We start from the raw sequence: 144,179 nt of genomic DNA, 5'->3' as shown, positions 1-144,179 counted from the left end.
CAAGGTACTCTTTGTGTGTGTATGAAACATCATATGTTAATGAACCTATGCATATTCATGTAACCACAATAAAACGAGTGCTATGGGGAACCTGGCTGAGAGTCTGACGGAGGTCAAGTGGGTGGAACGACACTTGGCTCCAGGCAGGTCTCCCTCATGCATGAGTAACACAAAGAACTTTGCCTACTAGTGTCTTACTTTTTGCTGTGTAGTAAATTGTCTTGAACGTTCCAGCGAATAGGTTTATGCTATGAACCTATCAGCGGGTTGCACGAAAAAGAGTCTGAAAGGGAGAATGACAGAGAGCACAGATTGAAACCATCTGAAGCAGAGGTTGAGGTTGACTAGAGTAATAATATCAGTATTGAACATTATGTTTTATACAGAAAAACAGAACACCCAGGAAAGTAGGCATATGAGAGATTACTGACCGTGCTTATTGAACTTAGACATAAGTGTCATTATGATGATGCAGGAAGAACACCAACACGGGGCTATTAGACCAACCATGAACAAAAATGGCATTTTCCATAAAACCTGCAAGACCCTGTTTTTGACAAGGGCCTACTATATGGTGCAGCCTAAAGGCAGAGTTGGGTTGCCGAGGCCAGAATGATTATCGGCCTTCTGCTCACAGGGTGGTGGGTGTTGGAGGACAACTGCTGATCCCAGTTAAAGCAATCAACATGTAAAGAGTACCTGACTTGTGGCATAACTGGCTCTGGCCTTGGAATGTATGTTTTATCCATGTTGCAAGTGGTACACTGGACTGTTTTGTCCTTCATTCTTTTATGATTGTACTAATAAAATATATTTTACAATTATTTTGGTTGTCATCTTTTGCCTACAGCTGAGATGGTTGCTCATACCTAGAATCTGTATAGTAAACAAGCAGAAACAAAAAAACAAAACAACATTAGGGGACGTTCAAGTTCATATGCATGTGAAGGCAGACAGCCCCATGAGAGTCTAGTTTAAGAGGCATTCTCAAAGACACATCACACATTATCACATGGCAGCTTCAGGAAATGATAAACACTGCTGAATAAAAATACATGAACTCACTGAGTGATTATTTGAGATCAGTTCATTTTTTGGCAACTTTTCAAATGGAAGCGCTGCAATTTCAGATCCATTTCTATGTTATAAATGACCTCAGTCTAATTTTCAGTGAGGGTATGGTGTCATATGGTCATGCCACTGTACTCTTCCTCTTTATGTTCACATCAGTTCTCCAAAATGCTCCAATAACACTAAATTACCTTGTCAGCAGCATGTTACGGACAGCTGCCACGTCCTCGAACGTCAAAACAAATAAGCTGAAAAGGAAGTTTTGCAAAATTGCTCAAAACAACTGCATTAAATGTGTCACATTTAAAATGACTTATGCTCCTGACTTCACAAAAAATACATGACAGTTGACTTCCCTGGAAAAAGCCTGGTGACTCAGCATTTAGCTCAGGTTGAGTTTATGTGTAGTTCGGAAGTAAAAGTAAGGACTGGCAGCATAACAATCAATACCTCTGAGAGTCTTAGACAAGCCCTTTGAAGTCAGTGGGTTTGCAAAAGGATTAGAATAATCAGTCTGTTAAAGTGACAGGTTTCAGACACGGGTCACTTTTTGGTGTACTCCATTTTTGGACATTTTATTATACCTAAAGGGAGCATGGCTCCAGATTCATTTTTAAATTAGACTTCAAACTTCAAGTCTTGCTGCATGAGCTGACCCCAAAATCATCCCTTTTGTATGTTGCTTGAGCTCGGGCTGCTGTGAGACCTGGTCTGCACTGGTGGGGACACTAAAAAGGTAGCTATGCAGGGACAGTGCTTCCAAAATGAATGAAACAGGCATGACAGAGGAAAAATAACTACACCCAACTTTCATCAAAATGGTCATTCTTTTTTTTTTTCAACCTATTCAGAATGAAAACATTGCAGTTAACTTTAAAGTTGCTAAGATGTTCAGTAAGATGACATGCAGCAGCAGCAGCTTACAACTGTAGTGAATTTATGACATGAAAGTTTGGCTGGAGCTCAACAAGGGAGCCAGATTACCCTTACCAGTGGAGAGCTGCGCCGCTGCATGATATTACCATTTTTTTTGACAAAGGGAAGCAATTAATCCTTTCTAAGTGAACAAATCACAAAAGTGCTTTTCCTGGGAAAAGCTCTCTGAGTTCCAGGGAACAGGATCGTCAGGGAGACGACACAAAGACATTGTGTCTGTTTCACTTCCCATTTTTATGAGGTATCTTAGAGGTTTTAGTTAAATTGTATTGTAATGGTGTCATGATCCAGGTGAGCACCTGGTGTTTTTCCACTGCCCTCCTGTGCTCTCCTGTGTCTGCCTTGTGGGCAGAGCCTTGATTCTTCACCTGTGCTGCTCACTTGATATCCATTGACGGCAATCAGCGAGGCTGTGCTTAAGACCTGCGCTGTCATCACTTCTCTGCCATTTTTTTTCTTCTTTCACTTCTGCTTATCATACCTTATGCTTTCTCACACTTCACATTGTGTTCTTGTTTCTGTTTGCTCATTTGTTTTTTTCTTTCCATTTAGGCCCTGAGGGCCAGTCACTGCAGATTTCCCACTGTTGTCAAATGCTTTCCTGTAGGGGATTCTCTATGACATTGCTGGGTTTTGAATTGGGATTATGCAGATAAAACTGAATTAAAACAGGACTAAGCCACACTTACACTGATCTTAGATTTCAACAAGATATATAAACAAACTAAGAGTTATAACATGATATTGAGCCTGATTTAAGTTACTATAAACTCTTTGGTCCTTTACTGGTTCACAACTCTTTATTGAAAAGCCCAGTCATTAGTTAAAGCATACTGTACATGTGACAAAAAATGTTACGCATGAGCAGAAAGAAAGAAGCCATGACTCATGAGGGTAAAAAGATGTTACTCACAAAAACAGTCAAAGACATTCTTAAATAATAATGGCTGCAACTTCCTTTCACATACTGTACATTTCTCCAAAAGACAACCATAATTTTAATAAGGAAAACAACTTGAGCGGCTGTTTAAATTGACACTAAACTGTAGGAAGGTTTTTCAGATTCACTTATGTTGGGTACATCTCTAGTGCAGTTTAGTTCCTTGAGTCTTTTTCTTCCTTTCTTCCTCCTTTGTTGTGTTGTCTTCAAGGGTGTGTCTCCCCTCGGGTCCATGCAGGACTCCACACCCTGAATGGGAGAGAAAATATATTCCAATCACTTCTTCTAAATGCTCCACTTACAGTTACTGACTTTATGTCACTAGCATTTTTTTTAAAAGTGTTGCCATGACATCAGACAAGAAGCGAAGTTGCGTAAACAAACTGCATGAATGGTTCATATGACCTTTAGGTAAATTCCATTTTGATTGTCTTAAAAATAGAAGGAGGTTGTATAAGGGTGTGAAGTAAACACCTTTTTTTTTTGATTATGTGTTTGCAAACTGGAAGTTTGCTTCTTTTGAATCCTTTTGCCTTGGGAATTGATACTGTTATATAAAAATATAAGAGAAGCTTCCAGGACCTTGTTGAATCTATGCCATGAAGAATTAAGACAGAAAAAGGGGATCTATTAGGTTTATTAGCAAGATAAACCTAAACTGAATTTGATGTTAGCAAATCACAGCCAGCAATGATTTACTTTAGAGAGATAACTCCTGCTCCCTCTCACATACTGCATTGACATGTACTGTAGTACAGCCTTTCACAAAACAGCCACAACCATAGTGTATTTTTTTCTTTTTAAAAAAGAAAATTAAAGAATATATGTGTTTAAATATGTGTTTATTAGATGACCTGTGTAAGAAACACAATATTTTCTGAAATATCTGAAACTTTTTCTGAAATGGAACATTAATTGAAAATGGGCTGAATGTTATGTTTTTGAGAAATATGTAGGACTGCTTTCTTCCATTTGCGCAACATCTCTAAAATTAGAAATATCCTGTCTCAGAGTGACGCTGACAAACTAGTTCGTACATTTATTACTTCCAGGTTGGACTACTGTAATTCATTATTATCAGGAAGTCCTAAAACTTGCTGAAAAGCCTTCAGCTAATCCAAAATGCTGCAGCAAGAGTACTGACAGGGACTAGAATGAGCAGATTTCTCCAGTATTGGCTTCCTTCCATTGTCTCCCTGTCAAATCCAGAATTGAATTCAAAATTCAAAGGTCTTAAATAATCAGGCCCCATCTTATCTTAATGACCTTGTAGTATCATATCACCCTATTAGAGCACTTCACTCTCGCCCTGCAGGCCTACTTGTTGTTCCTAGAGTATTTAAAAGTAGAATGGGAGGGAGAGCCTTCAGTTTTCAGGCCCCTCTTCTGCAGTTCCAGCTTCCAGTTTGGATTCGGGAAACAGACACTATCTCTACTTTCAAGATTAGGCTTAAAACATTACTTTTTGCTAAAGCATATAGTTAGGACTGGACCAGGTTACCCTGAATCCTCCCTTAGTTATGCTGCAATAGGCGTAGGCTGCCGGGGATTCCCATGATGCATTGAGTTTTTCCTTTTCAGTCACCTTTCTCACTCACTGTATGTTAATAGACCTCTCTGCATTGAATCGTACTTGTTATTAATCTCTTTCTCTCTTCCACAGCATGTCTTCCATCCTGTTTTCCTTCTCTCACCCCAACTGGTCGCAGCAGATGGCCCCGGCCCTCCCTGATGCTGGTTCTGCTGGAGGTTTCTTCCTGTTAAAAGGGAGTTTTTCCTTCCCACTGTCGCCAAAGTGCTTGCTCATAGGGGGTCATTTGATTGTTGGGTTTTTCTCTGTATCTATTATTATAGGGTCTATCTTATAATATAAACCGCCTTGAGGTGACTGTTGTTGTGATTTGGTGCTATAAAAATTGAATTGAATTGAACTGAGGGGGTGATGACTCATGATGTGGTGGTTTTGTTTTCAATGGGAATTGTAAAGCTTAGTTTGGAGACTCAAATGAAATACTGACATATCAGTAACATCAGTGGCCTCTCAGTCAAATTGGAATGTCAAAATGGTTTCTGTAGGGTGTCAAGCTACACATCAAAAGTGACATAAATGAGAACAACAGCTGTGAACAATAAATTGATTTAGATAAAAAGAAACAGAAAATAATCTCATGTTGCTAAACTGTCATAAACTGTTGTCATGGCATCAGATAAACAAACAGACATGTAATGCCTGGGTGACTCATCATTCACCTTATAGTTTGTGTATACTTTGAAGCTTCAAAGTGTGTTTGGAGTCATCTTTGTGTTATGCTGTATTGAACAAATATCTTCTTTCTAAACCTACATAAATGAATAGAATGATTTAAGCTGTTATCACGTCTAAGCAAGTCTGATGTAAACAGACTGTTCTTATAAAGCGCTTTTCTACTTTATCTGAGCACTCAAAGTGCTTCAGACAACCATTCACACACATTCACATTGCTTCCTATTTAACATTCACATGCATTCATACTCCAGTGGATGCATTGGATTAGTAACCATGGGGTTAATATCTTGTCCAAGCATATTTGGCATAAATACAGACCGGAGCAGACAGAAGTTGGTGAACTGCTCAACCACCTGAGCTACAGCCACCTTGATGTCAGACTTAACCAGTCCAGCAAGTTTTTAGATTTGTCCCCCATAACTCAGGCATGCCTCTTGTCTTTGGGTAACCACACCCAAAACCACAACATAATCCTAAATTAGCGCACTCTTTCTATCTCTTTGTCTCAGGTGCTCAGTTCAAATTGTCCAAATCTTAACAAAAGGATTAGAAATAGTTGCTCTTGGCTTTTAGCACTAAGTAACTTTAGAAAGTGTAGAAGTGCATCTTATGCGGGTCCTTATCATTGGTTTAACACTAAAGTGACTGTTCAGTGGTTTAAAAACAGTACTTTCCTGTTGTGCAATGTAGCAACACACTTCAAAGTACTTTGTATCTATTGTTTTTAAAGACCAGGGTTTTGCATTTTATGTTGTTCTAAATTCAACTGTACAATAGTGTAAAAAAGGCTGAAACAAACCTTTTTTTTTTGTTATAAGGATTTGTGGTTTTTTTAAACAAGCTTAAATATTGCAACTGGCTTTGCTTTGCTGGAACTTGAAGTCAACTTGATGCTGATGCTGATGTGACGCAGTTACTGGAAAACTTCAGACTTCTGGGAAAAAGAGAACCAAATTGCTACAGTTGCTGAATCAGTGTTTGTTTGCTTTTTTGTGTGTGTGCATGCTAATGTCTCTCTAAAGCACTTTGAATCACCTTGTTGTTGAATTGTGCTATACAAATAAACTTGCCTTGCCTTGTCTAAGCTATATGTTAATTATTACTGCACGATTGCAAGAATGAGCAATTGTCTGAGTCACCTTTAAACACGTAAGTCCTTATCATTACAAGGGTAGTGATTAAATGTATATTACTATGTATGATAAAAATCTTATAGGTGTGTGTGTGTGTGTTTGTGTGTGTGAGTGAGTGTGTGTGGGCGCGCCAACACGTGCCAACAATAACTACTTACTCAGGTGTTGTTAGGAAAACTGCACGGATGGATTTAGTGGCAGAAACACACACGGGCACAAGAGAGTTGTGATGCAAGTTTATCTACAATGATGGGGAATATTTACAAGGGAGGGGGCTATATACAGTGACAAATAAAAATGTGCAAGGAGAGCAAAGCCGAAGAGATGAGACAGAGCCAAGGTATGTGGGTGGGCAGATGACGCACCGGAGCTACCTGAAAACGAGGGACAAACAGAGTTTACGGAGTAACGTCGACAGCCGAGATTTAAACTAAAGTGGACGGAGAGAGTTGGAGAGCTTACTTGAAACACAAAACTACAGCTGTAGCAGTGATCACAGACTGGTGTAACGTAGCTCTCCGTCAGGGATCCACAGTAGCCAACACAAAGAAACTAGGCAGGCGAGCAGGCAGCGGAACAGGCTAAAACAAAGTAGAAGCAGGCAGAAGATGGATCCTAAAAACATGCAGCTCAATAGCGTGGAATCAGCAGATTCAGCTTGCACAAACACGTTACCACTTGTGACAGCGACAATACTCCGACACCAGACGTCCGTGACTCAGCTCCATAAAAGCGCTCACTGATGACGTCCGATGCGCCGCAGGTGTGCCGGAATGCCATCAAGCCCCGCCTCACCTACCTATGCCAAAAAGGAAAACAAAAACCAAACAACAACAATACACCTACCCACCACCTCCTAACAGGTGTGAGTTAATTGATTATGTTAAAGTGTCATACCTGCAGCAGGGTTTAATGAGACAATTAAAAGATGTGTAGGCAGATGAGTAAATAGAATGAAGAATATGCACTATATGTCTCCCATGGATCCCTTAAACATTGTAACCAACATATGTAATCATCTGGAAACAAAAATCTCATTGACAATAGATGTTTTTATGCAAACCTGTTTGCAAAGTCTGCCTGAAGTTACCACCACTTCACTTCGTGGTTTTTGTAATATCGACTGAAATACCAGCTTCTTTGAAATTGAATGCCTTTCCCCCAATCCCTTCTAATTTACGGGAAATGTGATAAGACACGAAAGCTGCAAACAGATATTCTGACTTATTGAGCAAGCAGAACTTGTGTAAAAGTTTCAGTGGTTTCTGTGAACCACAGAACCCATATCTCTATGATCATTTTTTCTCTCAGTGTGTCCTCACACAAAAAAACATATCACTGAGTCAAGTGCCTTATGCTCTTTCACAGACCAGTATGTCACTTCTAGGTCGTTATCATGCAAACCACTTCACTGAAATGTTTCATTTACAATAAATTGCCACAATTCTTGTCAGGTCACTTGTGGTAAAAGGTGGCTCTAGAGAGCACAGCCAGGGTTAAACCTGCAGTAAACGGGAAACCACATGACATGTAATTTAATACCCCTCCAAAAGGAGATGTAGTCTTTGCAGTCACAGTAAGTCTGTTTAGCTTCCTTGGAAGAGGAAATACAAAAAAAAAAAAAAAAAAAAGTTTGATGTTGTTCTGAGGTGCTTTATCGTGAGTCTTCAATGACTTTCCACAAAGTAAATCTTCTAAATCCTCTGAAGTTCAAGACTTTTTCAGGCATTGGATTGAATCTGCTAAAATGAATGGATTTAAATATTGTTTTTTTATAGGTATTATTTATAGAATGAATGTAGAATGGCTGAACTAAAAGAATAAACCTTGTCTTAATGTTTTAAGGGGTGGAAATTCCCCTAAAGGGAGCACTGTGCTTTTGAAAGTTCTAAAAGTTAAGTTTTTCTAAAAAGCTCCAGGTTCTGTACTGATTATCAGATGTTGGACTATGCTTATTGTCTCACCATCTGTGAGTGAACTGGTGGTTGCAAACCAGTTTTGTGTGTGCGAGGGGTGGTGAAAGAGCATAACGTTGGTTTTATGCATCGGTTCCTGCAAGCCAAATGAGGTTTTTCATTTCAGAGGCAAGAAAAGCAACTGTGACTTTACCACAGATTGTTTATGTATGAGTCATTTATGCATCATCTATTGTGAAAGGAAAAGTTGGTGAACTAATTTAATGATCCTAAAATTTGGGGGAAGAGTTTATCCATAAACTCAGCAGGTTTCCAAGGTGTCCAGCTGGTCACATGAAAAGGAAGGTCAACGAGTTGGATCCATAGCCTCAGTGTAAGGTTCACTAGGAGTTAGTTTGTACTTTCTTTTTTTTTTTTTTTTCTTTGTTTCTGTTGGGTATTTTTTAGCCTCTGGGGTGTATTTTATTAAGATATTTGGCTAGTGTGCTCACAGATTTTTGGTAGACCAGTCTAACTGGAAGGCTGACTAAAAGATAAAAAATTACACAACTCCCCATGTGTGATTTATGCCACTTCGGTAACAGTCAGTCACGTCTGCTTTGACTGAAGCCACAGCGCAACAACAAGCAGGTAAACATGGTTCATTGTTTGTGATTTGTTTGTTATGAGAGCATACAGCACTGTGATACAGCACTGAGGAATCTACTCAAGGAAATTATCCTGAGGTCAACGGAATAATTACAAGAAGAACACGGGCCCTGTTCCATAAATAGTAACAGTATTTGAGCTTTGGTACTGTTTTTCACTGCGATGATTGTATGCAAGTGGAGGTTTCCTTAATCCGTCTTGTACCGCTCTAAGATTGTATTGTTACTCTCTTTGCAAAGTTTCCCAAATTAGATACTGTCACTTAGCAAGGGATTTTCTCTTATTTGAAAGAAAAAAGCCTTGATTTATGGTAGTGTTGCTTAAAATATACTGTAAAACTGATTCCTGTGAACAGCAGTAACACATTGTAATGTGTGGTCATATTATGTGATACTTTTTTTTTGTCTTGTGTAAGTTTTTCATGTGTAACTTTGCTAAATAAGGGCCTTAATTTTCACATGCAGTCCATATAACTGACATACCAAGTGAAGTACAAATGTTGGGTGTGCCAATTCTGTTTGTCTTTTCTCTAAACTTTTGCATAGCATGCATCCTTTGCATAGAAGTAAGCTAACGAGTTCACACAGGCTGCTTTGAGTGCCTTCAAAATAACTGTCCACAGTTGTTATATTAATTCTCTTAGTTCTGCCATGTTTGTGCAGAGTTGTCCTGTCAACCTATGTGAAAAAAGAGTGTAACTATTACCTCCGAGCAACCGTAATGACATCGGTAACTTTAAAATGCATTTGGAACAATTGAATGTGTAAAAAAAAGGAGACTTTGCAGAAGTGAGATAGGAAAAAACATTACCTATTGTCTTTCAGGTTCTGCTGGCAGCCAGCTCAGTAGGGGCCTGTTACAACAGCATTGAGAAATTAGAGCGCTGATCTTATCTGCAAATTCCATCTATCACATGACATCTCTAAACATTTCATTTTATCATCAGCTTTGATGTGTTAAATTTAAATACATTTTAGATCACATTTTGGCTTTAGAACTTCATCAAATTTGTCTTTATGAAACCTGTCAAAACCAGTGCACATGTGGTGTTCTTGGTCAATATAACCTCCTGTTATCATTGTAGGCAATGTTGGGCCAAAAGCATGACATCCCACAAGATGTCAGTAAAGCCTCAGATATCTTATCGGCTTCACCAGAAAGTGTGCTTTTCACAAGAAGTGAATAGTTCTGCTTCTTTGCTCTTTAATGCACTGGCTCATAAATATAAATAATTGATTCTACAGAATTCATCATCATAATGTCAATACAAATGAAACATAAATATGTGGAAGTGCTAGACTATGACGGTACAGAGAGTGAAAGCACATCAATATGTATTTACAATTGTTTGTGAAACCTCAACAGTTTCTAACAGAAAGCGATGATATTTCCTGGGTGTGTATGCCAACGTGTCCTTTTTTCTTTTGCTGCTGTTAAATTTTACGGTAAACAACAACTCATCACTTTTACTTTCAGTTTGAAGTAAGAGTACAGAAACGGGGATTTTGAACACACTAATTTGTGTTTGGTTTTGTGGTTAGTGCCTTGGTCTCATTTCATGGGTTGTAAAACTTGCATTTCATGCTCTGCTCAGTTTTACTAAACAGTGACTGCAGACGAGGTTAAACTGGCCATGTTTTTGTATCCAGTGCTGAAGTGTACACCGAATGCTACTAACAATTACACATCTCTGTTTGCATGCCAAACCCTTACCTTGCTGTGGAGTCTTAAACCTAAAACTGGCCTTTGAAGGGGTGTGAAGGAACTGTCATCGCTCTGATGGTCTAAAAGTGTTTCTCACAAAAACAGGTGGACATGTTTTGTTTCTAGTGGTTTCCTATGACAAACTCCAGCTCACTGTCTGCTCTTTCACGCTATATCAAACATATAGTGAGCTTATCCGTTTAGCTGTCATCTTCTCAAAAGTGTCATAAAAGCCATGACATCTGAGAAAATGGGTTACAAAGTAGATTAATGGGATGTGTGTTTTTCATTAAGTTTCCACTTTACAAAAAAGACATTGAATGGGATCAGAATCAGAATCAGAATCAGAATACTTTATTGATCCCTGGGGGAAATTATTTTTTGTTACAGTGCTCCATTTTAAACCAACATTAAGACAAGACAGACAATACGCTAACTAAGAATAGTACAATATATACATATATATACATACATACATACATAAGTCACTTATAAATAAATATTTGGAAAAGAAACATGTGTAGCTGTAGCAGCAAACAGTGTGTTAAGTGGATGCGTTGTACAGGGAGATGGCCACAGGCAGGAATGATTTCCTGTGTCGTTCAGTGGTGCTTTTCGGTAATCTCAGTCTCTCACTGAACGAGCTCCTGTGACTGACCAACATGTCATGGAGTGGGTGGGAGGTGTTATCCAACATTGTCTTTATCTTGGACAGCATCCGCCTCTCCGACACCACCTTGAGGGAGTCCAGCTCCATCCCCACAACATTGCTGGCCTTACGGATCAGTTTATTAAGTCTGTTGGCATCTGCGACCCTCAGCCTGCTCCCCCAGCATGCAACAGCATAGAGGATCGCACTGGCCACAACAGACTCATAGAAAATCCTCAGCATTTTCTGGCAGATGTTGAAGGACCTCAGTCGCCTCAAAAAATAGAGACGACTCTGGCCCTTCCTGTAAAGTGCTGTGGTGTTTTTAGCCCAGTCCAGTTTATTGTCAATGTGTACTCCAAGGTATTTATAGTCCTCCACAATGTCAACACTGACCCCCTGGATTGAAACAGGGGTCAAGTGTTTCCTGGTCTTCCTGAAGTCCACGATCAGTTCCTTGGTCTTTGCCACGTTGAGCTGCAGATGATTCTGCTCACACCACGTGACAAAGGAGTCGACCACAGCCCGGTACTCTGTCTCATCATCCCTGCTGATGCATCCAACCACCGCAGAGTCATCAGAAAACTTCTGAAGATGGCAGGTCTCTGTGCAGTGGCTGAAGTCTGTGGTGTAGAGGGTGAAGAGGAAGGGGGAGAGGACAGTCCCCTGTGGTGCCCCTGTGTTGCTAATCACCTTGTCAGACACACACTGTGGGAGACGTACATATTGTGGTCTTCCTGTCAGGTAATCAACAATCCAGGACACCAGAGAAGCATCCACCTGCATCGCTGCTAACTTATCACCCAGGAGGGTCGGTCTGATGGTGTTGAAAGCACTGGAAAAGTCAAAAAACATGACCCTCACAGTGCTCGCCGGCTGGTCCAGATGGGTGTAGACACGATTGAGCAGGTAGATGATGGCGTCCTCTGTTCCGAGACGAGGCTGATAAGCGAACTGAAGGGGATCCAGATGTGGTCTTACTATGGGTCGCAGCTGGTCCAGGATGAGCCTTTCCAGGGTCTTCATGATGTGGGAGGTCAGTGCCATCACCCTGGAATTTTCCCAAGTACACACACAATTATTAGTTTTGTACACACTGTTAAATAGCTGCACATTGTACCATCATTCAGGACACATTTCTGACTCATTTTCCATCTGGACACAACACCCATCCTGCAGATGACTCTCCGAGCCGCAGAGCTGTCAATCACTTCCAGCTTTGGTTGTGGCTCCAGCTCTCTGGCCCTTTGCCGCGTCAGCTTACCATCACCTCCCCTCAGGCAGCAAAACCAATTAGTGCCTGATAGTAAAGCAGAGACCTTCTCTACAAACTTCTGAGCTCAGTTTTATTTTCTGTCTCTCTGTGGCCACAAAAACAATTTCCACCATTGACCCGAAGCATCAGAGGTCGAATGAAGAGATTTGCTAAGATATAATAATCTTTTCTTTGCTTCACTTTTTGTGGAAAAATAAGCTGTGGATGGTGGTTCTAAGAGACTTTGCTCGTATCCCTGTGTGCATTTTAAAGTTACTCTGCATGTCTTTAGAATCTGGGCGTGTTTGCATTGCAAAACTTTCCCCCCCCCCAGTCTTCTTTATCAAGATGAAACCAAACAATAGCCCTTGTGAATCTGATGTCTTTATCAACATGCATTTGCATCTAAAAAGTGCTTTTTGTTTTCCTTGTGAATAATCATGGTGTGTTTTTTGCATTGGGCTGACAGGACAAGACTGTCTACTGCAAATGGTAACAAAAGGAAACATTGCCTTTTAATGTCTGTGGCTAGAGCATCTAATCATGAGTTCCCCACAACTCTTACTTAAACACTAAGCTGGTAATTAAGGCCAATCTATCACAGCACTTTGTAGAGTGATTTCAGTCACAAAAGGCTAAGAAGAGAGACAGGATTTTTTGATCATCTGCATTAATATTTGTATTTTTCCCATTTTGCGTCACTTTGTATTTCACTGAGAGGCTTCAGGATGAGGAAGATGGCCAGTGCTTACACATAAGGAGCCCTGGAGGTTATTCGGAGTATCTGTATATACTACATGTCAGCTTGGACATCCACACATTTGTCATTTCGGCAGCTCTATGGTAGGGAAAGGTTCATAGTTATAGTTTGTAATAATGATGATAGCTTGAGAGAGGCCAAAGGTCAAATTTGTATATAGCAAATGGATCCTGCAGAATAAATATGTGGGCCAGGGATAACTAACATATACTGCCTGTAATAACCATCAGACGTGACGAAAGCTGTTTTGGTTGCTCCCTTGGATCTGCATGTTTTATTTGGCCCACACTCCTTCTGACACAGCCTTCCCACTTATTGAGGTCTGGGACCAGCACTAGGAGTACAATAGCTTGGTGAATGTGAATGTGTTAACCACTGCACCATGGAGCCACAAGGATATATCAGATACAGTGATTTTACAGGTCAGAAAGACACTTCCATTGATCAACACTATAATACAACTAACTTCAGCTGTTCACCTTATCACAGTGACAGGAGTTTAATTCTATTTATGCTATTAAATGCAACCTCAATGCACTGATCCAATCATCATCTTGTTGTGTTTGTATGACCACCCTAACCTCTCTCTCACGTCTCTGATATATTCTCAGTGCTGATTGATTGACGAAGGCTCACCGTATGAATACAAACCCGTAGACTGCAGAGCATTAAGATCGCAAGCTGGCTTCTTGGTCCCTCTCTTCTCCTCCCTTGCCTCCATCACCACTGACTTTATCTCTCTGTTGCTTTTAAATCTTTTGTTTATTGAGTATAGGATGAGTTGGGAGTTACCGGCAGTATTTTTGCCTTTGTTTTTCGAGTAGTCTAGTTTACCTGAGCTAGTTTAGGCGAGAAGCCTGAATCCAACAACCCAATGTGCGGTTGGTTCATGGTTTTGTTGAGCTTAGGTTCTTGGGTTTTCCTTGTATTTTGGCTTATTTCTGTGGTTTATCTTGTTTCTGTTTAGCTCTCCTGAAAATTCCCTGTTCTCCCTGTTGATGGGGTGTGTTTTTCGACTGTTACCTTGTGCCTTTTGTATGGACATAATTGATAAATTATTAAATATCTTTGATGGTACTTTCATTCCTCCAGCCAGCTTCATTTCACTGACTGATGGATGGAATCCAGTTTAAAAATTTTAGGTTTGTCATTTTGTTTGTCACCAGGGAGGGGTGGATTTGTCTGATAAGTCACTACTGTATGAATATAGAATAGGTTAATCCCCAGGTCTTTCACAACTCACCCAGCAGGTTTAGAGCACTTTGGCACTGCTTAAGCTTTCATAAACAGAAGCGACGTTCCATTTATAGAATTAGAAAGTCATTGTCCATATCCCTTTGAAATTACTCCAAATGAAGGCCACTAGGCATAAAAATTAGGATATGAGTATATTACTGAAATATAGAAAAAACAACAACAACGCCTACAAGGTCTCAGGAACATTAATTTGAGTAGACTGGATATATGTTGGTACATGAGTATATTTTAGCTGTCCTGGGGCAAATAGGAGTCTGCGTGTTTTTACAGGTTGGCAGTGTGATACATTGCAAATATCCCATCTATGGACAATTTAGAATCAACATTAACTATGGGAGGAAGGGGAGTACCTGGAGAGAATCCATGCAAGCACGGGGAGAATTCTACACATAATTGCCCAAGCTGACCTGGCAAGTCCAATAAAATGAAGCATCTGTAATAACCACTGCACCAATGTCTTAAGGTGAAAAGCAGAAGAAAATGGGCTGAATCATATGTGCAATTACAACTTGAATTTTATTGAAAGAAGGAAATCTGAAGGAAAAAGTATTCTAAAGAATGCACACACAGACAGGACAGAACAAACGGAGGATTGCAGCTTGATCTCAGCTGTAGAACAAAGGAAAGATAAATTAAAGTGAACCAAGAGGCTGAATCATCAATCTCTGCAGTGAAACAACAAGAAAGAGATTCAAGAGTACAGAGAAAAAGTGGCAGACAAAGGGTGACAGAGAAAGAAGGAGATGAGAGCTGTCGAGGTAGACAAAGACGGACCTTTACTGTCTGTCCCGTCCGTCTCATCACAGCTTCCTTTCTTAAGAAATCCTGAAAAAAGGGAATGCCAACATGACTTTCACAGCTGTCAGAAACATATTCGGTAAAGTTTATGATTCATGTATGCGTCAGATGCACACAGAAGAGTCAGTGCTCATTAGCCTGTGGGTATAATGTCATTCTTTTAGACTTTGGTAAGACTTGCTTATAAAGTTTGGTTATTCGCCAAATGTCAGCGTTATTTGTCATCATTGTAACTGAAATACATTTGCCTTGCCATTTATGTTTTAAATATCTTTATTTTGTCTCTGAACAACACACTCAGCACAAGCATAATTATGACATAACCTTTACGATGAAAGAAATGTCTTGGTTGTCCAAATTCTCAGGTTATGCAGCTGAAAGTGTAATATTTTTGAGAAGATACGTTATCACCTTAGTGGCCAAAATAACCAGCAGGTGTTTAATGAGATCTGCCCGAGAGATCTGGTGACCATTGTCAAGGTATTTAGAAAATAAGGAACAAAATGAAAGTCCAAATGAGTCCAAAACACGGAAAAATAAAGTCAAAATGCACTTTTTAATGGTAGGAAAATGGTTCACACAAATGCCAAGATAACAGGGTCAAAAGACACAGCTGGGGAAACCAGACACAGGTAAAATAAATAAAGACAATGGCAGGAAATAAACCTAAATGCAAATGTAAGAGTGAAAATGAGTAACAGGAGAACTTGACACATGGGGTTAAAATGGGGCAACAGCTGCAGGATCAAATAAACTCTAATATAGCCAAAAACTAAAATTAACAAGTAAGATTTAAAATATTAATGGACGTACATGAAATTTTAACCTGTAAAGAGATTAAGAACCAAACAGAGAATACTAAATAAACGATGACAACCATTTTCACATCATTCATACTCGTCAAAACATTCAGTGACCTCTCGAAGGTCATCATGATTCTGGAGGAGCCACGCACATCAGCATAATAATTTTTCAGCATAGGATTCATTGACTTTGTGTTTTTCTGCAGTGAGCCTCCTGCTCAAAAGGAAACCATCTGAATCCCTTAGAAAAGAGGATTTAGGTTTAGGTTTTTCTTAATCTGGCTTTGATCTCTCACTCTGACTTTTGAACAAGGCCCAGTACAAACCAAAGGTTATAGATAAAATAACAGGCAAAATGTTAACAGGCATCAAATGGACTCTAACAGACCAGGAGTCAGTTTTAAATGTTTTATTGTAAAAAGTGAGTATTGGAAGTACTGAAGCTTGAGGCTGGCTGGTGACAGAGCATGGAGAGAGACTGGATTGGTAGAGGTGAGTGGGCTGGTGAGGTGATGAGATAGCTGCCAGGCAGCCGATGAGTGGCAGGCTGGCACACGAGCCAGATTTAAGCCACAAAGAGAATAATGAGTAGCACAAAGAAAAACACATGGAACACTGATCGAATGGGTTAGATTAATAGTTAAAGAAGCCTGTGTAGATATGCAGATGGTGACGAGATAATGAGGAAAGAAAAAGAAACAGCACGGAAAAACTGTGAAGGTAAATCCAAGTATTTTGAATATTCAGTTTCAAAAAAAGACTAATGAAAAAAAATCTTATCAGTATGTGTAGGAATTTGTTTGTGTTCACACAACATGGTTATTTGAATATTTATGTGTATGTTAGTTGTGAAGCACAACCTCACATTAACCTGAGTAAACAGCTACAGAAGCTGTAAAAAGTGCTGCGTTTGCCTTCTAGATAAACTTCAGAGAAAGGAAACCCTCTGTTATTTAGAGACTTTCTATGACCGCATTACTGCAATCGGCAATCAGTCTTTCACTTACTAATATCCCCACAGGAGGAACAACTCCCAGCTAAATAACAGGATGAACAAGATGCCATGGCTTATGGAGTGACCATGGCTCAGGGGGTTGGGAAGCGTATCTGTAACCGGAAGGTCGCCGGTTCGATCCCTGGGCTCTCTGTCCTGGTCGTTGTGTCCTTGGGCAAGACACTTTACCCTACCGCCTACTGGTGTTGGCCAGAGGGGCCGATGGCGCGATATGGCAGCCTCGCTTCCCACAGTGTAGCCACAGGGCAGCTGTGGCTACACTGTGGCTACAACCGTAGCTTGCCTCCACCAGTGTGTGAATGTGAGAGTGAATGAATAGTGGCATTGTAAAGTGCTTTGGGTGCCTTGAAAAGCGCTATATAAATCCAATCCATTATTACAGCTTCTACTGCACAAAGCAAAGACAACAACTGCAGAATCGGTCAAAGAGAAACAACTCAAGCAATGAGTTTAACACATTTCTTTAACAAATGTCTCTCTCACGTGTGTCTATGTTTAGTTTATTTTGATTAATATAAACAGTTGGAGCAAAATGCTGAAAAATAAAATACATGCCATATGAAATTGATATACAGCATAGCAAACATACCAAAGTAGCGCAGTTATGTAAACAAATACATTCTTCTTTAAATAACAAAGTCAAAAGAGCATACTTCTTTGTGAATCTAAACCAAAATCTTGCAGTTTCGTGTTGAATACCAAAAGGTAAAAAGATAGCACTTAAGCAAAACATCATGACAAAGTAGACCAGTCTCAGTTTCGTAAAGAATATGCTTAATAAAAGCACATGAATTCACGATAATCTCACAGAAAGAGCCACAGACCCACAACCATCAGTCTGCATCCGCCTGGGGGACTAGTTGTTGCTGTTTTGTTTTTTGTGCTTTATTCTGCAGTGAGCTACACCTGTGCCCAGTGATCTGGGCCACACAAGCACTGACTGACACTGGCTCCCAGACTTTGACCATTTCAGTTAAAGCATGATTTCATTCATTCATTAACTAGTCCATGCATACATTATACAAGTGACCTGCTTGTAAACACATGCTTTGTTTTCTAAGTTACCACCTTGTCTTGCCTCTGACTCAATGTTTTGTCCTGGTCTACGAGAAACTGTGACACTATTACAGAGCAGGACTCAAACGGAAAATGCAACAGACAAACACAATCATGAAGTCAAACAGATTCCCAGCTAGTCTAACTTCTCCAGTAAACAGTGAAATCTATAAATGTTACTGTCACAGAGACTGTCACGTAAGCCATCTTCTTGACCTTCATTTTCTCTGATGTCCTATGAGGAGCACAAGGCTGAAATGTTAGCATGTTTGTTGACTTGGCTCAAATAAACCTGAGATTAAAGATTTTAAATTGACACTTGAGAGTCAATTCAACACTGGAATAAGTCCAGGCTTAGAAATTTCCATGGAACATGCAGAGGTTGTTTAGATATCTCTGCTATCACTGATGAAACTCCTATTTAGGAAGAGATGTAGTAAAACCAAATGGCAGCAGGATATAAAAACATTTAAAGGAAAAGTTTCCAAACTGATGAAAAGAACAAACAAAAAACAAATAACACTTAAAACACTACGTCAGGACCAACCTAATGAACAACAGCAGGAGGAAGACGAAGGGTGCTGCTTTATTTGCACATTGTGATACAACTGGGGTTCATTCTTCGTGTTTTGGCACTAAAACAAACGAAAAAAAAAAAACAAAAAACAAAAACAAAACAAGAAACAAGCTAGAAAGAAACCCACTCTCCTCCTCTCCAAACAGGAGAGGTGTATCAACATGCCAACATGCTGTCAGGATCCAGCAAAAAGGTTCCAAGAATCAACACCACAGAGAAGGTTAAGAAGTGATTATAGTGCAGAGAACAGCAGCAAGGCTACAGTGGAGAAAGGCAGCAATTTTAAACAACAAACAAACTCTTGTTACTCCCTGACTTATGGGATTATGTATCAGACCTCTGTGATATTATGCGTCTAGTGCATATTTTGTAAATAAATGTACAGTTGTAGCCCAGTAGTCCCATTTTGGCATCTGTTGTCGATTATTAAGTGTTGCACACAGAATGTTTCCTGAGAAAAATCAGCTTTAGGCAATTTCTTTGTCTTCCAAACACTGTTGATCTATTTCTGATGACTTCCAAAGGGCATGACACTATTACACAGAGTGTCTCTTAGTAATGTTGTTCATGTGCATTACACAATGGGAAAAGTTGGGGGAAAAAAAACACAGCATCAAACAAATAAAATGAAACAATTGATGACAATAATATCCACCAGCAACACCCATGGGACACTGGGAATTTGTTTCAAATTTGGCAAAGACGTGTTTGGCCTCAAGGAAGAACTGACTAGATTTTGGAATTTAGAGTCGATGGTTAAGGTCTCTGTGACCTCAGGTCACTTTCTTCTGAATTTAAATACAAACAAAAACAATAAAAATGTCAAAAATGCTTAAGCAAGACCATTTTTATGCTAGATGTGAAGGATCAATTCTATGCATGGTGCACTCGTTCTACAGCTGAGTCACAGCGATTCTTGGTTTAAGGCTCCTGGTTTGCTCAGGGTCTTTAAGGTTTGCATGTTCCACCAGATTCCTCCCAAGTCAAAGAAAAGCATGATACATTAAAAGGCTATTCAAAATGTGCCAGAGCTCCTAATTTAAGTTGAATAAAGCACTTAAATGTAAGAAAATGCTGAATGAATATGTATGAAAAAGCCAGTGTTAGCAGTGTTAAGTATCATGAGTGATCAGCAAAACTAGAAAAGTGCTACATAAATGCCAGTCCACTTCACTTCACTCAGGAAAAATCATATTCTGTAAAACACTTTTCTGGCCATTATTCAATGTCACATCTCAGGATCAGAATGGAGCCTGTGGCATGATTTGGTGACACTAATGTTTATTATAAATCTGGACAAAAACGATCATGTAAACTGCAATAAGATCCTGGGTTTGAACTCACTGATTTCCTCCCATGCTCTAAAGCACATGTGCCGAACTCCAGGCCTCGAGGGCAGGCATCCTGTAGGTTTTAGATGTGTCCTTGATCCAACACAGCGGATTTAAATGGCTATATGACCTCCTCAACATGTCTTGAAGTTCTGCAGAGGCCTGGTAATGAGCTAATCATTTTATTCAGGTGTGTTGACCTAGGGTGAGATCTAAAACCTGCAGGACACTGGCCCTCGAGGCCTGGAGTCCGACACCCCTGCTCTAAAGACATGTAGGCTAACTGACATAATCAGTTAGTTTCTATAGTTTTTTTCTTTTGTCCTGTCCAACTCACCTTACACCCACCCTGTCTCGGCAATGGCTGCCCCACCCTGAGCCTAGCTCTGCTGGGGGTTAAAAGGGAGTACTTGCTCATAGGGGGTCATATGATTGTTGTGGTGTTATCTATTTTCTCTGTACTAGTGAAAGGTCTTTACCTTACAGTATTAAGTGCCATGAGGTAACTATTGTTGTGATTTAGACCTATATAAATGAAATTCAAACTGAGATCATTTTTTAATAATTAAAAACAAATATCTGTTATATGTTTCACCACAGACACACATACACACACCTACACACAACCACACACTATAGTGAGTGGTAAGGTGAAAACAAAGTGACAACAGCTACAGAGACTTAGGAGCTCATCCAAAGTCTGTGTGCACATGTGCCTGTGTGTCTGTGTGTGTGCGCACGGCGAGCATGTGTGGATCATCAGGGATTCATTATGTGTTTGATCGCTATTCTCTCAGAGGAAGAGGAGGAATGCCAAAAGGAGAAAAGATGTGAATACACTGCAGCCAGCTGAAACAGTGCCCGCGTCTGATGGATGACCTCAGCTGCCAAATTTGCTAATCAAATTAGTTTCTTGATCAATTCTGCGAGTTGGACGTGAGTCACACAGACTTTGCAGCACTGCTAACAGCAGCTTTTAGATGCTTCTGAGCACATCTTGTTGGGAGTCTGTACTCCCTGCATGCTAAAACAACTAATTGGCTTTCACTAGAACTTTTGTAAAAATTATCAAACATAGCAGCCATGATGCCTCTAGCATTTATTCCTCAGGGTTTGTTTTAAGCTTCAATTTAGTGTTGTCAATTTAATTGCCATTGACTCAAAGAAATAACCATGCTCATTTCTACTCACATTTGCTTTAATTTGATTCTAATTGCTGTGTTCTGTATGGATGGTTCTTGGTCCTAAATTATTTGACGGGTTCATGTTGGGCTGCTCAGACTCATTTGCAGTCCAGACAGCAAAGCGACACAATCCGTATTCCTGCAGCTGGTGTAGACGTGCTCAAGAAAATGGAAAGCCTCCTGATTTTCTGAAGGTTTTATTATCTGGGAAATACAGCTAAAAGAACAAATGTGTGGCCATCATGTTTTGAAGTTGCATGTGGTCATTAATTGCTTTCAATATGCTTCTTTTCACCAAAGCTTGATATCATGCACGCGATTTAGTTAACCACACATTGCTATTGTGTGGATTGTCACAAGCTCCTGAACTGTCCAAGTCCAAGCTCATGAGCACAGCTAGGAGGATGTTCACTGTTTTCTTCAACATTTGGTGAAGGTGTTGGAATTTAAAAATATAATATGTGCAAAGGATTTTTGCACATTTTCTGCTTTTAAGTTGTCATGTCATCCCAGAAACAACACAATAGCTTTGTGCTTTTTTGCTGGAAATAATTTAGCTGAAGTTCAGCTGCAGGACCATGCCTCATGCATTCCCCTCCTTCTCATATGTCTATAAATGCTCCTGTTTGTTCTCATTTCTGTGGTCCAACCTCTCTTTTAGATCAAGAGCAGGAGCGCTCAGAGACTATTTAACAGGGGAAACTGGTGGAGACCAGCCAAAAAGCATAGTGACAAAGAAAAACAGACAAGTGTAATAGTTAAGGAAATAAATTACAAGAAAATATACAATATATAGAAATACTTAAAAGCTCTTAAGCATATAAAAGCTGTAAAAAAATGTGTAAAAAAAACATTTCCACAACAGTAACAGAAAGACTCAGTTTTGCTTTTCGCAGCTGAGTTGACTCTCTGTCTCGTGCTGCATGTTGAGTGTTACTGCTGAATCTGGCCTCTCCTCTATGCTGGATGTCCATAGCAAGCATAACTCCACAGCCTAAGGCTAAGGCTTTCCGGTCACAGCTTTCTTTACATTCCTCTGTGATTTCTGCTCACTCTGTTTTGCGGCCTTTCTTGTTCTTACACCTCCTGTCCTCTCACCTGCATATTAAATTTCTGCACATTAAAATATGGCCTATACAATGGCCTATTAAAAAAATAAAATCACTTTCACCTAGTGAAAACAACTTTGCATAGCATACCAATCAATTAAAGATCTTCTAATTGTGGAAGATCTTTAGGATCGGTGTTTTCACTGGAATACCATTAAGTGTACAGTGCTTTCCCCAGCTGGACTGAGGAATTTACAGGACATTATTTAGAATCTAACCGAGTTTCTTAGTAAACTGTTTCCTTCCTTTTAGAAAGAAGTGAACCCCCCCCCACAAAAAAAAGACAAACATCCTAGTAAAATATTTCCGATGGATATGTGCAAGCTTCTTTGTATGTGCATGGTTTGTTGTGTAGTAGAGAATTCCTGAATTGGCCTGTGGCATGGGTTTGTGGGTCAGTCCTAACCAAACTTTTCTGAAACCTCTGATTCAGCCTGGTTTGAATGTTATAAATGTGACCTCATTGTAATATGACTAATTCTTTGTATTTGTTAACCTTTTCCTCACTGGAGTTTCCTACAGCAGTGAAAGTGTGCATCTATTATTAAACCTCATTCTGCTGCCATGGTTAGGGGGCTGGCACATTTAGAGTGGAGGCCACCTGGTGCTACTGTAATTAAAACAGATGCAGGATGGTTGTGCTTCATTTCCATTGTCAGAGCTGAACTTTCAGAACAGGTTCAGTAAAATCAGGGTTTCATTTGTAGAAGACTGTTATTTACAATGTTTAGAGAGTTTCATCAGACGAAATCATGTTTTAGAATTTGCTCTGGCCTGGTGATAGGATCATTTAAAAACAACATTTTTCTCAAAATGTCTGTGATCCAAGCTGGCTTCACGTTTGGAGTTTTTGATGACTTAATTTTTGATTTCTCTTTTTTTTTTTTTACGGTTGAAACCATAAGAGATTAAGCCATATATCAGGTTGAAAAATGACAAAAATTCAGTCGTGCAAAAAGCTGCAGTTTCTCCAAACAGTTTTAATATCTATAATTAATATCGTCCTACATAATATCTGCATGTTATTTTTTAGAACTCTTCTGATTGAATTTTAAAGGTTATGGTTCGTGCCACCAGGGCAAAACTATTTTACTGACAGGTGGCTATAACCACTAGCTGCTTGCTAGGCTTCATCTCAGCCAGTCTAAGTTACTAAACTGAGGAGTGGATAGTGTTTGCCTGAATTTTCTCTTTAATATGGGCAAGTGTGTGTGATTATTTGGACCAAGAGACAATCCAAGAAGTCTCGTCCTTCATCTTTGGTCACTAAATTCTACCATTTATTAGTTCATCTCTCTCTTTTTTTAATCTTAGGGATACACTTTATTTTTGTAAACCCTCTGCCTTGGAAGTACATCTCTATATTTACACCTACTGAAAATAAATGATGCCATCATAAATGAAATGATTCATACAACTCACCTTTCACCTTTCAACATACACTAAGGAGTATTTGATAGTTAAAGCTAAAGCAGAAGCCTTAACTATATTATCATTTTCTTTATCAGTATGCCCCATAATTACCTTACGAACAGCCAGGCTGTGTTTGATTCAAATATTTAATAAAAAGAATACCGAAGCAGATTAGGAAGAAGTCAAGCTGTCGCAGAAACAAGACGGGAACAAAGTTCGAAGTGTTTGCTGGTGAGGCCCACAAATCAAAAGTCAGATCATGACACTTGTATTTACACAGAGTCAATGGATTGAAGATTACCCATGAGCCTCTGGGACTGCACTGTGGTATGCTGACAGTGTCTGAGGATTTGACAAAGTAGGAAGCTCTCAGTCATCAGTCCACAGGGAGCAGCAACAGACTGAATACTGAGTAAGTTTTAGAGACACCTCAACACTTCAAATACCGATGACTGAACAGCTGCTCATTCTTTAACATCACTGCAGTGATTCAGTACTCTGCCCACCTACACACAGTAAAAAAACAATACCACAGATTATTCATACTGAACATTCTGTGCTGCAGAATATGAAGTTTTTAAAACTAGAATAAAACTGAATGCAGGTATGCAAGGATTATTATGTTTCTCCTGCTTGTTTAATACAATTTGTCTCTCTAGGGGCAGAGGTTGTGCAGTTATTAAGTACATATGAAAACCACAGAAGTATTGATGGGATAATGGCCAACATTCACTTTCACTGAAAACCCCTCTTTGGACTCCACCTCCTGTCCGTGCATATTCTTAGAATATCTGTTGGAGGGCTTTTGTAATAAAGACTGGTAACCTTTCCCTGAGCTCTTGTGCTAAACCTTAAAAGAAACCATGTGTGTAGTTGCAAGAGATCAACTACACACATTATTCAATATTTAACTTTCTTTGGAAGAATTCGCTGATAAGTCGGATACCATGTTTGAGCTATAAGAGCCTGGCCTTATTTCCAGTGTCTACATAGAGAGACTCTGTCTCCGACAAGTGGCAACTTCTGAGGGATGAAGAACGAAGCATGTGCCAAAAACTGTAGCTCCAACCTCGTATGAACTAGGCTAACTTTGCGTTAGTGTATGTGGATTCTTCTCATAACCTCTTCTCAGCTGCATTTGAATAAAGCACCAAATCCACACTTTAAGCTTAAATTTCAAAACTTACATTTAACTACTGATTTTATCTACTGTTCTGATTTTATCTGTTTTGATTTTATATACTGTTGTTTGTTTGTTTGTTTGTTAATTAGTTAGTTAGTTTATTTGCTTGTTTTATTCAATTTTAAATCATGCTTTTTATTTGTTCTTGTTTCTAATGTCTCTGTAAAGCACTTTGAATCACCTTGTTGTTGAATTGTGCTATACAAATAAACTTGCCTTGCCTTGCCTTGCCTCTGTAGAGTGGATGATTTTTTTTACTGCTTTGATTATTGTGTGTGTGCAGCTGGAGCCGATCACCTCACCTCCACTAACTCAAATAACTGAACTGGACCTCAAAATCATGTTTGTGGTTATGAAGCGCTTTTTAAATAGAATTATCTACCCAACAGCATGTTGTTGTGGTGGGGTGTGGTTTGTGGCTCAGCTGCAGGGGAGGGGTGAGGTAGTGGGGGGTGTCAGGGGAGGCTGACTCACACAGCTGTTCTCCATCACCATATCATGCATTCCCTATTTCAATGGGATGCCGAGACCTGACGGGAGGTACTGCATGTGTTGTGCTGAGCTGAAAGAGGCAGCTGAAAAGCTGTGCAAGCTCAAGGGTGAAAAAGACTTGAACTCCATTCAGTCGGTCAGCTGTAAGTCGTGTTTCTTTGCACCACCTCCAGTCTTCACCCTTTTAAGTGAAGACAGGCTGTGTTGTTTCAGAAATGCTTTTATTGATATTTAGTTAAAAGACTTCTTACACATGGAGCTTTTATTAATGCGAAATCTTTAGACATGGCAAGTCATGTGTTTTAACCCCTAAAAACATTTATGGCAGTGACCCTGGTGTGCCTCTTTCTGGGAACACAAAAAGTGTACTACACAAAGAACACCTGCTTGTCTTTGTCTGCAGCTGTCCATGGACCAAAGTAATGCTGTGTTTCCTTGTTATAAAAGGCTCCTTTGGTGCCCTCGTGATACAGTGGGGACCAGAGTCTAGATTTCCTGAGGTATAATAGCGCCATTTTAAAGAAATAAAGTCTGCATCACAAGGTTGGAAGTGTTGCATATGGTGTTTGCCTCTTATTTCTTCCTTATTCTTGCTGAAACCGTTATGTTAGGCATCTGTGCATTTCACTTATTTTCCACGTGATTTTTACTTCTGTTTGACCAGGTTTTGACGCAAAAATTTTCCTAGTTTAAAGCCAGTGGCTTTCACAAAAGAATGGGCTGCATATAGCCATGGCATAGATACTAAGGGTGAAACTTGTAGTTGTATGACATTTCAGTGACTTTGATGAATGGCAGTGTCTGCCATGCTGGGAATAAAACGTTTGCTTAAAATAGCTTAACATAGCATTTACACAAAACACAGAAAGATGCAGATGGCATGGCTTTAAAAATAAAATGTTTTGTACCAGCAAAGCTCCCTAAGGCACCCAACACAGGATATATACAGATATACAGTAACCTAGAAAGCTTCTTAATTCAAACAAACAACAAGAAAAAGTGTTTTGTATTCCAGTGCTTAAAAAAAAAGCAAACAAACTGGTAGAAATGTGTTGGATAATTCTGAATCAGAACACACACACACACACACACACACACACACACACACACACACACACACTCCAATTTTATTTCAGTAACAAGTTCAGCAGAAATCATGAATATTTATTGAACCTGTGTGCACTCACGCACAAACACACCAACATCACTTCTTTCCTGATCCACAGATAAACTTTACAACAAAATTTAATTAAAATGTTCACATTTGAGATGTCGTGCTAACAAAATATAACCTCCACAGAAGACGTAACAACGGTTCAGTGTGGAGCTGCAAAGAACTTGTTTTTGTACTTTGAGCCAAAAGTAGAGAATGTAATATGTTGACTGAGCAAGCAAGATTATTGTTTATCGTTCATCCTCTTGTGTCTAACACAGACATTAGTGAACACGGTCCAAAACTCATTTCTGACCAAAAATGAAGATGTTGCATTTTCTTTTCAGGGTAGAAAATGTAATATTTGGTTTAACAATAATGATGGAGCTGATTTTTTTCCATCAACTGGGATATTGGTGTAATCTGTGGAGTACATGAAAATTTTAACTTTGGAAGTGTTAACTGCGTACTGAGAATAGATGTTAACGCTTAATATACAATGTGCAGATATCAAAATGAGAATAAAATGATGTTATAAGATGCCATTTTCTGTGTTGGTACGCTTCTGTATGGAACAGCATGCAAAGAAAATGAGTTTCCATTTCAAAAATTTGATAAAAACTGTTTCTGAGGCAGCAGAATTTTCCGAGTCTAACTTTTCTGCATCATTTTTATGACTAACCCACAATAAAAAGCACCCTCTGTGGAAACCTGGCAACTTTCTACCTCTGATCTGCATGTTTGTGCTATCTGTGTGGCTCTCATGTTAGTCCTGAGTTGTGCTTTTAAAAACTTTGGAAAGTAACAATTAAATAAAAAAAATAATAAAAATTTATATATATATATATATATATATATATAAAAAGAGGAAAAAAAAATAGAGCCACAACACAGCTTAACAGTTGGAGATTTTTTTTAAACACAAACCTGTAGCCCATACACACATATTCATCAATGAAATGTTACCCAGCTGTTATATAACTTGTGTGGACTATAACACCATCACAACTGTATACTCTCACTAGACACTTTACTATTAGGTACACATTGCTAGTGTGGATTGAGAAAGAGGTGTTCTTTGTATATCCAAAACATAAGAAAAACCATCAAATACATTCTTTCTATGACAGGAGCAGAGTGGTGTAAAAAAAACAATTCAAAATAACCAAAAATAAACTAATGTGCTGTTTAAAGCAAATAAAGTAACTATTAGTACTATGAAGTTGTTAACCACACACCAACTGCTCTAAAATAATCCAAAATTAATATATTAAAAACAATAAAAGCCTTTCATATAACACACAAAGATGTATGTGTAAATATTTGTTGTTTTAAAAAAACCTGACCGGTTTCAAGACACGTACCCAGGTCCATCAACATCCAAAACAAAATTAAAAAGGAGGCAAAGCAAAAAGCACAGCAGTAGCAGATCTGCTTTAAGGCTATCTGCCCAACAGCTCAAATGTCCTGTGATGTTAAAAGCAATGTTGACATTAAAAAATGATAACCACCAAAATAAATCCAAGCTTGTGACAAGCTGAAGTTACAGATCAAATCCAAGTCATCCCAACTGAAACAGTGTTCTCTGTTTCCAGGACAAATTCACCTGTTTCTTGGAAGCCTTCCAAGAAAGTAAGAATTGGGTTATTTCTACAAAAGCAGCATCAAACAGCAACAATGCAAAACTGCTCAAAGTGAGGGAACAGCAGAGACTCCCAGCTATTTATAATGTGACCACATGTGATGGACCGAGTTGAAAAACAGGAGGGGTCCCAGGAATTATTAGAAAAATATGGTTTTCATTTATTTAACCCCCTCCCAAAATTATATTTACAAAAGTAATAAATGTTGAGCTCATAAAAGAGGTCAAAGAAACAAAACTGAATTCAGGCAAACACTGCAATCACTAGTGATGGCCCGCTTGAAGCTGACGCTCCGGAGCGTGTGTCGAAAAAAACAACACACTGGTTCAGAAGCACTGTGTCGAGGCTTGCTTCGTTTGGCAAAAGTCACGTGACCAGTGACGTCCGAAGCTTCATTACGCACGTAACTGCTTCGGTACCTGATTCAAACGGATATAAGGAAGTGAATCATCCACGGGATTCGTGGAGTGTGTTGATGGTGACAGATAGCGACGAGGTGATCATTCCACTGACAGATATGGAGCCAGCGAGGAAGAGAGGACATTCTGGCGTGTGGGAATATTTTGAGTTGATTTTGCTCAATTCATTTTATCTGCCGAAGTGCAAAACTTGAAATGTCCAAAATCATGTTTTCATAATGTAAATATCATTACAGCATATGACTTTAGGAACACTTCCATGTGAATTAAAGCTAATGAAGACTACAAAAATGTATTTGACACTATACGTACATTACATTGCTACAGTTTAGAAAATCATTTTGTTTATTGTTTTTAGGTGATAGTCTGCAGGACCCGCATATCTACCAGCTTGCAGTGTAGTTCCTGCACTCCACAGCCTCTTCTGTTCCATGCAAGTGGATTTTCTCCAGGGCAGGAGAAACTATTTCTAAGAAAAGAAACAGACTCAGCCAGCGCACAGTAACACTAATCCTCTTTTTAAATGTAAATAACAAAAGGGCTACCTGACATAGATCATGTTTTTACTTTGCAAGTTCTTGATTAGGGGTGGGTTTTGATTATCGCCTTTCTGATTACAATCCATGCTAAATTGAATAAAGTGATATTGATTCATTAAAATCCCGTGTCGATTTGTAAATTAACGTTATTATGCCTGAAACGCCAGCATCTCAGGTTAAACCTCACAACATGTCGTCAAACACCATACAGCTAAAACAGTAACTGGGAGCAGGTTTACGGATTCTGCATACAAACGTGAACACAGAGCGCGGACCCGACGCGTCAGAGTCAGATTTTGGTGCGTCGTCGGGTCCGCGCTGTGTTTGCCTCTTTTTTTCCCCGCTGGCTTCTGCAGCTGCAGGTTTCATAACTCTCTGTTTACATCTCTAATTAAGTCTCACATGTGTCAGCTTTCTTTTAATAGATACGAAATTATGGATATATACTGTTAAATGATCAGAATTGTAATATTTCTGACTGAGGCAAAACTTTCCAGATTCCAATCAAATTGAATCGGATCCTGTATCGAATCAAAAATGATTCTACAAATCAGTGACGATGCAGCCGTACTCAGCTCCCTAAGCATTTTCCCTTTCCAGTTCACAATCAATCCCACCCCTAGGTCAAAAATATGTATAGGACAATTGGCCTCATCTAATATTTTGTATGAACCTGTCCAGCTGTCCAGTGATTAAACGACAAGTAGATGGAGGCAGGACTTCACAGCAGGGGCATACTCCATAATGTGCTGTGCATTCTCATATGTATATTATATATATTGCTCACTTATTGTATTTACCAACATCAAGGAGTTATGAGCAAAGAAAGGCCACACCATAGTGCATGTTTAAATAGGGAAAGTTTATTGATCAAAATGTATTACGCAAATACGCATTACATTTTTTTCAGCCCCCCAATCGAGAAAACAAAACCAATTACATGTTCAAAGCAACGGAACGGTGGCCCAATATCAGAGAGAACTCCACTCTTGAGTGAGCAGTGATAATTGAGCAGTCCGTTTTATTTTGCAGATTCAAGCTGCTCTTCAAAATTTTCACCACCAGATGTCACCGGAGAGGACTGTGTTGAAAAGCTTCGAGTAATGAACCGTTTTTCAATACAAGCTTCAGTGCTTCGGAAAGCTTCATTTGGCCATCACTAGCAATCACAATTATAGTATAAATGACACATTAGGCCAATTACTTTTATTTAAACAGTGATTACATTAGTCAGATTAGAGTAAACTATTCTGAGAGAGTGATTTAAAATCACAGGCAAATATAATTTCAAGTAATTCCAACAGGTTTAGTCAGATAAAGTGCAGGAGTAGGGAACCAAACGCCGGACACTGTAGATTGCAGTGAAATCAAGCTATCTATCATGCAGGAAAAACCAAAATGTGAACATAACAAAAGTATAAAAGTCATAGACTGTCAGCGGGCAGTGAGAAACCAGCTGTGCACAAGAGACACTGACAGAGAGTGAGGGTAACACAGGACTATATATACACAGAGGGCTGATTAGGAAAGTGGAGACAGCCGATTAGGCACAGGTGCACACAGTTAACAGACGGGGAACAATTAGGAATCATGGATTACAACGACAGGAGGTAAATTAGGATATAAAATAGAATAGACTAGACTAGAATAGAATAACTTTATTGTCATTGTAACCAGCACAACAGAATAAAAATCGTCAATCCCCATGGCACTCATTAAAAAACAAGAAAACATTATTATTAATAGTAATAATATTAATAGATGAAAAAGATAAACACATGTAGGTGCACACATAATAGACATATGACAGACATAGAAGGCTGATCTTCAAAGTAAAACAAGAAGCAACGGAAAAGACACCTGCTTGGAGTATGTAAACAAGAAGACTCGCATTAGAACATGAAAACAAAGAGACAAGACAGACAGGAACACTGAGGGAAGTAAAACATCCATCCATCCATCCATCCATCCATCCATCCATCCATTGTCTTCTTTCCTCTTCTTTTTAGAGAAAAAAAAATTAAACCATAAACCAAAACACGATTACAAAACTCAATTTTATCACTAGACTGATCATCAAGTCAAATGAAAAACCAAAGACTCAAGAATAAAGAACTTAGCCTAATTAAAAAGAGGAAAAGAACGAGCACTAGAAGCTCAGTGAAACCAAAGAGAACTTTTTTAATGCATGAACAGTGCGCCATGCTGAATCTGACTGTTTATCATGCTCAAATCTGCAAAGAGACACATGCTAAAACCAACACAAACAACAATCACCACCACAATACACCCTGCACCACGAACAATATACCTTTTACACATTTATCCACATTATCTTTGTGCTTTGTGGTGTTTAAAAACAGAACAGGTTGCACAGACTGTGTTTTCCAAAGCTTAGCGTTTTTTGCTTTCAGGTGGACATGTAAACTCAAACAGTGAGCTCAGAGACTAAAGCGCTCTGTACAATTGAAGAGATTGTTGATTATCTAGATGGAGCAGATTGGGTAAAAGACAAATGAAGGCACACACAGGAAAACTTTTAGGTTGTTTTACTTTGAGAGGTCTGAGGCGTCAATAAAATGTCTTTTTTGATTTGCTGAAATCTGTCACTGTTCCACAGAGTTCAAGACTCTGAAAAGCAGTAATCCATCACCGCCTCATCTCTGTGGACATTTGGCCCTGACCTTGAGCCATAAACAGCATTACTGATGTATTGTAGCCACCGAGACTGAATTACACAGCAGAGGAGAGGAAACTTAGCACATAACCCAGCTGTCTCTCGAGTGGTTATAAATATGTATGGAGAGGTGTAACTTGAACACAGATGCTGCTGCAAAGACGATTATATGCAGAGTGAAAATCACTGCATGTGGGTGACCGTGGTGGAGCTGGAACGTCCCCTTGCGAGCATACCGTCACTCTGAACCTCCTATCGGTGTTTAATGAATATTTGCATGACTGAAAATGTGATATGTAGACACACACTTGATGCACATAACACAATTAGTCGGTGTTACAAAAAGTCATGTGAGACGGTTTTGTAATGAGTGAATCAAGCTTGTGCAGAGGTGCCCTGACTACTTTTGTGGAAGGCAGTGATAAAATGATAATTAGTAACATTACAAGTTCATCCAAAAAATGCTCCTAAACATCATATAGTTCTTTTTGACTTCCCGTGTGTTTCTGCTTCACTACTATATTTAATCATTAGTAATTATTAAACTTGGGATCTCTTGTATATTGTGTCTTTTGTCCTGTCTCTCTTGGTCTGTACTCTTTCCATCTTTCCCTTCACCCCACTCTGAGCCTGGTTCTGCTCGAGGTTTCTGTCTGTTAAAAGGAGGTTTTTCCTTCCCACTTTCAAGTGCTTTGACGTAGTGGGTTGTGTTATTTAAAGTGAAGTGAATAATTAAATTGAAACTGATTATTAAAAGAAATGAAAAGTAGTAGGCATTGTGTAGAGTAATATCTATGAAATTAGACACAACTGCAGTGACATAAATTAAGCATAACATGATGTAAAAAAGTCCTAAACTCGACAGAGTTAGAAAGTCACTTAGGGTGGGCAAACAGACCAACAGTGCGCTGACTTTTAAAAGGCACATACTCCGGGTCGCGGAGTATGGGGGTGCCTACTGGGGTCAGCGGGGGAGCTGGCCCCAGGGAGGGGTCACCTGCCCCTCCCTTCCTTCCCTCCCCATCTCCAGCTGCCTCCCTCTTCCCGCTCCACCACAACCACCCACACATGCAGGGCCTTGGAGTAGGGGTATGTCACCAGGGTGCAGAGGAGGCTACCCCCCCCCCCCCCCCCCCCCCCCCGTCCCCTTCTGGCTGCCTCTGCCTCAATTTTATCCCACAACTTAGACATTCACATTACTCACACTCTCATTACACATACATATAGGATCTTGGGGGTGGGCACGATACACGGAGTCCAAAGTACCATCAGGGTGTACACCCCACCCCTGGCATCGTTGCCCACCTCTCAATTTTAAATACACGTAGACATTGAGGGCTAGCAGGAGGGACTATGCGCTTACCTGCTGCTCTCTGGCAGGTAGCTCCAAGCCCTCCTGGGTTTTAAATGCACCTTAGAACACACATGCATCAACATTACAATGAGCGGGTGGAGGGAGGTTCGGAGTCTTCTCTCACCCCCGTTCTCTGCGACCTGCTGGAGCAGGGGGGCTAGGACTAGGAGGAGGAGTTGGCCGTCCGACTGCGGTCTGGAGTGTGGAGCCTTCCTGCTGCTGCGGAGTCGGGGCGGTCTGCCTCCCCCCACCGCAGGGAAAAGGGAAACACCACCTGGGTCTGGGTGCAGTTCCCCCCTCCAGGGGCGGGGGCACCTAGACCCGGTTTGTAGAGTACGCTTGGGGAGTGTGATCGTGTGTACAACGTCTCTTTATGTATGTCTCCACGTTGGTTGAGTGTGGAGTGAGTGCATATGAGAGCATGAGGGTGGGAATGGATGTTTGTATCTGTGTGTGCCTGTATGTCTGTGTCTATATGTCAGGTTGGGTGTCAGGCGCCACCTCTCTGGGGACATCTCAGGCCCTCCAAGGTTTGGAGGCCTATCTCCCCCTACCACCACTTCCCCTGCCAGTGGCGGACCCCCTCAGACATCGGTGCGTTGGTGGTTCTTTGTGTCCGGGGATGGGCGTCCAGGTACACACCGGCTCACTCCTTGGCGGCCGCTTATCGGGGCCTGGAGCCTGGGGCTCGCTCGGGCCACTTTGGAGGTGGGGTGCCCCCGGCCTCTCGGCCTGGGGCTCGGTCACTCAGGCGCAGCTGGCTGCCGGCGGAGCTCACGGGCGCGTCACTGCAACTCCCCCTGGCTTCTGCTCCGCGGCTGCTGAGTGAGCCCTCATCTGGGACTCTCCTCAGCTCTTTCCGGGACAGTGGCGCGGCTGCCCCTCTGTTGGTCTTCCTTGGTCTCTTGTGTTCTGGGGGCCTCTGGATGTCTGGAGTTTTGATCTCCTCCACACCTGCTTCACGCCCTGGAGGACGGGGCTGTGGCCCCCCCACACCCTCTAGCAGATTATTACATGAAGGAACCTTTTAAAAAAAAACAAAACAAAACAAAACAAAAAAAAAACAATATATCTGTTACAGCAAAGTCTAACACACACTGGTCACCTTGGAGTCGCCGTAAAAGCAGCTCATAGAAGCTGCTTTAAATTTAAGATGTTAAACATCAAACAGGTGAGAAAAAGATCTAAACGTGCTGGGAAAAAAACAGTATCGATAAAGTCTGCGTACGGACGCGTGCGAGTCTGGGGAACAGTCCATCACATCAAGAAAAAAAAGAGAAAGAAAAAAAAAAAAAAAAAAAAAAGGCACAGACACATGGCAGCGCCTAGAATATAGATCTTTGTGTGCATCAGCTTTTCATTTCACTGTGGGACAAAAGCCACTGAATGTTTTATATTCTGTAAAAAGAATGTATTTGAACTCAGACCAGATCTTTTGCTAACCACACAAAGTACTTTTGGAAAGCTTAAAAAGGAACTGAAACCAAAACTTAATACTGATGTCAGATGAGAGCTGAACTCCATTCTCCTTGTCAAAAGTTGAGTCTACCACCTCCGAACTGACTGCACCGCATTTTTAAAGTATAAACTCAAACTGAACTTTTACTGCTTTTAGAATTCAGTCTGTTCAATAAAGTCTTCTTTATTGAAGAGCTGCTGATCAAATACTCGGACCTGATTACAGCTGCTTGCCAAGTTTCACTATGTTACTACCACAGGCGATGTGGAAGTGGATGAGCTTTGAACATGCTGTTGTGAAGCTACATCTTCAAATCAGAGTTTACTTTAAGTTTGTACTGTGTAAAAACAGAAAACAAGGAGAAACTTGGGAAAATTTAACTCTGCAAATGTATTTTAAAACATCTTTAAACAAAGGTGAGCAGGATCTTTAGAAATGTTAATTAGTCCTGACCTGTCTTGCGCAACAGCTCTGCAAAAGGCCAATGTATTCATCCACTCAGAAGCAAGGGGGCTTTTTTGAAGTAAGCAATCAAAGACTGAGCTATTTCAAAAATGTTTGTGGTTACCTTAGGAATATGAATAATGGATCTGTTTAAGCACTGATAAGTTTTATGCATTCATTTGAGATTTCAGGAACCCAAGCCAGCAAAGATGTGTGATTGCTGTAGTTTGAATTACCCTCCAAAATTTTTTACAACATTTGGACAGAGCCAGTGATGAGGACCAATAGTTTTGTTTTTGTTCACAATGATGTTGTTAATATGTCCATGAAATGACAAATGATCTCATCCATGATGAAGAAAGCCAGGCTTTGTGTTAACTGGCTAAATCTCTGGTTATAGTATGGTTAAGTGGTATCACATTGGTGGTCATCAACTTTCTTTAAGCCAGAGTTTCTTTTTCAGGTTCACACAAAAGGGCGTGCCGCACAAAAAATTGGACTCCACTTCCTCACAAACTTGAGTGAGTAAGTAAGTGCACCCCACCCTACTATATATATACACATATATATATAATTTTACAAGTCACACTTAACAAGAAATCCTGTGAAACCAGCTGTTTCTAAGTAATATTTTTTGTGGCTAAATCCACTTCGTTTAAAAAAAAACACCCATTTCTTGTGCTTTTCACTCACAAAGAGACTCAGTCACATCTTCAAACACTCTGATTAAAAGTTGTCCTCTAGAGCTGTTATTTGGGAGTTACAGATTAGTGACATCCCCTGGGTATATTCATTCTTCATTGCAGCCAAGCTCAGTTTTATCTCAGTTCAGCTATGCATCTGATGTTCAAATAAAATAATCTCATAGATATTCCCCAAAGACTCATTGCAGTTTGGGGCCATTTCTATAAACCATAAAAGACTGTTAGACTTTCAGAAGGGCCATTTAAATTAACTCTCAATAAAAACAAGTCATTGACTGAGGAAAAAAATGTTACAGAGCCAAACGAGACAGACAACAAACACCATCTGCATCAGCAAAACATCCAAAATAAATCACGTGTGGGACTGCTACTAAAGTGGTTACACTTATTCCAGTAGTTACATAGTGGCCACTTGAGGCAAGCTCCAAAAGTGAGTCAGTCCCCACAAATTCAACTGAACCGCCAGTGTTGAGGTCCCACAAACTGCAGCTCCTTGAATACTTCAGGCTCAGTGTAATTGTGTTTAAAAAACAAAGAAACAGTTGTAATACGGATTATACACACATCTATACGCCACATTTTCCAATCCAAACAATTTAATTCAATTTTATTCAACACTAAACACAAATGATATGATATATGGCCTGGAAGAGCCATTTACCATCCAGTTAGCTGACAACCCGTCATGCTCTGCCCCAAAGATAAGAGATCAAGTCAAGTCAAGTGGCTGTATTGTCATTTCAAACATGTGCACTGTTACAGTACACAATGAAGCGAGATAACATTCCTCCAAGACCATGGTGCTACATATAATATATAACAGAGAATCAGCACAGGACTACATATATTGCAAGTGTGCAAAAAATGCAAAAAACAAAAACAGCGCAACACCAGTCAGAACAGATCGATACACACACAAGACAGTGCAGACATACCAGTGCAATAGAAAGTGCAACAATGATGGTGGTTGTGCAAAACAAACAATGACAGTGGGTTGTGCAAAAAGACTGAGAAAAAGATTAATGATAAGCTAGTAGCACTCGATCCAAATGCAAAAATAGTAAATGGCAGGTAGTTATGATGCTGTTTTGATCTGCAGGTTGTAACCACGAAATAATTTTGCATGCGCTAATTTTACATCCACTTTTAAGAGGCCACATGGCGGTGATATTGCTGTCAGTATCTTATATGAAGAATGGACATCAATGGGAACCGGTGTGTGATTTGTCCCACGGGTGCTGCAATCACACAATTCAGAAAAGTAGAAGTTAAAAGAAGGGAGGACAGAATAATAACCCTGCTGTGGTCACTAATGTGGTGGAGGTTTAAAGAAAGAAAAAGAAGAAGCAGCTGTTCCTATGATTCTCGTGGTCCCTGTCTCATTGTGTCCCCGTTGACTTCTTCAGCCCCAAAATCATCACACACAAAAATTGTCTCGCCTGAGCAGTCCCGCCTGTGGCCTGCGTGCTGCTGACCCCAATGACATCACTGTTGGTGTGCAAGCACAGAAGGTCTGCATGCTGTCAGCGAGGTTTCTTTAACATCGCTGACCAGCTGACACGAGTCACAGCAGGATCTCGAGTCTGTCAACAGCAGATTCTTACAGTATCAAAAACCTGCATGCACATTGTGGACACCCTTTTCTCCCTCATGTTTACAGTGCATGCAGAAACACAAAGTCAGTGATGATGGTATTTATGATGATGGGAATTTTTACACAAGTAAGTGAGTTTATATTGGTAAACTCCCATGAGATTTACAAATTACACATGGCTGTCTGTAATCCAGACTGTATATATAATGTACTGCTTTTTACAGTTTAAGTACTTCCCAAGCGTGTCTGAGGAGATTACTGCTGACTTGACAAAACCTAAAACCCCAATCAGAGATGATTGGTATCACAATGGTCTTGTGAATATGGTGTATTTTGGCTTTATGTAATTAAACACTGTAAATCTTCTCTATCTGTGTACTATGTATACAAAAGCCCAATAGGGGACCACAGTTGGAAAAAAGCAATACTTGTAAACTCTGTGCAGTACATCAGTTCCATGCTCTGTTTTGGACCAGTGTTAAACTACATTGTCCCTATTAAATTAAAGCTTAAAAAAAGTTTTTAGACAGTCTTTCCATCACCATGCAATAATAGTCGATTCTGTTTTTCTTCCCTCGCCTTCTTAGAAAATCAGATTCCATCTGCTTCATTGGCTTACAAAAACAATAGCAATTTCTCAAACCAAACCAAACTCACAGTTTTGGTGTCAGTATCTCCTTAGGTAATCATTAAATCTAATTTAAGCAATCAGAATAACATCAGCCTTGTCACGCATTCACACATTGCTGAAAACTTGCTTTACCTCAAATAACTGACAATAATCTTGACTCGTGATCTGATTTGTTTCCCTCCGAGTGCCGCAGCATGTGTCATTACAACAAGTCCTTTTCTTGTTCTCCCTAATGAGGTGCTATTAGAGGCACCGATGTGTCTCTTCCTGTAAATAATACCTGCTGACAACCACCCAGCTGCTGTCACCTGAATCGTCATGGCATGTGTGTGTATGTGTGTGAGTGCATACAAAGTAGGTGGACAGCAATCGTGGGAAGCACAGTCATGTCAAAGCTTTGTGTTCACGTGTTATTGTTATAGCTCGGAGAGAGGCTAGGTGCACATCGACATCTTCTGCACCTGAATGCATCACAAAGCAGCAAACGGTGAAGTTATCTCCTCTCTGCAGATAGATACATATTCATATCCATTAGAAATGTCACATGGCGAAGAAAAAGTCCCACCTAACTTTTATAGAGCCTAACATTCAGAGATGTAAATGTATGGTAATTAAATTTGCTGTTTCGACTTAATTTAACAGAGAAATAATTGATTCAGACATTAGCTGTCTAAATCTCAATTGATGGAGCGTCTTGCAAGTACTAAAAGCCGCTCATTGATCAAGCTCTAAAGCTCATGTTCATCGATTCAACTCTACTCTGTACCATTTCGCAGAGACTGTGCTCATGTTAATGGAGTCAGTGATGGAAAAATTACAGCTTCAGTAACAGAACAAAAAGGTTAATAATGCAATAAAATTGCAGGGTTATAATTCAGGTGAAAGAAAAGATAAAGCCACTTCAGAAAAAGATCATTTATTTTCAATTCAACGACAAAAAACCGTGTTTGTTACTAAAATAGCTGTACAAATTAAACTCTAACAGCAGGTCACTCTAACTCACTAACACCACAGTAAACCTTCAGTACGATTAAAAAGGATTGTGCTGCTATAGTTCAGAAGTGAAGCACTACTAGAAGAGAACCAAACCTATCAACACCACCTTGAAAAGTACTCTTCAAAACAACTCAACACGACATTCACTAAAGAGTTCACACTATATAAACTGATTCAGTGTCCTCTTTAGTCTGTGGTTTTGCATTTAATCAACATTATTATTTGGTCTTCTGTTCTTCATTACATCCACATCCTCCAGGCCCGTCTGCATGCTTCTACATGTAGTGGAGTGATAAAGCTATGTCGTTTTTCCCAGCATGCCCTGCATCGTCTTCAAGCATTTGGTGCCATCACTGAAACACACTTCCACGACTTCTCCTCAGTTCAACTCGGGTTTATCGTAGGGGTCATTTACTCACTTTTTTAATGAAAATTTTTAACTTGCACACGAAGATGCTGCTGAATCAGCTAATAAAATCTAATGACATCTGGGATGAAAAGAGAAAATACAATAAAACTGAAATCCAGTCCTTGCTTAAAATACACCATAGAAAAAGACAACTTACAATGTTCTCAGCAAAAACATGACCATATACTGTGTGTGCAAGCGGTTCACTACATTTAATTTTCACACCATTCCCGGCTAAGAGCAATCAACACAATGAGAGAAACTGAAGAATTTAGATGAGGTGTTTCAAATCTCACTAACCTTCCACAGAAAAGAGATTGGGGTGGAGTGATGGGTTGACAAAATATTTTACATAGTACAGCAATATATTTCTTGTGTTGTTAAACCAAACCTTGATAAACCTAAACAAGTTGTTTTCAATGAAGGTGAAACTTATAGGAGCAATTTGGGTTTTTTATTTGGCCAGAGAGTGGGTTGGAGGTACTTGGCTCAAAATATAATATTTATGTTATACATTTTTCATATAGTCCATTGGTCTGCGCCAGTTGATACATAAAAATGTTGTTCATACTTAACTGACTTTCAGATAAAAGGAAAAAAATGATATTGGGACAAAAAGTGGAATGCCTTCATAGGAACCGGAGGCGGGAAGTAATGAAGTGTGGTGTATCCATTACTGGTGTTTATCATGCGTGATATAAAAAGATGTGATAGAGATGAAAGACGAAAAACATATATGCAGGGAATATGAGTGGAAAGCAAAGACATGCCTGCGCTAGAGAAAAGTGACATCGTGAGAGAAAATGAAGACATTAGTCCGCTATCGTTGAACCAAAATAGTCAGCAATGTCCTTACATAACCAAAGCCTTTTGGTTTTTACTTACTTGAGCAAAGAAGTTAAATCAGTACCTCAACTTCTACCAATCTGTGGTTTCCACCTTTGTTCAGATAACAGATTTCAGAAAATGAATACAAGCCACACTTTGCTTTGTGTAACAATGAAAGAAGCATGAATAACAGATGTTAAAGAAAAGAGAACACAAACATGTTCATTGTGAACAGATACACTTTTCTTTCCCACCATGAAATATAACATTAAAATAAATGAACTGAGCTCACTGATAAAATAGCAGACATTCATTATCAACATCATTCCTGTTCTTGTCCTGTTCTTTCAATAATCACAAGATTGGTTGATATAAAGTCAGAATTGTAACATTTACATCATTTTCTATGTACAGTTTTTCCACCGATGATATTGACATATGACCATCTTTAGAGTCTGTTTAAAAACACTACCATAGAAGCAAAAACAAAGCAAACAAAATGAAAGAACATGAGTTTCTGTCTGCATCTTCCAGTCTTGTTGAGCCAGTAGTCAGGCTCAGTTTGTTGTGTAAAGCACTGAGGCTTGACAAGGCATCTCTATCTCTGTCTGTCCCCTCAGCTCCAACACTGCCAGGTCAGAAGCAAGTTGAACCGTCACTTAAATAAAATATTCCTTCTGGTTCTCAGTGGGACCGTTCTGTGAAGTGATCCGACTTCTGAATGGCAACTCTGGATTGTCTTCGGGTTTCACTGTTTTTACTTCCTGGCGCTGACATGTGCATTTCCTCCTGTAGAGGAATCGGGCCATTATGGCTAATGAAGACACGGTTACAAAGATCACCACAGCTATCACACCTGCAAAGCAAATAAATGGACAAAGTTATAACAGTATGGCAGAGGCAATATAAGTATATGTTAAGGACATCAACCATAGACTTCACATAAACAGTGGATGTAACTTCTCAGTCTGAAAAGCTGATACTAAAGTGCCTTAAAGCAGCCAATAGGAACATCCCTTAGCTTAGGCTCCAGTTCTGTAGACATAGAGAATTGTTGGAGACTTCTTCCATGCAAACTGTATACGACAACGGCAGCCTTACTTAAAAAAGCAAATACAGGGTATGCAACTATGAGGTGCAATCAAAAAGTTCTGATTTGACTCACAAAAATAAAAAGTGAACAGTGAACAATTCCATTAACACACCTGAACAGTGTTAATGGAACAGTTTTAAAAATGTAATTTTGAAATTCAAAGCATATTTTTTTGCCTTTGATAAAAATGAAAACTCTTGTTCATAATTTCTTGGTATCACACTAGCATTTTCCCTAAAAGTCAGTGTTCGTAGAGACAATCTGTTTGAGTCTATGTTTCTGCTTTTTCTTCATGTCTAATGAAAAACTTGTGAAATTCTCAAGCCAGCAATTTGTGGATTGGACTGAGTTTTGAACATTTCAGGAAATTTCAATTGGCCTCATTGGTATATATTTTTTGTCTTTCACAAGACTTCCACAGAAAGCCAGAGCACATATCACCCTGTTCTAAGGATGTCATGATTTTCTTTTGTTTGCTTTACGTAATTCATCAGAACCACAAGTACGGTGTACACAAGCTGTCAGTAAAGGAAAGAGAGTCGGGAGAAAAAGGAGCAGCAGTCTCTAATGAAACACCCAGCCATATGTGTAACATGGAGGTGAGATATTATTTTATAATATGTTGCTGAAAATATACCTGCAACAGTTTAAAATATGTCAGAACTGTATGTGATCAAAAGAAAAAACGTTTTATGCATCATGAATTGTTAACACCTGTTAATTGTCAAAGCTGAAATTAAAAGTTTCTTCAAGTTTGCATACATCTTAACATTTCTTCTTGTAAAAATAACTGCAACTCTCTTAATCCTTTACATATTGAAATAAAACCAGTTATAGACTCATGGCATGTGCCCACCATCTGGACTACTTTATGCAAATCATAATGCAGGACACACACAACCTCTGGAAACTCCTGAAAAAGGCTGAAACTATTCATTGCTGTTCTACAGTGAAAGCAGATTCAGGAAACTAAACTGGTTACAATTGAGTGCTTTTGTCTTATTTTCAATTGGAATAAATTATCACCGGAGAGCCAAACTGGAAACAAAACATTATGAAATAAAACTCCTATCTGAAGGCGAGTGGTCAGTGGCCCAACAGACACAGGAAACAAAATTGCTTTGCTTCATCATTAGTACTGCAGGGTCCACATTTTCTCCAGGCTCCCTGGGCAATTTGAGCTATTAGAAGGTATCTACACTGATGTTAGCAATAACAAAAACTGACAGGAATTGTACTTGGAGTCGAACGTAATTTGTATTCTAATTAGCCATGTTTTCCTTTGTGTATTCAGACACAGTCAAGCTGTTTGAGAGGCAGCTGTGGGCTTTCATTTGCACAACATGCAGTTCAGTTTTAATCATCATTTCAATGCCAGTTCCTCTGCACTGAGGTGTGTCAAAAGAAAGGTATAAATGAATTCCAATAAAGGAAAAAAGATGTGATAGGAGAACAAGTTTGAAACTGTCTATTAACTGACTTGACATCACATTATCCCCGTTGGCTTTGTACACAGTTTCTGTCTCATGATTGATGATAATGGCAGAGCCACATTGAAACAGGTTGCTGCCACAGTACCTCCGATGAGAGCTGAGTCACTCCTGATGGCATTCACTAAAGGCTGACCTGTTCCCACTGATCCAGACTGGCCTGCAGAACAGAGACATAGAAGAAAAGGTGCAGGGAGAATGAAAATATGAAAGAGAAAAGAGGGAATTTGCAGCACAAGCATCACAGGGGAACTGAAAGAAGATGATGAAATAAAGTACAGAGAATAGATAAGAGAAAAAGAAAAATAAGGAAGCAAAGGATGGCCATTAGTGAGGCAAAAAATAGATATTGCGACATGCTGAAAAGAGAATGCAGAGAGGGGGAAACAGGAATCATCTACGGTGGGACTTCAGAGTGGATTAGATGAGTGACCACAGGGGAAGGATATGACAACGCAAACTCTCACCACTGGTTCAAATTAATTGCCTCATTTTCTAGCCGTTACTGCAGTGCACAACAGCATTAGAGTCATCCACATCATGAAGTTGGAGAGGTATCACCCACACAGAAGTGCCTATGATAGGAATTTCAGTAATATTAATTATTTGAGTCTGATGGGAAACATAATCCCGTGGCTGTGCGGTAAAGGAACATTACAAATATTGGAGGATGTGTTTGCTACTCACTATCTGACCTGTGTGGAGGATGCTGTAGCTTTCACAGATGAGACATGTCCAAGCGTTGTCCCCTAACTACAAATCTGTGTTTTAATATATGCCTTTATTTTCTGTAATACGTTTAGGCTGACTTTTACAAGAATAGCACATGACCTTTATGACTGTTGTTGCGCCGCTGTGCAGAAACCTGAGACATGATAAGTCTGAGTGGTAAGCAGTTTAGCATCTTTCTTTTCTTTTTTTTGTAGCAGTGTTTATTTGAAAATCTGCAGGGGGAGACCAGACATTGCATTTATGATGATATTCAAAGCTATTTGGATGATGTTCTAATTATGCAAACCACCAGGATAATGTCATTACATTTAATTCCTTTCCCTGACACATGCATTTGCAATTGTAAAAAGAACATCTGTAGAGGCTGGCATAAAAAAACTGATGTTTGACACTATCCTAGTCGCAGGAATAATGCAGAAAAACCATCATCCAGCAGAAATTGCCCCATGAAACGTCGAGATTGTCTTCACCTAGTCGTTATGCGTGGTTCCAGATCTGCATATAACACAACTGAGGAAGCAACAGCTCATTAAATAGGATGTGCAGCTTTAGAAATTCAGATATCATTGGTAGAGACACAATATTATATTTTCAAAACGTATTAATAGTTTTAAACACATATACGGTCTAAAGTGAAAGTAAGTAATACTTTTTCTGCCGATGACACACCAGTCCTTTCTAATTTTCATTCTCATTTGGCAAAACACTTGCTGTCTCGGGTGTCCTTTGGCATTTCTGATGTGGCAGTAGCAGTGGTGTCATTCTTAACTCGTCCCATATGGATGCTTTTAAAGGATCTCCTGATGCCACATGCACATGCACAAGCTAACTGACACTTTGCAACATGCAGAGTTAGTGTAAAGAGGCCTGAATTAGATGCCTAAACTGAGGTGTCCAAAGAAACAAAAATAAAAAGCACCTGAAAAGAAAAGAAATCAGCCAGTGATTTCAAAGCAAATCACTCTGCGTCACGCAAACAGCACCAGCTCTATTTTTTTTATGTAAGCCATTTCAAGCTGAACAAATCAGATAAGGGGAGCAGGAAGTCAGATACAGGAACAGCAGAGAAAATCCAGTCAACTCTCAAAACAGATGACCCCATGCAGACAACATGCTCTGCTTCTGAAATTCTCTCTGCGTGATCTGAAGCCATGCGAGGGACAGAACAAAACTGTGTTGGAGACACAGTTTGACCATCATTGCCACCACTCCAATCTCCTTCAATCTCCAATACCAATAAAGAGAGCAAGGAAATAACCCTCTTACCTGATAGATGGTGTGTGGTTTCTGTTGCATGAGAGAGGTTGGCTGAAGTAAAGCCACAAATGGACTGGATCAGCGGACCAGTTACGGTAACTGGACTAGTTTTTGGGTGGAGCAGAGCAGCTTTCAGAGGGCTGATGGAGTTAAAGAAGACAGCAGATAGACAGCCAGTGAAACCCAGAGAAGCAATCTGAGCCAAGTCCGGATCCAACCCTTCAGAATCTATAGAGAAAAGACAAGCACACAGACTGTGATGTTTTATAAAATGTACAGTAAGGATGGTGATTACTTCACTTTTTTAAAATTGATTTTGCTTTAGCAGTGCTACTGTAACTCTGCTAAAGAACAAAAAGGAAAAATAATACTTTGGGCATAACAAAAGCAGATAATAAGAAAACAAGCTGAAAGAATATTGCTTCAAAGTGGTAGGTGCAGCGGCTGATTTAGAGTATTGACCAAATAATCAGTGTCTGGTTTTCTCTCTTCCAAATAGTCTGAGGTCTATTAACTCCACTACAATGCACTCATAATTACTAGGAGAAGATGACAATGATGAGGTTACTGATGCAGTTTCGCTATGAGGTAAAAACTGGCATCAATGAACCTTCTATTAAAGATGCTAATGTCGTACATTTAGTTGTTACAAATGATCAAATGTTTTATACAAAGACTAAAAAAAGGACAAATAATGCTGACAAATGGCTGGGAACAAAAACAAGGTTACTGGAGGATCCAACAAAACAAAACAAAAAAGTCCCAAAATACTCAAGAAAGCATGAAGACACATATGAAGCTTTTCTGTTCTTTGGCTCATTGTCTCCTCTGTACTTTTTGCCTGTGACGTGACCCTGAAACGAATCTTAGTGCATTTGAGGTCACTGATTTTGTTACTTGTTGAAAGTCAAGCTTTAGCTGCTTGGCTGGAGTCAGGACACACAGCTTTAACCCTTTAAAGCCTGAATGATTAAATAGTTGCCAGAAAATTCAAATGTTTATAAAACAGAAGTTTTATTAAGCCATCTGATGAATTTGCATAAAAATAATTTAACTTGCAATGTATTTTGCTGCATCTGGCTTTTTTTTTTAAAATTCCTTTAAAAAATATTAAGCAATTGATTTAGTTTTTTCAGAAGGGGAAAATATACATAGATGATCTAGAAGTCTCAAAAACAGAAAACTGAATGCAACCAAGATTGCAATGGCAGAAACATTCGTCTCAGTCTTTCAGGAACCGGTGGGTGATGTCACAGCAGCTTTCATTTTGTATACTGTCTATGGTTAGCACTTAATGAAGTTGTAAAGTTGTAGTAAAGCTGGTGTTATGTTAACAGCAGGGAATAGTTGTTTCTGGCCTGGAAGGAGTTTTGTTCTTGTCATTTTGTGCAGTAAAACTGAAAGCAAACCTTGTGTCGTATACACCCTATAGTCTAGACAACACCGCCTCCAGTGAGGGAACCAGTGAGGAAAGGTTTGAAAGCCTTATTGTCTGATATAGCAGAAAAAATAATATTCTGTCTGAGTGCTCTTCAGCCTGAAAGGCCTTGCTGTCTCACTTACCGTGCACACTGCCAAGAACCAGCGACCTTATGCCATTGAATTCTACACCAGATGTCAGGTTGAAGTCCTCTTTGGGATTCTGGTCAATCTGACAGAAAATAAAAGGTTTCCCTTCAAAACGGGCTTTCAAATAAACGCCAACACTTGAATAGTTAGTAAGTACTTTGGTATATACAACAAATGATATAATGTAAATACTGATTTTCAGAGAGGTTTTATTTCATAAACCTCCTGTCTGTTGCTTTTTCCGCTGACAGAGGCTGACTTATTGTTTATTATTGACTAAGAAGACGGGTTGAGTGCTTTTTGTTTGCACGTGTGTGTTACCTGCATAGAGACAACGTCTGCCAGTCGACTGATGGTAATAACATGCAGCTGTCGGTCGGCGAGGTTCTTCACTTTGCTCCTCAGTATCTCTGCATCTTTGCTGCTGTCCAGTCTGTACCTCACCTCTAGCTTATCTGTGGTTAGCAACAGCACAGTAAACTGCTATATTTCTGTGTGGCACAAAAGACAGGACTGAATAACATTGAATACATGTTTAAATGGGAAGTTTCAAAAGCTCCTGTAGTTGAAGAAAATATTGTCTAAAATCACCTTACATAAGAGATATTCTTCTCCGATTATATTCAAAAAAGAAAGCTTTCATTGCCGCCATGCATCCTTCCTCTTTGCCATCTCTGTCCATTGTGTGGATTCATTGTCCCTGCCTTTCTTTTAATAAGCTGGCGTTAGATATTAAAATACCAAATTAAGTATTGGAATTCCTTCATACCAACTGATTTTTGTGTGGCTGGTGTGGATCTCATGCATATTCTAGACTATGTGATGCTCATTTTCAAGAGCATGCTGAACTTTATAAGGTGAAGAAGAAATAAAAAAATAATTCTTAACCTCCTAGGACCTGGCGTCAACATATGTAGACATCACATTTTGGGTTGTCTAGACCCAAAAAAACAAATTTTGCCCCACAGGGGCCTGATATCCACTTACGAGGACATTATACTGCCACTGTTCTTTTGAAATTTAAAATGAATGTCCTCATATGTGGATCATTTTTGTCAGAAACAAAAATCAGGTAAAAAATAAAAATCAGGCAATTCTTTGTTTTCACATTCATCAGGTCCCAATCAGCCCAAATAGCAAAGAGAAATTAAAAATGCATGCCATGAAAGAGTTCCAGTCTTAGGAGGTTAATATGAAACAAAAACAGCCAAGATTTACATTTTCTGTTTTCAAACTCACACACCACTGTCAATATGCACAGTTTACCTTTTCAACTTTACTGTGAATGTTATCAGTAACTTCATTTATATAATAGTGTGCTTTCATTGTAGGATTGTTTATATGATCCTCTGTTGCTTTTTTGCTTTGAAAGTTATTCGAGCCATCTTTCTGGAAACTCACATTTCCTTTCCTCCACTTATGTGTTAATGAAAATTGCACTTCTTCCCTAGAAAAGTCTCAATTGCAGTGTCTAATAACTTGAGGTGTAAATGGCAAATTTAGATGCAAATTATGAAGTGGAGGAGTGTCTACATCCAGTAAATAGTTTTTGTCATGTCTCAGAACTGTTTATGTTGTTTCTGCCTGATCTCATCCACTCATCAACCTGTTGCATATATAATGCGGTCGTGTCACTTACTCTCCCCTTGATTTTGCTATCAGTGTGGTATCAAGCAATGGTTACATCCTTTTTGCACATACTCGTTCTTACTCTGTAATGTTGCTGTCAATTTATTGATATTTATTTATAATCACATCTGTCAACCCTGAATATTTATTACTTGGTGACTTGTATTTGTTGTATATATTGTGCTATTCCTCATATATTAACATATTATATTGATAAATAGTCTAATTTGTTATTGTTAATGCTACTGTTCTTTAGCAACTGTAACCCACAAAATTTCTCTAGGGATTAATAAAGTATTCTGATTCTGATTCTGATAACATTTGAGTGATTTTTTGCTCTTCTGCAAAGGTTTTTCCACTTCCCTCCTTGTCCACTCTCTGTTGCCATTTTCATCACATTTACTTGATGTGCTTCCTCTTTTGACATTTTGACAGCTCTCTATATTGGTGTTATTCACTCCATTAAACCTTTTTAAATGCTCCAGAGGTCCTTGTTCTGGATCCTCCAGCCTGTGCTTAAAATAAGGGGGGCTTTAGAAGTTCTGCTGCTGAAGTTCAAACCTAGCATGAGAATGGAGTATAAAGGTGTCACGAAGAATTGAGAGATTTTTATAGACAAAACATATTCCTAACCAGTACTATAAAAACTGTAACTAAGCAGCCGGTGAGTGCACAATTCCTAATTTCAAACCTTCATGACTTAATTCCAAACATAAACCTTTTACGTTTGTAGCATTTTAAAAGCCATCTTCCTATTTATATTAAAAATAGACCCAATCAAATTTTCTCCATAAACATGCCTCATTATATAATCATGAATATATTGAAGATTATATTAATTCAAAAGATCTAGCTCTTCAAGGGTATTAGCAACTGAACAATGATCCAAAAAATATCCCGAAATAATTCAGTATTTGGAAAAGCCAGGCTCTCTACAGCATGAAGTACTTTGATTTTCCTCACACCTTTTTTAAATGAATAATGACTGATCTCCATTGGTTGTAGGAAGATGTGTTGCTGATCAGGCTTTTCTCAAAAGCAAATGTTCCGTCATCCACTGCGAATTTAAACACATTATTTTTAGTTTACTCCTATTCATATCAGCATATCTTTAATAATAATTTGCTTATGAGAACAATGACAGGAGAGACAAAGTGAGAGCAGCAGAAAAAAAATGGGGGTGAGAAAGAAACCTGTTCCAACTTTCAAATCATGCATTATTCATATTTTCAGCTCTGCTAATAATTTTTTTTAACCAATTTAATACTTTTAACACCCGTTTGGCTTCTGAACCGTGCTTATTAAAGGTGAAGAAACAGCAGTGAGCCAAAGGCAGTTATAAAGTGTGTTCACATGACCACGATCAACAAGTCAGGGGAGGTGATTGCTGAGCTGACAGACTGAAATTACTCCACAGAGAGAGTTTGTCAGCAAGCTTTAAGCTAGTAGGTGGTAAAAAGTTAGCAAATACTGAAGATGAAAGGTTCAGCCATCACTAACAACACCAGGTGCCAGAAGTATAAAACTCTAGAGATTCACAACTAAAACTGTGTGGAAAAAAAGAGAAATTTGCATGCACATTGTTTTTGTTCAGTCTATTAGAAATATATTATCTGTATGTGCCCGAGGCTAATTTCCGCTCTTATCATCATCCACGAATGGATGTAGAGACTCCCTAAAAAAAGCCTATAAAATGCTGTCTAAAACACATTTTCCTGTAGAAATAACAGTTCAAGTGTGGGAAAAGGCATTTCCATGCTTTTACTAGATGGGTCTAAACTAGAATAAGTCTGTTTACAGACAGTCAAATCACTCTTTCACTTTTACCGCTTTCAGGTAGCTAAAATATCCCACGAATGAATCCCAAATTTCAGTGCACCTGTTACCTCTTATGTACTTATTAACCACATGTGCTCAGCGGTGGAGTTATTAGATAAACAAGATGAAATAAGAGGTATTAATTCTGTCATTTCAGCAGTCTGATATTAAATGGTTGAAAGTGAAGGTGGAGCCTCACTGATTTAACAACTGGTTTCACGAATTATAAGCGTAAAAGTGGAAACACGGCTTATAAAAGGAATTTCAGTCAGCTACCGAAGACAAGCCCCTTCCTTCTAACCTTTTTAAAACAAGAAAAAAGTATAATTATGGTAAATTATGTAATGATACTACCACATTCAAGCTGTATTCAGTATAATTTTCACTATTGTAGCTCCCTGAATGCAATGCTTTAAGCTCTAAATTCTTCAGCATCAGGATTTTCAAAACTTGTGTTCACTCACAGCTGTTAGCCTACAAGACAACATTAGCTTCATAACAAAACACTGAATATTAGTAAGATAAATTTCACGAGCTGACTTTTCCACTAAAATTCAAATACAGTGCAAACCATGTTTACGGTCCCAGAATCATCTCAATGTGTGTGGTGTGGGCTAAAACTGCCAAAAGGATGAAGCTGATGACATTTTCTGTCAAAGAACAGATCCAGGAATAGTTTAATCAATCTGGTGTACGACTTCACACTCGCCTCTCTTTACGACAGCAGAGAACAAGACCTGAAAATATTGATTGGTGTCAATTGTAATGGTGCATAGACTGGTGTTCATGCAGTACTTTTTAGCCTTACTGACCATTTAAAGCACTTTCACACTAAAATGCCATTTTACAGACCTTTGTATCTTACTTTTTTCTAGAACATTTCAACATGCAGTCAAGAGGAGACAGGGACCAACTTTGCCTTCTGAGCCCAAGTGCCCCACCAAAACATGGTGGTAGATTGGTTAATCATTGGCTTGATCATCTTTTTTATTGACGATCACAAAAGTGCTGAATTTCAGCAGACGTATCCTTTATTTAGACATGCGATGAAATATAATCTTCCTGTTTAAAACTACAGCAAAAATAAAAATGTTACACAGGTGCAGTAACAGCACAGCAGCAGCAGCGACACATCAACCAAGCTGCTCGCAGTCTTGGCACAGAGTCTTTTCACCAGAAAAGGCTTGTCCAAGAGTTTTAATGGGGTGCTTCAGTTTATTGTCATGTTGACTACCTGATCACCATGGAAACTGTGTGACCTCCTGGTCATCAGCTTCCTCCTGGGTTATTAAAGCAGCCGATTCGCAGTCTATTTACAGCTAATTTAGGTGGTATCCCACTTTCAATAGGTCTGTCAGCCTTCTTTGTCCTTTCCGACTCAGATGGGCCCCTCTTGTCTCTTTCTTTGGCTGAACTCACAGTGAGTTGATTAAACACAGAAGTGAACAGGAATAGAGAAGAGGGGAACTTGATGATAGGAAAAAGAAGGTGAGTGAGGGCAGGAAGACTCGTTGTATTAAAAAAAAGAAGGATGACAAACGGAGACGAGCTGAAATTATGGATGAGGCCTTCATAGCCTGAATTCTTGATTTTTATGTCATTCACTATTACATGCCTATTACAGAAACACCAATAAATAGCTTTAGAAATCCATTTAAATCTGTTATTTTGATAAGACTGAAAAAACGTTTCATTTTTTGTAACACTCCTCACTTTTTTTTTTTAGTTACACCTGTTCAACTGCTCACTAAGGCAAATACGCAATCAGCCAATCAAATGGTAGCAACATGGAGGCCCATTGACCATGACCATGTCTACATTTTGATGAAACTGAGCATTAAAACAGGGAAGGAAAGAGATTTCATTGACTTTGAATGAGACTGTCCGGGCTGGTTCTGAAGCTTACTGGTTTAGAAGCAGGTGATTTACTGGGATTTTCCCCATACAATCATCTCTAGGATTTACAGAGACGGTCTAAAAAAAGAGTAAATACTGAACACATCTGGTTGATGTCAGAGGAGAATAGACAGACTGATCGAGCTGATAGTAAGGCAACAGTAACGCAAATAACAACTCAAACCCTGAATCATATGGGCTACAGCAGCAGACGACCATACTGGGTGCCACTCCTGCGAGCTAAAAACAGGAAACTGATGCTACAATTTTTGCCTTATGCTACAACACCACTGTTACAACTTATAAATATAAGCAACAAAAGGTCATGGTTATTTTATAAAGGCCAAGTCAAAGTATTTGATGCAAGAACACTTTCCTTATTAAAAATACAGAGAGGATCTCAGTGCTCACCTGGCTTGCTGAGCAGCACAGCAAAGTACTCTCTGTGGTAGGAGCTGACGTACAGGAGCAGAGCAGGACTCTGGCTGGTCCTGAAGCTCAGGGACACATTTTCTGCTTTTAGGGTTATGTCAGAGTAGATGGAGGAGGGGAAGGAGCTGCTGCTGCTGCTCCTGTTCAGCTCGTTCACCATCTGCTCCTTGAAGGCATAGGTGACTGATGTTTCTGACTTGAAGCTGGCTGAAACCTCTGTAGGGAGTAAGTCGATAAATTGAATTACAAACATAGAAGTTACAGCAGTTATGCAGTAGTTGTGGCGGGCATTATATTTTAATATGTAGATGATTAATTTACAAGCTGTGAAAGATTTTACTTGAGCTTTTAGATTTTAGCTAGGAGTTCTTCTTCCTCACATCAAGCATTTCTTTATCATTTCATACACATTATACCTGATAAATAAGCCCCGGAAACATTTTATCCCAGTCGTGTCATTTCACTGAACCACATCATTCTGCAGATACTGTATAGTATGATTTACATGGCTATAAATAATATGTCTTTATACTGACAACTAATCTCACAAGAGACAATATCAATGATTCATATATTTAAATGTGCTGTGCCTCTGTTTCATTGACAACACCTAATTAGTGAGCTGGTGAAAAGGCAGCCACAGGAAACCAGCTGACAGGTGAAAAAAAAACAACAAATCTGGCTCTCTAATTATAACAGAGTCGGATGTCAGAGTTATGATTTCCACTGTAGATAAAAATGCAGAGTTATAACAAGCAACGCAGCTGGGATTGTTAATAACTGAATATAGATAAGCTGTGTTACTATGCCGATGTAATGACTCAATATTTCTCTGATAACTTAAATAAAAAGAAGTATGGGTGCGCACTAGTGTTATGACAGAATCCCTCCATCAGGATGCCCAGCAGGGGCTTCTTTACTGACAGTTTTTGGAAAATGAAACATTTGTCAGAAAAGTTCAGTTGAAAATCTTCACAAAGCTTCTGGTTTCCATTTTAAAATCCTCCTCTTCTTTTGGCTTCTTTAAGAAGTCAACATAACTGATCTTCCTCTCTCACCACATCAATACGTCTCCTCTTTGGCTCTTATCTTTTCCTCCTGCCTGGGCTGGCTTTACTCCTGCCATTAAGGTTGCAAGCTTTTGCACTCTCAGTGCCGGGACCAAGCCAAAATGAATGCGAAGCATTTTGGCTTAGATTTGACGGCAGATGCCACATCAAATACACCTGCATGCAGCAGTGTTGGTCAGCAGCGGTACTGATCCTTTTTCATCATAAAGGATTTGAGTAGATTTTAAAACTTAGTTTTGCCTTTCAGAATGAAGACACAAGTGATAGTACACTATGTCTCAGTCACACTAAACCGAAAATAGGACAGCAACCTGCTAAAGACAGGAAAAACTGGTAGCTTTAAGGTGATAGAAAAGGTAGCTGGTAAGCTTGTATCTTTTATGTTCTAACAGTGTTGTTCATTCATTTGTTTTATTTATTTATATTTTCTCTTGATTTTAGGCACTTTTTGACCTTGTTTGTGTTTTATAAATACGTTTTAATTTTTTTTTTTTTTTTTTAGTATTTATTTATTTATTGTCATTGTCAAGAACAATGAAATTGCGTTTGGGGCTTCCATAAAACCCAAAAAAAGGAAGAAAATAATAAATACCCCTTAAAACCCAAGTGTACATATTTAACCCAGTGTGACTCCAATGCAATAAGACAATCCTTAGCAATAATGTTCGTAGAAATTCAGACAAAGACCTGAGAAACATGACAAAATACAACAATGCAACCCATTCAATATTATTGTACTGTGAGATATGATATCAGATATGATAGTTATCGATTTAAGAAAGAGGGGGGGGGGGGGGGGCAGGAGGGGGAAGAGAATAAAGATATGATGCACCAATGCAGACCAGTTCATTGCTATTAAGAAGTTGGATATGGTTATTGTCCGTGAGAGGGGGGCAGAGAGTTCAGGAGCCTCACAGCCTGTGGATACAGGCTGTTGGCCAGTCTGGATGTTCTGGCCTGTATAGACCTGTACCTTCTCCCTGAGGGCAGCAGATGGAAAAGGTGGCGCGCAGGGTGATGTTGGTCCCGCAGGATACTGTGCACCCTCCTCAGACAGCGAGTGGGGAAGATATTACTGATCTCTGGCAGACTTGTTCCAATAATTCTGCCAGCTTCTTTCACCACCCGCTGGAGTGCTTGCTGATCGGCCTTGGTGCAGCTGGGGAACCACACTAGAAATCTATACGTCAGAACGCTGCTGATGGCACAGTTGTAGAAGTTCAACATCAGAGATCTGGGAATGTGTGCGCTCCGCAGTCTCCTCAGGTAGTAGAGGCGCTGTTGGGCCTTCCGTGCAACTGAGGTGATATGGTTGCCCCAGGACAGGTCCTCGGTCACAGTTACCCCCAAGAATTTAAAACTGCTCACCCTCTCCACCGCCTCACTGCCAATGAAGAGAGGCAGATGGTTGTTATGACCCCTCTTCCGGAAATCTACAATGATCTCCTTGGTCTTTTTGGTGTTTAAGACCAAGTTATTGTCGTGGCACCATGACTCTAGTTGTTGCACCTCTGTCCTATAGTTTGTCTCATCATTGTTGGATATAAGTCCGAGCACTGTGGTGTCATCTGCAAACTTAACAATGAGATTGGACGCGCAGGAGGAAATACAGTCATGGGTGAAGAGAGTGTATAGCAGAGGGCTCAGAACACACCCCTGAGGGGCACCGGTGTTGACCACAAGGGTGGAAGAGGTGTTCTTACCCACTCTGACACTCTGTCTACGGTTAGTGAGGAAGTCCACAATCCAGTTGCACAGAGAGGAGTTAAGTCCCAGTTGGTGGAGTTTGGGACGGAGTTTGTATGGCCGGATGGTATTAAAAGCCGAGCTGTAGTCTACAAAGAGGAGCCGTGCATAGGTGTTCCTGTGTTCCAAGTGCTTCAGTAATGTGTGTAGCACTGTGGCGATCGCATCCTCGGTTGACCGGTTCTCCCTGTATGCAAACTGGTGCGAGTCCAGAGATGGTGGAAAAGCAGCTCTGATGTGTTTAATGACCAGTCTCTCCAGGCATTTGGCGGGAATGGGGGTGAGTGCCACAGGTCTGAAATCGTTCAGACATGTGACATTTGACTGTTTTGGGATGGGAACGATGGTTGCTGCTTTGAAACAGGATGGTACCAGTGAACAGGACAGCGAGGTGTTATATATAGAGGTGAAGACGTCCGCCAGGTCCGCAGCACAGTCTTTTAGCACCCGGCCCAGCACTCCATCCGGCCCGGCCGCCTTCCTGGTGTTAATGCTCCGGAACACACGCCTCAGCTCATGAGTGCTCAGGACCGGAGCAGGGTCGGTTGAGGGGAGAGGGGACAGGACAGGGTCGGTGTTCTCCCTGTCAAAACGGGCATAAAAGAGATTTAGATCCTCAGCCAGAGTAGAACTGTCGGCTGAGGGTGATGGTGTTCTTCTTTTGTAGTCCGTGATAGCCCTGATGCCCTCCCAGACCTGCCTTGGGTTTGTGTTGTTCTCAAACCTGGCCTCGATACGCCTCCTGTGCTGCTGCTTGGCAGTCTTGATGCCTCTTCTCAGGTTGGCCCTGGCAGCACTGTATGCCTCCTGGTCCCCGGATTTGAAAGCGTTGTTCCTTGTTCGAATAAGTTGTTGAACTCCGTGTGTCATCCAGGGTGGATTATTAGGGAACACACGGAATCATTTCCAAGTTGTTACATTGTCCACACAGAAACAGATGTAGTCCAAGACAGTGGAGGTGTAACTGTCCAATGCGACACGATTGTCAGTGTCCTGCACCTTGAATACATCCCAGTCTGTGCAGTTGAGTTTGTACACATTCACCAACTGATTACAAGTAGTTTCAAATAGTTAATCTGAAGTTGGGCATGTGACACTGCCTCTGGGTTACCACTTTTGATTGCCTTTTGATTGGGAAGCAACTTGTCTCCTATTGCTGTCCAGCTTTGACTGATTGCAATCACTCTCAAACGGATTGCTAAAGGTTAGCAAATAATTCCTGTCTAATTCATAAATATAAACAGAAAGGCCAACATGTCACAATCAATTACAGTAGTGTCGATAAGTGCAACTTGTCTATGATGCATCTCCTAATCTTTATCTTTAAAACTACTATTTCAAAGGCAAAAACAGCACACGTCTGATGCACATCATAGCAATACTTTTGGTTGTACTTTGGTCTCCAACACTGGTCGTCGTACATCTACATGTACAAACCAAACCTCTCAGCTAATCCTTGTGTATATACAGTAGAGTATGCAGTGTGCCCCAGCACAGCTGGGTGTGACCTCACTTATATATGACATTACTGTATATGTGTTTTATTTATAGGCCATCCAAGTGCTGCACTGTAGCGCATATGAAGGTGGCTGTGTTGGAGGTCAGCAACTACAGTTGCTCAAGAGATGCTGACTGGGTTTTTAAAAATTTCAAAAGATACACTCATTCTTCAGGTTCCTGTGTTAATTTGGATTATGTGACTTTTGATAGAGGAAGAACAAGAACTGCACTACTGCTAAAGTGACCCAAGGCTACATATTATTAAACCCCAAATTTAAGCTTTTAAGTGATTTTTAATGTAATTTTCAATTTGACATTGTGCATCTTTGAGCTTGAAGACCAAGTCTCTGTACCTTTGTTGCAAAAAGGTCCAGTGTAAGCGGATGAGCTGCAGTCGCAGGAGAAGCTGGTGGGTCTCTCCACACAGCGACCCTGATTTTGGCACAGCGAACCGTAGCTGCTACAATGGCCTGGGCATCCTGCCTGAACCCCAGGGGTGATCTTTGCTCTCTCCTCCAGGTCCAGAGTGACGCCATTCAACTGCAGAGAGCGGATGCAACCTCGAAAGCCCTTCTGCCTTGAAGCTGTGCCTCCTGAACACACAGGAGACACACAGAAAAAAAAGCATACACTGTAATGAATTTTCTCTGTTGTCTATTTTATTCTACTTATGTTTCTGTGCAAACCACCAACGTGAAATAATATAATCCCAGTGATGTTTAAACATTTAACAGTTGCCTTGAGAACAAGTTAAAAATTGCAGGTTTGTCCAAGACCCAAAATATATTTAAACACAGTGGCATAAATCACAAATCCTCGCATTTGAGAAACAGTTGCCATAAAACTAATCTAGCAAATATGGTTCTTGCACATGCAGAAAGGCTCCCTTCTTGAAAGCTGATGTATCTATTGCTAATTTAAAAAAGAAAACACCTTTTCTAACTGTGGCAGTCTGTGGGAACATTTTTAGCCACCTGGTCTTAGGTTGTCTAGGATTTACCTGATGAATAGGTGAAAAAGAGATAATTTTGATAATTGGAACTAACAAAGTTATGAATGTAACTGAATGTAACTCTATTTTAACCAGTTTATTTTTATATATTTATCATTCACAGTGAAATAAAAGTGCTGCAGGACAATGCAACTTAGGAGACATATTTGCAGTGCTTTATCTTTTTAGATGTAATTTATCTTAATCTAAAACACTACCTATATGATTTTTATGCATTCATACTGTACAGACACGCATGAATGACAAACAATCTGTGTTATCAAATTCTTAAGCAAAACTGACTGATCTGATTCTATTATTAATGGCAGAACATACTCTGCACCTCCAAGAAAAAAAGGCCTGTCATCGGTTTCATACTGAATTTTTAAAATGAAGCACAATGAAACCCAAATTGGCAGGTGAAAAATTCCAGAAATTGACATTTCACTGGCTGTGGCTCTGCTCACCCAGCACCAAGCTGATTGTTGTTATCTAGAAAGTTAGCGACCTGCCAATCGCTCTGACAGTCTGCTTGTCCTGTCTGGTTGGCTGACAGTGACAGGAAAATATTTTTTTTTTCCTTCCAGGTCAGAATTTAAACTCAAAAAGTTATTGTTTTCTGAGTTTTCGCATCACAACCTCCAGCTGTCCTCAGAGTTCACGCTCTGCAACATTATAATTGTCTCAGACTGCCAAACTGGCAATCTCAAGACTGTTATGATGAGATAAACAGTTTCCCATGGCTGCAGAGTTGATGAGGTTCGTATCAGGGCCAAGAGTTTCATCAGGACCTGTCAGGAAATGACTACCTTAACTAATGGACTGAGTTCAAACACTCTACCAAGGTTACTGCAAGGACACTGACCACAAAACTGTGACTTTTTTCTACACATCCCCAGGGAATTTCTATCACTTTGTGGGGATTTTCTATTAAGTCTATTAAGCTTATATCGAAGTAAGGTTTAGAAACAAGAACTGCTTTACTGTGGACTTGTTTAAACCTGTCAGCATCAATGCGGATCAATAAGCAGACAATGCAATATGTTCTTTGTGCACTATGAGGGAAGTGTGGAGTCGTGGAAGATTATATATTCTGTGACGAGAATGCAAATCCACCAACCTCCCAGGGGGTCAATGAAAATGTACCCTATGAGCACAGAGCGGTTTTGTGTGTAAAAATAAGGGACACAATGAAACAAAGACCGAGCAGAAAACAGACTATTTGAAAAAGTTTAAGAAATAAAAGTAGAAATCTGACAGCTCCAACAACAAGCATGGACTGAAATGAAAGAAATCCTAATCTCTAATAATAATTACATGAGTAAAAACCAAATGTCGCATTGTTTTTGTTGGGACCTCAAAAAAAGCAGCTTTGAATTGATTGCACACCTATAAATAACTGGCTGTTCAGCTGCAGGTGGATGTGCCCATCAGCCGGCGCCTCCTGCGTGACAGCAGGAAGCTCGTCGAGGCGAAGCGATGCCTCTTTAACGTTTCGCTCGGCTTGAATACGATGCCACCTGTTGTCATTCAGAGGTGATCCAGCTTTCACCGAAACCTCCAATGGACCATTACCCACGTCAAAGGAGAAGAGGACCTCATTGGAGGCTGCATCAGAGAGGAAAGAAAAATAAGACTTATTTTAGAACATGTAAGAAGCACCTTCTGTGTCTCCTGTACCTTCCTGCAGCTTGTTTGGTACTTGTTGCCCTGCACACAAGGCAGCTCACACACAAAGATGTGCTCATTATTTGCATGATTTAACTGAGTGAGCTTTTGTTTGTCTAACCTCTAACTAATTAATGGTGGGTAACAAGTGTAAAGGAAAAAATATTATCCTACTAATGTATTGAGCTATTACCTTGCCAAAAGAAGACCTTCACTGCATCTTGGTATTGATTCTCTGCAGAAACTCAAATAGACTTTCAGGTGGCTTGAGTTCTGATGACTGCAAAGACCATAGCATATGATTCAAATCATTTTCTAACATCATATGGATGGGAGCACTTCCACCTTGGAGGAGACCGCTTTGTTCAGTGGTAATTCTAGAGTCGGTTGAGGCGCCAGGCAACAATTCACAGGAGGCCTCTTGAACCAGCATTCATCATAGTTATGTTATAACTATTTTGACACCATCTAAAAACATTGTGAATATTGGTTGGGGGCCATGATTTGTGCAAATGCTGTTTATTACAGTATGTCCCTCAGGCTCAAAGACTGCATTCGGTCGGTAAGCAGAATGAGTTGAGTCAGGCGGGGCCAGGTCAAGTCAGGTCTCTCCCACTGTCACTGCAAATTTTGAGCATTGCCACTGCTAAAGCTTAAAGTTTGGCAGCCCACTGCAGTTTCCTGCCTTGCCTGGTGAGTCTCTGACTCAGGTAGGTTAAAGGTGATCAACTCAAAGCCATTTTGTATTGATTTACAATAACCTTTTAAACTGAAGAGACAGGTGGACACAAACCATGCCAGTAAAACACTATCCACAGCTAAACACAGCCACTGCATCCACTCACTACAATGTCCTTTAATTTGTCATCTGTCTGTCATATTTATTTATTTTCCCCCAGAAAATAGAAAGAAAGGACACAGAGCAACATTTTCATAGCCAAATCTGATCACATCAAGTTGTTTGCATGCCAGGAATTATTACCAGTAGAGCATGTTCCTTTGTTTTGAACACCAGCAACTTTGTGTTGTTTTATAGTGGAACCACAAAGGATCTTTTATCTTGCTAAACTCTTTCTTGCTTTCCCCTTTTACTTGTCAGCATGCTCACTCTGAAGTCCTCATTCTCTGTTAGAACTACAGTACATCATCTGTGGAAGAAAGATAAGGAACAGAGGCAGCTGACACACGAGCACCACTGGAACTCTGATGAGAAAAAACACTTTCAGGCTGAAGTAATGTATCACCTAAGTGATGCAAACACAACCTGACACCAAGCAGCTCGTAAGCATGTCACATAAAACTGCTGACAACTTTGGAAGATAAAAATGAAGTACTGTAGTTGTGACAACCAGCTACAAAGATAAAGCACTAGTTTGTTTTCACAGAAACAAGCTAAAGTTATTGATGTAGAGTCAATGTCCATCCATCTTCTTCTGCTTCACAAGGCCAGCAGCCTAATTGGAGAAGCCCAGACCTCACTCTCCCTGACCACCTCCTCCAGCTTCTCTGGGGAAACACCAAGGTGGGCCAGCACCCAGGGCAGCCCTGGTGGAGTCCACACCTACCAGAATGAGTCTGACTTATTGCTAGCTATGTGGACCAAGCTCTTGCAAAGAATGGGGCAGACACCCCATACTCCAGAAGTACATCCCATGCACCCTCAAATTTCCCTGAGAGGGTAAAGAGCTGGTCCAGTGTTCTGCAACCTTGGACGACAACTCCTGAATCTGATGTTCGATAAACAGATGGACTCTCTTTTCCAGCACCCTGGCACAGACTTTCCTGGGGAGGTTGAACCTGTGATTCCCATATAGTTGGAACACACCCTTCGGTCTTCACCATCCTGGTCTGCCAAACCAGAGGTACCGCCCCTGATCTCGATGCAGCATTGAAGAGCTGCGTCAACCAAGACAGCCCTATAACATCCAGAGCCTTTAGGAACTCAGGACAAGCCTCATCCTGGGGAAGTTCTTTTACTACCTAAGTAATATGAAGAAATATATCACTTAAGTAGTAAAAGAATCAGTCTTGTACAAGGAATTCATGGTGTTCACAGGAGGAGAAATTATGTCAAAAATATATATGCTGTAAATGTTTGCCATTTTAAAATTCTTTTCAGGGTTTGCTTTTAAGGAACGTCAGGCAGGTAGGAAAGTAGGAAAAAGGATATTTGAAAAGATCCTTATTCTTTTCTCTTCTTTTCCTCACTTCTGAGTTCCCATGCTACCAAACTCAGTTTGTTCTTAATTCTGTCATCATTCCCCTGGCCAAATAACCTCCTCATCCACCTGCTATCAGTCCGTTAGTCTCTAATCCCTTTTCTGGATGTTCAGAGAGCAGCAATCCACATCTAAGTTCAAGGCTAGCTCTCCCTCTTCCTGTTTTCTATCTTCAGCAGGACCGGCTCTCCTTTATTGCTTTGTTGCCTTCATCATTTTTATTACTCAAGCTCTAATTATTCTAACTGAAATATGTTGCATGTTGAGCTAGCTGCTTAGTCTGGAAAAGAAAATGAAACAAATAATATAAGAGAATATAAAAAAGGAAAGGAAGTAACAGTACCTCCACACTGCAGATACTGTCTTGCTTACAGTGCAACAGTTGTAGCCTTACGGCAAAATACTGTGAAAGTACTGAATCGAGTGTCAGATCTGATTGCTAGCCTTAAGCATATATAGTTACATGGACTTCTTTTTAAGGTAAAACCAGCTACAGCGGTAGATTCGATTTCTTTTGCAATCACATGAAGTGAAGCACCTCATCAAGAGAGGAACAAAGAGGAAAGCAACAACAGCACACACATCAGTGTTTGAACTGGAGCAATTCAGTCAAGCTGAACTACAATAGTAAATAGACTTGTAAGTATATAGACTTGCATTTATACAGCTCCTTTGTAGTCTTACTACTCGAAGCACTTTTTGCTGTACAAGGCAATTCAAGCATACATTGCATACACCACTTTATTCTGCATACTTTATCAATAACACTACACACACAATCGATATGCTGGGCATTCAGTAGTTTGCCTGGGGATACTTTGAGCATGAGACCCGTGATCAAACCACACTCTTTCTGATTACTGGACAGGCTGCACTGCCTCCTGATCTACAGCGGCACATCATATGCTCTCAGTGCAAGTTCACATAAACTGACACACAGACCATGCCAGCATCTCTTTTTTAATACTATGCTAGACTAGTCTGTTGTCATATTCAGGGGTACACATAAGTGGTCCGCAGGTGCGCATACACTGTCAAAATAAAAAACGCGCACCAGATAAGAAGTTGCAACACCCGTTTACGTACATAAGATTTTCTGGAGAAAGACAGACATTTGTTTAGAAATTTTAAAAAAGTCGAAGAAGCTCCTTTAAGCAATTACTTTGGTGTTCCTCCACCTCCAAAGAAATTTCAGAAGGAGTCCGAACCGCGAAAGAAGTGTGTATTCTCGGAAAAGTGGTTACTGGAGGTGAGCTGCCTTCAAACAAATAATGAACAGAGATGTGGTGCAAAATATGCCGTGAAAATCCCTCCAGAAAATCTTATGTACGCAAACGTGCGTTGCAACTTCTTATCTGGTGCGCGTTTTTTATTTTGACAGCACATGCACACCTACAGACCATTTATATGCACCCCTGGTCATAATGTCTGCTCTGCAGGGATGTCTGTGGGGACTTCCACCAGCAGATATAAATGACTGCAGGTGGGTCAAATGTTTCTTTTACATGGTAGTTCAGTGTTTTAAGTAGAGTGATAGAGAGCTACACGCTCTGGTGGTTATAAAAGCACTGCAGCTGGCTGCAACAACAACATCAAAAACAACAATTCTGTGATTTCCCAGAGGAGGAGAAATAAATGGCAGTGCTGCTGTAAAGTATTTCTTTTGAAGGGTTGATGGACACCATCACCTCGGCTGAGTTAAAACCACATGAAACTTTAACTCGGAGGACTCTTCTTCCTGCTCAGTTTGTACTCACATCTAAGTGAAGTCTAGATTAGACATCTCACCAGAGAGAGAAGTTTTACTCACAGTTGAGTTCAATTCGAATGAAGTCTTTGATGCCCAGGTTTTCCAGGAAGACACCAGATGATGAAGTGGTTTTAAACAGGAAGGAGATGTCGGCACTCAGCTCTCCATGTAATGTAGGAAAGTGGAGGTATGATGTCTCCTTGTCAAAAAATGCAGCATTCCAAACATTTTCTGCAAAATGCATGAAAGCATTTTAAACATGAAGCAAGGTACAGGAATGAGTTTACAACTCTGACATGACACACCTGCATCATTTTAAAAACATGTACAAAGTGACAAACTGACATTGGCACTCTGATTTCGACTTACTGTCTCCATGACAACGGAGAGGTCCCACCTTGTAGGTGCTTTCGGAGCCAGGTCTCTGGATATCACCCAGCACCAGAGATCTAACCGGGAGTGTCTCCTTATGGGTCAACAGGCCTGAGTCATTAGTCCTAAAAAATAAGGAGCAGAATTTTTTTTATTAAAAACAAACTCCAAACTAGAGGAGGGAAAGACATATCTATCTTTAGCATAAAATGTGATTCACTGTAAAGGATAATACATGTTGTTGATTTATGCTCTTGCAGCTGCCACACCTACAAAAATCTGCTGCACTGGCAGCAAATTTGGTGACTTATAAATGCAGTGAGGATATGAGCTATTTTTATAGCGGAACACGTCACACTATAATTGTTTTGATATGAGTATTATGATATACAGTACCATTCATTGCTGTCAGCATCACAGTTGCAGTGATATCTGGAGTCCACACAGTTATTTTGCAGACTGCAGGCACATTGCTGGCTCCCTGGTGGAGCTCCGCCCCAGTGAGTGTGCATTTGTCCCACACCTGGGCCTCCTACCCACCAGCTGAGGGGAGAGCCCTCTGAAACACACAGACATATCACTTATATCAAGTGACCGATCCCCAGATGGTAGCTATGTTTCTATAATGGGACACATTTTTGTAGACTATTGTAATCAATAAAAAAAGAAACACAAAAAGAAAAAGACATGGCTATACTGAATGATTTTATACCACAACCACAACTATATGGTAGTAAATTCAATCAAAAGGTCCATCCAATCATTCGCTTCCACTTATCCTTTTTTAGGGTCAGGCTGGAGCCTATTGCAGCTGTCATAGGGCGAGAGGCAGGGTACACCCTGGCCTGATGGTGGAATTGAACTCAGGACCTTCTTGCGGTGCAGCAACAGTGCTAACCACAGTGACCTGTGCTGCCTTGAGTCAAAAGGTCCTACTTTTTTATTACTGCTGGCTGCCAAAGGTAAAACAGACATTCTGTTGATCATATCTCACATTATAAAAAACAATTAATTATTATTAAAAACAGAAACCTGTTATGATGCAATGTGATACACAATACACACTATGCAAGAGTCTTAACTATTGTCTTGAAGTACCCATGCTTGGTCCAAAATAACTTCAACTGCCTGTTTAAACTGCATCACAACAATACATAAATTTGGCGTTAAAGATCATCCAAGGTCTTTACCTGGTGAGGTGAGTAGGCGTGACTTCCTGCAATGATAAGCAATTTCCTGTTCGCAGTGCTCTGATAGGCTTATGATTGCTGCTAGTTGCTCCTCATCAGATGCATATTCAAAATGCACTACATGTGTATTCACTTCTGGTGATGGCTGGACTCTCGTTAGGTCTGTGTTGTTGTGGTGGATCACCATCCATGTGTTGTCCTCTGGTGCAATGAAAGAAGAATAAGGGAAAGCGTGTATTTTTAATTTTCACCTGTATCTGTATTTGTATGTATGCAGGACTGAAAGCGGAAGAATAAGGCAGGATGAAAGAGAGAGGGGAAGAGATTGTGCGCCAGGCATGTTGACGCGTGTGTGTTTTGATGTGTGTATCAGCTACCTGTCATGTTGCAGTATAACAGCTGTGGCTTGATGGGTCCGCTGCTGTCCACATCAATGTAATAATACCCCGAAATGTTGCCTTTGTGTTTGTAAGCCTCGCAGGACTGCTCGTATATTGCTGAGGAGAGAGAGACATCCTCGTCATCATCACTGCAGACATTTAAGTTTGTTTTTCTGTCTATGCAACTGCACAGTGGTTGCTCATTTCGTTTTTCAGCATCTGGTCTTGTTCAACATATTGCAAGTAACTTAAGATTTTTTTTACAATGTAGATGCAGAGGGACCAACTTTTCTCCACTGGATTATCTGTTTAGCTACATTTTAGTGATATTATTGTTACCATTTAATACACTCATCACTTTAATAGGTGCACCTGTGCAACTGCTGCTTAATGAATATGTTAAATTACTTCATCATATGGTTCCAACTCAATGCATGTGAGCATGTAGACATGGTCAAAACAATCTCATAAAGTTAACTATATACTATGTAGATCACCAGCCCACTTACTATTTAATTTAATGCACTAGTATTTTTTAATTTATGGAAAACATTATAACTGAGAATAAATGTGACTGACTTTGAACATGACGTGATTGTTGGCGATAGAGGGCTGATCTGAGTATTTCAGAAACTGATGATTTTCCCACACAACCTTCTCTAGGGTTTAGAGAGAATGGTCTGAAAATGAGAAAATATCCAGCGAGTAGTAGTTGGGTGAAAGTGACTTGGTGATTCCAGAGGTCAGAGAAGAAAGGCCAGGCTGCTTTGAGCTGATAGGAAGTTACCAGTAGAGCTAAGGCATTCAGAGGTGCATGTCACATCTTGACGCAGATGGGCTACAGCAGCAGAAGACCACACTGGGTGCCACTGAGGAAGAACAGGAAACTGAGACTACAATTCACAGTTCACCAAGACTGGACAATAGAAGATTGAGAATCATCAGACTAGAGAACATTTTTTCAAGTCCAACCAGGTACAAAAAAGGTGCACCTAATGGTTGCAAGTGTATCTGGCTATATATCTTCAAGGTTTATTGAATAAAGTTTATGCTAATATATCTGATTTAATTTTGCTGGTCTTTTTTTTTTTTAACTCTTATATTAGTGCAAAGCAACAAAAAATGAATTATTGCCTAATAATTGTAATTATTATATTAATATGAATTATGATTGTACTGTTTATACTGGTCAAATTAATGAAAAAAAATGGAAACCTCAATAAAAGCTGAAGATATATTCTCTAAACCCAAATCTATGTCCACAGGTTGGTGCACCTTGATTAACAAAAATTATTCAGCAGCAGATGAATAGATGTGGATATCATATCTTGTGCTCTTGTGCTTGCTTGAAACCACTTGAAAGCATGGAATAAAGCACACTGTGAATGGGTGAATATAGTGAATGGGTGTAAAGAGCAATTTGAGTGCCCAGTTACAAGAGTGCTACATAAAGCTCTATACAAGCACCAGTCCATTTACCATTTAATTTAATGCACTAGAATCTTGTAATTACCACTTATGGTTTACAGAGGCTGCTGTTGCCACTGCTGAACAAAGACTGCATAGCCATGCTTGTCCTGTAAAATATCCAGTGATTTTCAGTTTTGTTAGATGGTCAAAAATGAGCACTTTACAAAGCCCTGAAAAGAAGAAAAAAATAGCAACGCTTTTGCAAAGGAAATTCATTAATTTGCTAAAAAGAAGCACATGTTATATGCTCATCTTAGAAACTGCCTCATGGTTTAAACTAAAGTGCTTATAAAGGATGTATTTTCCAATAGAGTTGTGTTTTGACAAAACAAATTTCCCACGTGTGGGACTAATAAAGGTTATCTTATCTTATCTTATCTTATCACTTCTTTCATTATTTCTTGTGTGACCTCTAAATCACTCTGTTTTTGTGCTAAGAGTTATTCCATGAGTGCTTACAATCATGACTGCTGGAAAGAAGTTAGATCTCTGCTTGACCTTCTGCCACAAAAATGTCTGAAGGGAAAGTTAAAGCAGCAGGCTGTCTAATTCAGCGGTCCCCAACCTTTTTTGCGCCACGGACCAGTTTATGCCCGACAATATTTAAGGTGTCGTGGATAAATACAACAAAATAAAACTAGTACCGGTACCGAAAAAAAGAAGATTTATTCATAACACACGTGAAAAGACCCAGGAAAACCGAGTTAACGATAAAAACAATGACAACGCTGAAAACTGATAAAAACCCTGAAAACCATACATTTCACACCTGAGCCTCAACTCTAGCGGCCTGGTACCAAACGACTCATGGACCGGTACCGGTCCGAGGCCCGGGGGTTGGGGACCGCTGGTTAACGGAAACTCCCAAACATGAGTTGAAATACAGATCTGTGACCTTTGAACGACACCACTCAAAAAACCATCATGGCCTTACAGCTGTGACAAGTGGCTCCGCTGTACCCGGTCCCAGAGCAGTTACAGTGGAAGGTGCTCCATGACTGACTGCAGCTGCCTCCATGTTCACAGTGGCTGGGGGAACATCTGAGAGAGAGACAGGAAAGAAAGCACACGTCTCCATATCTATGTAAAATACCCCATCGTCATGAGAGAACAGTGCAAGTAGCTCTCGATGCCCAGTTTGGTGGAGAAAGGGAGAGAATGCATCAGTTCTGGGGTCTTATTAAAACTTGTTTGCTTAGTCTCAAAGACAAAGGCAACTGAAGACAAAAGATGGGTACTCCGGCTTCCTCCCACAGTCCAAAGACATGCAGTTTGTGGGGATAGGTTAATTGAAAAATCTAAATTGCCCATAGGTGTGAATGCGGTAGTGAATGTGAGTGTGAATGGTTGTCTGTTCCTGTGTGTTAGCCCTGCGACAGACAGGCGACCTGTATAGGGTGTACCCCACCTCTCACCCTATAACAGCTGGAATAAGCTCCAGCACCCCCCGCGACCCTGAAAAGGATAAGCAGAAGCGAATGGATGGCTGGATGAAGGATTTCATAAATCTATTTATAATAAACTTCACTAGCTGGGCCCACGTCCTCATTTTACGTTTGACAGTGCTTCAGTAGGTAAAGGTGAATGGCTTGGACATGAATTGAGCTGCGGTTTGGGGAAGGCCTCAAAGGGGACTGGTGATGGCTCCCGGGCCTGGCAGATCCCCATGTACTAAATAGAAGTGAAGAAGTTAAAGAATTGAAAAGGAGAGGGAAGGTGGGGCCAGTAAACAAGAATGAACAGCTTGGTGAACTGGGGGAACATACATAGGTGAGAACCGAAAGGTTAGGAGGGGTGGACCCACTCCTGAAATTTATCTCCAGTAATGTGTACATTACACAAAGTCTAATGGGCTTGAATTAAGAATGTTAATATCTGTTCATAAGATGGACTACAAAATGAGTATCTTACCGCTACTCTGTTATTTTAAACTTTTTACCACAACATAAAAATAATGCCATTACAAAAGTTGGAACTTTAAAGATAACATATAGGCTTTCTGCTGGAAAGTAGTCCAACTCAATTACCCCTCCTTGGTTTGGAGTTTTGTGACCAAAGTTAAATTCACTTTGGTCACTTACCACAGCTGAGTCAAAGTGAAAATTAATTCATCATCATTTCCAAGGCATTAGTAAAGACAACTGAACTATAGTGAACTTTAAACACACTTTGATCAATTAGCACATAAACTTGATTTAGAGAGCTCATATAGTTCTACGCTCTTCATGCAGGGGAACATCTGGACAAGAAGCAGATTTTATTACAGCAGCTGCACCAGCTGTGAGTTTGACAGCCTGTTGTTAAAAATTCAAAACATACCAGCAGGTCATGCAAATGGAAAGCAAATTTATTATTAATATTTACATGATGTGTGCCACTTTGCCTATTAAGTTGATATTTTTAATAAATGGTTGGATGGCGCCTCATTTTGACATCTGGGATGGAATGATCTCCTCTCCTCGCATAAAAAAGATGGTCAATAAAGGCAGTGGAAAAAAACAAAACTATACACACATAGAAACACAAACCCAACTTATATAAAAATCTAAAACAACAAATATATTACAAACCCCAGTGACAGGTGGAGGGGTTGAAACATTAGACAGCAAAGCAGACTGGTGCCAGTTGTACAGAAATAGACCACTAAATTAGAAGGTTGGGTTTGCTATTTGTATGTGCAGGTGTGTGTATGACACACATAACACGCCTATGCCAATATCTCAGCTTCTGCGACAATTTTCTTTACATAAATATTACCTTTTTAAAAATACCCACACTGGACGCAAATCATTATTCATTAAGAGTCTATGAAAGCCCACTGCTGGCTAAACCTTGTTCTTAACCACTGTTATGTTTCCTTAAAAAGTCCAGGGGGGTATTTAAACTAAAAAAAGTTCCATCAAAATAGAGAAGTGTCACGGGCTGCCGGGGAAAGCCGTGTGAATTTAACAAAGGACCCAAGATGCGGATATACAGTGAAGTGAGAGGGCTTTATTGACACAGAACCCGAGTGATAACAAACAAAAGGAGAGTGTGGCGAAAAACCAAACTTAGACATAAACTACACTGGGAAAACCAAAACCTAAACAACAAACCTGAACACGAGAGAAAGCGACTTGCAGGGAGAATTCACAGGATGACGGAGGGAGATTCACAGACAAGAAAACACCAAATAACACAGACGAACCAGCAACAGGCAGGAGAACACACAGGGCTTAAATACACACAGGAGGGAAGCACACCTGGGTGAAATCACAACTGACGAGGCAGGGGAAACGTAAAGTGAACACACTCACATAAGACAAGGACCTTCAGAATAAAACAGGAAACTAACAGACACAGAACCAGACAAGACACTGAACATAACAGACAAGACATAACAGAATAAACACGAACACAGAATATTATAAAGAAACACAGAGCACTGAGTCGTCGGACTCAGGACCATGACAAGAAGACAATAAAACTGTAAGTTTGTTGCCAAACAAAACAGTAAGTCAATAAGACAAAATGACTCAAGCACCACTTCATCCCACTCAGTGGGATGAAGCGGTGCCAAACACAGCTCACAAGCAAAAGCTACAAAGGCTCTCAGGGCTGGCGCGCCCCCCCCGGTCTTTAATACTGTGGCCTAATTGCTGAGTAAAATCAGCTGCACAGGAGGGTGGCACTTAAGGCCAGAGGGCAAGTGAGACACCCTCATACAGGATAAATCACTACAGGCCCTGCTTGTGCTGTATGGACCTCACATATTAAATACTGCAAAACCAGATTAATCATCCACAAGAAGTGATGTTTAAATTCAGCACAGCCATTACAAAACCTCCTATTTATGGATGCAAACAGAACCATCAGTATGCTGAGCAAATACCACCTCAAGTTGCTAAAATATTTCATGCCTTTTAATGTGAGTGTGTGTTAAATAAAGTAATTGCACCTAATGCATTGTGATTTTACTTGGATGAGGCATTGGCAGCTTCAAGCATGAGAGTCAAGCCTGACCTAAGTGGAAAATATAGAATTATAAGATTGAAAGGAAACTTGCAGATTTACAGTACACAGTTGTATATGTGAGAATAATACATCACTGGACAAAAGTACCTGAATTTTCACAGCAATTCGTGTCAAAATTACACACCATAGAACAAGTCTGAGAAAACTGTGCTGCTGTTAACTTTTTCCTCCTCAGTCTTCCTGTGTAAAACACGGAAAGCAGCAAAGCGGATGACTGGAGGAAAAGAAGCGGAACATCAGAAACAGCGAGAGGAAAAAAAGAACATGGAGAGAAAGGAAAGGGGAAATAAAGTTTGGGGTGTGTTGAAGGAGAGGAATGAGCAACAAAGGGAACGAAGGTTGGATGAACAGAGCAGTGAATGAGTACGTAAATATATTTGGAAGGGGAAATGAGGTCAGCAAATTGTGACTGCGGAGAGTGAAAAAGAAGGGGAGGGAGAGCAGCATCTATTTTTAATCTTTTAGTCAGGGGGAAATTTGCTGTTAGAAAAAGACTTACTCAGCAGCTCTGTCAGATGGTAAAGTTTGTTTTTTTAACACCCAATTTCTTTGCTTCTTTTCTACTTAAAGTAAGTTGACATGAAGCCAGGTGCAGCACTCCGTATTTCCTCCACCACTTTAAATATTTGCATTTATCATTCTTTTTTTTATACATTTTTCAATCAAGCCTGAGAGTCCACTGATACATTTGGTATACATATGATCAATCAAGCACCACTTATTTCAACAAAGTGTGCTGTGGGTTGGAGGTGAGGGGTTGGAGAAATGTAAATCAATTTTTCAAGTTGACATTTTATTGAAACAAAAGCTGCTCTGTGGGTAATATGTGTGCCATTCACCAGTGGGCTCTAATGATTTGGAAAAAGGTCTAATGTCATGTTCTGAGAGCAATGTGTTATTGCTCACACACAGCACAACATTAAACTCACACAGAGGAGCTTAACTTGACATTTTCTGCAGTATGGAAAGAGAAAATAGACATGTTAGTGGCTGCAGTTGCTCGACTATTTTATGATATGGAAATCCCAGAAATATCGATTCTGTCAGACGGTAAAAAAGGATTTTTCAGCTACAGCATTTTAGTCCCCAGCATGTATGCATACATGGTGCTGGTGTCCTTATAAAATGTTATACTGTCAATACAAAGCACAGCACCAGATGCAGAGCACAGCCACACAGATAACCACTGGAAGAGCAGGAATGAAGAGGCAGCAATTAGGAAACTTGAAGAAAAGTTTAATCAGCACGCTGCTGAACACTAATTGCTTCGGAGTGTGTGTGTGTGAACGCCTCCAGGTTTATTTTCCTCATACCAGTTGAAACAGAGACAAGCTACATGAAAAATTATGACGTTTTCTTAACCAGAACACATTTCGGGAAACATTGACGCCATATTGCGTTTGTATCATATTCACTGTTGCCTAATAATCCACATGCGACCCCATTTCACAAAAAGGCTTCAGAGGGAGATTAAGGAGGTTTACAAAGCAAGCGTGACAACAAAATCAAACATTTTAATGCCAGTGAATCCTCTTTTCTGACAATCCTCGTTAATACAACAAATGCATTACATAGAATAATGCGTTTCTTTTCCTGGACAAATGGAGAGACAGACATAAGCAATACCCAATACATGGCATTTACATAAATCAGTGTCGCAAACGGCCCCTTTAGGTCTTACCTGTCAATAATGCCGCACATATCGATTTGCAGGTGACTGTAGTTTCCGATCAGCCTCTGCTGCACCTTGATCAGGTCCACTGGCCGGTTGTCCACAGTCAGTAGACGCATGCAGCCCTGGAAAGCTTTGAAGGGGTTCAAGCACTCCTGGCTATTTTCTTCAGCAGGACAACCTGGACAGAAGAGAAAACATCAATCAGTAAATGAAACACAAGAGAAATCAAGCCATCATTCTACCATACCACTGTATTATTGTAGGGTCTCTAACTTGCAATATAAAGAAGTTGTTGTGATTTGGCGCTATATAAATAAAACTAAACTGAATGCGCTGCGATGCAAGATTAGATTATATAGACAAAGATGAATAATGATGCATGTGTTTTATCGTTCATTTCTCGCTTACCACCAAAGAATATATGACCTCCTGTGGTAATTAAAAATGAGGGGCTCGCGTGAGCACTGGCTCCTTCATCACCATCCACTGTGATGGTCAGACGTCCTCCTCCTGATATCAAGTCCACAGAGTGCCACTGACCATCATTCAGAGCTGAACCTGAAGAGCCACACATATATGTCTAAGTGTTTTTATGTTGATATCATGTTTCAATTATAATTTGTTGAAAATGGAAAAAATAGAAGATGGTTCTTGCTCAGGAATGTCTAAGTGTGTGATATTACAACTACTTTAACATAAGAACTCCCAACAATGCTTGAAGAATAATTTGCACTTTCTCAAATGCCACACAGCCTATAACAGGACATAGTTTCATTCAGTTCTATTATCACTCCTGGAAGTAGTTTCTATTAGGAAATGGTGACACTTGGAAAAATCATGCAAGCATACAAAAAGAAGAATACCTAAAAAATACCTGTGTAATTCTCACATTTGAACACTCAGCCATCAAACAGACTTCATACTACAGACTTATTATGGTTCACTTTGGACATCTGATGTTTGGGAGTCAGTTTTAACCACAAAAATGTCTTTCTGGAGTTGGTCAGGATTTTGTATCTTGATAAGTAAATTTGGATGTTTAGATGATATCAGCTTGCTGCCTTCCAGTGTTTTGGGCTCAAAACAGAAATTTTTTATCACGATTTTTGATACTGAATTTCTAACATTAAGCTCCTTTTTTACATCACGGCTTTAAATTAGTCCAGTTAATAAGTGCAGGCAGGATGGAGGCACCCGAGAAAGAGTTTAACATGATTTTGAGTTGTCAGACTGACCTGCGTTGAGCTCCAGGGGTGCCCTGCCAGACTTGTGGATCTGTAAATGTGCTCTGGCTTTGCTCAGGTAAAGCCAGACTCTGCCTTCTCGATTTGGGAGTTCAAAGGTCAGGAGCAGCCCGGCCTTGTTCCATGTCCGAAACTGAAACCCCACTGAGATACCCAGTGAAGATTGATCTATCCTTGGCAACCGAAGGAAACTCTGGGGGCCGGTGAACGTCATGGCAACAAAAACGGGTTCAGAACATGAAAAGGTCACATTGCCCTGAGACAGATGGAAAAGAGAAGAGGAGACAGGAAAATATATGAATAGAGAGGAATGAGTATAGAAAACAATCATGTCTGAATATAAATTAGTTCCAAGGCTGTCTGGTGCTACCCAAATACACAAAGATGTCATCAGCAATTCTCCTTTAAAAAGCATAGGAGCATTACCATGATGATTATAGTCAGGCTTAATATAAGCACAGATCTTAGTGAAGACCAATGTCAGCCAAAAGATTTCTAAGGTCACACCAGGGAGCAGAAGTTTGGAGAGGCAAAAACAGATAGCGAGAGAGTGAGAAGCAGGCTTCGAGAAGTGGTAATTGCAGTAAATCCACCGCTGGGGCAGCAACAGTGATACGTTCCATTCCGTGTCCTCTAGTGGGAATACTGGGTTTCTATTTTCAGTTCAGCACAGAGCACACTGACACTTGATCAAATCTAAAAGCTCTTTGTGGGGTAGTCAAAGCAATATAGAGTAATGCAGACTGAAGAGGTGAAAGCTAAAGATGGTCAGTTTTCTTGTACATATTGCTGTAGCTTGATGAGATCTAAAAGCCACGCATACATTTTTATGTGCACAAACACACACACACAAGCAAACAAGATTAATTGGTGAATTTAAATTGACTGCAGATGTGGACGCAAGGTAAATAAAACAAGTAAAGTGCTGCATAAATATATGTGATGAGGCACTTTGTGACCTGCAGGCATAAGTACTTTGAGTGGTCCACTAAAGACTTGAACGACACTATATAAATGCCAGTATGTTCTCTTATGTGTTGCATTTGTAGTTTTCCACCATTTTTACTAAAATATTTGTTTTTTACCCGACTTCATCATTTCAACATCCATTAAAATTGTCTCTACAAAGTGTGTTTGTAGTCAGTTTCAGCATCCATGCTCATTATAAACAAATATTCCACATTATGAATAGTTAGAGATTTGTGTAGATTGCAGAAGGGCCTCCAGAATTAATGAGAAAAAATAAGAAAGTCAAACTTTCCTCTAAAAAACAGGACAAGAAAAATGAGATACAATATGTGCCCATGCTGTCAATATGTGTAAAGCATAGACATAAATGTAAGATCACTCTGCTAGTAATGAGTCTAGGAGGTGGATGCCATCCAGCCAAACAGGACTGGCAAGTTGGAAGATGATACTCCCCTCACAGAAGGAGAGAGACTCAAAAGCTATCAGTGTATCAACATCTGGAAGTTTTAATCTCACGGTGTGAGATTCAAAAGCAGCTGGCCAGGTGAGGTCATCATAAAATCATCACCAAGCATCACCAGAGAAGCTCTAACATGCAATGAAGGAAAGAGAAAGAAAGGACAGTCAAGAAACACCTGGACAGAGACCTCCAGGCAGACATCAAGAGGACAGAACTTACCTGGAGTTTAGATTGACTAGATGTTGGTCTGAGGTGCCATTTTTATCATAATAGAGGCCTGACAGAAAATATTTAATATGCAGAGAGATACATTGAACTATACTGAACTTTTTAAAACTAAATTAATTCCTAATCACATTTTTACATGCATTTAAATACATGAATATTGTGACATTATTTTTACATCGGCCCCTTTAAGAATTATTTATCTGTTTATTGTTTAAATCAAGTACTTTTACTTATAACTAGGTAGTTCTACTTTGACTCCTGTCTACACATTGTGAAAGATACACAAAATAGCTTTTTCAGCAGCACACTATGAGCAAGTTTACCTTCACTGTAACCCGCTGGTCTTTTTGTTTAGCGAGGTCTACCAGGTTCAGGCCATTGTAAACTGGGTTTTCCAGACAGCCATAGAATGACGTATAGCTGAAGCCCTGCTGTGCTCCCAGTATCATCTGTACAGGAGACAGAGTACACAAACAAGCAGATACAATAAAATGTCTGCAGCTGCGAGGTGGGTGTCTTTCTGCCATCTGTCTTTTCATGAGTTGTCATCCTATCCTCAAATACAGACCTGATCATGGTCCCAATGTGCAAATGTTGGTGAGATGTGCACCCACTCTGTGCTTTTGTCCACTGTGAGCTTGAGGTGATTGCTGTGATGCTCCACTGCAACGTGATGCCAGTGCTGGTCGTCTAGCAGGCTGCCCAGAGTCACAAGATACCGGCTGTCAGGAGACAAACTTTTTCCTGGCGCGTGGGAGGAAGACGAAGAATGACATGATCATGTAGTAACAGTGGTTAAAAGAGAGAACAGTTGAATCTTAAAACCTTTTTCTTTACCAATGGCGATAAGTATTACATCACTGACTTTTCTTTATGCAGGCTGTCAGGATCTTTTCCATGTAGAAACTGTTTATTTTAATTCTGTTTTCCTCCAAATGATTTCTGCAGTGAAAGAATTTGACTCTGACATATTTATTTCTAACTGCACAGCAGGAGCTATCGCTTCTCCTCCTCCTCCTCTCTGGAAATGAAGTTTCAAATTTCTCATCAACTTGAACTCCCCGCTGTTTTCTAGGTCTCTGAAGTGGTGCCACGGTGTCACAGTTTTCTGCCGGGGTTTATATCTTGGAAACAAAACTAAGGCTAGGTCTACATTTCAGAAAGAACCAGAAAACGCAGATGGCGAAACATTCAGTAATTAACACTAAATGGGGTAGAGAAAAAGAGAAAGAGAGGTAGATGGGTATAAAAAAAAATGACCAGTGAAATGCTTCTGATTCTTTCTACTCCCTAAAGTGTCAGCAGAGTGAAGCACTTTCACTGAGTGATGGGGGAGCTAAATGCACTCTGTCATTAAATATGAATTAGATATTGTTTGAAAGGAGACTACTTTGTCTGTGTGGGGAAAGAAAGAATGAGTGAATGAGAAAGGGAGACAGACTGGGGCCAAGTTCACTGTGTTCTGTCATCAATCATAATTGATCTGTCAAACAGATAGTTGGCACAAAAGAGGGAGAGACCTGAGAAAGAGATGGGAGTAGTCATCACTGATCAGCAGACTGATGTCTGCACCGCACAAGGATGAAGAGAAACAGGGAAACTGAGCAAAGGTGTAGTCTACTGACAACTGTTTTTTTTTCTTTTTACTATACTAATAACTTCTATGTTTTGGGTAAAATATTCACTCACAAGCCACTTTACACCTGGTTCAGCTGCTCATTACACCAAATCACATGGCAGTAACTCTATGAATGTAATCATGTAGACATAGTTAAAACAACCTGGTCAAGCTCACAATGAGCATCACAGTGGAGAAGATGATTTAGGTGAGTTTGAATGTGGTATTGTCACACTATCCCAGGCAGGCTGGTTTGAGTATTTCAGAAACTGCTGAACTACTGGGATTTGTCTGCAGAACCATCTCTAGGGTTTACAAAGAATCAACAACAAATGCCTTGTTGATGCCAGAGGTCACGGGAGAATGGATAAACCGCTTCGAGCTCATAGGAAGGCAACTCAAATAACCAAAACAGGACAACATCAGAGGGACAACATTCCTCTTCACCCTCTACACTGCAGACTTCTCCATCAACTCCCCACGCTGCCACCTACAGACGTTCTCTGACAACTCTGCCATAGTCGGCTTCATCACAGGTGAGGATGACTCAGAGTACAGACAGTGGACTCTGGACTTTGTGGACTGGTGCCAGCAGAACCACCTGCTGATCAATGCTGGGAAAACCAAGGAGCTGGTGGTGGATTTCCGGAGACGCAGACCCACCATACTGACACCGGTGAACATCCAGGGAGTGGACATTGAGATAGTGGACTCGTATAGGTACCTGGGTGTTCAGCTGAATAATAAGCTAGACTGGAGCCACAACACTGATGCTCTTTACCGGAAGGGTCAGAGCAGACTCTACCTGCTGAGGAGGCTGAGGTCATTTGGAGTCCAGGGAGCACTTTTAAAGACCTTCTATGACTCTGTGGTGGCATTTGTCATTTTTACAGCGTTGTATGTTGGAGCAGCAGTTTATCGGCAGCTGAGAGGAAGAGGTTGGATAAACTCATTGGGAAGGCCAGCTCTGTTCTGGGATGCACCCTGGACCCACTGGCCAAAATAACATCTTTGATGGACAGAGTCTCACACCCCATGCATGTAAATGTTGCTGAACTGCAGAGCTCCTTCAGTGACAGACTGCTGCATCCTCGATGCATGAAGGAGCGTTTCCGCAGGTCCTTCCTCCCTGCAGCTGTCAGACTGTACAATCAAAACTGCTCCCAAAAAACATAGATGTTTACATCAGCGCTGTAACGTGCACTATTTTATCAACCGATTCACACTATAACCAGGGTTTGCCTCTTATCTGTATTTAATCTGTTTTTGATAACCATTGTCCTTGATGTAAATATGTAAAAATTGTGTATGTTTCTGTTCTGTGTCTTGTGTACTACTTGTTTGTATATGTGTCTTTCTTGCTGCTGTTACATCCAAATTTCCCCTTGTGGGACAATTAAAGGATTATTCTAAAAGCAGGGAATGCAGAAGAGCATCTCTGAACACACAACACATAAATCCTTGAAGCAGATTGGCTTAAGCAGAAAAAGACCACACTGGATGCCACTCCAGTCAGTTTAGAACATAAAACTGAGGCTACACTCCACGCGTGCTCACCAAAACCTGACAACAGATGACTGGAAATATTAATAAAAAAACCACCATCTCTCGTGCCAGCTGAGTCCACATTATTCTTCTCTCATGCACACACATACCAGTGATGCAATACACCTTCATACCAATGGTTTCACAATATTCCAGTGTTAAACAGCTGGCAACAGGTGCCAAAGAGACAAATACATTTATTATAATTATTACATCATTATGGCACCGAAAGCAAGAGAGAGGTTTGGGGAAAAAAAGAACATGGAGGTAAACAATTCAATACAAGTTCAAATTGTGCAAGAAGTCAACTTTAAAAATGTTTTATGAGGAAGGAAATGCATTCAGCACATTTGTTGAATGTATACATAATTTTTATTTACCAGAAAAGTTCACATGACATCTTTAAATTATTCGAAACAGGCCACGAAGATAAGCAAAACAATGTGAAACTCTTGAATTTTTTATCCCACCGTAAAAGCTTTTTCCTGTCCAGAAAATCCTTCTCTGGAATATTTGTTGTATAAGTATCTGATGGACTTTTGGAAATTTCCCAGTATGACATCATCTTAATTTAGAGTATGCCCTCAGAATAAAAAAGATTTTTTTTACTGTGAAAAGTTCCTCAAAGCTGTTTTAATTTTCACATAGGTCCTTGTTTTAAATCATTTCAGACAGCTACCCAGGGCAATACCTCCTCATAATCTGCTGTCTACTTCTGCATTTCAGCACTTCGCTGCAGCTCTAAATCTAATTTTGTTAGAAGGCACTGATAGATGACAGACTGATATAATTGTTTCAGTGTTTTCATTTTATTCTATTTAGAGTAAATGATTGAGACGGTGTGCACAATCAGTCAACACAAGCATAATGAACAACCTCTAAATGTGCTCACAACACAAGCTGCTGCTCCAGGAGCAAAAGTTTCTCAAGCAAGCAAAAAAAAAAAAGTAAGCAAAAAAGAAGGAATTACAGTTTAAAACAAAACGGAAGCAAGAAACATAGCAAATCAAGTCGATATGAAGAATTTACAGTACAACTACTCTACTGCTGGATTGTTTCTGAGATGCATCAAAAAGTAAAGCAAGTGGACATGTACCCGAGTTGTTACATTGTTAAAGAATTGGCTCCTTTGGAGCATAAGCAATATGGAATATCCAGAAGATCATATTCAGTAGTTTTTAAACATAGCAAGCAAATCCAAAAACATTTGGGCCTGCTCCAAACTCAAGACCATCCAAGTCTCACAGGGCTTACAGCTAATCAGTTTACAGTTGTGAGTCAAACATAGCCTCTGTGTCACTGAAATGATTCAGCTGTGGGCTGTAAAATTAAACACAGTCGGCTCCTTCTGACATGAGCATGTTGCTTCTTGGATGAAAGCTAAGCAGCTTATTTGCAACCCCGTAAGACTGAGTAAACCTGCAACGCCTTCGCATCAGTCAATACAGGCAGAGCAGAATAACAAGGTAAGTCAATATTGTAAGACGGTATTGAACATGACATGCAGCCCACCATTCACTGTGACAGCTGAGCTGGCAGAATGAGTCATCACCTGCATCCAACAGCAGGGTCGAGAAGAACAGCCACTAAATGACAAGAAATATTTAAATATTTTACACCTGTAATAATTCATCATGTGCTATAAAAAGCTCTGAGTGCTCATAATAATGCAGGCGATTCCCAGCTGCCTGTTGGGAGTAAAATACGACCAGTCACTTTTGACATGTTCGGCATTCTGATGTGCCGCCTAAGACTCCTCAGTTTGTCATTTTGATTTGTCATGTGTGCCTACATGGACAGTAAATGAACTGTACTCTGTTTGTGCAAATGAGCGTGAGTAAAAGAGACACACTTTATCAACAACTCTAAATGCATACTGTTGTGTACAGTTACTGGCCTTGGGACATGACCCCTCTGTTTAGTGGAACCTCACTATTTTGGGGAAGCCTGAAGGAGTCCCTTTTGGAGTTTTTTCCCCCTCTCCTGTGGTGCCTGAAAAAAGGGCCTTAAGTAGAGCTTTCCTTGTTATTACTGCAAATATCTACAGTGTGTTTGTAGTAGCTATAGCGAAAACTCTGGGGATGTTGTCTGCTCATCTGTCATTTTCTTGATATTACATATTTCTGCAAAAAAGGCATTTATATTTTATACCTGTCTCCTAAGGGATTATTTTTACATGTAGAAAACTTCCAATATTTCCATGATATATATGTATATATTTATATCTTATACCTGGTAGGCAGCTTCTTTATTTTACAAGAGAAAAGTGCTACATTTTTTAAGCAGCACTGTCTTCATTCTTCACCTAACAAAAACACTTGACCAGAGGGCACAAGATCAGTGAACAATGACTGCTGGCAGATTTGCTTTCACTAAATAATCAAAAGCCAAAATAAAAGAGAACTCAGCTTAATTACAAGCTTAAATAGGTATGACCCTGAGAACTATAATCCAAGAATTTGATGAATGTATAGTAACCATGAAATGGTTTGCTTCTGGAAAGAACACATGAATTTTAATGAGCCAGCGTATTTATTCAAACTGGGCTCGAGAGCTAAGCATCGTCTGTTAAATACTGCTGAAGGCTGCATTGTGAACGTGGGCAAATAAAACTCTCAATCTAATGCTGGTACAGGTGCAAATCAGTCAGTTATTACCTTTGCTGTAATTTGGAAAGTTAAACTTTTAAAGAAGTGCACAGAATGACAAAGGGCTGAATTATCACAGAGTGATTCACTGGGCCAACAAAACTGATCAGACATAGCACGGCCAGCTCTATCCATGCAGTTCTGTGAATATGTGCAGAAAAAGAGGGACATCCAAAAATGCATGTTTCAGCCATGTGTGAAAGTTAAGCTACACTGTCCTTTCTTCTCTTTACCTGTGAAGTGTTTTGAAGAATCTCCTGTCAGTTTTTTTTACATTAACTCAAGGTTTGATCCAAGGTTGATCTTTGGCTGGTGTAAAAAAAACCTGATTTTCAAATGCTGTCATGATCAAGAGGTCAGCGTTCAAAAAGCTCTGTCATCTCAGTCAACTTCAACCTGATTTTTGAATGTTTTCATAGTGATTATCTCAGTGGGCTGCATGCCTTTTGCATTTATTCTTTTCAGCATCTTGGAACAAACCCACAGATCGAGGATGGATTCTGGATGAACTGATGTTTATTCATATGCTCTCTAAAGAAAAACACATTCAGCAATAAAATTTGCTTTAGGCCAAAATTCAAACACAAATCACAGAGAGCTGCTTCAGACAACAACTTCCACCAGAAACTCACGACAAAGTCTCATATCTGTGTAGCAGCTAAAAGGAAAAAAAGAGAAAAGATCGTGTTACAAAATTAACCTTACTGTCGCCATTCCAACAGTGACATTTTTGTCATGGCCAAAAATGTTTTTGAGTGAACTCATTCAAGCTTGCATGTCCAAAAAGTGAAAAAACATAAATCTATTATCACACAGTTCTTTAAAAACCTTCAACAAATTTAAGCAATCTGTGTTGATCATGTTCAAGCTGAGGAATTTGTTTTCGCTGCAGTACAATCAGGAACTACAGTTGTAAATTAGACATTTCAGTCAGGTCTCATGGGTCAGCATAACTTTGAGACCAGTGTAATTCAAGTGGAATAATGTGTTGCCTGTCACCCCCTATGTTTTGGAACTTTACTACGAATTTCACAGAAATGTATATTTTTAAGTTGTTAGTTGTATATGCAACCTGAAAGTATTGCTTTCAGGTTGCACATATATAGGAAGAAGGGGGCAAGTAGGTGGGAAAATAATGAGAGAGAATAGGACAAATAAGCACAGTCCCACAGTTAATGGAAGGTAAATGACTCAATTTCAAAACAAAACATAAAAAGAAAGGCAAGCAGAGAACTGGAATGACATATTCAAAGGATGGTGATAAATTACTAATGCAGAACTGTTAAGGCAGAAGAAGAGACTGAGTGCAGAGGGCAGAGGGGCAGAGATAAACCCAACCACAGCAGCCAATAAAATAGGGAGTGGAATGACAAAAAGTAAAATACCAGAGAGAAAATATGCCCAAAAAGTCAGCTAGCCAATCAAATATGGACAGAGTGGATTTTTGTTTTTAATTGAGGCATAACCGAGATTGGAGAGTGACAATAATAATAATAAGTCCCTATGATGACATACTGAACCCAGATAGGATCTAGGATATTTTCATTTTATCCACATAAAAGTAAAATGAATATCCTGTTTAGTGAAATAAATTAAACGAAGCGCAGCAGAAGTATAAAGGTTAGACGTTTAATTAAAACCAGAGAATTACTTGAAGGAAGATCTTTTATGAAATATTACTGTACTACACGTGGTAAATGTAAATTCAGCATATCCTGTAGTGATGAACTGAAGAAGCATAAACCATAGATAAATGTGTTCTTCTCCACCATAAAATCTCTGGGATAACATTAATAAAGCTGGCAAGTTTGCCAACCAAATGAAAAACCAATAAAATAAACCATTGAAAGGTTATCTTGTGGCAGCTGGTTCTTACTTGAGTTTTTCTTTAAAAACTATATATATATATATTTTTTACAGTTCTTTTAATATTATCTAACATAGCAAACTTCTTTGAAATAGCAGTGTGATGGAATAAAATATTGTGAAAAAGAAAGTTTTCTCATGACTCTGTGCAATAATGGAAAAAACAACCTTGTTGCTTCCAGAGGAATCAGGAGGGTAGGTAGCAGCCAGGTGCTACTAATCTAGCCCACCTAAGTGATCATCATCAGATGTGACATCATCACCTCCATAAAAGCAGAGGTTTTGGCATTCAGGTGTGTGTTACTACACAATGCCAAAATCTTCTCAGGAGTGGATGTCCTAGCAAATTCACCTCAAAGTCAGAAAATGCAATGCTTCAGATAAACTGCAAGACAAACTACATCTCAGACTCTAAAGTTATCATAACACTGCAATTAGAAAAAGACTGAACAAGTATGGTTTGGTGAAAACCAAACACAGCATATCAGCACCTTATACCAACTGGGCTTCTTTCTGTCATTGAGTCGACCATGAACTCTTCTGAGTATCAAAGTACTCTAGACTCAAACATGATTCCATCTCTTATTTGCCAGACAAAGCTTGAATGATACTGGGTCATGAAACAGGACAATAGCCCAAGCACATTAGCAAATCTATAACAGAATGGGTCATGGACCCCTTGTTGATCCTCTACCTAATCACATGAGCCAAGGTGTGAAAACGGGTGTGGGTCACAATCAGCTAAGGTCTCGGCTAGGGATGGGTATCCGGTGTTCTGACATAAACGGTAGTAACCAGACCGAAAAGCAGCGCACATTTCAGTGCTTTATTTTGGTGCTTTTTTTTCCCTGAGATGTCATACACTTTTGATTCGAGCCAATCATTTTCCCTTTCCAAGGATAGTAGGCAGACCCAGGTACGTACGTTCTTTTAGAGCAGAGCTACAGATTAAAAATGCCCAAGGCAAAGCGGTCAAAAGTCTGGCTGTACTTCACAGTAAAAGATACAAACTCAGCAGCCTGCAACAAGTGCTTTAAGCTGATACTGTGCAAAGGAGGTAACACCTCGAATCTGATGAAACACCCGGCAACGCATAGTGTTTTTTTAAAAGCCGAGAAATGCACGTATTTGATAGCTTGCTGCAAGACCTCACACTTAGCAGCACATCTACTGCGGGTGTGGTGCCTGTTATCAGTCCCGGAGTTAGCAACATTCCCCAAGAACCCAAAGAGGAGAGTCCTGGCCCCTAGCCCTGCCAGTGTAGCAGAAATGATGACGGATGATGATGGCAGCAGCAGCCGTTCTTCTCTGGGTGAGTGGCTTAATGTTGTTCATGTGTAATTTACGTTGAGTAGGCTAACCACGTTATTAAATTAATGCATGTAAGGTGAACTAGCAAACACCGTCATAGCTACATGCAGCTGTCTTCTTGTTTGATGGCAGATACTCCCGTCACCCTGGCCAAAAAGGCTAAAATGACCAAAGAAAAAGTGGAAAACAGCTGAACATGAGAGGTTTTTGGACCAATTTTGTGTTCTCCATTCCATAAGCACCGGTTCGAGCACCGTTTAAGCACAGGCACCGTTTCAAAAGTACCAGTTTGGCTCCGGTATCGGATAAAACCTAAACGATACCCATCCCTAGTTTTGGGTGAACACACTGTGAAAGCTAGCCTACCCTATCAACTACCCTATCATGTGATTTACTAAGATCAATTGGCCCAGGAAGTGAGTGGGCGTTAAGGGATCTCCCAGAAAATGAATCAAGGTGTTTCAATGGTCTAGTCAAAGTCAGACATCAATCCAACTGAAATGCTGTGGTGAGAACTTAAGAGAGCTATGCATAAATGAAAATCCACAAACTTCAAGGAGTGCTGTAAAGTTGAGTGGGCCAGAATTCTAGACCTTGAATGATAAGCCCTGACCTTGAAAGTGAGGTTTCCCTTGTAGTGAAATTTGTTTTCATGTTTTTATATTATTATTATTATTGGGAAGTCTTTGCTCTTTTCATCTAAGAGTTAACAGGTGTAAGATTATGCATATACACAAACCCCTCTGTCTAATAACAATGATGACCAAGCAATGTTCAAGAAATACATCCACCAGAAAATGCTGCAATGTCAACACAACTTTCATTTTATAGCTACTAGTAATTCACCAACAAATTGTTTGTTAGTTCTTTTAGTTTGTTCAATAAAAACAGCAGCACAGGCAGTTTCCACACTGCATAAATAAAAACCTCAGATTTGTACCTTTTCTGATGAGCAATTGAAGTTTTCCTTTTTCTAACTCCAAGGTGAGGCTGTGCCCGTTCTGTCCCTCTGCATGAAGCAGTATCCCAGAGTTCTTCAGGGTTTTAAACTTCAGGCTGATGCTCTCACTGGACATCTGCCTCGGCCTGGGAGTCAACCTGTAGATGAGGCTGCTTTGGCCATTGAAACTCAACACGTCAGAATCTTTAAAAAGACACACACACACACACACACACACACACACACACACACACACACACACACACACACACACACACACACACACACACACACACACAAAATCATTACCCTGGACTCAGATGCTTGTAATTGTTATAATTCATTACACTCATTAAATATTTAATTATGCAACCCTGCTTTCCAGAAATCCCATCTGATATGCTGCACATTTTGCAATTTTCTGTTGCAAAACATACATTCTGGATTCTTCATCTTCTACCTGCAGTGTTCATATACATATAAAATATTACAGTAAACGCTTCCCAAAGGCAAATTAATATTTAAGCATCAATAAAAGAAGAAGAGAAGCTAATATTCAAATTATGTCTGACTATAGAAAGCAGATTAATGACCACTGTGCAGCTTTCATGTCACTCTGAAGAAAATTATACACTAATGGTGAAAGTGTTGCTTAAGAACACAAATCTCTAGCCTACAGTGTCTCTATTGAAGCGTCAAATTAGAAACGCCAACTCAGACACATGAGTTATTGGATCCAATGCATTTGAACTTCTACAAGTGACAGAAAGGCTGAAAGCACCAGAAAAAAAATATGCCTTGAAATTGTTCAAAAGTTTGTCTGTCAGGGCTGGTATATTATATGCTTTACATAAATCTTCTTTTCTACCACTGTTACCAAAGTGTGTACACTGAAGTTAGTGCAGGTAAAAAAAAACAAAAAAAACAACTGAAAAATTAATTTAAATTCCTTAATCATATAAGATTTTAATAAGTAAATAAAATGAACTCATATAAGATGCCCTTATGTGGGGTAAATCTTTGGGGATCTGAAAGACTTTTGTTTTTTTATTTACAAAGTGGGAGATCACATACAGTTACAGAGTTACAGAGTTGTGCGGAAAAGTCACAAAACGTTTGCGCGCTGCCAGCAACATGTCAAAGTCTAATTAAACCCATTAGCATCAACACCATTAACAGTAAAGCTGCAAGGTTATATTTTCACACCGTGCTGAACCAGCATGGCCATAGCTCCGCCCTAACCCTCTCCATCAACACTTCCTCTGAGCAGGTGTTTGGTGAGCTCCTACTGTCTGTTTCACCTGTGGCTCATTTCTACTGTAATCAGCATTGATCTGCCGCCTCTTCACCAACCCCCAAGGTACATTTACATCCCCTGTTTTATGTACACATTGTTTTATTTACGCCTTTTGAGGAAAGAAATCTTTGGTAAGGTTCCAAAGGTAAAAGAAATGAAATTTATTGTTTAATTCTAAAAATTGGTTAACAAATGCATTGATGTCCAACCCTCTCACAAGGCTAGATGATGCAAACCTGTCCCTATTAGATGCTAAGCATAACAAAAAAAAAAAATGAAAAGAGACACTGAAAAAAAACCATTTTGGTATTTTACCCCCAAAATATGCTTCAAAGTCACACAAATAGGAATATACAGTAAATACAAAGTGTTATATAATTTTTTCAAGACGCAAAAACAAAATTAAGTGTCTAATCTACTGTCATGCTTTCAGTTAATGTCTGTAAGTGTAGAGAAACAAGTACTGAAAAACAAAAACTGACTGTAAGGACATCCATAGGTTTCCAGTCTGAGTCCAATCCGACCATTTGGATTCCAGTTGAGAGGAATCAGGCGGACGTAGCGAGCGATCACTTGGTGCTGTAGCTTATGCTGAACCACACTGTCTGCATTACTGTTACCTGCAAATGCCTTAAAGAAAACAAACAAAGACATAAAATCACAGTTAGCTGGTTTTGTGAATTTGCATTCATGCATCAGTCGACTCATCTTTTGTTTGTGAGACACTACAAAGATAACTAAAATTTCCTCCTGTGGACATTTATTGTAGTAGGATTCTTACAGAAAATGAACATTTCATCTCTTCATTGAAGCTGAACTACTATCCCCAAGGTATCTGTGAGAAGTGATGTGTTTGATTTTTCTCCTAATGGAGGGAATATTGTTGAGATAGGGCCAGGTTTCTGGTGAATGGTTTCTCAATCAGGTAGAAAATTAGATTTGTGAAGCAGTAGTTGTAGTTTTATGTGCGTTAAATGCTTTGGTAAACATGTGGTCCGTGGAGAATAACATTTATTAACTTCTGCAATCCTAAAACAGCCTGTCTGCATTTTGTTTTAGCGTTTCAGCTTCAACTTGGACTTAACGTGATGCATTAAAATTCCTCTATGTACATTTTAAACCTTTAGCTGACTGTTTTTCTTTTCTTCTCCCTCCCAGAACCCAACAGGGACATAAGTAAAAGACTTTTAATAAGTAAATGACTTCCATTATAAATTGCAGAACCTAGTCTGTTTTCCTAAAATACAAGTGCTTATGCTTTTTCTTAATATTCCCTCTCTTGGTGCTTTTCAATTAAAATGTTTCACTTGAAAGGTTACTTTGTGTACCTATTCTGATCATTATTTTTAATTAATATGCAAATACTGTAAACTCAACCTAAACAGCAGAATTGTAGCTCTGCGCGGAAATAAAGGATGGCTCAGTGAGCAACGTCCTTCACATGGAGGACATCTGCCCAGCTGGAAAGCCCTTAAACAAACCATTCAGTCCCCACTTGCTCGAGGCTCTGACAGGAGGGTGTGGAGCATGAGGTTAGCCGCTAATTCAAATCACTGCATTGGACTTCTTGACCTTGTTTGAAGTGCCAGGTAGGTTTGGTTAGATAATAATAATAGTAAATTATTACTCAGGTTATCTTTATCTTACATTAACATATGTATGATGATCCAAAGGGAGCAAATACTTCTTTCATAATAACTTGTTTTGTGAGCAGCAGTAGGTTTTTCAGCTGGTTGTGATCAGCTCATATTCACTGCTTTTTGAGGCATCATCACCTTAAATATAGACTCATATCTAATACCCTTGATCTACATCCTAACATTTGACCATGAATGCCACAGCCTCTGTGCACCAAACATAATTCAGCAACACACGTTTAGATATCACTTGCTTTACAAACAGTAGTTTAAAATGAACAAGACAATATATGCATAGTTTAAGTTTCCATTTTTTTAAACGTCACTGATGACACTCAAAGTGTCAAATATGTAGAACAAATGTGAATTTGATAGAGGACACATTTTGTGACAAACTGCACAGAAATGCTAAATGCATCCATGTTTACATATGATGATATGTGAGCTGCTTGAATAATTTCATTTGAAATGACCGGCCTCTTAAAAAAGAAACGTTTTTTCATTTAAATTGTGGCCAAGACTTTATTTACATTTTGACTATGAACAAATTCAAGGGAGGAGAAAACAGAAGGGATGTGTTGAAGGTGTAAGTGGGCTGTGGGATGTAATTATTTTCTTATTACTGGGCAAGAAATCTCCATGCTGTCAATCTGCAGCACACAAAAAACGAACTAATTAAATCATAATATGTATTATTCTGTGTATAAGGTTTAATTGCTTGTGAACTGAAGGTGCCAGAATGCTGCTTCAGAACACTTTAACCACTACTAAACCTACAAAGTCAACGAACATCCAGGAGTCATAACATAGACCAGGACAAATCTGCTCCACTAACATTAACAGAAAAATATTTAAGAGACAATCAGCATCAGAAGGAAATGAAAATATGTTATGCAAATCTAGTAAATTTACCTCTACTGACACTTAAAGAATTTGTATTTCTTAATTAGAACAGTATATACATCCCCAACACAACCTGCTCTTTTATACCATAACAGCTGATGCGAAGCATGAAAGAGGAGACGATGAGAGCGAAAATTGGAGAATGAGCGCTTCACTCAGCCTTACAAACTCTGTCCTCTAAGCTTAAAGGAAAAAGAGGTCCTGGAGGAATTGTGACTGATGAAGCTGCTCAGCAGTCGACTCTGTACCCTGAAAGCCGTGATAAACTAGGCTGACTAATATGCAGAGCTTTGGAAGGACTTCTGAGACATGCCACAGATTTATACCGACTTATGCTGTGTGTGAAATCAACAAGCTCTTAAGCTGTGAGAAGTCTTTTTTGTTCTCCCTCAGAAGGAGTATTAAGCTGACATTAGTTTTACCCTTGCTGTGAAAGTCTTAACTCTCCTAATCTTTAAAATAAAGCTATTTGCCACAGCATCAGCATGACTGGGATTCATTACCCACTAGGTGTGGTTTAAGCAAAAAGTTGTTAGATCTTAGAAAGTGATCAGAAAATGCGATGCTAATTACTTTGGCTTTTGTACATTTGAATAAACTGGAAGGTAGTTGTTAATATTCAGTTTCTGGCCAAGCAAAATTATCACTAGTAATGAAATGCAGACTCCTGGAAAGGTGATCTTTTTATTTAGTTGACTGAAAAGCTATCTGCTTTACTGACTTCTGATATTTTATATTTTTGCTGCTTACTTTCAACAGATTTCTGTTTTAGATCCAGCATTTTAGTCAAGACAATGCATTTGGATGTAAGCCCAAGATCACCTAAGAACACACTCTCGGTCATATATTTTTAACAGTTTCTAAATTATTAATGCTGTTATAATAACATAATTTTTTCAGTCTTGCTTCCACCAAAGAAGACATCAGAACATAGAGGAGAAAAAACACAGAGGTTTAAGAAAGAAAGTAACAATAGCTGAATTTCATTTAGCTCCTTCAGTTTCACTGCCATGACATTGCACTGTTTCTTTCCACGTGGTTCTAGACTCCTTTTTTAATTTCAGCATTTTTTTTTTAAACCTTTAAAAGAATAACTGAAAATATAAAAATCTTTGTAATTTTTTCTGTCCTTGCCACAACTGGAAAAATTGGTTTATCAATTCTACAAAATAACATGGAACATTCTCAAGGGCAAAATTGATATATATATATATATGTAAAACTTTTAAATGCCACCCAACCTTTAACTCTACCAATTAGTGTTGAAGACTGATGTTATATTAGCAGATTAAACAACATTGGATCTTTGCCACCAATGACGAGAAAGCAGCGTCACCTAAATTAACACTGCAGGGGATTTTTTTTAGAATTGGTTCCCCTAAATTTGGTCAGGTCAGAAGAGGGAATGCAAGCTTGGCACCTTACTAAATACACATATTTATATAATACAAAATTAAAAAGCATATATTTTACAATAAAATGAATAATGTATGTTTTATATTTTTCAACAGTAACTCCCTTCACATCGAAATCCCCCAAAATCAGTCTGCAATTCAGCTGGTCAGTCTCCCCAGGCCCCTGCCACTGCACCCCACTTGGGTCACATTGCACCTGACCTTAGTGTCTGTCTTGGCGTGTGGTTAACCCACAGGGCGGCAAATTGATGCTATTTTTTTCCCGCTTCAGGGCAATATCTCCAGTGCAGTTAAGTCAGAGGTCAAAAGAAGCCAGCTGAGATGGTTCAGGCATTTAATTAGGGTGTCTCATATGTGCCCAGAGGCGCCATTTGCCACTAGTTAAAACTAGAAACTGTTAGGGCCCCAGGTCAGTGGGGAGACCCCCAAGGGCTGACAAACTTTAAACTACAACAGTGGCCGTGTACAAGAGACTTGACCTCCCTCAAGGGGCTCCATCTGACTACACTCACTGCCGTCGAAGTTGTGTACATGATTCTGTTTAAGCAAATGTAATGACAACAAAGAGGAGTTATTCTTCTGTGACTGACAGGAAAAGAGGAAGAGGGAAAAAAAAGTAAGACAGTGGTGAGTGGAGCCAATAATAATCAAATATTAATCAATAGATCCTGCGCCCTGCGTCCTGCATTCGGATTCACTACTGAGTTGAACATGTGGAGTTAGAGTTGTGACACTAGCAGTCAACTTGTTAGTATAGCTAGCAGGGCGAAAGATCATAAAGCTCATAGTTACAGTATTAAAACTTCATAACCAGTAAATAATAACATAATGGTCATGAACACTATAGTAGTTTGAGGGTCTTTCTGTGGATATTTACCTCCATCAGACCCTGAGGTAGACCCAGAACCTGCTCTAGAGATTATATATCTGGCGGAGGAATACATTGGGATCCCTCAGGAGGAACTGGAAAGCATTCCTAGAAAGCAGGACGTCTGGAATAACCTGCTTAGCCTGCTGTTCCCACTTCATATAACCAGTGGATGGATGAAACAACTTCTCCTGATTAGCATTAGAAAAAACCTGACTTAACCAATACACTAAATAAATGAAACACCATCCTGATTTTTTTTCTTTCTTTTTTTAACACTAGAGGTTTGACTTCCACATTTTAAATCTCTCTTGATGCTCTCCCTCTGCAGTAAATTAATAGCAAACACCTGAAGACTTAGATTTGTTCTCTATTTCCACAGCTCAAAATGTTCACATAATTGTAGATGATGGAAACCTTAATACATTAACACCTTTACTTGATTTTTTCAGAAAATGTTGTTTTCTTTAGTCACGCTTCAGGCTCACTTTCCTCCAACTCTGATGACTCTGAGCTATTACAACAAACTCACCCCTATACTGCCTTCCTGTCGATACTGTTTCCAGTTGTGCCCTGCGTCGCTGAACATCAGCAGGTAGGCTGTCTGCCAGTCAGAACTGCCATAGCGGCCTTGTGTTGCAACAGCAGTGATTCGTGTCCGCCCACCCAGGTCGACTTCCAACCACTGATATCTGTCTGAACTCAGAGGAGACCAACCTCCAGCTCCTGGGCAGAGGGAAAAAGAGAGAGGGGAGGGAAAGAAAAACACCCTTAATAACCAGAGGAATTGAGAGTTGACTTTTCTATCTCATTATATATTTTTTGGAGCTTCAAAAAAAAAAAATGGTTAAACCTTGACAGTACAATACCTTTAAACTTTTCTCAAGAAAGTTAAGACTAAAAGAACACCAAAGGGGAATAAAATAAATTAAATAGTATCAAGAAGCACTAAGCTATACAAAAACATCTGCTGAATGCTTTAAATACAATTTCATAATTAAGAAGAACAAAAAAGCATTCAGGCAAATTTGAGCAAGTTCTTCCGAAACTGATTTCACTAAACAAACTTCTTTTTGTAGTACAAGCACCTTAAATGCAAATGCTTTATCAGCTTCTTTCTTTAATGTTTAATTTGGAGTAAAGAGTTTAATCTCTGGCTTAAAATATTTTCTGTGCATAATAAAAGCTGCAACTAAGACATTTCAATTCAAGTACACAATAATTGCGCCCTGAGCTCATGGGCTCCATATTACCACCGTACATGGCAGAGGCTCATAATACGGTGAAGACAAGATAAAATCAAAGAATTCTTCCTCCCAGGATGATTTCTTCCTGTCAGAAATGTTAAAGAAAGCTATAAGGCACTGCACCAGCATTTTTCTATTTGGCCTCTACCTCATTATGTTTCCTTTGGAAAAACAAATGACATGTTTGCACAATTTCACTGACAAACAAGCAAAAACAAAAACAAACAGCTTGACAGGCAATTATTAAAATACCAAAAGGTGATTTTTATGTTTGCAGTACTGGGTCACGTTCAACTGAAATTAGATAATAACAATAGATGTTACCAAAAAAAAAAAAAAGTTTTTTGTATACAAACTATAAACAGATGCTTTTGTTAATCCTGCTTCTCCCTCATTAGCAGATCTGATTTTTTTGGCTCATAACTTAACTGCCTTTCTTATAGAGTTCATAACTCTTTTTCCTATTTTTTCTTTTAATTTGTTTGCAAATTAGTCATTAACACTTTATCTCAAAAATATCCTGCAGGTTGTGACTACAGGATAATTTAAGGACTAAGAGTCCTGGCCCAGTACTTTTGACCATATAGTGTAAGTATAATCATAGGCAAGTCAAGTCAAACTTATTTGTATTGCACTATTCAGAATAAAGGTAATTTAGAGTCCTTAACAGAACGCTAGATGAACACAAAGAGATATTTAAAACCTAACACAATTAGACACAAGAGACAACCAACACTAGAGTTGTTTCCCATGTTTGCAGACACCTTGTTATATATATCTGCCACACTAATAGATGTGACTGTCACTGTGAATACAAGTTGTTTCCACTGAAAGCTTAGTAGAAACAATGTCAGAACAGCAGTAAAACTATGGGAGGATCATGTCCTTTATAGACAGCTGTTTTATTCTGCCCAGTAATGACTGATCTTTAGACCATATGTGGACACAGAGGACAACCTATGAGAGGATCTGTTCACAGATGTCTATTTATATATCTTGCACTAATGTCTTCTGTAGCCTTCAACTGTCCTTGTACACTAAGGATAATGGGTAAAGCAATTAAATAATATATAAATAAAATAATATGAAAAAGTCAAATCTGTCATCAAAGTAAAAAACAAAACAATATCTAATGTAACTATAGATATAAACAGTACACAAGTGTTCAAACGTATTTTGTTAGTAAGAAAAAACAATATTTAGCAACTTCCTATTTGATGAATCAGCAACCCCAGTTTGAATAAGATAATTTGTTCTCATAAGACAACTATCTTATCAAGATAATAATTTGAACACATAATATATTTTTTTAAATGTCTTTTTGGACTTCAGGGGTTCTGTAACTCTCAGTCAATTGTGCAGCATCAGTCACTTTTTATCCCAGGCCAAGCTGAAATTATAATCAAAGCATAAAAAATATTATTCAACACACTGAACAACTTTGTGAAGGTTAAAGGAAACGGTCCTTATAGAGAAAGTGTGATTATACCAAAAACAGCTATAATTCGTTCTGATGTTAAAGCAGCTTGTGCTCAATTATATGTGTGTTTTTGGCTGACAAATCTATTGTTCATTATTGTTGTTGTTGTTTTTGTTGTTGTTGTTGTTAGAGAGATTAGAGAATGTTACGCCATAGTTCTTTGTTTTTTTGTTGTGTTTTGTTTTGGGTTTTTTGTAGCTCATTCCATTTATAGGCAGCAAAGTATTTAAATCCAGTTTTTCCAAGCTCAGTTTGAATAAGAGGTACAGCTGATGTTAAAGTGTCCTGGGATCTGATATTGTAAGTGCTGTGTTTAAATTGAGTCAGAAAGCAGAGGTAAGCAGGCAGTCTTTGCAGTATAGAGCCTCCTAAATAAACACTGTACATACATGGTTATCACATTTTTCATGGCTGACGAAGAATCACCTGTGATGAGTTGTAAGGTACAGTGATACACAGAATTGAAAGGTTTAAATGTGGATTTAGGAGAATGCATACAGATATCACCAAATATCATCAGTATCATTATCTTCCCAGCACAATTCTTTTTATAATGAAAGACAATGATAATAGAAATATATGAATGCAATGTCTGCTTTTTTGTGAAAAACTTTTGAGTCTGTGATTAAAGCCCGCTGAGTCACTTGGTATCAGTAGAATTAAAAGTTTGAGTTTGAGACTTAAGCAAAAATTAAAGAAAAATCACTTCTGCTCTGCTCACTTAATCCTTTGTATCTTCTCAAGGAGTAGGAAGTTCCAGAATTTTCTCCGAGAACATTAAAGGCCTCCCAAATCCAATTTAATGTAGAAAAAGTTAAATGTTTTTGCATAGCCAGTGATATTACTTTCACACAGCCAACCCTTTTGGAACCAGAATCTGATAGTTCTTCGAGGAATCAATTTCCCTCCAAACGAGATATTATCATTTTGATTTCCAGCTTTTCTACTTAATTACAGTGAGATTACACATTAGGATTTTGAAGCTGACCTCAAAGTTGGGCCCTGCATGTTTGTCCAAAGAGACAGATGATTGAATACCCTCATCTGGTAGTTCAGATGTGTTCAATGCCATGGCCAGATTGCCTCAATAGTGACAGCTTCACAATTAGCTGCATGTAGCTAACAAAAGTCTGTTTTCCCATTATTTCTGCTATGTGAGGAAAAAAGGGAAAAGATTGAAATGGGGAAAAGCAAGGAATGGACAAAAGACATCAAGCATGTCAGTCTCACTGCATAAATTATGTCAGGCTGAGAAAAACTGGACAGATCTAATTAAAGATTAAAAAGTACTGTTCTTTGTGGACATTTGATCGATCATAAGTTAATAGAAATGGGAAAAAAAAGAAAAAAATTGGGCTGTCTGATCAGCTGCTTGATTGATTTTTTTTTTCCAAGGTGTGCTCATCTGTCCAAATCTTGTATACCGCAGCTCACCAAACCTATCCAAAAAATGGCAAGTTATCTTGTCTGTACTTGAATGTTGCAGCAATTTCTGTGTGTAGCAATTGAAGCTTTCAGGTTGAACAGATCAGAATTAACGTATTGGGTGAGAGAGCGAGAGGACCCAAACACAGGACACATAAGCAGGTTTTAAAAAGAAAAGTGAATTGTTGAGTTTTTGGCTCTACAAAAGTCCAACATGATCTGACAAAGAGAATGCATGCACACATGGAGGACATACATGGGGACGTACATGGGGCAGGTGGAAAAAATTAAGTCAGGACAGACAAACCCAAAGACTGGAGCACTACTGTAAACAAACCACGAGTGCTCTTTTAGCAACTCACTGGTTTTATTCATATGATTCATATCATATGACTGGACTTTGACAGCCCTGTTTCCGTGTATATTCAAAAGAAGGTATAATATCTTATCACATGTTGTGAAATGAATTAAAAGTAGTCATAAATGTAAAAAATATCATTAATACTATTATATGTCATAAAGTAGAGATGTAGTTGGGCGATGAACAAAACTATTTATGATCCGATTGCATCAAACATCATAATTAATTGACACTTTAAAATATTTGATCCAAGTCAAACAGGTCTCATTTTGTTACATTTTGTTTGCTTTGACTCCTCTCCTTTTGCATCTTTTCCTCGCCTCCTCTGATCCCATCTCTAATGGGAGGAATAAAGGCAGGAATAGAGGATATGCTACTTGGGAACTGATAAGGGGGAGAATGAAACAATAAGAATTTAGACAAATATAAAAGCAAACAGTAAAATCTAAACAAGAACCAAAACTTAATAAAAAGTAAACAAGAACCCGGGACTGTGAAGGTTTGGTTTAATATTTGTGACAGTTTCACTGGTTGCAGCGTTTGCTGGTGTCCATGCTGGACACTGGAGAAAAAAAATGATATCATGAAGGTAGGTGATATGACAAGATTAGCATTCTTATGACTATTGTTACTATTACAGTAAAAACAACAGTAATCATTATTTCATTACTTCTGAGATTTCACAGTATATGTTGACATGGCAAGCTACAGTAGGATAAACTTTTCTTCTTCTTGGATGAGATCTGTTTTCAGTGCACCGCTGCATTTACTCTCATCTAATTTAAGTACTCCTGATTAGCCTGCAGTTCACACAGAATTACATGGCTGAATAGGTTGTGCACGTTTCTAAATGTTAAAGCAGTTTTTCTGATTTGATTTTGGTGGGAAATCAGTTAATGTTTAAACAGTTTGTTTCCTTCAGCTCATTTTTATTTATTTATTTTTTAGAAATCATAGAAATAACAAACACATGGTAGCTCCATTTTATTTTTCCAATAATTTGTTCCCAAATATTTAAATTAAATTTGCAAAAAAATAATAAACAAAATACAGTAAAATAAGGAAACAATAACTGTTTTAGGATATGAAGAAGGCCAGTTAGAGGTTTAGGCAACATTTGCATAATCATGGTTGCTCACAGGCTAATGCTGGGGTTAACAGTGCAACAAGACTGATGCGCAGTGATTCGAAGCAAAATTAGCAATCCATTTCTCTTAAACATCTGTGTTGTTCCATACGAGTCTGCTAAATGTGCTGGTAAATTAACTCTGAATAAGGTGGCTCCTTAGAGAATAACTATAGAGTATGAGGAGTGTTAGCAGCAGCTGGAGGAGACGTAAATGAACAGAAGCTGCTGATTTATTCACTGATTTCTTTGGAGAACAGTTGGGACTTTAAAATAAAAGCAGCTCTGGTTAATTAATCTGTTAACATGGACAAATTTTGGATTCTTTCTAGTTTTTGTGTTAATACTTTCAAAACGAAATGCAATCTGTTAAGGAATCCATAGTAATTCAGCTTTAGATTTAGAAAACTAATAAGGCTTTGTAACCTTAATGATCCCAGCTGTTAGTGCAAGAGATAAGTAAATGAAGCATTTCTTATTATTAGCAATAACTTAAATCCTCACTGATACTAAACAGTAGAGCCTGCAAGATTCTGTATTAGCAAACAGTTAAACCTCTCAGCTCAGAGGCTCCATACTGTCTCATGTTTAAAACATATTGTACACCTTGCATGCAAATCAGCTGTATCTTGCTGTGCATGTGTATATACCAATCAATATGAGTAAGGCCCTATGGTGGGTAACATATTTCCCTAACAAGTGAAACTTCACTAACTTGCGGGTTGCATCACGAAGGATATCCAGTGTAACAATATGCCAAAACAAAACGTGGAGCCAAATTAAGTACCATAGAGTGACACAGTACACATGTACAGGCAAAATGAGTGCTCTGATTTAGAAATGGTAGTTTCTTGTTTGCACAAAATCTGACGCACATCATTAGCTTCAGTTTCGTTTTTATTCCAAGTTTTATTCTATCTTCATCTCCTTGGTGATTTTTTTTTAGCCGTGCGGGGGAAAAAAAAAGAAAAACTAACTGATGTTGTTCAGATGTACTTAATCTTCCTTCAGAAGCAACACATCTTCTGTTATGCAGATCAAACTCGGATCCGTAAACAAACGGAACAGGTTGACAGAAGTGGAGAAACACAGTGGGTGTGTTTGCTCACAGCTTTTGCCATCAAACACACCGAGGAAACAGCAACCTGCAGGCTGCGCTTCCTGCTGTCTGTTAGGTGGTGAAAATCATTCACATCCTGAGTTGTGTCAAAGACAAAGACATCAAATTTCCTTTTTGATTTATGTCTCTGGTTTGAGTGTAAAGCAGCCAAATGATGGTGACTGATGCACCAAAATTTTTTCCCAGTGACCACGTAGCCACACATTCAGTTGTTGACCTCTATCTTCTAATGTGTTTGCAAAATATTCTCTTTGCCGATTAGTCAAATCACAAGGTGTCAGTTGATGTGAATCCAGCTGAAATGTGTCTTTAATGTTGCGCTGCTGCACCATCAGAGCAGAAACAAAGGAGAGCTTCCCTCTACATCTGCTCAAGGAAAACACTGGAGAGTTAAAAAAATGACAATGATGCAGCAATAATTTATTAATATTAAACTTCTAAATTTTATATGTGAATACTTGTGAGTATAGCAGAGGGAGGGATAGAATAGTTAAACTATTGTAACACTCTTTGGCTTAACTACATCACCAACCTTGCCTGTTACCTTTGAGCCTGTTTCCTGAGATGACGAGTAGATGTCATGAAAAATTTTAATCTAAAACAACAAAATGTTGGTAAATGCCAATGAGATGGCAGGATCCTGGGGTTCTGAAGTGCATACATCTGGTTTAAAGACAGCTACCTCTGAGGCGTGTTCAGGAAATTCGCTCAACCCACCAGTGGAATTAAAGAGTGAAAATGAGAATGTTTATCTACAATAAAATCTATACATCTGCGTGAAGAGGATACATTTTAAAAAGTTATGACTTGATCAGAGTGGAAAGGATTCCCATAGCTGGTTACATTTTGCATCAGTGTCCCAATTCTGGTCAAATAACAGTATTTAATAAGATGGAAAAGTTATTGATTTGAATAAGCAGATAAATAAATAAATGATTGCATCCACTCTATTTTTCATCATAGGATTCAGTGGTGAGTCACAGAAATATGAAAAGGTTTCAGAAGCTTTCAAATCCATTATTTGATTTTTATTAGCTTTAAGAAATATATAATATCTTTGACACAATAGGAGAACGCTCTATGAATCTATTTTGGAGGATCGCACCTTCTATTTTAAAAGTCTTGCAAGCCCAGGATTCCTTTTATACTAGAAGGCACCGGTGAAAGCACAGACTGAAATATGAGCATTGAAAATGTCACTTATAATACTTCTTCAAAAAGAGGGGAGGAATATACTAAATTCCTAATATATGAAGTTTCCTATACCTCTGTAACTCTGTGTCATATAGTTTTATATTCAGTTTATGTTATTGTTTTTCTTTGTTTTGTAGGTTTTCTTTAATATTCTTGGGTTTTTGAATTCCTTTTATTTTGCATCAAGTCCATCATCATTCTGTGTTTAGTCTTTAGGATTTGTAGTTTTTAGTTCTCACTACTTTTGTATTCTATTTTCTGTTAGTGTTCAGTTATATTTAAGCCTTTGTGCTTTCGTTTATTCCAAGCTTGTATATGTTTGTATCTTATCAATTGGTTGTCTCTATGTTACATGTTTATATGTTATGTTACTTCCTGTCTTATTTTGATAGTCATTTGTGTTTTGTTCCTTACTTTTACTTGCCCATAGTCACGTCCAAATTCGTGGGCTGCATCCTCCTGAGGACCCAGCCTTTGCGGTCTACGTGGGCCGGGTCCTCAGAAGGTCAGGTAGACCGGAAGTAAACGGCTGTGACGGTCTAGCCTTCAGATCTGCGTCACCGCTGTCTCGGTGGAGTTTAATAAACTCAGCTGTCTGCTCCTTCCTATCTAAAATATAACAGGACAGTGGTGTAAATTCTCGACCATTTCTCACTTCTGTTTAATCGGTTTTCTGTTTGATGTTTATTCAGCTGTGTGAAAACCACCCGGGGGATTAAAAAAGTTTTTTTTTATCAAATCTAATCTAATGACTTTAATCTCAATCAAACCGATTTACTCACGAACAAATTAAACACTGAAAAAAGCCCAACAATAACATTTTTAGGTTGTCTAAGTGACTTATAAATTACGTTTAACCTGAGTAGCGAAAGAATGCGGTGATCTGAAAATGATGTGCCGGGAGTTGTGCCGTTCTCGGTGGCTTCAGTGACCCTCGAGCTTCCGGCTAGCTATCAAGCTGGTGGATAACAGACGTCTCCGAAGACGTTTTGCAAACATGTGATATCTTGATAAACTGAGCATATTTGAAGTTTACACAGCTACATTCTCGCCTGAAAATATGTTAAAAGTTTATTTTGTGACCCAGAAAGAGTAATAAGAGTAATTTTAAAACTTAGTACCTGTCATGATCCGGAGTCTGTGACTCCGTGTTTATGTTTTAGTTTATTATTATTATTCTGTGGTTTTGGTTACCTTGGGTGTTTGTACTCTTCTGTTTCATGGTTCATGTTCCTATGTTCTGTGTCCCCCAGTCTGTGTTAAGGTTGTGGGTTATGTCATTACGTGTATGTGTTTCCTGTTTTACTTTGAAGATCCGTGTCTGATCTCAGTGTGTTCACTTTACTTTTCCCCTGTCTCGTCAGGCCGGATTACTCCCAGCTGTGCCCTCCTTTTGTGTCTCATTCCCTCGTTATCCTTCTGTGTATTTAAATCTTGTGTCTGCCTCTGTTAGTTGCTGGTTCGTCTGCGTTTCTCCCGCCGTCATCCTGTGTGGTTTTTCCCTATGTTCTCCTCCTCCTCGTCTCCGTCTCCCTGTATCTCGGTTTCTTGTCTCAAAATTTCAGGTTTGTTTTTCCTTAGTTGTTCCCAGTTTAGGCTTTCTTAGTTTTAAGCTCACCCTCACCATCTCTGTTTGTGTCTACTTTTGCTAAATAAACTCACTTGCACCAGAGCTGCCGCATCTTGGGTCCTAAATAATTCACACACGGAATTGGTTGAGCCGCGCTATGAATTCTGGGATATGGTAGGCCACGAAGGACACACCGACCCATCCTTCAAATTCGGGGAAAATGAGGATGCATTTGTCGGCTGCATTTGAGTCTACGAATTTGGACAGCCTTCGTCGCATCGCTGTGACGTAATTGGCCTACAAATGCGGCCTCAGGAGGATGCAGCCCGTGAATTTGGACACCCCCTCATGTCTCATTTTCAGACTTGGTTCAGCTGTGTCTTGTTCCCCTGGTGTTTCCACTCTGTCCTAATTAACTTAGTGTATAAATAGCCATATATTTCCTCTGACCTGTGTTAGATTTTTTTTGTGTCCCTTGCTTGGTTGTTGTCGTCCCTCATGTTTGCTGGGTGACTTTTGATTCTGCTGTTTATATTTGTTTTTTGGATTTGTGACTGACTTCTATAATCCAACTAACTTAGGTTCAGGTTGTTAAGTTTTGCATTGAAACCTCTTAATTTTTGTCCCTTTTCCACCACTTACAACACTGGTTATATTCTAGTCCATGCATTTCTAACTTCTAGCCTATACATAATAATTTCTTGTTATTAGCTTATTCTCAAAGCTCCCAGTGAAGTTATTCAGTTGAGTTTAAAAACCACACTGAGAGCACTAACAGGGAGGAGGGAGAGAGATCATATTTCTCCTAAATGTCAATGCCAGATTTAATTTGTGAGTAGAAGGGATTCAAACTCTTGAATGATCAGCCCATAAAATTAGGCTTAAAACTTCTTGATTGAGTTTATAGTTAGGGCTGGGTCAACTTGCAATAGACTGAAACTTCAGTGGGACTCTCAATGACTCTCAATTTTTATTTATTTTTTTAAACTCTGCATGCAATCTCTGCCACAACTGCATGTCATTACCTTTTGTCTACTCTGTCCTGTACAGAGGTATTGCTTTTCTTTCCTTTCTTTACCCCTAAGCCTCCAGTGTGTGGGAGGGAGATGACTGCTGCTACTTGAGCCTTGGTTATTTCAGAGCTATCTTGCTCCCAAGCATCATGCTGTCCTTGTGCAAAAAGGACTGTTAAATCATTGGCATTAACTCTCTAATATTGTAGGTGTTAAGGGGCTTTTTACCATAATATAAGTGTTTGTGAATCTGTGCTATATAGAAAAACTAAACTTTAATTTATCTAGCTTCTTAACAACAGCTCCTTTTAGAGTTATGCCCTCCAATTTCATATTGACAGTTGTACATGGGTTGCTGAAACACAGCAGTGGATGGAGTTGCTGAAATCTGCAGAATCGCTCATATCACACAGTTTCACACTTTCGTTTGAGTAAGTATTAATATGAAAAGTAATGCCTACCTTGTGCCCTAAGAACAACACTTAGGAGAATCCATGTGGAAAGCTAATGGAGTTTGATTTATTGATCAAAAACATTTCAGCCAAGACAAATGCAGTAATTACTGTTACTCACCTTCTCTCCGGTTCAGCTTGGCAAAGCCGGGTCCATGGCTGCCGGATAATTGTGATGAGCTCCTGAACGATGATGGTGGCAGGTTGGATACTAGCGGACTGTGACACACCTCTGAGAATCAGAGAACACATAATTTAAAACAATAGGTGAGCATACACCTCGTCATTGTTGCAAATGTTAAACAACAATAGAGATTAATGTTCATGATTAGCTTTAAGCTGTGTAGTGTTCTCGCCATCTGACAAAACACATTCATTTAACATAATGGCCAACAGTGGAGTGGATCAGTCATGTCATGTGAGGCTACTCATACTGTCTAATTCTTATTGACTATATTAAATTGATGCCGAGTGTGGTACGATACAACATTTAGCCTTTCTTTCAATTTACAGACTCAGCAGCATCTTTCAGCTTTATCAGTTTCTCCAAGGATTACATGAATATACATAATTACATTTTTACGTTCATTTAAAAAAACACTGCAAGCATAAGTTCAAGGCAACATTTTGTCAGTTATAAGCAATAAAGAAAAGAAATATGCAGATTTTTGTGCATTCATGTCTGATAAACAGTTATTTAACAAACTAAAATGTTCAGTAATCCGCTGAAGTGACTTGAGGATTGGACTTCAGCTAAATCCTCCTGCTAGATGATCTTTGTGGCCGGGAGCCACATATCTTAGAGAGCTTGGAGAGAGAGATATCTCTTGGTGAGATTATATAAATGAAGCATCTTAAGCTTTGTTTAGTCAAGATTTAATCAGACTTTGCCTTCCTGCTTTGATATTGGATTTCTGCCTGTTCTGGGAAATTAGACAGAAAGTTTGACTTTGCTTTCACTTTCATCATTTTAATTGTGCTTAAACAACACGGTACAGCGATTTTTGCAATGTAAAAAGTAAAGCATTAAAAATCAAGTACAAAATTACTCTGGATTATAAACAAAAGTACTGACATTAAGGATAAAAATGATCAGAAGCTAAATACAATTGAACTTTTTGATAAAGCGTAAAAGGCATTTGTGTGTTTACACAGTTTAAAGATTATTTGCATAAAATGTTTTTTGTTTTTTTTTAAGATTCTACTCTGAAAGATCTACATCTGTGCAATTCATCTCCAAACAAAAGCACCTGTGTCTGGCAGCTGATAAAGGGGAGCAACTTAAAGAGAATGCATAATTATAAAAATCTACTAATGTCTCCTTGATACTTGAAAGGACTTCCACAATTGTCTACAGTCAGGTGTTCCTGTTCCTATGACAATTGATGATTTGCAATATATTTTTAGTTTTTCACCCCACCCCTTCCTGAATGAAAGTGCCATCTAGTCTATCTTTTCAATTATCAACTGAGAGAGGTGAAGCTGACAGCTGCATTTTTCATCCCCTTTCAATGTGTATGAAAAAGACACTTAGAGTCTGGAGTTGAAAATTAAGGTGTAAACAGATCTTCTTTCAGTGAAACACCGAAGATTAAAACCGTATATATGTTTAGGCATACCATGGTGTTTGTGCCATTGCCTACACGAAACAAAATACCTATATAGATTTCCAAGAATGCCAAGGTTGGAAATTAATATGAAAGAGAGGTATAATGTGTACTGTTTGTGGTTTTGTGTGTCTAAAATTATGCAAAGATAAGAAATAAAGTTTTCATGAGTAAGAGATCATTTGATTCTTTAAGCGGAGAAGTTATTATGTAGTCGGTTCCCATTTCTGTGTTGCTGTCAAAGCTAATTTTGAATACAAGGTGTCCTTTAGCGGCAGTGTGTAGCGACAGTAGTGAGATGGATAGCTCACTTCCAACTAGTCACATATGGGTGCTCATACGTCACGCTTTCCTGATTTTTTTCAAACATTTATTTAAGTTAAACCAGACCATGTAGTTTTAGTTAGTTTTAAGTAAAAAAAGAAACTTGCAACACAAATGTCCAAACAGGACATTAACCACAACACCCTGCTAACTTCCAAATCTAGACCTTGTGCCTTAAAACACAACTGTTTTAATTTCTCAGGAAAAATATTGCTGCATTAAGTGCATCAAGGACTAAAAGCAAAGGTGACATTCTACATAGTGAGACAGGTATTTCACAAATAGGCAGAATGTGATGATGCAGGATGACTAGGCGTTGGTTGTATTTCCAGCAAACATATGTGATAAAGATATAATTCAAAACTGCAATAATAATAATCAGTATCTTTGAATATATTGTTCGAACTCCTATGAAACATTATAATACAAGATATTTCAGGCATTCTTGAATGTCAACATTTTAATGATTTAAAATATATTTGAAATTTCTCGTGTCCATTTAAAAAGAAATTTAAAGAGAACTTCGAGACCTTGTTCTTATTTATTTTGTTCAGTGTCCAGTTATTCATTTATTACATATTTGAAATGCAGCTTTTTGTGGGTTGAAATTAAAGACCTTCACTGAGTTCACCTATGCACATTTAGCAACAGAAAGCACAGGATAAAGTCATAGGCTGAGGAGTGCAATGCTTCTGAAACTGGACCACATTTCCTGGTTCCACTTCTTAAAAAGGGTGACCACTGTCCGGTGTCAATACAGAGGCACTATCCCTAACGTCTATCTGACGCTGCAGAGGTGTGTCAGTCAACTTTAAGAAACCCAAAGCAAAGCTTTGTCACTTTTTGACTGCTTCAGTGACCTCGGCCACCCTGATAAGCGAGTCATCCCCATCGTCCCCTGCTCTGCTTCCACTTTGAGGATCTCCTCAATTCCTCTCACATTCTTTAAAGTATTCTTTGCAACAACTGACTATAACCTCAGTTAAGGTCAGCACCACTCTGTCCCCACTGTATACACTTTGAAAAGGAGGTTGCTTGCCCTTCTGCAGTTACCTGACGGTTTCTCAGAAGTGCCGTGATGTTGGCTGAAAGTCTTGCTTGATGGCCTACCCAAACTCCTCCTACATCCAAGTTTTTGCTTCACGTACTGCAAGGACCTCACTCCAACTGTCCTTTTTGTACCTGTCAGCTGCCTCCTGAGTGTCACAACCTAACTAAGCCCAATAGAACTTCTTCTTCTGCTGTTTCACACTCATGTATATGAAGCTAAACCTGTGGATTGATAAATGTTGTAATTTTTCCAAATTGGATTCTAATGGTTGTAATACCTTTTAAGGGCTTCTCTTAAGAAAACTTAAGTTTAACTAACTTTAACTATTAGGTCTGCACTCACTCAATCATAACATTTTATAGGTCCAGTAGCTGGTGTTGTTAGCTGTGAAGCTGCATAGACAATCACAGAATTGTGCATAATGAATTAAGCTGGCTCTGAACACTTACTGCTTACTCAACTGGAGCTCAGTTTCTCATGGAAGAGTTAAGACATAAAACAGAGACCACACAGTACAATTAAATTCTCTGGTACTCATTATACTCACTTTTTTGGTTATTTCTTTCCAGATTTATGTTTCCAGCCTTAGCATATTTTTAACACCATGTAGAAGCAGACAGTGTAGGCTCTCAGAGGACTGGGTGTTAGGGCTAGTAATGGAGTGCTAGCTTGACAGGCCTCAGCCTAAATAGTGATATTGTGAATCATTAGCCCTGACAGCTCTTATAATCATAACTCCTGTGACTTTGAGAGTGCTATAAAAAGAGAACCCCTCCCAGTGCTCTGCACGCCCATGGCATGTATGAAATAAATATATATCCAAAAGAATGAACTTTACACACATTCTCTCATGCATCCTGCCATCGTGTTGTGTCACCAAATACAGTCAACTTTACTCTGTTAGTGAAATAGCAGAAGCATTTATGAGTGGCTTCACCTAAATGAACAAGAGCTGTCAGATTTATTGGTATGGAGCTCCTTAATGATACTGGACTCTCAATACAGTGGTGCTTAATGTCTAACTGACTTTATTTTCTAGCCAGTAATGCCGAGCAAAAAATATTAGAGCCTCAAACTCAAATCTTCCTCAATCCTCCAATAAGAAGGTGCCAGTTAAGCTCACTGGGATGAGCAGGCGGATTCGAGTCCGACCTGTGGCCCTTTGCCGCATGTCATTCCCTCTGCTTTCCTGTCACTCTTCACTGTACCCTTTCAAATAAAGCTGTAAAAAGGCAAAAAATAGGTTTTAAAATAAATCCTCCAACAAAAATTGTAAGTACTTATTGCAAATACAACAGTTTGTTTCAGTAATACATACCAGGAAGTTGTTTCCATTAGCAGGGTAAGAGTTCCGTAGCATGACCACAAACAATAACACCTGTGCTTTTTTACTGCCATTGGAGTTATTAAAGTTTTGGTGTAACATACGGACATCCAGAGAAAGAGCTGTCCACTCACCTTTACATTTTCTTTAATCACAGGATACCAAAAGTATACAAAGAAAAAGCAAAGTATTTCTGGGGATAACATTTAATCATTTGGCATATTATTTATTTCGGATTTTGCAATGCCAGGCTGGCTTGCATTGCTTAGGGGCAGATGTTGAAAAAATTACTAGGTGATAAATTATTATACAGATAATAGTGGAGTCTCTGGATCACTGTGAATTATGTGCACCAGAGACCATTTTGCAGTAACATCACACCGGCAGCAATGCCCATTACGATGTTTATATTTCTATTTGTGAGCACCTAGGGACTACTTGTATTGACAAATCTGTCCAAAGAGAGAAAGACAGACTTCTAAACACCTGTTGAAGTACTTAAATCCATCCCTGTGGTACTTCCCACTACAGTTGGGATCTCAGGACTGCATTTTTTCATGATGGCGCGCTTACACAGACCCAATTAAGTATGTGTGTCTTCAGTTGTGTTTTAATTAAAAATAAGCTTCGTAATGTCACGTTTTTGCTAGTGTATATAGGTAGCAGAATGGGGCATTTCATCGGGGAGATCTCTCTTCTGCTCTGACTTGCGTGCCTTCATTCCAGCATGTATCTCTGGCTTGAGACAGGAGCCTGCCTATTGAATAGCTCCTGAGCTGCGACTGAATGCTAAAAAAAATGTTTCCAGTCCTGCCTTGTTATAAACACCTCTGGCATGCGGGTATTGTTTGAAACGGATGCTTATCCACTCAGAAACTGCCGGTCAGTAGCTCAGTTCACTGTCAAACACAGTATCCAGGGCAAGTCATATCTTGCAAAGCGTATTACATCTTTCTTTCTTTTTTTTAAAGAGGCAACATGAGTAGATTTATTTTCAAATACCTAACAATGACACATAATGTCTTAATGCTGATGTTAAGTAGAGTTATATTTGAGGCTGGATATTGTGTTAGACTGTGTTACATTGCTGTTTCTATTGATCGTGTAACACCTTCAGAAATACAGTCACTACTCGCTGACACAAATTTCAGTTTAGCCAGTCATATGGCTCAAAGCATGTAGGCATGTAGACATGTTCAAGACCACCTACTGAAGTTCAAACCGAGCATCTGAATAGGAAAGAAAGGTGATTTTTGTGACTTTGAATATGGCATGGTTATTGGTGACAGATGTGCTCTGAGTATTTCAGAAACTGCTTTGATTTTCCTACACAACCATCTCTTGAGTTCTTGAGACCTTACTCTAGATGAAAATGACTTGTTGTGTGAGAGGAGAAAGCCCAGACTGCTTCAAACTGACAGAAATCCAACAGAGAATCAAATGAAATCGATTGTTATATCCAAGGTATGAAAAAAAGCATGTTTGAATGAACACATCAAACACTGAAGCAGATGGGCTACAGCAGCAGAAGACCACACTGGGTTGCATTCCTGATGGGAAACTGAGGCTACACAAAGAATTTAGTGTAAACAACATGGATCCATGTATCACCGTAGTGGTAAAACGGTGGGGGGAATATTTTCTTGGTATACTTTAGTACCAGTTGGGTATCGTTTTAATGAGTACTGTTGTGTAACCATGTCCATCCCTTTATGACCATATACCCATCTTCTGATGGCTGCTTCCAGCAGGAAAACATTTAATCTAACTCTTAAACTGTCTTCTTGAACATGAGAGTGAGTTCACTGTACAGAAATGGTTTTCACTGTCACCAGATTTCAGTCCAGTAGAGCAATTTTAGAATGTGCTGGATTGCAATAATTGCATTATAGTTGTGCCGCTGACAAATCTGTGGCAGCTGTGGGATGTGTCACATAATAACTTGTACATGTTGACGTGTACAATAAAGCCAACCGGAGTTCTTTGAGTTAGGGAAGATGTTTCACCACTCATCCTACACACGTCTTCAATTCTAAAAAAAAATTAACCACAATCACTGAGGAATTTTCGCAGTTCATTCTTTAAGAGTAACAGATAAAAATAAGTTCACAGAGACAATGTTTTTCTTTAGTATGCAAATATAAGGTTCTGGAAATTCTGGTTACAAATAAAATAAAACAGAGACCAGAGAGAAATCAAAGAAGAAAAAGGAAAAGAAATATGTAGAAATGCGCTACGCATTAAATCTCCACTGGGCTCCTGCACTGAGCAGAAACTGTGGCTTCCTCCCCTGGTGGGAGGGCCTGACCCCTGTGTATGGTGCAGAATTCTAACAATATCAAAGCATCTTTGTGCTCATTGCAGGAATATTTAGGGAACAAGACAGGTAGAAGTCTTTCATGCTGCTGCAAAACCTTGTGTTCGCTCATGCATGTCCTAGGTACAATCCTTGGCACATTCGCATATAATTTAGGCCAAGGGCAAAGAAAAAAGTAGCAGCTCGGTGAAGCATATTTTCTGACCAAATTTAGATTCAATAAGATTTTGGCAGCATATCAAGAGAGCTGTCTACATTACGAAAATGTTTTCAAGTGAGAAACAGACCTTTACTTGAGATGTGCAGGTGACTGTAATCCTTTGAGTACCAGAGGAGCAATACTCTGCATACACGTTTAACTTCCATCCCATCTGCAGTGACAGAAAACTGAAACCCCTGGTTCCTCAGTGCCGGAAAGGTTACAGAATACGGCAAAACAATGCAAAACGTCACAGACTTCAATTACTGATGAAATATTGGACTCCCAACTACTCACGTAATGCGGCATAGAAATCAAAAGGAACATACTAAAAAAACAAAAACAAGTCATTGCTGGCCGAGCTTGTTGATGGTTCCTGTTTTGCATTTTTGAAATACTGAATATTCAGCTCATCACATTAAGTCTGTCATTTGCTGGAATAACTGGGAGCTACTAGTTAATGATATATGCGTGAAGAGGAAGCCTTTTTTTGTCACAGCATGACATTTTTATTATTATCGTTTTGCAAGTTTTTAGTATTTCCCATTTGAGAAAATAACCAAGAGGCTAATTCCAAAAACTGGATTTTACCAACAGATAAATTTACAACAGTGCAAAGACAGCACAGCGTGGACTTCTCTTAAGCTGTTGCTATACACCTGAAGCCATTTCATCTTTGTACATTTGTGCGTTAAAGACAGATTGGGTGCATAACTTATATGACAGTTACACCAACTGCCTTAACCTCCATATTTAACTCCATACTTCATTATGGCTTCATGCTACTGCCTCTACCCTGAGGAGTTTATAGAACTATCAACAAAAGATTTTATTTTACAGCGTTCATCTGCCTTTCTTTCTTGTGTCTCATTGTATTGGTTCCTGAACTAGTAATGCACAAGTAGATTAGTCCATATACTAATGATCAGCACTTTTATAGTTGGCAGGGATTCATCGTTACACACAAATACATTTTTAGTAAGGTCTGTTGACACAGGAGAGGATATAAGACTTCCTGTTGGGAGGACATACTTCAAAACTTGATAATATTAGTAATTTCCTAAATTTGGGATAAATTAAGTATATCCCCCCTTTAAAAACCAATCCTCAAAGGGTTAATGCTTATTTTGGTTACCACTGACCTTTTCCTGTTTTTTTTAACAAAGTGCACAATATATGTTAGTAGAGATTTAAAACTTTAAAATTCCATTCAATAAGATTCAATGTCTGAAGGTTCACTTAATTTTTTGAGCATGTGAACACAATGTAAACATGTGGATAGACAAAGGAAGTACAACAACAAAAGGAACAAGCGCAAGGAAAATCTTTGGAATATACACTCACCAATCACTGCTAGTATCAGTTTGGACCCCACTTTGCCTTCAGAACTACTTTAACTTTCATGGTATTGATTCAACAAGGTACTGGAAGCATTACTCTGAGAGTTCGGATCATATTGACAAATTTAGTGAGCCTGTGCACATTATAGCCTTAGTTTTCCTTTTCTTAGCACTTGGCACTCGCTGTGGTCTTCTGCGGCTGCTGTAGTTCTTCAGGGTTCGACATGTTGTGCGTTTACAGATAATCTTCTGCACACCTTTGTAACAGTGGTTATTTGAGTTGCTTTTGGCCTCCTATCAGCTTGTCAGTCTGGCTATTCTGCTCTGATCTTTGGCATCATCATGGCATTTTGGCTCAGAGAAGTGCTGCTCATTGGATATTTTTTTATTAGCAATTAGCAATTAGCAATTTCTGAAATCTTCAAACCAAGTCTGTCTGGCATCAGCAACAATTTCACATTCAAAGTCACTTAAATCGTATTTCTTCAACCATCTTGATGCTCGGTTTGGACGTTCACCAGCAGCTGAACAGGGGTACCAGACAAAGGGACCAGTTAGTGTACCTATATCATTAAAATTAAATGGGCTGTAGCAAGCAGTGACCCTAGAACTAGGAAAAGTAAACATGGAAACCAGAAGCCAACGAATACACCAAAAAGCCAACAACATGACAGGATGCAACATTGATGCAACAATAACTGTTATATTTTCTTTTATTTATGAAGAAAAAATTAATTTTGCATGTATTTGTAATTATTTAAGTGTTGCTGCGAAATCTTATTTTCTACACATTAAACTTGAACTGAATTAGGTTACTGATCATATTCTTATATGATTTTTCCTAAATGAAACAATGTTTGCTACTCATTATCTCATCTCAGAGAGACGCATTTATAACCGTGGCTGTCTGACAGATTTTATGATTATTACAAACAATTCTCTGCTTGCTTCTGGAAGAAGGATTAGTATGCATGAGAGGGAAGGATGAAAACAATTCAAATGAGATGATGCTAGATTTTAATCAGTGAGAAATATTTATGTCACCAGCTAATTATTATTATGTAAAATGCATAAGTTTTAGCCTATTCATAATTTGGGGTCACAGTAGTTACAGTGGGAGTTTTCTCAGCTGTTTGGTGTAGATTTTTGTCTTTGAATCTTTGCCAGCTGCTGGGATGCTATTCTCAAACTGATTATATAGTGAAGTAACATAAAATGAATGGAACTGAAAGTTTCAGTACTCTGACGGTGCACACTCATCTTTCTCTGCTATTTCTTCAGCCTCGTTTACTGAATCGTTAAATTGCTTGTCAGATATACATTTCTCTTACATCTCAAAGTTTTAGCTTTGACTCAGCTTTATCCCAAGGTGTTCAATATCAGATTATGTTTTGGCATTTCAACCGCTCTCACATTTGCCACGATGCTGCATCTAATCTAATTACAGTGGCAGCTCTGAGTGTGGTAGGTTGCAGAAGATGATTTGCAGTCCAAAGGAATGTGAGGATGACAAAGCATACATGTGGCAAGCTAAATTATTTCTGAATTATGAATACATTACGTTGTCCCTGTTCTTCGTAAAATATGCATGTTAGAGATGACATTCAGCTGTCAGCGACATCCATTAAATCAACCTAAAGTTAATGCATTACAGTCAGGGCAGGTGTAATAAATGACCGGTAAACAATGTACGGTACGTGCAGAATAAATACGTACAACACCAAACACAGAAGGAATACTGCATGCTTACTAATTAAAACTAACAAGTAGAAGTATTATAACAGTACATTATAAATAATAAACTATGACCCAGAAGTACTGTAGAAAGGCTTTTATGTAACTGAGGAGTTCCACATTCTAATTTCTGTGAAGAAATGCATGTAGGTACAACATGTCTATCAGCTAATGAGAGAGATACAGTGCATGAGCTCAGACTTGGAGCAGAATGTCACAGCTGCATTGGCACAAGGGTAGTATTTTTACAAAAACTGTGAAAATCTTGTTTTTGGGGTCAAGTTGTCAGGGTGTGACTTGGCAGTGTAGCAAAATAGAAATAGACCTTTGTAACATGGGGTTATTATTTGGGGTTAACCCAATTTCTTTTTTCCTAATCCTAACCACAAGCTTAACAAAGAGCAAGTTAAAACAAAAAGAGAGACTTCTTTTTGTTTGTTTGTTTTTTAAATATAATGTGGAGGCCTACATATTTACCCTTCAACGATGTTTTAAGTGAAAAAACTATATCGCAAAACTATCAAGGTCCAACAAACAAAGCCAGTGTCCTTGGAGAAAGGATTTTTACTCACGAACAATCTTCCAATCTTTTTATGAGAACTTTTCTGTTTTTTGCTGTCTTCATTACCATGTCTAATATCCTTTTGTGCAAAGATTGATTTTACGTCCAAATTAAATAAGAATGCACTGAAATTCCTTTTCTTGCTCTAAATGTCACATGATGAGTCTGCATATTTGATTTCACGCAAATTTGATGCAAGATGGCCTTCCTGACACACATCCCTCCCCCGCTGGGAGTGCTCACAAGAATATTTGCTTGTAAGCTGAATGTATTAACCATGACACTATGGAGCCACTCCGCTCATAGCTAATGATGGGATTTTAAATCTGGCTAATCAAACTTTTGAGATCCTTGAGAGTTTTAGAAATCTGAAAAGAATACATCTGGCCCTGAGTTAGGTTTAACATCACTTTATTCTTCTAGTATGTTGGGATTCTCACACTTTGCTCAAGTGATTCTTTACAGCAAGGTTTAAATCTTCAACCAGTAAATTGAAGTTCTCTTCTTATACAAACTAGGACCCACAACAATGCGGTGACCGAACACAATGATCTTAGCAGAGTTTGACAGATTCTTGGACCAGCTACACATGATCTACAGTGATGACAGGACCCTGTGATAAATGAGCGTGTGTTTAGGGAGCCAGAGATTCAGGGGCATTGGCCTTGAGCAAATATCAGTGTGTCACAAACTCAGATGGATGGACCGCACAGGACTGTCAGTTTTATCACTTAACTACTTGTCTCTGGGTTAATAAATCCTGATTCTTGACTGACAGCTCCAAGTTTACTCTGAAGGGTGCCGCCGCCGTAACGTGGCCTTGACTTCATCAACTCACATTCATGACTCGCCTTCTCTGAACACACATTTTCATAAATGACGCTAAAGAAGAAATATGACAAGGGGTTCTCCTTAGCTTCCTCTCACTTTTCTCATCTCTGCTGTCACAAACCAGTGTCTCATGAATCATTCATCACCATCACATCAAAGGCGTAAAGAAATGCACAACACTTTCCTCACTAATGAAATTTGCAGGTTTATGTTTATATCAAAACAGTGAAAAGTAAAAATTTTATCTGGATATTCTATGTGAAATGGACAGTCTGAAATCAAATCGAATCTTGAAGGAAAATCACATATCCAGCATTTCATTAATTACCCACTTTGTCTAGTGTAAATCTCTTTAAAGCTCATTCGACAAAAATCCCTAGTTTTGAATTTGAGCTAAACTTTCACACTCATATTCACACCTACAGCCAATTTGGCATCACCAGTTAATGTAATGTGCGTGTCTTTGTACTGTGGGAAGAAGTCATGGTATCTAGACAGAACCCACACAGGGATGGGGAGAACATCAACATTCACAGTGATGGGGGACAGCCGGGCTGTAGATTCAAACCCAGGACCTTTTGGCTGTGATGCCACATTGCTAATCACTGTCTTGATGTGTTGGACCTATGATGTACTGGTCATCTGCCTAGGGTGTTATTTGATGCCCATTCTGGGAACCCATCAGCTTACATCTTTCTGAGGACTAGGGTGAGAAATTAACATCATAAAATGTGAAAATGTAACATCCAGTGACAAAATAATTACTTCTGATTTTCATTTTATGAATGGAATATACTAACCACTTAAATATTTTACTGGAATTTGGCTTGTGGCAGGTGCTAATTTACCCAGCTCATGCAATTTTCAACCAAATTTAATCATCTTGAGAGTACTGAATAGATTTTATTTTCCAAAATGTGTTTAAAAAACAGACACACACTCTATAGTGCTCGAGGGTTTTTGGTTAAAATCAGTTTTTCATATTTGAACATTAGACTATGTTATGAGCACATAAATGTGCTGTGTCAGAAAATGCATCTTCAGTCTGTTTGTGAACAAAAGAATGTCGGCTTGACCAAACTGTACTTCCTCTTGTGGCCACTTGAGGCTGGCTCCAAAAGTGAGTCAAACCTCATACACTAACTTGAACAACTTGTGCAACTTGAAACAAGGCAACATTTTGAGAAAATAACTCAAAATTTCGAGTTAGCCATTAGAAAATCAGGAAACTCCATAAAATATGTAAATTGGGTAGTGACTGTATCAGTGAGCTAATAATATATATTAAACATGAATACATTGCTGCTATGCTGATAATAAGAACAAGCGATTCAGCTAGTGATATAAAGATTTCATCATTTTTAAAACCCCGCAGAGAGTACTCAAAAGTTGATTCATTCATGACCAGCTGCTTTAGCACCGGTAGCTTAGCTCAAGCACTGATGGTAAACTTTCAGCTCCTGCTTCCAGGTAACAAGGAAATGACATACCTTCACAGAGCTTCCTGATTGGCTGAGCTCACTCTGAGAATGATTGCAGATTAGATGGTGATCCATGAGATGAATCCTCTTGTTCATATTATTCCCAGGTTATTTTAATTTATTTAATAGAAAAGCAATATTTGGTTTTCCTGTATCGATACAATATTGCCAAGCAATTATTGTAGTTAAAGTAGAAGGTGGCTGAAATACTAAAGGTTCACATAGAATAGAATAGAATAGAATAGAATAGAATAGAATAGAATAGAATAGAATTCAACTTTATTGTCATTGCACATGCACAGGTACAGGGCAACGAAATGCAGTTTGCATCCATCCAGAAGTGCTTTAGTGATATAGATATATTACAATATATATTAGCAATAATATAGATATGTGAGTATATTACAGAAATGGGTCTATTATGGTATGTTATAATGTACACGGTATGAAGTATGTTGTGAATATTCTATAACTATAAGTATGTACAGGCTGTAGTGAGTACAAGCTATGTACAGGATATGAACAGGATATAAATATGAAAAACTATACAGAATATGAAATAAATAACTTTACAGAATCTGGGATATACAGCTATACAGAAATGGGAACTATGCAAGTTGTAAACAGTTGTAGGATTAAAGATTATCGAATGTACAGAATGATTATTACAGAGCAGTAATACAGTAGTGCAGTTAAGATAAGTGAGGGTGTAGATAGTTTCTACAGAGGCTATATAAAGTGCTAGTGGTTGTGAGTGGTGGTTCAGTCCATGTTATTATTGTGTTTGAGGGTACAGTTGTCCATTGTGGGTGTGTGTATGTTCAGTCCATGAGTTTAACGTGGGTCAGATGTCAGGAGGCAGAGTTCAGGAGTCTGACAGCTGTGGGGAAGAAGCTGTTCCGGTACCTGGTGGTCTTAGTCCGGAGGCTCCTGTGGCGCCTCCCAGAGGGCAGGAGGGTGAAGAGTCCATGTGATGGGTGACTGGGGTCTTTGATGATTTTCCCAGCCCTTTTCAGACACCGCTTCCTGTAGATGTCTTTTATGGCAGGAAGTGGTGCTCCGGCGATGCGCTGGGCAGTTTTCACGACCTTCTGCAATGCCTTCCGGTCCGAGGCAGAGCAGTTCCCGTACCAGACTGTTATACAGTTGGTCAGGATGCTCTCGATGGTGCAGCGATAGAAGTTCACCAGGATGTCTGAGGACAGGTGGTTCTTCCTCAGAGTCCTCAAGAAGAAGAGGCGCTGGTGAGCCTTCTTGACCAGCTTGGAGCAGTTGGTCGTCCAGGTGAGATCCTCGGAGATGTGGACTCCCAGGAACTTGAAGCTGCTCACACGCTCCACAGCCGTCCCCTTAATGTGGATGGGTGGATGTGGGTCAGCATTCCTCCTGTAGTCCACGATGAGCTCCTTGGTCTTCTCGGTGTTAAGCAGCAGGTTGTTTCTGTCGCACCACTCAGCCAGACGATCCACCTCCTCCCTGTAGGCGGCCTCATCGTTGTCACTGATGAGGCCAATCACCGTGGTGTCATCTGCAAACTTAATGATGGTGTTGGAACCATCAGCAGGTCTGCAGTCGTGGGTGAAGAGGGAGTAGAGGAAAGGGCTCATCACACAGCCTTGTGGTACACCGGTGTTCATTGTGATGGTAGATGAGCAGCGGTTATCCAGCCGGACATGTTGGGGGCGGTTGGTCAGGAAGTCCAGTAACCATTTGCAGATGAGGGAACTGATACCCAGGTCTGTCAGTTTCCTGATGAGTTGTGAGGGGTGGATTGTATTGAATGCTGAACTGAAGTCTATAAACAGCATTCTGGCGTAGGTGTTGTTGTTGTCCAGGTGTGAGAGGACAGAGTGCATTGCGATGGAGACTGCATCCTCTGTGCTCCTGTTCCGGCGGTATGCGAATTGGTGGGGGTCTAGGGTGGGGGGGAGACAGGATTTGAAGTGTGCTAGGACCAGTCGCTCTAAGCACTTAGTGATGATGGGGGTGAGTGCTACTGGGCGGTAATCATTGAGGCAAGATGGGTTGGAGTTTTTGGGTATCGGGACGATGGAGGTGGATTTGAAGCAGGCCGGTACCACAGCGTGGGCCAAGGACAGATTGAATATGTCTGTGAGCACTCCTGCAAGCTCCCCAGTTTCACGTTAATATGACTGTTTCAGTTCCTGCAATTTAAGTTCATTTTGCATTTGTTTTTTTAAATTATGTACATATATTTTCCTAATTTCTTCTACTGGCATAAATATCCGTGCTTGAGATTAATGTCAGTCTTCTATAAGCTTTAGCCTCCGTGCCTTTGATCATGTTTACGTTTATTAGGCTGAAATATCCTCAGATTTTTGTTTTTTACCCTGTCTGAAAATAAGGTGATCTATTTAAGGTCACTGGAAACTTTTCTTGTTCTATTGTGTTTTCCCCAGAATCTCCACAAGTGCCTGCACGACATTAACTATAAAAAGAAACTGAACTTAAAGAAGACAACACTTCCTTGTGCTTTTTTGTTCTTACGAGATGCAGCACCTACTGCCAGTTAAGTACCGTATATGTGTTTCAGTTTGGAAACCTCTCTTCTTGGTTATTAGTATGTGTGAAAGACTGGTGATTCATGCATTATGTAAACATTTTTTAGCCATCATGTGTGCATTCACAGGCACATCTCTTATTAGCATTCCTTTGCTCTGCTTTCATCATGTTCACACATCCTCTTGTCAGAGGATGCACACGTTTCACACATCAGCGCATGCATGCTCCTACGCACAGACACACAGGTTAGAAGAGAAGTGGTATTATCTGTCATTAGGCCCCGGGTGAAACACACATTTCACAGAGTCCAAAATCAGCTGAGTGAAGAGATAATGATCCCACGTTGCACTTTAGAGACACGTAGAAGAAGAGAGAGAGAGAAAAACATCCCTCGCACCTCTTTTAGGTGTCTAAAGTCTTGTGTGAACAGACACAGCAGTCTGGACGCGTGCTTTGTCTCGTCATTAGCGGTCTGTGTTTGTCAGCATGTGAATTTGGAGGAACGTGGTGTAGATAATTGGAGGAGATAAGTAGTTCTGTGCATTCAGCTGGATGTGCCAGGTTCACACAACCTATGCGGGACCATTTTGGAGCGGAAAAACGTGTCTTTGAAGCACGGTGTAACAGAGGAAGGCTGTGGTTGAAAAAGAACCTAAGCTTTTAATTTTATAGATGACAGAGAAATAAATAAATAAAGCATATTCGTGGTAAGATCATAGCTATAGTAATAACCACATCATTATGCAGCAATATAATGGGAAAGTTTTGCTTAAAATTTTCTTATATATACTGTAGGGAAGGATCATGGGTTGGCTTTCTTAAGCACTCTAAGGTTTTTTGCTGTCATTGTTAAAAAATTCACTCTCGTTGGTTACGGCAGACTTGTAACCTGCGAGTAAAAAGAACCACTTTGACTGTTGGTTTGAAATGAGAAACAAACGGTTATTGAAAGTTGGATGTGAATTTAATGAATGCCTCATAATTAATGAGAAGAGAGTCATTTTTATTGTACAATGGCCTGTGGAGACACGGAAAATGTGTTTAGGTGAGTGGCCTTTTATCATCCAAACAAGATGTCGTTTAATCTGTAGTCAAAAATCAACCACTGTTGTCTTTCTTCAGGTGAGACTGGGGAGACTTGGAACAGGATATCTAGTCACGCTGGGATGTGAATGATTCTGATAAGATGTTAACAGTTAGGTGCAGTGTTAGTGAGATATTAGCTATATCAGCTTCATCTTTCCTCCTTCCTCAGAGTTTTCGTTATCAGCTGTCTTTACTTTGCTGTTCCTACAGCCACAACTTCATTAGGGAGCTTGGTGATCCTGGACAAATCCCACCACTAAATTGCATCTGCGCTTTCTATGATCTGCAGAAAATAACTGTACAAACAGTCAAGGGCACCAACTGAGCAGCTGTTTTAGTTCATCAGGAGCAAATTACAAACAGATTGTGAACACAAATTGATTGAAACACACTGGAGGGAAAAAAAAAGTTCTTCTTTGTGGTTCTTTGGTCCAGAGGGATGACTTAAAATTGTAAACTATTCCTCAATCAATGTATATCAGTGTACACAGCCCTAAAACCCTAAGAATGTTAAAACTGGACACTTATGCTTGTCAGGGTTCCTGGGTCGTTGACCCAGTGATTTCAGTTTGTTCATGTTCAGTTTGGTTCGCCACATTAATGTTCTCACTTCCTGTCTTTTCCCGTGTCAGCTTGTCTCCCGTGTCATTAGTCAGATTATGTTCAGCCCTGTACTCACCTGTTTCCAATCATTGTCATCATTCAACCTGTGTATTTAAGTTCCTCGGTTTCACCAGTTCTCTGTCGTGTCATTGATGTTGATGTTCATGTGATGTTCTGTTGTCGTTTCCGCCTGCGTTCAGCCAGCCAGCCATTCAGCCTTCCAGTCAGTTGTCCAGCCAGCCAGCCATTTTCTCCCTTTGTTCTGTTCATCCACTCCTCATAATAAATCTGCACCTACCTGCGAGTCCTGCGTTTGGGTTCCTTCTTCCTCGCCTCCACACGACGCCTGACAGAATGACACGACCCGTGCCACGAAGACACGATTGGAACCCAGCAGACTCGGACCTCTACGAGCGGCAGGAGGCAGCGCTTTCCCGTTGGGCAAAGGAGCTCAGGGGAAAACAGCGGCTCTTCGCGGAGCGAGAGCACGTCTTCGAGGGCACTCGCTTGGCTCTGGGCGGGCCTCGGAGACGCCGCGTTCCCCCACCTGCTGCCTCACCTGTACCGGAGCATTTGCCGTGGAGAGTGGACGTTCCACGCCGCGCTTCGGCCACTCCCTCTCTCGCCACTCCGCTCCTCGCTCCCACACCCGCCGCCTCATCCGCCGGACCTCCACCATCGCCGCGGCACAACGGCTACGCCTCCCACCTCAGCTCGACGGAGGCTACCGCGCCAGAGGCTCAGCTGTTTATCCCGGCCGCTTCCTCTTCCCGGAGAAAGCGGCGCACACGCCGCCATAAAATGGACTATTTTCAGCAATTCCCGGTGGTGAGTTCCAGCGACTGTTTTCCACCCTCGTTTGACTCTCCACTTCAACCCAATAATAAACCCGTCTTTGATTCATGGGACGTTTCCCTCCTAGAGGAGGAAGTGGACTGGGAAGAGTTTTTCTGCTCTGCTCCTCCAAAGACTGTAGATAGTGGTGGCAGGAAAACCCGAACATTCTCCCATACACCTGCCAGTAACACACACACCGTCACTATTTCCACACCCATTATTGAGCCATTGCCCACCAGCATGGGGGCCCAGTCTATGCCCACACCAGTGCCAGCTCCCAGGAGGAGGGCAGCTGCGACCCAGTCTACCTCCACACCCGCTCCTGTTTCTCGGGTGGGGGTGACTGGTGTCCAGCCACCTTCTGTGCCTGTCCCAGCGCCCAGGCTGAGGGCAGCCAGAACCCAGCCTGACCTCCCTGGAGGCTTGGAAGAGCTAACCGGTCCACCTACTACTTCACCCTTTCATCCACCTCCTGATCCAGCTTTTCACGCCCTCGCAGTATCACTGGTTAGACTAGCTGAACTGTCCCCTGCCCAGGCACCAGCCTTACGAGCCCAAGCCGTAATTTTATCTCCGTCACTAGCTCACTCTTTAGCTCAGCCATTAGCCTCACCGGCCTCTGTTTATCCGTCAGTCTCCTTAGTCCAATCAGTTCCCTCACCTGCTGTCCAGTCTCCTGCTGCCCTCCAGTCAGTTCAGCCACCTGTAGCCCAGTCTCCACCTGTCCCCCAGTCACCTGTAGCCCAGTCTCCACCTGTCCCCCAGTCACCTGTAGTCCAGCCTCCACCTGTCCTCCACTCTTCTGTAGTCCAGTCTGCCGCCCAGTGCCCTGTAGTCCAGTCGCCTCCTGTTCCCCAGTCACCTGTCCACCATCCCGTCCAGTCCCCGGACCTGCACCCAGAGCCAGCTGTGAGCCTTCCTGCTTCTCAGCCAGGGGTTTCCGCACCCGCTGGCCCGGCCGCTCCTCAGCCAGGGGCCTCCGCGCCTACTGGCCCTGCCTGTCTCCGGCCAGAGGCCTCCGCGCCTGCATCGCCTGGTCAGGCCTCTGCCTCAGCTGCACCCACGCCCGGCCCGGCCTCTGCCTCAGCTGCACCCACGCCCGGCCCGGCCTCTGCCTCAGCTGCACCCACGCCCGGCCCGGCCTCTGCCTCAGCTGCACCCACGCCCGGCCCGGCCTCAGAGCCTTCGTCCGCTGCGGCCTCAGAGCCTTCGTCCGCTGCGGCCTCAGAGCCTTCGTCCGCTGCGGCCTCAGAGCCTTCGTCCGCTGCGGCCTCAGAGCCTTCGTCCGCTGCGGCCTCAGTGCCTTCGGCCTCAGTGCCTTCGGCCTCAGTGCCTTCGGCCTCAGTGCCTTCGGCCTCAGTGCCTTCAGCCTCGCCTGGCCCAGCCTCAGTGCCTTCAGCCTCGCCTGGCCCAGCCTCAGTGCCTTCAGCCTCGCCTGGCCCAGCCTCAGTGCCTTCAGCCTCGCCTGGCCCAGCCTCAGTGCCTTCAGCCTCGCCTGGCCCAGCCTCAGTGCCTTCAGCCTCGCCTGGCCCAGCCTCAGTGCCTTCAGCCTCGCCTGGCCCAGCCTCGTTTGGGTCTGGAGCTGAACGGCCATTTTCTAGACCGCTGGCTGGGCCACTGGCCGGGCGCCATCGCCGTCGTGGGCGGCCCACAGACCCTCTTCGCCCGAGTGGCCGCCGTCGCCTTCCGCACGGCCGGCCCCCGGACCGCCTTCGCCCGAGTGGCCGCCGTCGCCTTCCGCACGGCCGGCCCCCGGACCAGTGCTGTCGCCGTTGCCGTCCGCACGGTCGGCCCCCTGAACTGTCTCGTCTCGGCCACGGGCCGCGTGGACGCCCACCTGAACTGTCTCGTCTCGGCCACGGGCCGCGTGGGCGCCCACCTGAACTGTCTCGTCTCGGCCACGGGCCGCGGGGGCGCCCACCTGAACTGTCTTGGTGTGGACTCCGTCCCTCCGTCCTGGGCCCCCTCCGCCCACCCTGTTCTGGTTTTTTTTTTTTTTTTTTTTTTTTCTTTCTCTTTTGGCCGTCGGGTGCCGGCCTTTGAAGGGGGGGGGGTACTGTCAGGGTTCCTGGGTCGTTGACCCAGTGATTTCAGTTTGTTCATGTTCAGTTTGGTTCGCCACATTAATGTTCTCACTTCCTGTCTTTTCCCGTGTCAGCTTGTCTCCCGTGTCATTAGTCAGATTATGTTCAGCCCTGTACTCACCTGTTTCCAATCATTGTCATCATTCAACCTGTGTATTTAAGTTCCTCGGTTTCACCAGTTCTCTGTCGTGTCATTGATGTTGATGTTCATGTGATGTTCTGTTGTCGTTTCCGCCTGCGTTCAGCCAGCCAGCCATTCAGCCTTCCAGTCAGTTGTCCAGCCAGCCAGCCATTTTCTCCCTTTGTTCTGTTCATCCACTCCTCATAATAAATCTGCACCTACCTGCGAGTCCTGCGTTTGGGTTCCTTCTTCCTCGCCTCCACACGACGCCTGACAATGCTAATTCTTAATACATTAAATTACCAGTGGGTGTATGTCCATTGTTAGCATCTTTCAAATTATTCTGTAGGACATGACTGATTGAAGCAAAGCTTCCATGTGTGCAGACCATCACAAAGTCGCTTTCACACAGGTAGCGATTCAATTTTTTTTCACATCACTATGAAGCTGACAATTGGTTACTAACGCACATTCCAGGTTCCAGTTGCCTAGGTAACCCTCTAATGCTCTTCTGTCATGTGTCAATCACTCGTATCTTGTGCTCTTAATTTAGTTACTTTAATTGCTTACCTCAGAGTTGGGCATAGAATGTCACTGATTTTCATCCGCGTTTGGTCATCACGCCAGTTCACACAACACTTCCCATGTGGGTACACTTTAATACCCACTTTTTTTTTTTTTTTTTACTGGTATCATTTGGAATTCATAAGATGGGATATGGCTAATATCAAAGAACTTCCTACAACATTAATGATTATAACCTGAGATAATTCATGTATTCTCTTGAAATCTTTGCTGGCACCCACTAATCAGAACACCTGCTGTTGTTGATGTTGAGCCTTTTCATTCGTTAGAAGTCTTCATAGGGCAAACAGGCTGCCCATTACAGACCTGTCTGAAGCCTGAATTGTCATGTCATAGAAATGTTTGTCCAGCCATCCACCTGCTGCTTCTCCCAAAAGAACATTGCTGCTTCAGTACTTTTGGGAGAAGCAGCGGGTGGACGGCAGGGTCACTGTGACCAGCTGCAGAAACAGAAGCATCTGCCCTCTTGTGACGGTTTTACCTCCTTTGTTCACTCTGACAAATAGCTTGAGTCAGACCTTGCCTATGGCACTGGCTCAGCACTAACACAAAGTCAAATAAAATGTGGAGAGAGGTCTGGGCACTGGAGATTATTAAGTGGATGATGTACTGTATGTTTGCTTTCCGAGAGTGCAGAAATGGGTTACAAGTACGCTTTATTGATTTGAGAGTGACCGCTGCATTTTCTTTTGTTTTAGTTATAGTTTCTGGTAGGCACTTTGTTCAGCCCAAACCATTTCCTCCAAGGCAGAGAAATCTCTTTATCTCTTTTTTTCACTCTTTCAAAGCCCATAATATCAGCACATCTCCGTGTCCAGCGGCTGTTGTCTGTCAAGGGGAATATAAGCCTGACGTAGTAATATCTACCATTTATCTGCCTGTCCAATGCTGCCTCCACCGAATGAAGCCTGTGGTGTTTCTGAAAAGCTTAATAAATCGTATTTGTTCAGGCATGTTGACTCAAAATACAGTTTAATACACCATCACCTCTAGGAGAGGAGAAATTTGCCCACTTCATTCCACTGTGTTAGCAGCTTTGTCACTGATACACCAGTGTGTGGCACATGCAAACAACTCAGATGTAAAGTGATCCCTCTGTTAACATTTCCATCAAAACAGTGTGTGATCTGGATCCCAGTGGTGTAGTGGGATTATGTGACACAAGCATTTTGGGATATATTTCACTTTGTGAGGGCAGGATACTTTGATTCATGCCTACGGTTGATCTTTTATGCTTTGCTAAATCATCAGCAATTGTGTTTCAAAAGTTCCAAATCAGAAAAAACACATGGCAACTGATTTAAAACAAAAAAAGGGAGAAATAAATCAAAAGAAACATGTTACTGCAAAAGAATTTGCAAAACACAAACAGGGAGAAAAAGATGAAAATAGTAAAACTTAGTGAATTTAGTCTGAAGTTTAAGTTTTCAGAAACAAACAGGCCTTTTTTCTCACACTCTGAGCATTTTGATATCTACATTCTACTAAGGAAATAAATGAAGAATTATTAAAGTAAAAAACAACTTATTTTATCTTTTTTCCCTGGTTCACAATGTTCATGCTTCTAAAGTATGCAGCTTCACTGGAGCAGGTGCCTTGCTCAAGGGCAACTGCTTAATAAGGTTTGGGAGAAGAAATTGTTTCTTGTTCGCTTTTCCCAACCCCATGCTTCATGCACTGGTTCCCAGTGCCTTCTTTTAACCGAAACAAAATCAATGAAAAGATTTGAGTGCATTTTCCCAAATCCAGATATTGTTTTTGTAAAAAGCATGTAAAACAGCAAAGTTAGTTTTTATGGATGACACACAGAATGCAAAATATCTGAGAGCTCAAAAACTCCAACTCCAAGGCAAATGAGCTACTTGTATTAATGCAAACTGCAAAACAACTTTACATGACATCTCATTCTACTCACCAGCCTTCACTGCCCCATACAAGCTGAATAATATAAGGGCGACATGTGCATTAATTCCCAGGACTGTTTTACTCCAGAGATCCATGACGAAGTGAAACGATGCTGAAGAAAAGCACGGGGAAGGAGGGAGACAGTCTGCCTCTCCACTCCTCTTTACTTCAGTCCTCCAGACTCTCTCACTCCCCAGATCCCTGATGAATTTTTTTGCTTCTGCGTCCAACGTGCTTACCAACATCCGCCTGGCTCCAAAGAGATAGCACCAGAAGCAAGGCTGCTCTCTGTTTGGCTGCACTCTGCAGAGTGAGGGGAAAGAAGTAAGTGAGGGAGAGAGGCACACAGTCAGAGAGAGAGAGAGCGAAAGAGAAAAAGAGAGAGAGAGAGAGGAGTGAGAAAGCTTTCATTATGTCACAGCGCCAAAGCAAGGTACTTTAGTCATTAAGAGGACTTAAAGAAATTCTAGTGTGCTTGAATCCTTTGGTGGAAAACTATGGAAAACCCACTGCAGGCTGGGCTATTGTGTTCCAGCAACATTTGAGAAAAAGAGTCATCTTAGGTCCCACTGGGTTCGGGGCTCCTGCTCACGGTCTGTTTGTCATTGTGTAATCCAACAGTTCAGGTCCAGTGGTCAGTGACGGGATCCCCAGCACAGTTACTCAGTCACTGCAAATCAGCCAAAGCAGCACAGTGAAGGATGATACAGGAATTTAAAGGATGACTTCAAATTAAAGGTCTGATTCTCAGCGCTGTTACTTTAATCTTTACTCTGAGCGAAATCTAGATCCAGAAACTGTCCCAAAAATACATGAAAATATTTTTATGGCAATAAATGCAACATATGCACCATAAACTGGTTAAAATAAGGTCAATGCACAAATATATAACCACTTTGAACATACAAGCTAATCACCATCTGTATTATTTTCCAAGTATTTTAGTCAATCAGCTTTAATCAATGAAGAATTATAATTATAATGAGTTTACGCCCTCTTGTAATCACATCTAAAGATTTTAGCACTACACTGGCTTTGGTTTGACAGTATAAATTCCTGCTGGCAATGAGTGCTTCATAGCATGAAAACAGAAGTCCTTTTAATTAGGTCTGAAGTTGTAATTTGCAAGTATTTATATACACTAGTCCGAACTCCTCCAACATCCAGAACAATTTATTCTCTGCTCATGGAAGCTAGAAATCAAAATCTAGGCTTCAAATTTTCTTCATCTCTATATTCATTTGATACATTCGAGTCCAAGCATGGAAATTTATTGCTTCTAAAATGTATATGGCAATATGGCAACAGCTTTAAAATAGTAATAAAAAAAACTGCCAAATCGAAACAATGCTCTTGGATTGTGACAGAAAAGCCTCAGGCCTGATAAAACACCACCTGTCTTAAAAAATACTCTTTATTGTTCACTTGAAAAGTCCGACATTGCTGCGCAGTCATCTGTCATTTGAAACCAACACATAATGAGGAGGTGAGAGAAGTAATTTCTCTGTCTAAATTGGGTTTTCACACGTTGATGTGAATACTGTGTAAATAGCTCACTTCTTCTGAATGAAGAAGTAGATAATACGGCGGTCTTTGTGGCATTATCACAGTTAATATAACTATTCCTGGATCACGTCGCTGTGCTTGTTTTATCTGCCATGATGGCTTACCATGCAGCCACTCAGGAATGTGAGAGAGGCTTTTCAGGAGCAGGGAGGCAGGCTGCATATGAATGAGTAAGCACTGTGACAGAGAAACTAGAGATACGGGCTGAAGCTGCCTGCATCTTATTGAAGTGTAATTTTAGTTTTAAACGTTTCTGAAAGTGAGAAGCTGAAACCCACTCTCATCCTATCACGCACAAAGAACATGCATTGGGTATTCTGAGTATTTATATGTCAGCAAAAAGGTCATTCAGAGTCAGAATTACATTTATTGGCAAGCTTTTACACAAAGAGACGTTGGCTTGGTGCCGTGCAAAGAGTGGTACAGAAATGGAATATCCAGATGTGGTCAGATGTTTACATAAAACCATCATGAACATGAATGTCATGGTAATTTGGGGGGTTGATTTCTGTTCTTTCAGGGTGGAATGATTGTACAGCATGCACCTTTAATGACTTTAAAATGACTTTTAAAGAAAAGAATTAGGTTAACAAGTTTGAATTTAGTTTGGATTTTCTCTAATCCACACAGGCTTAAAACTCTACGTATAGCCTCAAATATATGCATACACTCATTAAAATATTTGAATAAATGGTACTGAAGAGTCCAAAGTATCTTTTAACTTCACAAGACCAAGGCCTATTAACGTCACACTAGTGATTATGATAAAGTAAAACTAATAGTTTCTCTTTGCCAGAAAAAAAGTCAAAAGCATTCGTTCTGATTGACCAATACAATCAGAACGGAGAAAGTCCAGCAAACTCGGTGAACAGACAGAGACAGAAGACAGAGAAGAGATTTAAGTTGGGATAAAATTGAGAGGATAAGAGAAAAGTTAGGAAATTGGTTAGGCTGATCAGGAATAATCCAAAGTCTCAAGCCTGCCATGCACTGGAAATTGTTGTAACACGAGCATCACTGTCCACAATGAAGCAAGTTGTAGATGGACTAAGAGGGTGGAAACCAAGCTTCCCAAGTCTGGAGAAAAGTTTAATGGTGAGAGGGGAGGAAGATTGACAAGAAGACAAGACACAGGAGTAAGGGTGAAGCTTCATAATCTTAACAACCTGCTGTCAATAATGGTAACCTTCATGTCAAGCATGGTGATGGCAGCATCATGATCTATAATCTAACAAACCATCTTAAATAAATTCTACCAATTTTGCTAAGAAGAGTGGTTAAATCTCCAGCCTTTATTATGACAGAAGCTTACTGACTAAAACATCTGGCAAATATTTATACACTTTTCACTGAAACACTAAAAACATCTGATTGAGGTACAACTTGCAAAGGGACAGATAAGGATAAGATTCAAGGAAGTTTTTGAGCCTGGATGCATGTTTTTGACAGCAGGCAGGGAGATGTGCAAAATGTAAGTGAAAGCATGATCTGCAGAGTTTCTAATCAAACTAGTGTGTAAAATGTTACAGCCTGAGCAAATAAGTGTGTTATCGTAACACATCACCTATGTCCTGACCAATGGTAGGTTTGCGAGTGGGGTGTAGGGTATGTTAAGAAGTCCAATGCATGAGGAAGGAAAGTGCTCATGTGCCATGAGGAATCTGTCCTGATGAACCCTAACTGCAATCTCCAGGGGGATGGGTGGGAGAGCACGCTTTCTTATCTCAGTATCCCGGAGGTGTGCAAGCAATAATTACCATGCATTAAGCTTATCATTGCTTCATTTCTAAAAAGCATGACATTTCCAAAAAGTTTCTACTCTGCATAGACTTTATAAAGTGACAGGATGACACTCAGTGCCCTGTAGGGTAATGACCAAGCTGACTGTAAATATTTCCATGGATAATATTTACTCAGCATTTTCAAATATTTCTGTGTGTCATCAGCAGATTCACTGTGTAAATACTGATGTAAAAACCATCTAGTGATTATCCATCATTTCAGTGGATCTTTGAAAAATATGATGATTTTCTTCTTTATTAGGCCACCCAGTGATGCAGAAGGTCCTGGGCTCAGCAGACATCTGTGGGCCTTTGTACTGTGGAAGGAAGCTGGATAACCCAGAGAGGACCCATGCAGGCACAGGTAGAACAGGCAAATGCCATGCACAAAGGCATATGTGGTCCCTGGGCAAATGAAACTTTACAATAACCAAGATACACAACAAAAAGAAAAGCAAATTCAGTATCTTACAAAGGTGAGCTAAATGTGACCACAGATCTGGTTTGCCATCATACATTGTTTGTGTAGAGGATGTGTAGAGGTTTCTTTCATTGCCATTCGTATGCTATTCCAATATTTGGTTCCCTTTACTGAGAGCAGTTTGTCTAAATATGCTGCACCTATGAAGCAACTAAAACATCTGGTTAATAAATTCACTTAATTAATTTATATTTTTTATTCAGATTGAGAGCTGAGAATATTTTTTGATCAAAACTAACAAATACAGTATTTTGTACATTATGCAACAAACATATCATCCATTCGATTTCTTGTGGTACAACTGAGTACAGCCTTTTCCAACCTAATTTACTTAAGTCACATATTAATAGTGTTCCTTTAAGTAGATCTTTGCTAGTTTCTTTTTCCTGCTGTTTCATCCTGGATGCAGAATTATTTTTTCATTTTTGAATCAACAAATCTACCATCTGGGTTATAATGTGAAAAATATTTTTCGACCAAACCATGCCATTTTTGCTCTCTTAGAAAAAAAAAAATGGTATAAATTATGCATGTTCCTATAGTAGTTGACTGGATGTCATTTCCAAATCTGCCTGGTGGCAACTCAAACAGCTAATGAATTCCTATGAATTGTATCAAAGTGAAAATAACTGAGATTACTTTGACATTGTGTTTTTGGTGCATTAGTGCTTATTTTGCCTTGACTTTGTCCCTCTGCTTTGCAGCTGTATTTGAGGCCCTCTGAAGCCACGTGTCAGGGATCATTTATTGAAATCGTTTTTATTGTTGCATACCAAATAAAGCCCACCAATGACTGATGTACTCGCACTCTGCTTCACTTCACTGTCTGTGTAAAGATTTTGTCTTTGGGGAAAGCTAAAATTCATCCTGTTTTTTTATATTTATTATTAACTTGCCAAATGTCAAAACAGGGAAATCCAAGACTTTTCTCACAGTCTAAACTAAATATGAATTTTGTGAGGTTACAAATGTATCCTGTTAATGGTACAATCGTATGGGTTATTGACACTATTATCATGTTGTTGTCAGGCATCTCTTAACATTTTTCTCATATGCACTGTTATTGGTTTAAGTACTTGGACATGAAATAAAAAAAGGGGAAAAATATTGTATGTCCACCACATTTCCATCACTGACAACGAGAGCTGGAGCCAATAAATACCCATGACCACTGCAGAACAATCTGATCCAGGAATTATTGCTGATTTTACCCCGTGTAATGACGACCAAGGACAGTTTTTAATGGTGGTCAGTGTTTTGATTTTGCTTTTTGCTTTTTTGCGGTTCATTATGAAGTGGGTATGAGTGGTTACAGGGTAACAGTGATGTATGGGTTGTTTTCCTAATTACAATTACAAGTGTTTATCATAAATGTTAGGAAGAGATGTTAAGTGTAACTTCCACTGAGAAAAATGCTGTCAGTTTTGAAGTATTTAGCAAATGCAGAGCTGTTTTTTGGATTTGCTTGGAGTTAGATTTTTTTCCTGAGCAGAAAATGTTATTTATACATAAATAAAAGCATGATCTTTTAGTCAAGGTCTAGTGATAGCCATGAAATGGTAAGCATTTAAACCGGTGATGTTGCTCTTTTTCTCTTCATTCACTGCATTGGGAAAAAAAAAGAAATTCACAGATTTCTTTGTTAACACCTTAAAAGGGGGAATAGTGTTGGTTGTTAATGTTCAGTCTTTGGTCACCTTGAATATTAATGAAAATTTATCCTGCAACAAAGAAACTGACTTATTTATGAGGGGTATCTGCAAACCACTGGCATGCATTGTTTATTTGGCAGCCTGGAGCACTTTCTTGCAGAAAAGTGCATCTTCACTTTGGTAGCAGCAGTGTTTGCCTAGCTGATTATTTGTTTCAATTGAATGTGCAGCTAATTCTTAAATAATATGACTAAGAGCACTTTAGGTAGAATTCCTCTACATGGAATGCTGCCATGGCTAATTTCACAGAAGTGGCTGTTTCCACTATTGACTTCACTTTTTTCACTTTCATTACTGGCCATGAGAAATGCTTGGTTTCTTTGTATTTCAGCTGAACTCCAAAACAGCTAATGCATGAATAATTTTAATAAACATTGATGAAACAGACTGATTCATACAGCACTTGTGTTTCTTGTTTTGAAAAATCAATGTCATCCATGAAAACTGTGTACATGCATAATGTAAGATTTGGTATCTTAGCTTTCAGTCAACCCTAAGAATGTGGAGAAAACAGAGGTTGTAATACAAGGGCAAATTAAAGTACAACAGGGCCTCAGGGCTCTGACTTTTTCAAGGCAATCCCTTCCCCCCATTCACTTGCATGACAGAGCTACTGCACCGCTCAACCTACCAAAATATCAGCCACTCTAAATTTCCATATATTAATGCCCCAGCAATCACTCATGACAGCAGATTAATTTAATGACTGTCACGGCACCAAACACAAGTCAAAAACTGATTATGAGACCACAATGGAGCATGCATAAGAAAGAGGATAGTTCCATATCAGTCCAAATAAACAGCATATCTGTCTGTGAAGCTGATGAAAATTCTGGATACTCTCTATGTTATAGAAATTTATCCAATCAGCATTGTGCACTCCTTGTTACTAGTCTACATATGGCAATATTTTGGTGTACGCTTTAATGTCAAAGTATGCATAATAATGTAATTACTGCTACAAACACACAGCCCACTGTGAGACTGGATAATAAAAAAAATCATAATAATTTGGCTTGACAGGTTGGGCACCTGTTCAGAGTGTGTCCTAAAACAGCTGGGATAGGCTCCTGTGTCCTTTAGTTGGATAAGCAGAAGAAAATGGATTGATAGTCTCCCACAATTGCTGATTTATGTCCTTAGTGAATGAAGGTTCAAAAGCATTAAAATAATCTTCGCATGCTTCAGGCCACACAAAACTTTTTTCTATAAATCTCACTAGTGTGTCCCTGCGTGTTCATTTGGCATGAATGTCTAAGCTGGGCTTTTTTCCAAAAAAGTCCCTATTACATTAATATGTTAACTTTCAATTGGATAAGATTATAAGCAGAATCAGCCGGTCACTACTGATTAATGATTTTAAAGGTTGTGACATCAAACAAACAAACAAACAAAAATCTGCAGTCGACCACCCGAGCTGCGATCTTTAGCTGAAAAACTGACTTTCATATTTATTGTCTGGCTGTCTTGCTGATTGAGTGACTGCTCTTACACTTCCCAGACATATGACAGCTGATTTGTTCTTGGTGGCTCCGACCTCAGTGAGCAGTGGGGTGAATGAAAGCATGTCCTCTAGTGTTCTGGGGGCATTTAGGCTCAGGCTGGGCTTTTTCACGGAGCTGCTGGGTATTGACCGGTTTGTGAAGCGTGATATTAGCTGCAAGTCTTTGAGCCAAGATGCCTCAGAGCCTTAACGATTTCGGAGCAATGCTTACCCATCTGCAGTGACTGACAGGAGCCACTCAGCTGGAAGAAAACACCACTTTGGGGGTGTGACTTTTACTAGCTAGAGAACAGGATAAGTGCCAGAGGGTAAATTTGCTTGGGACAGAGAGGACGTACTAAACCATGCAACATTTATTATAACATGAATTTAAATCAATTCAGCATACGGTTCCTTTTGTTGTATGCAAACCACTTCAAAACAAGCACATTTCTTGCAAATAAGATGTGCCTGTACCTGCTGAGGCTACATTCACCCTTTATTTACTCTGTCATTATCCAGCGAGATGAGGATCTTGCAGCCAGAACTGGTGCTGAGATAATATGGAGTTGAGTCAGAGGGTTTGATGATAGGAAAGACCTTAGTTCAATGTGCAACTCTGGGGAGACAATGCACATCAACCTTAGCTTTGCCGTTTATAAAAGGAAGTTTCCAGCAAGGCAAAAATATACTGGAAGAGATGTGGATAAATCTCACCAATAACCAGCAAAATTGGTTTAAGGATTTCTCACTCTATCTGACCTGCATTGCTGTTAAGAGCATTCAGTCAGTGAATCTGTCATTGTGGTGACCTCTGACCCTTATAGTGGGTTTGTTTAGTGTATAATCTGTTCATAAAGTTGAATTCTTTCTTCCCCCACCGTTAGGCACAGGAGCACTATAAAGTAAATATCCCACATATGAGGCTGCCATTTCATTTCTCAGCGAGTGCTCCATTAAATTTATGTAGGCGACAAAAATCTCTCTGAAACGGCTCGGCAGATTTCTCAATCCTGGCTTATGATGCAGTGATCAAGACCAGGGACAATGATAACCTCTGGTTTCCTACCCACTCTCCATCCACATCCAAGCTAACAATTCTCTCTCTGTCTACCTCAGCTCTTTGTCGTCTCTTCATTTGTGTCTCTGACGTCCTTTTTGTCTGTCACTGCCAACACCAATTTCCTTTCAGACAATCTCCTGCTGACAAGAGCTGTGTTAATCTGAGTAAACTGATTTTCACTCTTACAGGAGGTAAAGTACAGCATGCCTTCCTTTTTGTTATTTTTGTAACCTCTGCAAGTTGCAATTAACTCTGAAGTGTAAAGTAACATATGTTTATTCATTTCTTTCTTCTAAAACCAACCATTTCAACGGGGTTTCTCTGTTCAGGTTCAGTCGTGCTCACAGTGATAATCTCCTAACTTTTACTTGAGGAAATAGCTCCATTACTTGGGTTAGCTACATTACTTTTCAAGTCAAGATATGACGATCCAATATTTCTATACTTGGATGACTGGATGGTTAAGTTCTGGGTTTTATTTTTGCTGTTTACATTATTTCAGTGTCATTAAAGACACGTGAAATCCTTAATTTTTCATTCAAACTTGACAATAAAAATACATTTTTAAATTTAGGACCTTCAGTGATCTCGTATTTAGGATAGGACGTTTTTGTCATTTGAAGAATGAAACTTTGAATTCATTGCCTTTCCACATGTCTTGATTTGCAATTGCTTGTGCAGTGCACCATAAATTCCTATTGCAGTTTCTCTTATTTTACTTTTTTATATTACCTGCAAAGATCCTATTAGTCCATCCTACTTTATATTTTCATACATTCTAAATTATATTCAGCTGTTGTTTTCAACATCATTTGCCAAAAAGGAATGATTGATCAAATAATATTGAAAATAACTATATGAATCTAGGAGAGATACTAATTTGTGATTTATATTCCTTTTCCTCAGTGAAAGTTTGTAATTAATCATGTATTTTGCTAAAGTAATGTCATTAAATGAAAGCTGCTCATAAGTAATTCTTAAGCAGTAAGCCAAATGTAACTGTGTCTTATTGCATACACAGCTTCCTAAAGTAGCTCTTCTTTTAATTATATGAACCTTAAGCTTCTTCCTGTCAGCCAACAAATGACATAATCTCAGTAGGTAACTCTGCAGCTTCATCTTCTAAAATTTACATAGCTTTGTGAATTGTTATGAATACATTTTCATCTCAAATCCATATCAGTCACTGAATCTGTGCACATTTAATCATTTGGCTGATTGAACTGCCTGCTGCTGGCAGTTTATTGTGGTAAACCAGCAGTGTATGGAGATGACGAATTAATGGAGAGCCTAACGGCATTACAGGATGGTAATGGAGCTTTTTTGTGCATCAGTGGTTCCAGGTTCTTTTTTTTTTTTTTTTTTTTTTTTTTTCTAAATGACATCAGAAACAGCAGTATGCGACATTACGTGATGGCAGAGCTTCAGTTCATCCTTTGTCTTTTTTTTTTTTTTTTTTTTTTTTTTAAATAAATAGGACAGGGGGAATGAATGAGAGAAAGAGGGGGAGAGAAAGAAAGAAAACCAAAGGGGAGAAGAGACGGTGAGAAGGGGGGGGGAAGAGAGAGAAAAAAAAAAAAGAACTCCTGGGTCACCTGTATGGAGAAAAAAAAAAAAAACAAACAAAAAAAACAAACAGAGGAGACAGCAAACAACAAAGAGCAACATAATAATAGAGAAAACAAAGCACCATCACAATAAACTAGCTAGTCATAGATATCAATATTTACTAAATAATAAACGATATTGTGCAGCACGCAAGATAGACAGCGCACAGTGTGCTTTGAGGCAGCAGCCAAGAAAGCTTTAGTCCGTGTCTGTGAATACCCATGTGTGCATACCTGTGTGGATCAGCATGCTTGCATTCCAAAGGTTTCTCCATGTAATGATCTGCTAGGGAGTGTGGGGGGGCCACAGCCCCGTCCTCCAGGGTGTGAAGCGGGTATGGAGGAGATCAAAACTCCAGACATCCAGAGGCCCCCAGAACACAAGAGACCATGGAAGACCAACAGAGGGGCAGCCGCGCCACTGTTCCAGTAAGAGCTGAGGAGAGTCCCAGATGAGGGCTCGCCCAGCAGCCGCGGAGCAGAAGTCAGGGGGAGTTGCAGTGACGCGCCCGTGAGCTCCGCCGGCCCCCAGCTGTGCCTGAGTGACCGAGCCCCAGGCCGAGAGGCCGGGGGCACCCCACCTCCAAAGGGGCCCGAGCGAGCCCCAGGCCCCGACAAGCGGCCGCCAAGGAGTGAGCCGGTGTGTACCCGGACGCCCACCCCCAGACACAAAGAACCACCAACACACCGACACCTGAGGGAGTCCGCCACCGGCAGGGGAAGTGGTGGTGGGTGGAGATAGGCCTCCAAACCTTGGAGGGCCTGAGGTGTCCCCAGAGAGGTGGCGTCTGATACCCAACCTGACATATAGACACAGACATACAGGCACACACAGACACAAACATCCATTCCCACCCTCATACTCTCATATGCACTCACTCCACACTCAACCAACGTGGAGACAGACATAAAGAGACGCTGTACACACAATCACACTCCCCAAGCGTACTCTACAAACCGGGTCTAGGTACCCTTGCCCCTGGAGGGGGGAATTGCACCCAGACCCAGGTGGTGTTACCCTTTTCCCTGCGGTGGGGAGAGGCAGACCACCCCGACTCCGCAGCAATTAAAACCCAGGAGGGCATGGAGCTACCTGCCAAGGAGCAGCAGGTAAGCGCATAGTCCCTCCTGCTAGCCCTCAATGACTAAGTGTATTTAAAATTGAGAGGTGGGCAACGACGTCAGGGGTGAGGTATACACCCTGATGGTAATTTGGACTCCGTGATTGTGCCCACCCCCAAGATCCTATATGTATGTGTAATGAGAGTGTGAATAATGTGAATGTCTAAGTTGTGGGATAAAATTGAGGCAGAGGCAGCCAGAAGGGGACGGGGGGGGGGGGGGGGGGTAGCCTCCTCTGCACCCTGGTGACATACCCCCACTCCAAGGCCCTGCATGTGTGGGTGGTTGTGGAGGAGCGGGAAGAGGGAGGTAGCTGGAGATGGGGAGGGAAGGAAGGGAGGGGCAGGTAACCCCTCCCTGGGGCCAGCTCCCCCGCTGACCCCAGTAGGCACTCCCACCCTTCGCGACCCGCCAGGGAAGGGGGGCCCAGGCCCATCAGACCGGGGCCCAGTGCAGTAGCGCCCTCCGGCTCCACAGAGCCCTGGACAGTCCACCCAACCCCACCACAGAGAAAACTGCACCCACCCCACCATCCACACATCTTCCAGACTACATAAGACGGTAAACGCCCAGGCTGAGATCTTCCTCCACCTCTCCTGTATCTCCCCCTCCTGCAGAGAGTTCCTGAAGAGAAGAAAGCTCCTGCAAGATGTGACCATCCCCCCCACCAGTTGAAGAGCCCCCCAGGCGGCTCGACGCACCAGCGGCACCCTGCTCCAGGGCCGGGCCCCCATGCACCCACCCGCCCACAACCCCGGCAACACACCAACCAGGACCCAAGCCCCCGAGGCCCGGCCCGGGCCCCAGCCCAGAGACGGAGCGCCCCCAGAACCTCACGCCCATCCCGGACCCACCCAGGGGCAGCCAGGTTGCCAGGTCAGTAACCCACGCCCGTCAGCACAGACCCTCCCCTAGCCCCGCTGCACGCAGCCGCGAGGAAACAGTCACCTGAGAGCCAACAGAGCCCCCAACCGGACGTGACCGCTACCCCGGGTTGAGCCCCCCAAGGAAGATGCCTCCAGGGAATTCCCCGACGCCCTAAGCCTGTCCCTACCCCCTCACCAATCACAACTGTGAAGGCGGGACCAAACTATGACCCCCCACCCCCACTAGGTGATGGAGCTGATAAAAGGGGCCCAGAGCAATTGATCTAATGTGGTGGCAGAGGCTGTGTCAAGACTAATGTAATCTAATAGATAATTTCTATATTGGTTAGAATTAAGATTATTTTTATTTTTCCAGTTCATGAGGACTGTTTTCTTGGCTATGCATAGGGCAGTGAAGATCATATGGGCTATATTCTTTTCTGAAGTGACATTATCTAAGCTGCCCAGTAGACACACTAAGGGGGAAGTTGGAATGTTACATTTCAGACACTTTGATAAGTCTTCACATATCTCGCGCCAAAACTTTTGCACTGGTGGACAGAACCAAAGAGCGTGGATGTAATTGTCTGGTGTATTGCCTTGACAGTGTGAGCAGTTGTTGGAAGATGTAAAGCCCATCTTGAACATCCGATGACCTGTATAGTGCACTCTATGAAGTATTTTGTATTGTATTAATTGCAGACTGGGATTTTTAATTAATTTAAAAGTTTTTAAGCAAATCTGAGACCAGAAGTTTTGGTCTAGGTTGACTGATAAATCTGCTTCCCACTTTGCAGTAGGAAGGGATATTGATTCATCTAATTTAGAAAGTGTTCTGTATATTTTAGATAATAATTTGGGGGATTTAAGAGTAAGAAAATGTGCCGCACTTAGTGGTGTTTGTAATTCAACTTGACTGAGGTTAAATTTCTTTTTTACTATGGATTTAATTTGTTGATATTCTAAAAACCTTGTCTTGTTGATCCCATATTGTTCAACTAGTCTGTCAAATGGAATAAATTCTGTTCCCTCTAATATATGTTCTAAGTATTTAATTCCTTTACAACTCCATTCTGTGAAATTAATCATATTATTGTTTTGTAATATGTCAGGGTTATTCCAGATAGGTGTACGTTTGCATGGGATTAATGAAGACTCCGTTATTTTTAGAAACTCCCACCATGCTGTTAGAGAAAAGCTGATGTTGATACTTTTAAAGCATTCATGTCTTTTGATGTTTGAGCTAATAAATGGTAGGTCTGAAATCTCTAGATCCTTGCATAGTGCCTGTTCAACATCTAGCCAGGGCTCAACTAAGAAGGTATGTTTTAACCATTCTGAGATGAACTGAAGCCTGTTGGCTAAGAAGTATTGGTGAAAATTAGGCAGATCTAATCCTCCTCTATCCTTGGTTCTTTGTAGCGTTTTTAAGCTAATACGCGGGGATTTATCTTTCCAAAGGAATTTGGAAATATATGAATCCAGAGATCTGAACCAATCTTGTGATGGTTTGTTAGGGATCATCAAAAATAAGTAATTTATTTTTGGCAAGATCATCATTTTTATAGTGGCGACCCTTCCCATGAGTGATATGGGTAAAGATTTCCATCTAGTCAGATCGCCTTCTACTTTCTTTAGAAGTGGGATGTGGTTTAGTTTAGTTAAGTCTGAAAGCTTAGGAGAGACATTAATACCTAAATATTTAATATTTCCGGATTGCAGTGGGGCAGAGGAAGAATTATGGAAGGAGCAGTTAATGGGGAGAACTGTAGATTTTGGCCAGTTAATTGAATAATCTGAAACTCTTGAAAACCAGTTTATTAAAGTAATTACCTCAGAGAGGTTGGTTTGTGTGTTTTGCAGAAAAAGCAACACATCATCCGCATAGAGACTGATTTTATGTTCTATGTTCTTACATTTTATGCCCTTAATTGTTGTAGCCTGTCTAAATGCTGCTGCTAGAGGTTCGATAAAAATTGCAAAAAGTGAAGGGGAGAGTGGGCATCCCTGTCTGGTGCCCCTCAGGAGACAGAAGCTGGAGGATGTCTGGTCATTTGTTCTGATACGAGCCGTTGGGGAATTGTATAATATTCTTATCCAGTTTATGAAAGAGTTTCCAAAACCAAATTTGTGTAAAGTTGCGAATAAAAATTTCCAATTAACTCTGTCAAATGCTTTTTCTGCATCTAGAGATAATATTATGGTTTCGATGTTTTTATCGTATGAGTAGTCTATTAAATTAAGTAATCTACGAGTGTTTGTTGAGGAGTGCCGACCTTTTATGAAACCAGTTTGGTCAGGTTCACCAGGCTAATGGGGTATTACTTATCTAAGACAGCGATGACAAGTAATGCGCTATAGAGAGATGTGAGAAGGACAGGATGAAGCATGTAGGAGACAATAGGAGGGTGAAGAAATGCAAAACTAAGAAGGGAAAACAGAGGAAATGAGACTGAAGCATTATCTGGATACTGTTTCTGTTCTCACTTCTCATAAGTATAGTTAACGTTTGATGACACTGATGTTTGGTTTTAATTGCAGTCAACTACTCATTGCCGTTGATCAATTGCAATATAAACCCAAAGCAGAAGGTTAAGGATCTGGTTGTGTGGAATATTAAACTAGATGAGGGGAATAGTGTGATGACCTTCATGGAAACAAAACCAAATGCTCCACACTACTTTCAAACTGAACATACTCTGTGGTCTGGCAGGATGATGCAAGGTGGTGACCGCCAGACCTTCTGTCTTTATATTTGTTTACCTACATGTTTAGTTACACAGGGAGTGGGTGGGGGTGACTATTCTACTTCAGAAAATGAATCTAGCCCCTTTAGACGGGGTGAAACCTGAAACCTTGAAAATGCAGAGGATAAAGCTTTCTGACATTTTTTAATGTCGTACTTTGAGTGAAAACAAAAGCAAAAAGCAGTTGTAAGAGACAGAGGTTTGGTCTCTAGTTCAGCTCCAGGAAGAAAGGTGGGACAGAATGACTCGGAGAGCAGGTGACTTTGCAGCCTGTGCATGGAACACAGAACAGACCTAGAAAGCTGTGAACCGTCCAAAAGAGACTTTGCTAAACCTTCCTGATAGGTCAAGTGTATCCATGCTCTTTACAAAGTGCACAATGTTGAGTTTGTGTGGTGTGTATCCAGAGGAGCAAAGAAAAGTCAGGTATTCACATGTCAGCAGCCTGTCTATCATTTATACTGAGAAGAATGAACTGCTATGGAAAAGACTCAAAGACCTTTCTAGTGGCCAAAAGCTGTGTGTGTGTCCTGCTTCTTGCTCCCTTGCTTCATATATAAGACAGATTTTATTGATTCTCACTAGTGAAAATGCCCCTAAATGTCATTTCAGACAGGCTCACAGGTATTCAGAATCAGAATACTATTCAATCCCTGAAGAAATTATGTGCTCACCGTTGCTCCAAGTAAGTAGGGACAGTAACTAAACTATATTAAACAATACAACACATTCAAAAGTTACTAAATGTAACAAAATAGCTCTAATTATAAATATCTCACTATTAGACTGTAGTAGCTGTTAGACTGGAGGACCAAATGATAGGAATGATTGCTCAGTTACAGAAATCTATTTTGTTCATCTTGGTTCTGGTCTGAGACAAATTACACACAAAATGAATATGTTCTGCGTAATGTCAAAGACAAAATATTTCAGACATTTTCATTTTCTGTAGATATTCATATATTTCGAGTTTCAATATTAAAATACATGTTATTCAGTGTCACACTCCTAATATCAGCCTGGATATTAAAGTAAAGAGTCCCTTACCATAAATGCACTCGTAACTTAGGCAGAGCCTTAACCTGTTTGTTTTAACCACAATTTAGGTACTGTTACCATTTGATTACACTATACAGTCTTCAGTTGTTTTACTTGTGTGGCAGTTTTGGACTTTGCATTGTCTTTTTGTTGTGTTTCTGCTCACTGTTGCACTGAAGGTCGTCATGTGGGCAATTTTTCACCCGAGCTAAAATTAATTTTAGCTGCCTGCCTCTACCTCTGTCTCTCTCTGTCTGTTTGGAGGAAGAGGATGATAAATCAGATAACTAAACTTTTCCTTTTGTCTGTGGGGCCAAAGACACTTGCAGTGGTAATAATGAAAAAATTAAATAAATAAACAAAAAAACCTTCATTTTTGCTGAAGTAAGACTAACTTATTTTAGTGCAGTGTCATCAGTTATGCTGAATTTTTGTTTCGTTTTTGCAGCTTGGATTGTTTTGTTAATAGCTCTGGAGTTAGCACTTTGCTTGACAGTCTTAGCATAGGCAATGTTTCACAACTATGACAACGTCTGCTATCAGAACATATTATTTTATTTTATTATTTTTAGAATTGTTCTACCAAATCTTGGAAACACACAAACAAGAAAAAAAGCATTTTTTATTTATTCTAAATAAATGCTTTTTTTTTTTTCTTCAAAAACATAGTTAGGGTTAGTTAAGACTGAGACCTCCTATGTTAAATGTTTTTAAAACTATTTTACCATTATAAAAATGGAATAAAGGCATTTTGAGGTGGGCGCTTTTTGATTTTCTTTGAAAAGGATTAACCTGAAACGCTAATGACCTGCTGAGCACATGAGAGATGAGCACACGGAAGAGACAAGAAGCTACATGATAAACAGAGATCACTGAACGTCAATGAAATTCGGCAACTTGAAGTGACGGGAAGAAAATTAATAGTGGAGTAAAGTCGATCGGTAATAGGTTAAATTAATCTGAACTGTGAGCTTCAGGTTTGAGGCCAGCATTAGGAGCAAAGGATACTGTTAATTGAAAATATGTCATCTGAGCAATGACAGCATGGAATGTTAAATAGAGACCAGCTGTCTGCTAGAGAGCAGTTTTATACATAGACAGGGTTTCAAGAGTGAAGATAAATTTATGGTCATATTGGCTCCGACAACACCAGAAAAAAGGCAGTTTATCAGCAGTGGTATAGAAGTAGAAGTAGAAGCAGGAAGAAAAGATATCAAGTTGTGGTTTTTTTCCCCCAGTTTGCTCTTGAATGTGTGTTCCAGAACATCGCCTATCAAGCTGTCACAATCTGCAGTTCATGAAAGCCAAAATGATACCAAAGCCTGGTGTGCACCAGCACTTTTGGCCACGGTCCATGAGAGTCACAACAACAAGAACAAACTGGGCTTACGTGTAAGAGAGACTTGTTAAACTTGCATTCCCTGCACGGTTCGGTCTGTGTATCACAAGGCCACCTCCATATCTGAAAAATGAAGCCAACAAAGTGGCAAACACTAAAGGCTGGTTCCAATCAATCACCACAGACCCCCAAGCTAAAATGCCCAACATAATAGCACAAGAAATTATTACTATTATTAAAAAAAACTGACAGCCTGTTATAGTTTTGGCCTCTATTGATAGTTTCGCCCATTATAACAACTGATCTAAAAAAAAAAAAATCAGTCTCTATAATTGAATAAGGAGTATTACCACACTGATGCTGTCTCCTAACACGGGCAGCTGGAGCCAGTCTTTTAGGCCTCATTCACTACTTTGAGTCATTAAACCTGCTGATGGTGCCCTTTGGAGCATTCTAATGGTCCACAAAGCACTAATGAGTCAATGTGTGCCTGTGCATTTTACACATATGGTTTATGAATAAATCTACAGAACATAACTGTAACTAAATACACCGTTATACTGGTGTTCATGTGTGTGTATTGTCCAGTTATTACTCATGGTGTAACAGAGAGTGGTACAATAGATAAAGGATATCATGGTGGGAAGGTTAGGATTGGTGGGAATTATGCACACTTGGTGAAAGTATAGACATTCTATACTTTAAGTAGAAGTACAAGCACTACTGTTTATAAATACTCCAGTAAAAGTACTGATTTAACTTCTTTACTCAAGTAAAAGTAAAAATGTACAGTCTCTGAAATATACTCAAAGTAACAAACTAAAGAGTAGCTCTTTGGAAGATGTTTCTATCTTTGTGCAAACCTAACACAACATTTTGCCATTAAAACATTATAATAAGAAAATATCAGTAGATAAGAATACAAACTTCAGTCTAACTTTTTTTATTCTGCTTATAATCAGCTTGAATCTGAAGAAAAAGAAGAAAAATAAAAAATATCTATTTTCTGTTGCTTACACTGTAGAGGGTGACTTTGCCTCTGAACAGCAGTGAGTGGGATTCAGCAGATGGGGGAACCCTAAAATTGGTTGTAATTGCTCAGTTTGAGGAAAAGAATCACAACTCACAGTAATTTATATTGAGAGCTCGAGTAGATTTTCTTAGTGCACAGCTGACCTGCTGCTCTTTGTGGATGTACACAACTGAATTTAACCAGATGTCAGCAGATGTTTCATGAGCTGTCCTGGCTGATTTCCATCCTCTACACTGACAGTACACTGTTTATGCTGTCTTTTTTCTAGATGGTATAAAGGTGGAATTCAGTTGATGAATATAAGCATCATCAGCCAAAATTCATATTTGCTACACTACATCTGCTACACTTGATGTAATCTACCTCCGACCATGAAACCAGTGCAGCAGCCACACACTGCAGGTTAGTGCAGGATAAACAGATTAGATTAGTTTAGTCTACTGTGATGGACTTAAAGTAAAGAACAGAGTATTTTCATGTTGCCTTTAAATAACAGTTAGTCTACTTCAGTTTGTTTTGCATGTTTCACACTATGAAAAAACACAATGTCACATGTACAAACCCAATATCTGATTTAAAAACATGAGGACTTTAAATTTCCAGTTTATTAAACACCACTGAGCAGTCCTTACCTTTAAATATAACATCTCTTCTTCGTCTCCTGTCCTGTCTTTCTAAATTTCTCCATCTCTAAGTGAAGTTCAGTCTCTTTCTTTTCTCTCCCTGTGAAATACAGCAATTGGATCTTTAGCTAGCACACTGTCAGACAAACTCTTTGTTGAGCTGATAGAAATGTTGCATTTTAAATTACCTAACACTTTTAAAAAGTCACTCCCTTTATGTTTGCTCTTCTTTTATAGAGTTAGCCAGATGCTGAGTTGTTCAGGTGCTGTGGCATAAAACAGGCAAAAACAAAACATAAAACACCATCCCACTATAACCCCTGACTTTGACACACATCATCTCTTTTTAAGCGACATCTTCTGGTGATTAATAAACGAACATGAGTGCCATTCATTTGTTTCTATTTGGGCTCAAATCAGTTTGATGTTCGAAGGCTTGAAGTGACGAAATAATAACTCCTCCCAATTGCGTTAAAGCAAAAGTAACTAACCTTTTTTGAAATGTAAAAGTACAAATATTTGTTTTAAAATGTAAGCAGTGAAAATAAAGAAAAACTACCAAAGTAAAGTATAGATACCTGAAAATTGTATTTAAGTACAGTAACAAAGTATTTGTGCTTCGTTAATTCCCACCTCTGGAATTATGGTTAGATGTACAGGAAATTATGTAATTCAGTGCAAATACAGTCCACTGTGGGTTTTTGGTGTTGTGATATTCTTGTACTTGTTTTAGGCAGCAGGATTTTTAGTAAATTTAGTCTCTGCAAAAAGTCAACATGTACTTGAAAGATGTAGGAAGAGACAAACTCAAATCACTGAAAATTGCTTCCAAACAGGGGTGAGATTAACATATTAAATTGCAACAAACAGCTGAAATTGGGTCCTTCATGTGCATTAAATGATTATCAAGAAGTGGTGACAAAACCCAGCCAGATGAAAGGACTGTATTCACTTTGGGAC

The 144,179-nt window shown here is 39.9% G+C and overlaps 1 protein-coding gene and 1 long non-coding RNA gene across 2 annotated transcripts; both read right to left on the bottom strand.

The window, feature by feature from the left end:
- Positions 1 to 2,811: 2,811 nt before the first annotated feature.
- Positions 2,812 to 7,090, bottom strand: LOC146655311 (uncharacterized). The gene is made up of 3 exons (XR_014914300.1): positions 6,809 to 7,090; positions 6,505 to 6,720; positions 2,812 to 3,196 (listed from the first exon to the last, which is right to left on the bottom strand). It is a non-coding gene; the product is annotated as an uncharacterized LOC146655311 (long non-coding RNA).
- A 33,716-nt stretch (positions 7,091 to 40,806) lies between these two features.
- LOC146655310 (contactin-associated protein-like 4) lies at positions 40,807 to 125,374 on the bottom strand. Its single transcript, XM_085427564.1, has 25 exons — positions 125,269 to 125,374; positions 124,769 to 125,061; positions 102,366 to 102,476; positions 91,789 to 91,982; positions 86,916 to 87,063; positions 85,137 to 85,340; positions 75,777 to 75,952; positions 75,532 to 75,657; positions 73,543 to 73,807; positions 72,716 to 72,865; positions 72,314 to 72,485; positions 67,553 to 67,659; positions 65,146 to 65,265; positions 64,769 to 64,969; positions 63,975 to 64,137; positions 63,576 to 63,703; positions 63,267 to 63,437; positions 58,959 to 59,177; positions 56,932 to 57,171; positions 52,242 to 52,478; positions 46,809 to 46,942; positions 46,482 to 46,569; positions 44,928 to 45,146; positions 43,018 to 43,089; positions 40,807 to 41,202 (listed from the first exon to the last, which is right to left on the bottom strand). Exons 2-25 carry the CDS (start codon positions 125,001 to 125,003, stop codon positions 41,006 to 41,008), a joined length of 4,077 nt encoding a protein of 1,358 aa, XP_085283690.1. The 5' UTR covers positions 125,004 to 125,061; positions 125,269 to 125,374; the 3' UTR covers positions 40,807 to 41,005.
- Positions 125,375 to 144,179: the final 18,805 nt, after the last annotated feature.

This window comes from Rhamphochromis longiceps, linkage group LG13 (genome assembly GCF_057381845.1).
Source record: "Rhamphochromis longiceps isolate RC_006_pf linkage group LG13, R_longiceps_female_GT1.1, whole genome shotgun sequence".
Lineage (NCBI taxonomy): Eukaryota > Metazoa > Chordata > Actinopteri > Cichliformes > Cichlidae > Rhamphochromis > Rhamphochromis longiceps.
The sequence above is the reverse complement of the archived record's forward strand: the minus strand, read 5'-3'. Positions and strand labels throughout refer to the sequence as shown.

Coding starts and splice junctions, on each gene's coding strand:
- LOC146655310 (XM_085427564.1), bottom strand. CDS start 125,003: ATGTTGGTAAGCACGTTGGACGCAGAAGCAAAAAAATTCATCAGGGAT. Junction 75,953..85,136: donor TCAATTGCTCATCAGAAAAG/GTACAAATCTGA, acceptor CCCACGCGCCAG/GAAAAAGTTTGTCTCCTGAC. Junction 57,172..58,958: donor GAACAGCCAGTTATTTATAG/GTGTGCAATCAA, acceptor CTGTGTGTTCAG/GAGGCACAGCTTCAAGGCAG.